Raw genomic sequence first — 144,179 nt, forward strand, 5'->3', positions numbered from 1 at the left:
AAATGCTGTGAAAAGTATCCTGGACAGAAAATTGGACACACTGTGTTTAATCCCCAACTCTTTTCTTTATCAGCTTTGTATAGTTTGACAAGTCACTTAACCTTTCCCAGCCTAGATCCCTCGTGGGAGTGGAGAGAGAAATACCTATCTCCCGGCTTATTGTAGGGATTAAATGAGTTAATATATATAAAGTACTTAGCATAGTGCTTGGCACATAGAAAGTACTCAATAAGCAGTAGCTATCTTTAGCCTCATCATTATAATTCTTATGTAAGAGGTATTGTTAGAATTAAATGAATACTGAATACAAACCACTTTTTTCTTAGATTGTAGATACTCTATACTATTGAGCACTAGACTCATATAGAATTTTACATGTCACTAGGAGGAAATGATTTCTGTAAATCATTTAGAAAAGTTTAAAGTTGATTTAAATTAGATTAATCTAAAATTCACATGGCAATATCATGCACATACTGATATAAGGATTTTTCAAAGATATTTATTTTATTTATTTGAAAGAGTTACAGAGACAGAGAGAGAAATCTTCCATCTGTTGTTTCACTCTCCAAATGGCTATAATGGCCAGGGCTGGGCCAGGCCAAAGCCAGGAGCCAGGAGTTTCTTCCAGGTCTCCCATGTGGGTATAGATGCCCAAGAACTTGGACCAGATTCTGCTGCTTTCCCAGGTGCATTAGTAGGGAGCTGGATTGAAAGTGGAGCAACTGGGACTTGAACTGGCTCCCGTATGAAAAGTTAGCATTGCAGGCAGTGGCTTTACCTGCTACATCATAACACTGCCCCCCCCCCCATTAAAATTCTTATGTACGAGGTATTATTATAATTAAATGAATACTGAAGATGAACTGCCTTCTATCTTGCATTGAAGATATTTTGTATACCATTAAGCATTATGTTCATGTTAAATTTTATCATGTCACCACGAGGGAATACTTTCTTTTATATCATGTAAAGAAATACAAATTTGATTTAATTAAATTAATTAATGATTTATTTAAAACTCACATGATGAGTTGTTACATATCATACACAAGCGGCTATATGAGACTACCACTTCTGGATAAGATGTAATAGGCAGTCCAGGGATGCCAACACTTCCAGTGCTACAACTGGAGTAGTCTGGAAAAATGGCGTATTTTAAAGGCATCAAGTGTCTGCAGAAGTAGTGAGGATTAGATGAACTAAAATTCCAGAGGGTAAACTCCTTTCCAAAGTGAGCTGACACTATTTGATATTTTGTCACGAGGTCATTTGCTGATTGAAAGGTTTGCCTAGACAGGCAGTCTCTGCTGGAGTAAAGAAAAATCGGTAATTCTTGCCCAGTTTTAAGACAGTGTGAAAAATAAGGAGAACATTCAAACCCGTGGTGGATTTTCCCCATCACACATTCGTGGAGTTTGGGTACTGCGCAGAAGGCTATGGAGCTAAGGCAAAAGCTCGTGGAGGGGGCTCTGTGCCCCTAGTTCTGCCATGCTTAGGAAGCAACCTGCGGGAGCCCTCATCTGCATGGTGAAGTAACGCAGTCTGAAGAGCTGGACTGGAACGTATGAAAGGCAATGGATTTCCTGGAACTTTCAGGGCTAAGAAGGTGAAGACTCCTAGACTCACAATCGTGAACCCAGAAGGACCATACCCTATGAACAGAGGCACATCAGAGGTAGAGCAAGTCTTAACAAACTGCAACCCAAGCCCAGCACACCTCTGTTCCTCGAAATCACCAACCAACATCCTATTTTCTCTGCCTAACAGAGGAAAGGTTGAGGCCTCTCTGGTAGCAGGTAGTGTTTGGAATCGTCATGATCTTTTTTTTTCACATCCAATGTCTTGCATACAACACAAAATTAATAGGCTTGTGACAAGGTGATACGATATGGTCAAAAATCAAGAGAAATGGTAGATACTATACACAGACACAGGGAAGATCTAGATATTAGTCAGCATCTAAGAACTTAAAGATAATTCAGGCTATCCAGTGGAAGCCAACAAAGGAACCAATAATTCTAATACAGAGCAATTACTTATGATTGAGCTATGGTTTGTATAGGAATATCCTTAATAGAGAGAAATTTCCCCCTTTTCTCTCCCCTTTCTTGGGGGTGGGGGAGCAGGTTGTTGGAAAGAGTAGGAGGAAAGTAGTCTGTGGACTATACACCAGGAACAGGGCCTTGTGGATCATAAGCGAGAGTAAATCTCCAGAATTCTGGAAAAGTGGTGGTGAGGAACATCATGTTGGCCGTCAAATCCGGAATACCGCAGGGGGCAGGCATTGAGCACAGTGGTTAAGATGCTGTGTGAGATTCCTAAATCCTGGACTGGAGTGCTTGTGTTTGAGTCCCGGCTCCATTTCCGACCCCAGCTTTCTGCTCATGAATATCCTGGGAGGCAGCCCGTGATGGCTCAAGTCCTTGGATCCCTATCACCCGTGTAGGAGAACCAGACTGAATTCTAGCTTCCTGACTCTTGCTTCACCCAGCGATTGCAGGCAATTTGGAGAGTGACTCAGTGGTGAGAAGATCTCTCTCTGTCTCTCTGTCTCTGTCTCTCTCTGTCTCTGTCTCTCTGTCTCTGACTCTCCTCTCTTTGTAATTCTGCCTTTCAAATAAAATAAATTAATTAAAGAATTTTCAACAAGTGATTTTAAAAAATATTTTACCTAGGACTTTGTTTTCTTACACAACATATTCTGACCATGATTTGACTTTTCCTGGATGACTCGCTTTGGACATCCTTCATTGTCCAAGGCTGTGAACGCCACCATGCCCCCAGGAGTGGCTGAGGTCTGCAGGGCTGTGAGCCCGATGCTAAGTGGCCCCAGAGAGCTGTGCTCTTGGAAATCTTGTGCTTTCCTGCCCTGTGATTTGTTACCATCCTGCTGTGGTCCTTGTGTCCTGACTGCCTTACGACTCACGTGTTGCCCTCACCTTGTATCAGCCTGTTGGATAAGGGCCATCCCCAAAATGTAGGCAAAGCCAGGGGGCAGGGGGGACAGTTTGCTGAGCCTCCCCAATAGTTTTTCAGAGCCATGACCCAAGGGAACTCATGCCTTCCTGCTTCCAAGTCCCTGCTGGGCCAAGGAGGAGGCTGAGGTTAGCCATAAGTCTGACTTCTTGGGAGTAGGCACACAACTGGCAAGCCCTGCCGCTGGGGCCAGCCTCTCCTGGGCCCCCAGAGTCCTTCTTACAAAGTTGTAGGGACCTCAGTCATCAGGAGGTTCCAGTTAAAAATCCTCATCTGCAGCTGGTCCTGAGCTACTGCTAGAAATGAATCTTGAATCCCAGTGATTTTGTTTTCGTTTTTCTGCCAATGGGCCAAATTATTATTATTGTTGTTGTTGTTATTGTTATTATTTAAAGATTTACCTGTTTATTTGAAAGACAAACTTACAAAGAAAAGAGATTTTCCTTCTGCTGGTTCACTTCGCAGATGGCCACAATGGCAGAGGCTGAGCCAGGCCAAAGCCAGGAGCCAGGAGCTTCATCCGGGTCTCCCACGTGGGTGCAGGGGACCAAGCACTTGGGCCATCTTTCGCTGCTTTCCCAGGCCATTATCAGGGAGCTGGATCAGAAGTAGAGTGGCTGGGACACAACCACTGCCCATGTGGAATGCCAGCGCTGCAAGTGGTGGTTTTACCAGCTGTGCCACAAGGCTGGCCCTGGGCCAAATGATTTGATCCCTGGTAAAAGTGGCTTGATTTTTACAGCTTGTTTCTCTACTCTCTAGGAAGCATGTACCCTGGACACATAGTACCCCATAGTTAGAAGCTTTGTCTACCCCCTGGAGGAACTATCACTTCGTTCCTGCCTGCGTGGCCACCTGCACATGCATTCGCACAGGTGCCCAGAGAGCAGGGGCAGGAGGCGGGGGAGGGAGGGGCTCCTGCTTTCCTTGCTGCCAGGCCCTCAGGCTGATGGCTCTGCTTACTGCTGGGGCGATTTGACTTTGCATCCTCTGGCCCCTTTCTTATTTTTGAGGTCTTGAATAGATAAGAGGGATCTGGCTCTTAGACATTCAGGATTACAAGCCTCCAAATGGATGGCTCTGCTTCTGGAAGAAGTGATCAGAATGTTCTGTCATCTTTAAAGTGCCTGGCAAAATTCCAGAGGCAGAGGGTTTTATATCTGAAACAAGATACAGATGGAATCCCAGTTTCAGAGACAGATGTGCTGGAGTCAAGAGCCTCAGTAGGAGCCTCCCTCGTGACAGTCAGCTGTCATTGCATTACCAAAGGCAAACATTGCCATACGATGATTATGTAGCAAGACCCTGCCTATGAAGGATATGATGGCTGTTAGGTCTTCAAGAATGAGGGCCTGGAGGTCGCAAAAGTCAAAATAGCCTACTCTTCCGCCCCAGAGCAATCTTCCCCCATGGGTGTTACAAAATAAGCTTTGTGGGCACAGTAAAATCCACTTTCAGGTAACATAGTGGAAAACTGAAATACAAATTACTTACATTCAGTTAAAATTGATCCTTTGTATAAACACACACATTTATACAGATGTATAGGAAACCATTTGAAAAAGGTATGTAAGACTATTAAGAATAATTTTGTATAGGTGATGACATAAGTGCATTGAAAAGTAATTAATTTAGTTATTGTTTATAGCCATTGTGTATATTCCCACTAAATGAGGGTCTTTTTGCTTTTAAACTTGCTAAACTTCTTATTCAATGAGCATTAAGCCTTTTTTACTGTAATGTAAATTTAAAATACATTATCTCAAAAACTAAAAAAAAGAAAGGGAAAAGGAAGCAGGGTGGGAGTGAAAGAGGGGGAGGGAGGGAGGGGGAGGGAAGGAAGACTGTTATGTTCTTAGAATTGTATCTACAAAATGCACGGAATCTTAAAAACTAATTAAAAATTTAAAAATTGATATCAATATTAAAAAGGTAAATGCAAAAAGAAAAGTAATTAATTGACTTTATAGAGGTATAATTCACACACAATAAAATGCACATGTTTTAAGTCAAAAGTTGAATGAATTTTGACAATGTGTACAAATATGTGGCCACCAATACAATCAAGCATTAAACATTTGTATCTCTCCAAAATTTTTTGTGCTCCTTTTAATCAATTCCATCTTCCCCAGCCCCAATCATTGCTCTTTTTTGAAGTATTTTGAATGTTCTACATTTTGCTTATCTGTGTATTATAACATTTTTCAATTACCATGTATTTCTTTTTATTTAAAAATTTGGAAGTAATTTTAAAACTTAAAAATAGGAAAGAAATGAAAATTGATAAGGCAGCATGACGTATAATAGGGCTAATTAATATATTCAATATATTTATTTCTCCTCCACTTCTATTTCCCTGCTTTCCTGCCTATTTCTGAAAGACCCAACCTCCCCCACACTCCAGTCACTGGACTGGCCCAAGGCTATCAGACTATCCCTACCTCCAAAGCCAGCCTTCCCAGCCCTTCCTGAATCAGTCACTCCCATAGATTAAAACAATCTTTTCACTGAAAATAGAAAGAAAAGTGATGGCCCTTTTTTCATAAGGTTTTAGAAATATGATATTGACATTGATTTATTATTTGGGGCAAGCAATCATTTAAATCACTCCTTTTCCTTCAATTCTGTTTTAAAGTTCTCCTGATAATTCAGTGATAACTGGATGTAGAAGAAGGTTGACTCAGTCCAAACGTATCAGAAAGATTGCCTTCTGGGGAGAGCTGTCCTGCCAAACCACTGGAAACTTCCTGATCCCACAGGAAATGAAGAAAAACTGGTGAATGACAGAGATAGGATCTTGGGATTAGATTAGGATGCTGCGGATCTCACAAGCTGGTGGCTTCCCTGCCTACAAAGGTTGTGAAGAAGATCCTGGACGAGGCACTGGGTACACAAAGTACTTCTATGAAAGCCAAAACAAACGATCAAATATTTATTGAACACCTGCCTGCCTCGTATCCAGATACAAAGTCCTCCTTTGTAGGAAACCACCAGGCATACCTCCTATGATGCAGCCTGACCAGAACACACTGGCATCTTGCTGTCCTCATCCTAACAGGGAAGGGATACCGTACAGGCAGCCTGCTTACCCTGTGTAAGAATGTGGCATATGTTACTTTTCTTACTAGTCTCCATTTTACAGATGAGAAGGTCAAGGCTTGGAAGATGTAAATCATGTGAGGTTGCCTCGCTGGAAAGGGGTGGAACTGGGAATGTTAATCTCCAAAATCCTGCTCTTCTGGCCCCCTGCTGGGGTGCAGCAGTGCCCTTTAGCCTGCATGTTCATGTAGCATCAGGAACGTCTGTCCTAAAAGGGTTCAAAAAGGGCTCTCATGGATGTTTGTAAGGCTTATTATGCTCTGGCTGCTGCTTCTCGGAGAGTATTTGTTGTGTTCATTTCCTCTTCATTTCTCCAGTGTGAGATAAAGTAAAAAAAAAAAAAAGGACTGGCTTTTGTTTGTCTGCTATGGAGAAAACCCTACTGCCATGGAAAAGGGAAAGGTTTAAAGGTTTAAATACATAGCATTTTCAGTCCCCTTTCCCCATTTACACTCAGCTGTTGGACAGGTTTCTTGGTGGAGCCGGGTGTAGTTCACACAGAATGTGTGCTTTCCCCCCACCTGGGACGAACACGATCAACTGCTTTAGTGAATATGTGTTGTTCCCATGGTTTAAAGGGAAGGGGGAGGAAGGCTTCACGTGCCAGGCACTGAGCTCTTCCAGCCCTGCACGTATTCCCACTATTAAGGTTCTTGTTTTTCAGTTTAGAAGCTGGTTTTGAGAGGTTAAACAGCGTCACACCCTGGTAATTACCACAGGTCCGCAGAGCCAGGGTTTGCACCCAGGCGGGGTGCCAGAACTGTGTCCTCAGCAGGGTGCCCTTGGCGTGGCATACTTAATAGATTCACTTGAATGTATATATCAGCTCCTCAAAGAGCGTCACAAACATTGTGAGGAAACAACAACACAACCTCAGGCAATAGGGCAGGGTTACCAGGAAGCATGGAGTGGGGTTAGGGACAGTCTGGGTCGGGTCTTGAACTCTGTTACTGCCTTGGGCATGACGCTATTGTTGATGCTTTAGAGGGAGTTACATGGCACAGGCCACGGCCTGCTGAACACTGATATTTGTATTGTTGGGCTGCTGTGTGGATTTTGAAAGCCTTTTCTAAAAAGAAGTGTCAGAAAGGGTGGAAAGAATGGGACTAGGGGATGGTCTTTTAAAAAAAGTAATTAGAAAAAGAAGCATTCTTTTGACTAATTGAGTTTTTTTTTTCCTTTTAGATAAGATTTGTTTATTTATTTGAGAGGCAGAGTTAGAGAGACAGAAAACAGAAAGGTCTTCTCTCTGCTGGTTCACTCTTCAAATGGTTAAATGGCCAGAGCTGGACCAATTTGAAGCCAGGAACCAGGAATTTCTTCCAGGTCTCCCACACGGGTGCAGGGGCCCAAGCACTTGAGTCATCTTCCACTGCTTTCCCAGGTGCATTAGCAGAGAGCTGCATGGGAAGCAGAGCAGCTGGAACTCCAACCGGAGCGTTAGGATGCCAGCATCACAGGCTGAGGCTTAACCACAGCGCCAGCCCCCGCATTCAGTTTTTAAGTGATTAATTGGAAAATGCTGGTGAGGTGGTTACAAAGTCATTTTAATCCATTTACGGTACTACCTCATACAGGCTCAATCTGGTTCCATCAGGTTACAACTGGTCTGTATGGAGCATGACTGTTCAGACCACAGGCATATAGGTCACAGAGGCTGTTTGTTTACCATGAGGACATTTTTCATCTGATTATCATCAGTCAGCTACCTGCAGGGCACTAGTGACAAAGGAATCCAAGTCAGTGAGCATGCGCAAATCCACTGCCATTCTTATACGAAGGTTTTCAGACATCTTGCCAATCAATAATATGATCTTTTTATGGTACCCAAGCAAGTATTCATTGAGCATCTATAATACGTTGGGTTCCTGTTATGGGAGTAACTATATGTAGTAGATATTATTAATTTAGGCATAAAATCCAGACAGTGTTTTATGAATGTCTCTCATAGTGACCCTTTCCTGTTTCATTAATTAACCATCTTAGGTCAAGACCTCATCATTTCACACCAGGATAATTCTAAGAGCCTCCTAAAATGGAATGGAATAGTGAAGAATGAGCTGTTTTAGAGCTGAAAGGGTATCATTTGGTTCAAGTCAATCACAGGGCTTGGAAAGACTTTACACTGTCACCTCTCGCAGTATGCATCTATGACTTTGAGACTACCCAGGGGTTGTCCACTGAGTTTAATTCATTGCCTGGCTTTAATGTCCGATCTGGCATTGGGACCCCACCCTACCTGCCCAAGTCTCATTCTTCTGTTACCAAAAGCACATCCACTCCTTCAAGCCCAGCTGCTTACAGTTGTTCCCTGCTGGTGTGGTACTCAGATCTCCTTTGAGGCTCTGCCAGTGCTGTTCTTTCCTTCAAGAGCACCTGTCCTCTGTTCCAATTAAATCCCATCTGTTCTTGAACACCTCTCAATCCTCACCTCTTCACCGGAGGTTTCTTGATTGTTCCAGTTTTCATTAATCATCCTTCTTTGAACCCATAGTACACTTGTAATGCATCCCACAATTAAGTGCTTGATTATAGATTTTCAGGACTGAGAAGGACTTCAAGATCATCTTCAGTCTATGCATGAATCCCTTCTACCACAGCGCTCCCGAAGAGCTTTTGCATTGCACCCAAACACTAGCCTAGTGAGATCTTACCATCTTTAATATTTATTCATTTATTCAGCTGATATTTGCTGAACCCCTAATGTTCCAGATGTTATACTAGGGGCTGGGAATTTACCAGTGAACAAGATACAAACATCCGTGTATCCTCATAAAATATAATATCAAATAGTGGCAAATACTGAAAGAAAATAAAAATGTTTTGTGTTAGAGAGTGACTGGAAATGCTAATTTAGATAAACAAGAAAGGTCTCATAAAAATACTTAAATTAAGGTGTTAATGACAGGAAGGGGCCAGCCATGTGCACATCTCTGAGAAATATTTTCAGACAGCAGGAAGAGCAGATGCTTGACTTTGAGGTAAGGTTGAACTTGGACTTAAGGAACAGGTAGGATGCAGTGGTTCAAGTGTAGTGAGTAGATGGGAGAGACATGGAAGATGCAGCTGCAGAGGGAGCCTGGGACAGAGACTGTAGAGTTCAGAGTCCACGGCAAGAGGTTTGGACAACCCGATTTGTGTTTAATTGCAGCTAAACCTGGTTCACTCTATTTTCCATTCCTTTACCCTTGCTCTGCTTCTAGACATCAGATATGAGAATACTTCAAAAGTTCATGGAAAAGTGAAATAAAATATGTTTTCATGGATACAAAAAATATTTGAAATCTATTAATACTTGTAGAACAAGTATAAGTCCTCTTCCACAGAGCAGTCTTTTATGTGTTTGAAGATACATACTATGTCCCTAATGAGCCTATTCAAGGATAAACACTTCCATTTCTTTATCTTATTCCTTCTACTGTTTGAGGAGCCATCACCATCCTGGCTACTTTATTCTCCCCCAACCCAATTCCATTTCATTCCTGTAATCTGCATAAAGGTGGCACCTAGACCACCGACATAGGATATAGTAGACTGAATTCATCACTATTTGTAACATATATTCTGTTCATATAACTCAAAATTGTATTTGCTTCTTTTTCCAGCCAGCCCACTGTTTAGTTATATTGAATTTTCTGCTCGAAACTCTACTGTATCATTTTGTACATTATCTGCTACTAAACTGTTTTCCCTTTAACCTTTATCTCTGTCATGATCATTGTGTTTTGTTTGTACATTATCTGCTGCTAAACTGGTTTTCCCTTTAACCTATATCTCTCAGATGATCATTGTGTTTTGTTTTGATTCAAAGGAAAAACATTGCCTTTATCCTTATTATATGCAACATTATTTGATTTAACCCATTTTGTCAGCCTTTCAAGATCCCTTGGGGTGCAAATTTCATCATCTATGGCTCTGCTGTTCCTCTTACCTACATGTCATATACAAATTTAATAAATGTATTTAGCAAATACTAACCAAGGTCATCTAAAAATGTTTTTGGAAAGAGGGCTAAGGACAGGGTCAACTGTAAGATTTGTAGGGCATAAGGGCAGAGGCTATCTGTTTTGTTGTTTGTCACTCCTTCTGGTCATTACCATGCCTGGTACAGGGTACGTTTGATAGAGTCAATTGGAAAAAGTATTTGGGCTCTTTCATGTCGTATTGAGAATTTCCTTTCAAACTGACACAAAGCCACTGTTATAATACTTTGCACGATGCCTAAATTCATTGAACTATGCTCTTTTTATCCAATGTTATCATCTTGGCCATAAAGATATCAAGAAAGGCATTTGTTTTGTTGCTGCCCGAGAATACTGTTCCTACTACTATTTCATGACCCACCAGTCCTATAAGTCTTGTCAGAAAAGAAAAATTAAGTATTTAGAGATTCCTGCTTCATAGACCACCTGCTTTGTGTGTGTACCTGTGCAGTCTAGTGATTGTTTTTCAAGCTGTTATAATCAAATTTGTTCAAAATCCACTGAAGCAGCATATTGTGCTGAGGATTGACTTTGACATCGCACTTTGATTCAGCTTTGAAAATTAAAATAGTGTTTGTTATTTCCATGTTTCCTCAAAATCATTGCTCTTGCAGTTTTCGCCATCATTTATTAGACCTGAAAACAGGATCTCATTGTAAGAAACCCTGTACTTCTTAAAATTGGTTTGTAGAAGTCTTGATTTAGCTCTCTTTACCCATTTCTTTGCCTTCTTACTTTGAATATCATTCACCTCCAACAAGAAGAAAGAAATTAGTGACTTTTTTCACAAATTACTATTAGCTCTAATATAATCCCCATCCAAATATAAGGATAAAACATTTTTTTAACAACCTTAGCATTTTGTGTGATCAATAGCATTGACGTTTTTGCCTTGATATTATTGCTACGTGTAAAGGTTGGTGTCATTATTGTGTTTTTCCTTGTTTGTTGGACTTTTTCTTCCATAACTGGTACAAACAGGTTGTACATGTTCTTGAGAAAACAGGCTGTGTAGTTACATTGCTTTCTCTAGAGCCATTATCCCAGTCTTCCACAAGGTGACATCACATAGTCAGAATTTTGTTTTCACCTTTTGAGCTGCATTCCCTTTCTGAGCCTCCTGCTACTGGGTCATATTTTGTTTTGTAGCTCAATCTCAGTCTTTTTGAAATTTGGACTATCTTGAGCTTTACTTTGTTTTTAAATTAAAATATTCTATTAACAATAATTATACTTATGTATGGGGTACAGTGTGACTTTTTTGTACTCATAAAAGTAAAATTGAATAATTTTCAACACTTTCCCATATTTGTCTCATATGGAGATATTACAAATGTACACATATATACTTTTTTCTTGAAAACAGAAATATTAATAACACATAATGTGGAATTCATGATAATGATCATAACATGAGAAAAGAAAGGTATATTGTCATGTAGATGGTGTAATTTAGTTAAGACAATACTTACAACTATCTATATTCTGGCTAATATGACATTCCCACAATTTTTATACTCTATATATTAGCTTCCTCATTTAAGGGAACACATGTGATATTTGACTTCTTGTGTCTGACTTATTTCACTTAGCATAATGATTGCCAACTCCATCCATGTTTTTCCAAATGCCAGCAGTTCATTTCTTTTATGATTGAGTAATATTCCATCATGCATATAAAACAGTTTTTGTATCTAGTCATCAGCTGAGGTACTTCTGTGTTAGTTCCGTACCCTTGCTATTGTGAGGTGGGCTGCTATAAACATGGAGGTGTAGGTTTCTCTTACATATGCTGACTTCACTTCCTTTGGATATCTAGCCAGAAGTGGGATAGCTGGGTCATATGGTAGATCCATTTTTAGTTTTTTGAGGACTCTCCAGACTGTTTTCCATAATGATTGTACCAACATCATTCCCATCAACAGTGCATTGTGCTGCCCTTTTCTCCATAACCTTGCCAGCATGTTATATTTTGATTTTTGAATAATAGCCAATTTAATTGGAGTGAGGTGACACCTTATTGTGCTTTTATTTACATTTTCCTGATGAGTAGTATCTGTCAGCCATTTGTATTTTTGCCTTTGAATGTCCTTTGCCCAATTCTTACCTGGATTGTTTATTTTGTTGTTGTTGGGTTTCTTGAACTCCTTACTTTTTAAAAAAGATTTCTTTATTTATTTAAGAGAGTTACAGACAGAGAGAAGTAGAGATGGAGAGAAAGGTCTTCCATCCACTGGTTCACTGCATAAATGGCCGCAGTGGCTGGAGCTGGGCCAATCAGAAGCCAGGAGCCAGGAGCTTCATCTAGGTCTCCCACATGGGTGCAGGGGCCCAAGCACTTGGACCATCTTCTGCTACTTCCCAGGCCGTAGCAGAGAGCTGGATCAGAAGTAAAGCAGCCAGGATTCGAACCAGTACCCATATGGGATGCTGGACCCTCCTTGATCCATTTTGAGTTGATTTTTTTTAACTTTTATTTAATGAATATACGTTTCCAAAGTACGGCTTATGGATTACAATGGCTTCCCCCCTCCCCATAACTTCCCTCCCACCCGCAACCCTCCCCTTTCCCGCTCCCTCTCCCATTCCATTCACATCAAGATTCATTTTTGATTCTCTTTATATACAGAAGATCAGTTTAGCATACATTATGTAAAGATTTCAACAGTTTGCACCCACATAGAAACACAAAGTGAAAAATACTGTTTGAGTACTAGTTATAGCATTAAATCACAATGTACAGCACATTAAGGACAGAGATCCTACATGAGGAGTAAGTGCACAGTGACTCCTGTTGTTGACTTAACAAATTGACATTCTTGTTTATGGCATCAGTAATCACCCTAGGCTCTTGTCATGAGTTGCCAAGGCTATGGAAGCCTTTTGAGTTTGCCGACTCTGATCTTATTTAGACAAGGTCACAGTCAAAGTGGAAGTTCTCTCCTCCCTTCAGAGAAAGGTACCTCCTTCTTTGATGGCCCATTCTTTCCACTGGGATCTCACTCGCAGAGATCCTTCATTTAGGTCTTGTTTTTTTTTTTTTTTTTTTTTTTTTTTTTTTTTTTTTGCCAGAGTGTCTTGGCTTTCCGTGCCTGAAATACTCTCATGGGCTTTTCAGCCAGATCCGCATGCCTTAAGGGCTGATTCTGCGGCCAGAGTGCTGTTTAGGACATCTGCCATTCTATAAGTCTGCTGTGTATCTCGCTTCCCATGTTGGATCGTTCTCTCCCTTTTTTATTCTATCAGTTAGTATTTGCAGACACTAGTCTTGTTTATGTGCTCCCTTTGGCTCTTAGTTCTATCATTATGATCAATTGTGAACAGAAATTGATCACTTGGACTAGTGAGATGGCATTGGTACATGCCACGTGGATGGGATTGAATTGGAATCCCCTGGTATCTTTCTAACTCTACCGTTTGGGGCAAGTCAGCTTGAGCATGTCCCAAATTGCACATCTCTTCCCTCTCTTATTCCCACTCTTATATTTAACAGCGATCGCTTTTCAGTTAAGTTTCAACACTAAAGAATAACCGTGTATTGATTACAGTATTCAACCAAAAGTATTAAGTAGAACAAAGAAAAAAATACTAAGAGGGATAATGTATTAAGTTGTTCATCAACAGTCAGGGCAAGGGCTGATCAAGTCACCGTTTCTCATAGTGTTCATTTCACTTTAACAGGTTTCCTTTTTGGTGCTTGGTTAGTTGTCACCAATCAGGGAGCACATATGATATTTGTCCCTTTGGGACTGGCTTATTTCACTCAGCATAATGTTTTCCAATTTTTATACAGGATGTAATATAGCCTGCTTCAGACTTAAGTGTGTGAAAATCCAATTTTCCCAGCATCATTTGTTGAAAAGACTGTCCTTTCTCCATGGAATTTTTTTTAGCATGTTTGTCAAAGATTAGTTGGTTGTAGATGTGTGAATTTATTTCTGGAGTTTTTATTCTGTCCATTGGTCTACAAGTCTATTTTTATGCCAGTGCCATGTTATTTTGGTTTGTAATATTTCTGTAATGTTCCTTAAAATCTGGTATTGTGATGCTTCCAGCTTTGTTTTTATTGTTGAAGATTGTGTTGGCTATTTGGAGTCTTCTGCATATCCATGGGAGTTTTTGAATTTTTTTTCTAGTTCTGTGAAGAATGTCCTTAGAATTTTGTTGGGTACTGCATTGAATCTATACATTTATTTGGGCTCTACAAACATTTTGACAATATTAATTCTTTCACTCTGTGAACATTGAGTAGTTTTTCATTTTTTCTGTCTTCTATTTGTTTCATTAAGGTTTTTATTTTCATTGTAGAGATTTTTCACATCCTTCGTTAAATTTATCCTAAGGAACTTAAATTATTACTTAGTCATTATGAATGGGATTGTTTTTATAAGTTCCTTCCCAGCCAGATCATTGTTGGTGTGTAAGAAAGCTATTAACTTTTTTTGTTTTGATTTTGTATCCTGCAACTTTGCTGAGTTCTCTCATCAGGTCTAATAGTCTCTTGGTGGAGTCTTTGGATTCACCTATATACAGAATCATGTCATCTGCAAACAGGGATAGTTTGACTTCCTCCTTTCCAATTTGCATACCCTTGATTTCTTTTTTTTTTTTTTTTTTTTTTGCCTGATTGCTTTAGCTAAAACTTCCAGAAAAAACAGTGAAAGTGGTGAGAGTGTCTGGCTCCAGATCTCTGTTGAAATGCTCCCAGCTTTTCCCTATTAAATATATAGTTTCCAGTCAAATGCAATCTTTTTTTTAAAGATTTATTTATTTATTTGCAAGTCAGAGTTACACAGAGAGAGGAGAGGCAGAGAGAGAGAAAGAGAGAGAGAGATATCTTCCATCCGCTGGTTCACTCCTCAACCGGCCGCAATGGCCACAGGTGAGCAGTTCCGAAGCCAGGAGCCAGAAACTTCTTCTGGGTCTCCCAAGTGGGTGCAGGGGCCCAAGGACTTGGGCCATCTTCTATTGCTTTCCCAGGTCATAGCAGAGAGCTGGTTCGGAAGAGGAGCAGCTGGGACTAGAACCAACACTCATATGGGATGCAGGCGCTTCAGGCCAGGGCTTTAACCTGCTGGGCCAGAGCGCTGGCCCCAACATTACTTATTTTTAAAACATTCTTTTGTGTTTTCTTGTTGGGTGAGTAGGATTCAAATTCAAAATCTACCAGAATTATTTTTTTTACAAAGATTTATATATGTATTTATTTGCAACACAGAACATCAGCGAAAGGGGGAGAGAGAGAGGGATGCCATCTGCTGGTTCACTCCCCAGATAGCTGCAATAGCCAGGGCTGGGCGAGGTCAAAGCTAGCAGCCAGGAACTCCATCCTGGCCTCCTACATGGGTGGCAGGGACCCAAGTATTTGGGCTAACTTCTACTGCCTTCCCAAGTTCTTGAGATGGGAATCAGAGCAGCTGCAATTTGAGCCAGTGCTCTGATACAGGGTGTAGGTGTTCCAAGTGGGTGCTTAGCCTGCTGCACTATAGCACTGACCCCCAGTGCTACCAAATTTTTTTTAAAAGATCTTATTTATTTATTTGAGAGGTAGAGCTACAGACAGAGGATGAGATACAGAAAGGTCTTCCTTCTACTGGTTCATTTCCTAAATAGCCACAATGGCCAGAGCTGAGCTGATCTGAAGCCAGGAGCCAGGAGCTTCTTTCAGGTCTCCCACGTGGGCGCAGGAGCCCAAGCACTTGGGCCATCTTCTGCTGCTTTCCCAGGTCATAAGAGAGAGAGCTGGATCAGAAGACGAGTACCTGGGACATGAACCAGTGCCTCTATAGGATGCCGGCACTGCAGGTGGAGGCTTAGCCTACTACACTAAGCACAAGCCTCAGCTTGCCTGATTTTTTCAATGTCAGTCAAGCACTTGGTCCTTCGCTGCATGCTTGAGCATACCCAAATATGAAAAAAAAAATCAGGACCTGGAGAATTTCGATGAATTGCCCAAAGTCATATAAATAGTAGGTAGCAACTACAAGGACATAAAGAAGAACATAGGAGAAATGTGACCAAATAGTATGGAAGTACAGAAGTAATGCTTTTTCTTAAAAAAAAAAAAAAAAAAAAAAAAAAGAAGTAGAGAGGGAAGTCTTTGTGAAGGGGTTGAATTTTAATCTATGAGCTGACCAGGCAAGCCACTTCCATGTACAATGGGAATTGACTAATCTAGAAAACATTTCATTCCCTCTATTCTCATCTTAGTTATTTATGAAAGTTTATAATGTGTTTATGATATGTAAATATAAAGTAGATAAATCACCACTGATTGGCAAATAAAATAGCAAACCCAATAAATGTGTTTTATCTGATGGTGGGTGGATTATTGCTTGTAGTTTATAAAGAATGGTTCTAATGGAAGAAGGCCTAATAGCAATGCTTTCAATGATAGTACTCATGTATGCATCCTTTCAACAAGTTTAATTACAGTTCTCATGATATAAAACTAATCCTTGAAATGCTTGATAAATATGCTGATTCTGGGTACAAATGAATCCTCCACTTCGGAGAGCTTGGTGTGGGCTCCGATTTAGGTCTCCAATACATGTCCAGTGATTTTTGGTGCTCTTTTGGGAAACACACCATTTGGAATGATCCTGGTAAGAACTGAAGTAAGATCTTCGAGATATCTTAATTGCTCTGATGTTGTAGACATGGTAAGGAAGGGAGCAGTTTGAAGGAAGCTCTTGCCTTTTTCGCTGCCAGGTTTCTGTTAGCAAGTGTGTCTTCAAATGTTGAGCCATCCAGGCTGCAAAAATGTCTAGGGTTTAGAAGGAGAAACACAGTGAGTATGGTATTTACACTGAGAGAAATCAGGGAATATATCCTCAGGAATATATGTGACACTTGCTATGTCACATGCACAATAATAACAGTGTAATTGATAGTTGATGGGAGACCATTTGTGCTTGCTAAATTGATATGAAAAGAACATTGTTATCATTACGATGATGACACTGGTGTCTGCAAACGTCTTCTGTTCCATATAACCAAGGGAGCAATGTGACTTTTGCCCTGAAAAGACCATTGGAAAGAGTAAGCCTGGAGAAGTAATCATGTCATTTGGGGACTCTATGCCTCTGAAACAGGGGCTAGTTCCTGGGGGGGGGGGGGTCTTAGGAAGCCATACTAAAATGGATTACATTTAGATTTTTCTAAAATAAGTGGGGGAATTTTTAAGGGTATGTTAGTAAGGAATTAACAGAAACTGATTGATGATCATAAACATTAGTTGAGAGGGAATGTGTAGTATGAATTGGGAGGGAGGAGTTACAGAGGAGAGAAGCAAAATACAATGTCACTGAGACAATAAAAACAGGAGTGGTTCATCATCATTTAAAAAATCATCTATTATTTTTCACTTTATGTTTCTGTGTGGGAGCAAACTGTTGAAATCTTTACTTAATGTATGCTAAACTGATCTTCTGTATATAAAAGAGAATCGAAAATGAATCCTCATGTGAATGGAAGGGGAGAGGGAGTGGGAAAGGGGAGGGTTGCGGGTGGGAGGGACGTTATGGGGGGGAAGCCATTGTAATCCATAAGCCGTACTTTGGAAATTTATATTCATTAAATAAAAGTTAAAAAAAAAAAACAGGAGTGGTCTTAGCTGTCGCAAAGAATCTGGTGATAAGGTAAATGTCAGAGTCATTAAAGATCTGAAGTTTACTGAAAAATAAGGGGTCTAGAATGTGTGGGCAAGTGTAGAGAGTACTAGAAAAGAAATAGAATTGTGGAGGATGGTGATGAGATGAGCTTAGCCTGCTGGCTCTGATGTGGTTGTACCACCTCTGCACAGCAGTATTCCACTTGCTGTGGAATTCATCAGTCAGTGCAGAGGTCTACAGTGGATCCAGAATCAGGGATCACCTGACACCTCATTGGAATTGGCCAGCTTGGGTATGCAGAGTGAGATCAGAAAAGATAGAGGATGATATGGCAACCCCATCACCTAAAGAGTAGTCACAAGAGGATGACCTGCAAAAGAGAATGGAAGGAGAGACGTGGCAGGGGCCGCAGGCCCAGCAGGGGCTCAGCCTGTGAGTTGTCACTGACTTACGGCTCTGTGGTTGTGAGATACTTCTCTGGCTGGATCAGCAATGCTGCTATTCAGATGGAGAAGGCAAATGTTTGAATGGATCCTTGACTGCCCTCTTCCCTTTCATTCCTATTTGCTCTTTTCTTTGCTATTGATCTTCCCCCAAACAATTAGAACATTTGCTTTAAACAATCCATAGTGAGTCCAACAGCAGGGTTATATAGCACATTGTCTGGGGATGGTCTTTCATACCGTCCAGGAAAGAATCAGACTTTGCAAAATGGAGGAAACTGTGTCCCTGGGCCGACCGCAGTGTGGCGACACGGCGGACGGGACTCTCCCGGGAGCTGGCCGTAGTGCAGAGCCGGGCCATGTGGCTGAGCTCCTGGAGAAGGGTGGCTGGGATGGAACAGCTATAGATGTTTGGATTGCACACCAGGAGCTGAGAAGCTGAATCGAGACAGATAAAGAAATTTTGAGAATTTAGACACAAATGGAAATGCCTGTTGATATTATATGTCATGTTGTGGTTTAAAAAACAAAACGAAAGAAAAAACTCAAACACATTTGAGACCGTACCCAACCCCTATAATGTAAAGGCAGGACCAAGCCTTTCATCTGTCTCCCTTAGTGCAAGGTGTCCTTGCCTGCCTTTATCAAGAGGAATTCTCTGGATTGAGAGAGTTGTACAGCTGGCCCTACAAGGTTCTAATCGCCAGACTCAAGAAACCATTTCCCTCTCCAGCAAGGCTTTGTTAGCCAGTCTTGTCCAGAGGCGTTTGTTTAGGGGAATTCCAGGTGCAGGAAGGGAAGTTCCAGGTCTGGAACCACTTATGTAACCTGCAGACCACTGAAGCCCACCTGGCCACCGTAAAATTCCCTACAGAGCACAGCATCCCTGACCAATCAAAGGAAAGTGATGAGCACCAGTGATCAACCAGGAACTTGGACATGAGCTGAACATGCTCCTCTCAGCCCCATTTACAATCTATAGGAAGCTTCACTTCTAATCCTAACCTTCCCGGGGGAGCCTGGGAATTAAGCAAAAGCTGCCCAGATCGTGTTCTGCACTTAGAAATAAACACCCACTATATGGCAATGATGTCAGTGATTGACTTAGTGCCTGTTGGGTGGGTGAACCCAGCTTTTGGGGTTCTATAGCAGTACTTCCAACTAGGTTGATTTGTTGGTTGGCAACACTGTCTTTAAAAAGGTAGCTTTTAAGTTACTTTTGGTTAAAATAACCGGCACCCAAGGAGTACCTCCTACTTTCTAGACTTTGTTCCGTGAGTTTTACTTGAATTTACTCATTTAATCTTCCTAAAACATTTGATTAGGTAAATTCTATTATCATTGTCCTTATTTTATAGATGAATTAAATGAGACTTTATGTGATAACATGCAATGTTATAAAACTTGTAACTGATGTAGTTGATAACCAAAACCAGGTAATCTGGCCTTGGAAGTCATATTTTTTTCTCCAATATTTGCATATAGAAAAGTACAACACTCCTTGTACTGATCATCTAGGATCAAGAATCATCACAGGCCGGTGCCGCGGCTCACTAGGCTAATCCTCCGCCTTGTGGCGCCGGCATACCGGGTTCTAGTCCCGGTCGGGGCGCCGGATTCTGTCCCGGTTGTCCCTCTTCCAGGCCAGCTCTCTGCTGTGTCCCAGGAATGCAGTGGAGGATGGCCCAAGTGCTTGGGCCCTGCACCCCATGGGAGACCAGAAGTACTTGGCTCCTGCCAACGGATCAGCGTGGTGCGCCGGCCACAGTGCGCCGGCCATTGGAGGGTGACCCGACGGCAAAAGGAAGACCTTTCTCTCTGTCTCTCTCTCTCACTGTCTACTCTGCCTGTCAAAAAAAAAAAAAAAAAAAAAAAAAAAAAAAAAGAAGAAGAAAGAATCATCACTATCAGCTTGTACACCTATCTACTCTATGCTGTTCTGCTCTCCAATTATTTGATGAATTCAACTGGTTAGATTAGAGCTTGACTTAGGTAAGAGGCTCAATGTCCTTCCCAAAAGGTGGAAATTTGATGAGAAACATTCTCTAAACCTCTAGACAAGTCACTCTTCAATGACTGTAGCAAATGCCTCAGTAAAAGGTGATTGACTAAACAGTGTTCCCACTTTCCCTCCTTCTCCACCATAGTTTGCTAAGTCTAAGTATTTTGGTTTTTTTCTTTTAAACTTGAAGATCATCTAACAAGAAAGTGTTATATTGCCAGTGTATACAACATGTGGTCTGCAAAATTTAAAAAATGAAAAACAAGATTGAGTGCATATTTAAAAATCTGTATTTCTCTCTTTTTTTTTCTTTCTCTCTCTCTTCCTTCCTCTCTCTCCCTCTCCCCCCTCCACTCCTTCTACTTTCTTGTGAAAAAACCAAGATTTCTAATTATTAGGCTTGTATTCCTGTAGCACCACAATACCATGAAGTGGAGGCCTTTATATAGAGCTAAGGAGGGGTCAACAGCCTAGTTTTTCACTCTTCCCCACTTTGCATGCAACATCTGTCTAGATTGCTGGCCCAGGAATACATTTGCAACTATTGCCCCTGATCCACTTCAGTGACTTCATGGGTACCCCAGGACCTGAAGCCCAATAAATGAGCCTGCCCAGTGTCTCACCATGGCAAAGCCCTTCGTAGCTATTAGAGCGTCTATGAATAGATTAACAAATGAGGGGACATCTTTGTTTTACAATTCAGAGCCCTTCTTCGAGCTTGCTTTCTCTTTTTTCACATCCCCTAGTGTTACCTATGGCTTCATACTGGCGGTGCTTGAAAGTTATGCAGATGCCGCTTTGTCCATTGCGTCTCCCTGTGGTCGGATAAGCATAGCCTTCTTCTGGAATCGGAGGAAACCGAGGAATAGAATGAATCAGCCAGAATCCCTGGGCTCCGTTCCACAGCAGTAAGCCTACCAAAGATATATTCCATGCAGACACATCAGAAAGACAACACTCCTTTTAAAACAGGGTTCAAAGCTGCAACAGGCAAGTCTGTTTATGCTTTGGGCTAATGTTTGATTAAGCTAATAATCACGAGGACCATGCTCACATTTTAAAGATTTCAAAAACAATTCAGGCACATAGCGTGTTTCTCCATTACTGATAATAAGTCACCACAAAATGGGAGCCAGGGCAGCCACCCTGTGAAGAGTTAAGAGGAATTTCATGTTGAAACTACAAGGAAAATTTGTTTTGGCAGAATGCAAATTTGCTAAATTGGAATTTGACCTTGTAAAGCTATCCAGTCACCTGGCAAGCTTCAGATAGTGTCTACTGCTAAGCAGCTAAGCCAGTTTCAAAAACTGGCTTAAAACAGAGCTAAAAAAGAAAATATGAAATGAAGAAATGTGCTTGCAGTATTTTGTTTTAAGAAACTGGTGTTCATTTATTGCCAGAAGAGTCACTCAGTTCTACAAGCCTGATAAAAGAGGCAACGAGGGGAAAAAAGGAAGCCTTGCTGAAGTTTCCTACTCAATTACGTTTTGCAAAAACCTCCAGAGCAAAACAACATGAAAGCCAGAAAGGAGAAAAATAAAAAGATTTTCATCATTTTGTGACATGGGAAAAAATGCCTGTCCAGCAGGCACCTACAACTATTTCCGTGTTTGCAGATCTCGAGGGATAGATTTGGTATGGTAACTGGACTTTCCAGTTTGCATTTAACCATGCAAATTAGTGAATGTAAGTCAACCCATTCATGTTTACCTTAACATTAGACTGGAAACCAAATGCGTACTAGCTATTTCTTTTTCAAACAGCAACTTCTCAGAGTTGCTCTTTAGGTTCAAGGCCTATGGTGAAGGGGAAAATGTTGAAAGTTGTGTTGCTTATCAGCTGGATGACCTTCAGGTGCTCTCCTCCGCTCAGCTGACAGTCACACTTTGCTGAAATCCTAACCTTCTGGATTGAATGTCGCAGCATGATCCAGCATCTGTTGGCAACAGAACCAACCTGCCCCTCTCCCTGACTTGGCATTAGGCCTCATTCTCTTTCTAGCATTTTTCCAAACCCTTGTAGCAGCTAATAAAGGGGAATAGGAGTAATGGTTGGAGGTTGCTAGACGAAAGATTGGAGAATGTGGCATGTTATCAGAATTGCTGGTTTCCACCTAAGTAGGGCCATCCAAAGTTTTAAAGGCTCATGACTTTCGACAGCCATTGCAGATCGTATTCTAAATCAGAGATTGCAAACTGGCAGCCCATGGGCCATAACCAGTACATTTTGCTAGACTTGCAGAGTGTTTTTAAACCTTTAAGCTTCTTGCCAACATGTAAAAACTGGAACAGTTTTCCATAAATACTAGTTTTTAACATTTCCTGAGAAATTGCATCCCTATAAGGCAAGTGAGAAATAACTGCCCCCTTTCAAGTGAGTGTGTATCCTGTAGTCACCTGCTACTTCCATCCACTTCACCTGCTGACATTACCGGCCTGTCCCCAAAGGCATTTGTGTTTAGGATCTTATGGGGAAAATATATTGCCACAGAAAGTTATTCATGAGTGTGAAGTTGAAAAAATGTTCAAAAATAGCCATTACACTTGTTTCATAAAATGTTTTAAGAAACATTTTTAGAAAAAGTAGAAAAGATCAAGTATAGTTATCTAATGGGTTATTAGTATTACAGATTTTTTTGTTTACTTACATTTTGGAATTTTCTCTAATGCATATATATACTGCATTATGTATAAATGCATAATGTTAAGTTAATATAATAAAAATTACTATATAATAATAATATATAACATAATCTACAATAGCAAAATTGCTATTCTATAAAACAATTTAAAAGTGCTTTTTTTAAAAAAATGTTTACATTAAGAAGTGTGACTTTTACTCAATGTGAATAGCCAATCATTCTGGGGCCGATGTTGTGGCGTAGTGGGTAAAGACGCTGCCTGCAGTGCCGGCATTCCATAGTGGTGCCAGTTAGAGTTTCAGCTGCTCCACTCCGATCCAGCTCTCTTCAAGACCTGGGAAAGCAGTGGAAGATAGCTCAAGTGTTTGGGCCCCTGCACCTGCATGGGAAACCCAAAAGAGGCTCCTGGCTCCTGGTTCCTGGCTTTGGATTGGCCCAGCTCTGGCTGTTGCGGCTGTTTGGGGAGTGAACCAAAAGATGGAGGATCTCTCTCTCTCTCTCTGCCTCTGCCTCTCTGTAAATCTGCCTTTCAAATAAATAAATAAATCTTTAAAAAATAGTAAATCAGTCTGACTACACACACTACACATATACACATACATATACATACAAATAAACTTGCAGTATGTGTATGTGTATGTATGTTTGAGTATTCTCAATAGTCAGTAATTTGATTTGTGCCCTAAAACATATACGTGTGTGTGTGTGTGTGTGTGTGTATAGAGAGAGAGAAATAAAATGGGGTTCCTGAGAAAGGGATTTCCATGTCAAACTGTATAGTTATATTCTGTGATATAGAAATCATATTTTTAAACAAAGCATTAAGAATAAAAGCTATCTTTCTGGTATGAGACTATTCAAGATGAAATGTTTAAGAAAATGTTGGTTTTCAATAGGAAAGAGAAACTAAGAGCCTCTGTCATACCTTTGGTGTGTCCGTACTTTCTGCTGTAATTCACAGATTTAGGGACTGCATCATTGTATATTAGATAGGCTGTACGGTTACTCTGCAGGAATATATTAGGGTTACAATGGCATAAGTCTTCCACTCTCAAATGCTCACAACATTTCTACCAGCTGCTCAGCTTGCAATACAGAGCTTTCATTAATACACATGAGAAGTCATCCGTTCTCCTGGTGGGCAGCTTCCCCATTGATATGAACTCTGTCCCATGCGTAACAGGAGGAAAGGAAGTCCATTCCCAACCATGCATGGCTTCAGCTCATGTGACAGGGCCCCCATGAATTGTGGATCTGTGGTGAAGGTAGTCTTCCTTTTTTTCTTGATTATTTTGGAGCCATGTTTCTGATAAAGAAGCCAGTGTATGATAAAACAGTACTGAATTATTTGTCCAGGAAACGAGGTCGAAACAATCAAGCAGGGATTACACCTGTTTTTTTCTCCATTGATATTACAGGCACAATGTAGAACTGGCTGTCAGGAGCTGATTTCCTCTGCCCACTTGGTGCTTCACTGCTTGGTCATAGCTTTGTATTTAATCAGGGTTTCTCATTAGCTGCTCCCCCTTGCCTCCGGATATTGGATAATTTTTCTGTGATCAGTTTCTCAGTGTCATTTCATTTTTCTAACTTGATATTCCTGCTTGGAAAAGGTGGTGAAATTTAACGTGTGATAGTGAATCTCCTCTGGTAAAGTAAAATACAAGTCCATTCTGCAAAGAGTTAGCCAAATCTTTGAGTCAAAATAAAGCTACTATTTTGATAGTGTCTGTTGGTCATACTTTGGAAATTTACTTACATTTGTTCTCGGTGGTTCCATTTCATTTGTGTCATGTTGCAGTGACTTTTCTTGAAGCCAGTAATGTTGATATTAAAACAAAAAAAAACTCAGTGACATAATAAAAACAGGAAAGGACAGCCCTTTCCTTAAAGAAAAAACAGCCCTTTTCTTATCTCTCAGAAAAAAACTAATAATTGAGTCATTTGCAGTCACTTCTTTGACATAATTTTAAAATGTACAATGGAGTCTGTGTAGCACTCTGGCTACCATTTAGGAAAAACTGCTTTCTCACCTTCATTTCCCTTAATTGACTATAGCTACACAATGGCATGTGTGTCATCCTTCTCTAGAGAACTCGCACAGTTATCTATGAACTACCAGAGCTGTACGTAGTAATGAGACCATTTGTGTGCCTTCAGGGTGCAATGTGGAGGGGCTCTGAGAAGATCTGGTGAGGAAGTTTATGTTTCTAATAGACAGTACTTATTATTCCAACCAGGACTATAACAGCCAACTAAAGCTGAATGTGCTGTAGGCCTGGTAGGAAGAGAGTTTATTGGTAAAGGAAAAAGATCATGCATCTTAAGAACAGGGAGTGGGGTCGGTGCTGTGGCATACCAGGTTAAGCTTCCGCCTGCACACCGACATCCCATGTGGGCGCCCGTTGGTGTCCTGGTTGCTCCTCTTCTGATCCAGCTCTCTGCCTGTGGCCTGGGAAGGCAGTGGAGGATGGCTCAAAGTGCTTGGGCCCTGTACCCACATGGAAAACCCAGAGAAGGCTGGGTGGAAGACCTTTATCTGTCTCTCCCTCTCTCTGTAGCTCTACCTCTCAAGTAAGCAAATAAAATATATTTTTTTAAAGAATAGGGAGATGCAGGTGTGTGCCTTGGACCTTGCTATTGCTTTAACACATACAGTGAGCATTGTTTTGACTGTTGGGTGTTGAACAAGAAGGGTACAGTCTGTGCCCCTCAGTCTAACGGTGACTATACTCACGTGGGTGTGGTTTATAGTACACATAGTTTGAGAATTGTTATTATGAGGGCGTATAGAAGGCTCTTATTTGCAAAGGCAAAAGAAAGGAAATAATTCCAAATGACACCAAGCTATTGAACTTGGTCACCTTGACATTTAGATTTAAAACTAGTTGGTCTGATCTTACATTCTACCCTGTTAGGTGTTTGATTGCAGGCCAGGGGATGGGGGAGTTAGGGCAGTGCTGCCATTTCTGGTGCACAGTTTAGCTTCCAAATAACTCTGTCTCACCTGGATATTGCTCACTGTTGTTGCTCGCTTCTTTGTCTCCTCCCCAGTAAGACATGGAAATAGCCCCTTTCCTGTCATTTTCTTCCCACAACCAACCAGTCAGGGCATTGTGTGTGAGTGGACTTCACTGAACGTAAGAAACATTTAATGGTTTTAGGTCACCACTATAGGGTCAGGAGAGATCCCCACTACCTGCCACCCTCCTCCCCCAACCCCCAAGCTCTAATGTAGGCTCTTTGGCTTGATTAGGAACTCAGCTAATTCAAGAGTTGATTGAGAAAAGCACATTATATTAAATTTACATATACATGGAGATCTTCCTCAAAGAGTAAAGTCTGAAGAAATAACCAAAGCCTGATGCCTTTATACTTTTTAGACAACAAGCTGTCAATTTGTGAAGGAATGACAGAAAAAAGTGGCTCTCTGGTCTGGGGCAGAACATTTTAAGGACCTTACTAAGCATATACTGGGGAGGGAGTATTGAAGATAGTGGAAGAGAAGGCTCATTGTAGGCCTGGTTACTGAGCTCTGGGGATCAAGGCTATTTTCTGGTCTTGCTATATGAAGGACATTCCTTCCCAAAGAATCTTTACAGCTTGTTGCATTTAGGAAATAATGATAGGCCAAGTGACCATTTCTGAAGTATAGTTCCTGGAAGAATTTTACTATGAAATAATCAGTATGCCAATTTGGCGTATTTTGTCATGGCGCAGCCTTAACTCCTTCACCATGATGTCCCCTTCCAATTTCCCTCTGTTTTCTTGCAGTTTTTTTTTTTTTATTCCTTCCACCTTTTTGTATTTTGCAGAGTAGTTTAATTCTTTCTCCTTCCTAGGCTCTGGAGCGGACTCAGTACCTACACAGATCATTATTGTATTCTGTCACACTAAGAACTGTCTACTCCAGCCAAGGTAAAGGGCAGAGGCTTTCCAATGTCACCATTCCTCTTCCCTTCCTCTCAGTCCCTGTGATGGAGAAGACAACAACACAGCATTTATCTTCTTATCCATGGGCTATGCTCCTGATCCCCACTGTAGCCTTAGAAGGCAGAAGAAGCTATAGGCAATTTTTTATTTTACGTACTAGTATGTTTATTTGAAACAGGGTTGCATATAGTTGAGACTAAATATTTTTTAAAGATTATTTATTTGAAACTCAGAGAAAGAGAGAGAGAGAGAGATATTCCATCTGCTGCCATTTACTCCCTAAATGGCCTCAATATGCAGGTTTGGGCCATGCCAAAGCCAGGAGCCAGGAGCTTTATCTGTGTTTCCTATGTGGGTGCAGGGGCCCAAGTACTTGGGTCATCCTCTGCTGTTTTCCTAGGTGCATTAACAGGGAGTTGGATTGAAAGTGGTGCAGCCAAGAGTCAATTGGCACCCATATGAGATGCTGGCATCGCAAGTGGAGGGTTTACCTGCTACACCACAATGGTGGACCCAAGATGAAATAATTTTTAAAAGCACCCAGAACAGTGCTTGGCACATTACATGCACTCATAAGGCTACAACCCAGTTTTAATTTTGTAGCTTGTCTCTGAAGTCTGGTCTTAATGACTGGTGAATAAAATGACTACTACTACACACAGTGACAGCTCCCTACACATTTTGCATAAATACTCAGACTCACATGTCCAGTATTGCTAGAGGCCAAAACAGTATTGTGGGCATTAAATTGCTCGACATGTGCAAAGGTCAAGCACAGAGCCCATCATATTGTAGGAATGGAATCATTTTATAGATTTGCTTCTCTGTAAGTTATTGTTAGGACATGCATACAAAAGTGTAATTGGAAGCTGGTTACTGGTTGATTTTCCTAGTCACCCTTGTTTGGAAAGCAGTATCTTGTCACTGAACAACAGATGGCTCCGGAATATTGGGAAGCTGCCAGCAGGCCTACATAACTAGCTCTCTTTGGCTGGTTAGCTCACTGCCTGATGAAGTCCAGATAGCAGGATTAATCTCCATTCAGGCAAGTTAGTTCGCGAACCCTGAAGTAGATGTCTAGTTGTCAACCTATCATTTTGAAAATAATTAATTAAAAGGAATACCTTATCCTTGTATCATCACCACTCATCAACACCGTGGCACAGACAACCCATAACTCAGGGTCTACTGGTCATAGATCTATGCTGCCTGGCAGTGGGAGAGGGCTCACCCCCAATATGACTTTTAGGTGGATAGGTTAGCAAGCACTGAGTGGATTGGCAGAAGGGTTGACAGCCAGAAGACTTGAATATACAATTAGTTCACACTTTACCTAGTGATATCACTGGATGTGATGCCAAGTGGACCAATAATTTGGCATCACTGTAGAGTATGATGACTGTTTCCCAAGCTATCAGTCAGACTGATTCAGACAGTTGTCCTAGGCTAAGTCTGAGCTGGCTTACTTCAAGTTACTGGGACTGGAAGATGTGCAGATAAAATAAGTTTCCATAGCTGTTCTGGAAGCCTTGAATTCTGTTTTAAGTATTTTATGATTCAAATGAATGATGAAGTACCCCATACCTCAGAGGCATCTGCTTCATATAGCTGCTGCAGTGTTCTTCCCAGAACACTCTTGGTGCTGTTCATTAGTTGCTTACTTCTCCTCCAGCTTCTAATGGTAGAGTCTAGGTACAGGTATTCTAACCCCGTCTCTCCATCTTCCTTGTCTTGCCTTTTAGGTAACTTATAAAAGGTAAACCTAAAAAAGAAAATGATTGTTAATCACTAACATCTGTTGACTGCTTTCCTGGTGGCTGTCATGTCAAACTCTTAAAGGCACCTCTACTTCATGTTTCACAGAAGACCTCTAAGGGAAAGGGTTTGCTCAATCTGTCTTTCTCTTTCTCCACCCTGAAGGGAAAGTATCTATACATAGACAATGGCTTTCTTTGCTGCTTCCACAGTCCAGGAGGCTGCAGTGGGGAGAGGCCATGGTCCAGCCCTGAACTAGAGAAAGTTTAGATGCTCTTTGTCTGAAAGTGCTCTTTGCAACTGGTTGGCTGAATTGGGATTTAGGTTTGGGCTTCAGAGTACATGGGCGCACCCTGAATCTTGGGCTTAAGTCATGTTCTTCAGCTCAGTTTATTAGAATGCAAAGCAGTGATGATTCAGGGCCAGGAACAGCCAACTAGGCCTTTTCTTTCCGTCACTAGTGTTTCCAGTATGTATAGCTACTTTGGACGGCACTCGGAGCACAGGCGGGTAGGCATGTATAGCACTGTCATTCTTGGATCCCATCACCCAGAGGTTCTCAGTGTGCTCTTTTCACACTTTGAGCTAGCTTGTTCTTTCTTTGTGGAAGCTGCCCTGTGCATTGTAGGACTCCTGGCCTCCACCGATTAGATGCCAGTAGTTTCCCTGAGTGTTTGATGATGAAAAATGTTCCCAGACAGTGTCAAAAGTCTTCTCAGTTAGGAACCATTGTCTTAGCCAATATTTACTAATTGCATGCTTCATCATTAACCTGGGAATGCTCAGTCAACCCCATAACATCACACATGCACTATTACCACGTAATAGATACCCCTAAGAGTGTCACACTCTCCACGAGGGTCTTCTCAGGGACACATTCCTGTTTCAGTCGACTCTCTCCTGCCCTGCTTTTCTTTCTTCTTCACAGGGCTAGGTCCTCACGTGTGGCAGGAAACATGAAATTCTCCGGGGTTAACTCGATGGCCTCCGCTGTTTAACTTTCTCAGTAACTTGTAGCAGCTGGGCCACAAGTTGCTTATATTCTCTCCTACAGATATTGCTGAGTAACATGTTTGCTGCCATGTGACAAAAATAAATTTGACATGTCTATCACAATTTGGTGGTCCAACTCTGAAGGGGCTGTTGGACTGTCAGTGTGCATTTTTAAACGTTTTCCCTGAGTGACTGCCTCCAATAATACACTGGAAATTCCTGAATCCTTTTCTAGCTCGGGCTTCTCTTAGAGGTTCAGATAAACCTAAACACAAAGGTGTCTCAGAAACCTTTAACTCCATATTTTGAAACAAATTTTATATTTTGTTCTAAATCTGCCCATCCCACGCTATTAGAGAACCTAGATTCATGCAGTCCCTCCCAGAGGCAGAAACTTAAAAGTCAGCATTCCCTTTCCCTTCCTCCCACTCTCAGCAACTCACCCATCACCAAGCCTTCTTTGTGCCCTCTCCTCTCTGTGTCCACAATCACTTCTTTCACTTTGGTTCACACCTCTCCCCACCTGCAATGCTGCAAAAGTTCCATTGGTCTCTAAGCCAGTGGGCTTCCAAAGATGCGAATCTCACCATATCATGTTCCTTCAGGAGCTCTTTCCATGTCATATCCAAACCCTGCACTTAGCACAGGAAGCCCTTCCTGACTTAGCCCTCACCAACCTCTCTGGCTTCACCCGCTGCCACTTCCCCAAGTTCTCCCAGAGCGCCAGCATTACCAAACTGCTTGCAACTCCAAACTTGCCATGTTGCTCCTGGCCTCTGTATACTTTCTCATTTCTCTTCCACTGCCTTGAGATACCCTTGGGTCTCCATTCGTTTTCTAGCTACTTCTTGACTGCTCTTAAAACATGGCTCAAAAACTATTTCCTTAGAGAAGCCTTCTGGGTTCTATACCCCTCACTACTCCCCCTCTTCCTCACCACATAACTGAGCTACTTCAGGGCAGGAACAATGTTTTATTCCCATTCATGCATTTTCGAAGCTCAGCACAGAGCCTGGCGTTAAGTTGCGAAAAGATGAAGTAAGGTTGTACAAAGCCAAATGCCAAACATAACGGCAAACCCAAACACCAAAGGCAAGAGTGAAAAATTGAGCAAAGTTTAGAAAACCCGTGACTATAATGCGACCCTGGGTTTAGAGTCTCGAATATTGCACAAGAGGCCGGTGACCTCCCACTCGCTCCAGCACCTGCCTGTGCTGCCAACCAAACCAAAGGTAATCAAACAGGGCCGCGTATGGCCACGGCTTCCTGCTCAGTCCCACAAGGAGACGTGCGTGCTCCAGTTTTAGAAAATGTCACGTGCTTTTTCTCCTTGGTGAGTCTCTGAAAGGATGTTGGCAGAGTTCTGTCAGGAAAAGCCACAGCGGAAATGAAGGGAACTGCCAACTGACAGAAGTTGGCAGCTCAGTGCCACTTCCGTAGCTACCAGCCTTGCCCTGCTCAGAGCAGTGAGTCAGGCCGGAGAGGGGCTACCCAGTTCTTTCTCGGGGGGCAAGCTCATTCATTCAGCAGCCTACCCTTGCCTGCAAAATTGGCCCATTTGCACACGAACTTCCCTTCTTTGTGAAGAGAGGAAACAGGGTGGAAATTCTCCTTAGGATTAGCGCGGTGTGCCTCGTATGTGCTGGCTTGCTGTGGGCGCGCCCAGCCCTACCTCTCCTTACCTACCAGTCCACAGCGCCACCTTCTTCATTTCTGCATGCGATGGTTGTTGCCTCCAGGAGCCCAAAGAGGCCAAGGAAGAGCAAAGCGAGGGTTGCTCTCATTGTCATTTTCTGTCACCTCTGTCCCAGGCCGCAGTAGGAAACTTTGCCCGCAGGTTGCGGACTCTGAGGGGCAAGTCTCTCAGGCCGCGCCGGCTGTGACGCTGGATGCGTGGCCTCTGGCGTTTGCTGGTCAGGCGTTTTCGGAATGGGACGAATCCCGTGTAGATGTGTGATTCTGTCACAACGTGTCAGCGTGACTCCTGATGCCTTTGTGCTGAATTGTTGACTTTTTTGCAGAGGAAACAAAAAAAAAAAGTTCCAGAAAGGAAACAAAGGGATATGGAGTTAGCTCTTTGGAGTGAATATTGTGCAGTAGGAAGTTCAGTGAGCAGAGGAGCTCCATGTAGATAAGTTGATGCTGAACTAATTATAATTCGTGGTTCTTCCCTCCTGATTGACTCTTTGTGGTTGAGCAAATGCGCGTGGTTCACACTTTAAATGGAAATGAACTTATGTCTTAGTAGTCATTAGGATCCATCACTTATAATACTCTTTATATTAAGGAAATAGTTACTAAATGGTACTTCAAAGGGCTGCTTCAAAGTTAAAGCAAAGCGAATCGCATTTTGCCAGAAATGTTTACATATCCTCCCCACCTCTCAGGGTTTAGCCACTCAGAGTGGTGCTTTCCTTAAAAGAGGGTTTAGTGTCCAGTTGGCTGCTGTACAATCAGGTCAATATATCGATCGTCCACTTTTCAGGTTAAATAAAAAGTGTTATAAAAATCCATTTTACACAAACTACTCTTTCTTATGCTTGAAGCTGAATCTGAAGTTGAAAGCCCAGGGAAATGGACCATAGGCATGGCAACTATAAAAAGGTGAGACCAATCTCTTTTTGGAAGAGGGAAGGGCAGAAAAATTTATGAAAAGAATGTTTTTAAGAAGATTTATTTATTTGAAAGTCAGAATTACATTGAGAGGGGAGAGAGAGAGAGAGAGAGAGAGAGAGATCTTCCATGCACTGGTTTACTCCCCAGGTGGCTGCCATTCTTCCAAGTCTCCCATGTGAGTGGCAGGGGCCCTAGCACTTGAACCAGTTTCTGTGCTTTCCCAGGCATATTAGCAGTGAGCTGGATTGGAAGTGGAACAGTTGGAACTTGAACCGGCGCCCATATGGGATGCCAGCATTGTAGAGGGTGCACAGTGCTGAATAGAATTTTTTAAAATGCATGATGTCTGATTAAATAATAAAAGATAAAAATATGATATAATAAATATATGATATAATAAATAAATGTTGATGGATTTTTAAAAATTTTAATTATATGTATTTATGGGGTACAGTGTGATAATTCTTTGTGTATTCAATATGTGACCAAATTGGATTAGTTAACATTTCCTTAAGTATTCTTTAAATAAATAAACTGATTATATGTTTAAATTTTTATTTATTTTATTTATTTGAAAGGGAAGGGGGATGGAGAGAGAAGGAGGAGAGAGAGAGAGAGAGATTTCCCATCTCTTGGTTTACTCCCAAAATGCCTGCCAATGGCCAGGCCCAAACTAAAGACTGGAAGCTTAGTCCAGGTCTCCTCTTGGGTGGCAGAGACCCAACAACTTGAGTCATCATCAGTTGCTCACCAGGGTGTGCGTTAAAAGGAAGCCTGAATCTGGAGCAGAGCCAGGACTTGAACCCAGGCACTCATATATGGAATGGGGGGAGTCCCAAGGCAGGTCTTAACTGCTATGTTAAATGCCTGCCCATAATTAAGTATGAAAAATAATTTATTTTCATTAAGAATGATTGTCCTGATGGCTTTTCCCTCTGATTATGGATCCTGGTTATATTCACTTCGTGGACCATTGGATATTAGATCACCTCTGTGCACAAGCTTGAAGATTCTTTAGTTCATAGTAAGAGGGAGTGGCTTGTGGTCCCATTTCTCCTAAGGCAGAGTTTTGTGAGGAGACTGGACTACCTTCTCACATTACCTGTGGTGCCTACAACAAGGGCCAAAATTCTGAGCCTCATGCAAACCTGCTGAGTCACAATCCTTCCAGTTGGACTCAGGAACCTACTTTTTTTTTTTTTTTAAGATTTATTTATTTATTTGAAAGTCAGAGTTACACAGAGAGAGGAGATGCAGAGAGAAAGAGAGAGAAATCTTCTGTTGGATGGTTCACTCCCCATATGGCCGCAATGGCCAAAGCTGTGCTGATCCGAAGCCAGGAGTCAGAAGCTTCTTTTGGGTCTCCCATGTGGGTGCATGTGGGGAGCAACTGGGAGCAACTCGGACTAGACTAAGTTACTGGAATTAAGACTTATTCTATGCATCTGCTCTCCCACAATATGGCGCTGGGAGAGGAGGAAACAGCTTCTACACAGCTGCCTCCAGTTCAACCAATAAACAGCAGGACCTGTTCCTGATTGGAGGAGAGCAGCGTACTCGGCGTGTGGGTAGCAGAGTTGGGATTGGTGGAAGAGGACTATAAAGGAGGAGAGAGACAACATGCACCAGGAACATCTATCTGAAGGAACACCTGTGCAGCCCCCGAGAGAGCCGGCCGGCGGTGTGCCGCTCCCCCGCGGAAGTGGGGAAAGTGGCAGGGGGAACCGCCCTTCCACAGAGGTGGAAGGGTCGGTAGCCAAGCCGGGAAGAACCAGCAGCAAACCCGGGGAGGGCCGAGCAGACAAAAGAACAGCGCAGGGTCCTGTGTCGTTCCTCCACGAAGAGGGGGAGCGACATAATGGTGTCGTGACTCGGATAGGAAGCCTAGGCAGGGTCTTGTGTCGTTCCTCCACGAAGAGGGGGAGCGACAGGTGCAGGGGTCCAAGGACTTGGGCCATCTTCTACTGCTTTCCCAGGCCTCAGCAGAGAGCTAGATCGGAAGAGGAGCAGCAGGGCTAGAACCGGCGCCCCTATGGGATGCCCATGCTTCAGGCCAGGGCGTTAACCCACTTGCCACAGCGCCGGCCCCAGGGGTCTACTTTTCATAGCTTATTGGAGACGCTGGTACATAGTGTATCTTGAAAGTCACTGCTCTGAGGCGAAGACTATGCTATCTCTGGTAGATCCATAGCTTTAGTCTACAAGAAGCAGAGCAAATAGGCTAAACCAAGACATATTTTTCTTATCATTCCTCCACAGATATCATTTTGTTTTATATATGTTGTTACAATGTTTAGAAAAACCGATTTCCACAACTCCAAACTTTTTGTCAATTTCAAAAAAAAAAAATGAAAAGAAAAAATTTTTATGACATGGTTTACTTTTCTATATTAGAGTAAAATAGAACTAATATTTTTATGAAAGTTTTTATTATTACAATGGTAACCACTAAAAACACCAGGTGTAGGATTCATTGATCTATTGACAATATAAGTTACTTGTTTTCAGTTGTGTAGGCTAAAGAGAGTTTGCTGAATAAGGTTTAAGATAATTCCCATTTTCCTTTCTTCAATGCATGCTTAAATTAGTGCCTGGTACTAGTAAGTGCTTCATAAATGTGAGCTAGGATCATTCTTAGGATAACCTGACCCCTTCCTGTGAGGTGGGCTGGGGAACATCTGTGTTAAGATAGTGTTTGTTAAATCCAATTTTATTTCAAAATCTGGAAAGATACTTTTAGATTGGTTTCTTTTAGACATAACTTACAATAAACTCTCTTATTGTCTGTTGTTGGCTGACCTTATCATGCTGGTTGTCAGTCAACAAGCTTTATTATACAATCATTGCTGTTGGCCACTGTTCCAGACTTTGAAGGGTCCCAGAACTCTCAACACTACTCCTAATCTTAAATTTCAGTCTGCTCCTTTTGAATTAACACAGCAAAGTTAATGTTGTGGGAAGAATCCTATGAATTCAGTGCATGAAGAAAATGCAAATTGAACAGGCTGTTTCTTTCCCCCCCCCACAAGATCAACGGTTTTGGAAGCCTAGGTAGTAGATTATGGCTCCTTCACAACTCAACTTTAAAAACAGAAGAAAATGCTCTGATTTGTAACTTGGGCAATTGACTTCTTCACTTGGTAATGCGTTTCTTATTTTATGGTTGAAAGTTTGTATTCATTTATCTAATGATTCTGGAAAATACATCTTGTTCTTTTCAAATAGTGCCTCTTCCACATTCTCTGTACCTTTCTGGCTTAGTTTATGTCTCATAGATTTTAGTTCCTTGTGTGTCTGCATTCATCTTTGACTCTTTATTTGGATCTATCTTCTAGTTCCTAAATTCCCTTTTGGCAACACCAATCTAGTACTTAGTCTGTGTCTTTCAAACAGTTTTTTTTTTTTTGACAGGCAGAGTGGACAGTGAGAGAGAGAGACAGAGAGAAAGGTCTTCCTTTGCCGTTTGTTCACCCTCCAATGGCCGCCGCGGCCGGTGTGCTGCGGCGGGCGCACTGCGCTGATCCGATGGCAGGAGCCAGGTACTTCTCCTGGTCTCCCACGGGGTGCAGGGCCCAAGTACTTGGGCCATCCTCCACTGCACTCCCTGGCCACAGCAGAGAGCTGGCCTGGAAGAGGGGCAACCGGGACAGAATCCGGCGCCCCGACTGGGACTAGAACTTGGTGTGCCGGTGCCACAAGGCGGAGGATTAGTCTAGTGAGCCGCGGCGCCGGCCTCGAACAGTTCTTTATAAAATTATTTTTCAAATTTTTGGTTTTGATTATAAATTGACAAATTAGAGTTGTATGTTTCTGAATTCCTTCCTTGGTTATGTTTAATCTGTGTCTTCATCACTTATTAATGCATTTATAGAAGCTCTATTGATTTTATTCAACAGAGAATTTAGTCTCCTGTTTTTTGATTATTTTCTCAATCTTTTATTTCTGTAAAACTTTAAAATATGTTATTTTATGCTTTTGCATTTAACTAAAATATATGAAGTACTTTGCAGGTCAAACTTTGCTTCCTGATATTTTTACAACTGTTTCCTGTGCACTTTGCTGTAGTACATACTTTTGGTTTTTAGCTGTGAATTCATGTTCCTTGAAGCTTTAACCATGAGAATTATTTGATATTGATATGAAGTTGGATTTCTCTAGACCTTGTCTGTGCTGGCTTCAGCAAAATTCAATCATCTTTGGAGGGCTCCTGGGAGAGAATCTGCTAGTTTTACTTATTTATTGTAAATAGCTTTTTGGAGTATATTTACATACTGTAAAATTTATCTAAATCCACCTTTGTTTTTTATTCAGACTTTCACAAGACTGTTGATGGACTCAGTAGAATTCAGAATGTTACAAACTAAAGGAAAAATTGATGTACTGGTGGGAGGAAAGGGGAGAAGACTTGAATTATTTTGACAAAAAGGGATGAGACACACAAATGACTCTGGTATTTCTAGAATAAAGAACTGCTCATGAGAAATGTGGTTGAAGGAAAACATAAGTATCATGAGTAGAAGAGAACTAGAATTTTTTTTTTATTTGACAGATAGAGTTAGACAGTGAAAGAGAGAGAGAGAGAAAGGTCTTCCTTCCATTGGTTCACTCTCCAAATGGCTGCTACGGCCGGCGCTGCGCTGATCTGAAGCCAGGAGCCAGGTGCTTCCTCCTGGTCTCCCATGTGGGTGCAGGGGCCCAAGCACTTGGGCCATCCTCCACTGCCTTTCCAGGCCACAATAGAGAGCTGGACTGGAAGAGGAGCAACCGGGACTAGAACTGGCGCCCATATGGGGTGCCGGCGTTGCAGGCGGAGGATTAACCAAGTGAGCCATGGTGCTGGTGAGAACTAGAAATTTGTATTTGGTTAGTTTCTACTCATCTTCCAAAATGTCTTGAGAATGCCAGTCCTTCCCAGAAGCCATCCTTGGTCTCCAGTCTGGCAGTCTGGCTCAGATACCAACGCAACACCAGAACTCATGGTGGTTTTTTTTTTTTTTTTTTTTTTTTTTTTTATCAATCAGAATGATAACCACCATGTATTACTGGTTAACTGGTTATTTTTTTGAATCTTCCTTTAGAGAGCGGGGGTCAGAAAAGTCTGAGCCAAACTGGTCCATTGCTTATTTTTGTAAAAAAAGTTTTATTGGAACACAGCCACATCCACTCTTTCATGCATTATATGCAATTGCTTTTCTGTTATAATGGCAGAGTCGAGTAGATGCAACAGAGACCCTATGGCCTGTGACACTGAAAATGTCAATGAGTTGATTATTTCCTGAGAGGGTTTGGTTCCAGTGTATAATCTGTATGGGCAGAACAGGTTCTGCCTTGTTTATGGTTGCATCTGCAGCACTTGTCACAGGGCTCATCACCTAGAAGATTCCAGATAAAGTCAGGTGAATGTATGGCTTGAATACAAAAGGTTTCAGAGACTTCTATTTTGGACTGATGTGGAATTTAAAATGAATTAAAACTATTAAGAGAAGAAACTAGAAGTAAATGTGTAGGGAGTAAAACCTCATTATAAAGAATTTCATTGCAATGGGGGCAGCTGGGTGCAGTGGGAAGACCTGAGATACTTGCTGGGCCCTGCTGCTCACTAGTCATGTGCTTCCGCCCCAACAGTCTAACCCCACTGAGCTGCAGCTTCCTTTTCTAAGCGTGGGACTCATGACTGCCACCTTCACAAAGTGTTCTCAGGGTTCAGATGATCTCAGGTGCTCTCAGAGGGTAGGAAGTACATGGAAAGTGGTTATTACAAAAAAACAATGCAGGAATCTCAAAATATTTTTGCATCAAAATAAGCTCATATTTTCATTATATTTTCTACAAACTTTTTGAAGTACCCTTGCAAGTGTACAGCCCTGGCATGTAACTCATGCAAATTAAATACTTGTTTCTTTCTTTTTACTTTTGTAATATTTTATTCCAGAATAGTTTTAAATTTTCAAACAAGGGTGAGCATTGTGGTGCAATGAGTTTAGCTGCTGCCTGCAATGCTGGCATCCCATGTGGGTGCCAGTTTGAGTCGCAGCTCCTCCACTTCTGATCCTGAACCCTTCTGATGCACCTGGAAAAGCAGTGGAGGATGTTCTAAGTCTTTGGGACCTGCCACCCACATGGGAGACCCTGATGAAGCTGCTGGCCCCTGGGTTTGGCCTGGTCCAGTGTTGCTTCTTCCATGATCTGGGGAGTGAAATAAAGGACAGAAGATCTCTCTCTCTGTATGTCTGCCTCTCTCTCTGTAATGTTGCCTTTCAAATAAACAAAAATATTTTTTTCTTAAAATTTATTAAAGATTTATTTATTTACTTGAAAGTCAGAGTTAAAGAGAGGCAGAGGCAGAGAGAGAGAGAAAGAGAGGTCATCCATCCACTAGTTCACTCTCCAAATGGTCTCAAAGGCCAGAACTGGTCCCATCCAAAGCCGGGGGCCAGGTGTGTCTTCTGGGTCTCTTACTCGGGTCCTTGGGCCATCTTGTACTGTTTTCCTGGTCCATAGCAGAGAGCTGGATCGGAAGTGGAGCAGCCAGGACTTGAACCAGTGCCCATATGGGATGCTGGCACTGCAAATGGCAGCTCTACCTGCTATGATACAGCGCCGGCCCCTAAAAAATTTACAAAGCAAAAATTATCAAGTGGTAATACAAACAATTCCCGTATAATGTTTTCCCCATTTTCCCTATTAACAGCTTATATTAGTATCTTTGGCACAATTTGTCGCTCCCCCTCTTCGTGGAGGAGCAACACTAAACCCTGCCTAGGCTTCATATCCGAGTCACGGCACCATTATGTCGCTCCCCCTCTTCGTGGAGGAGCAACACAGGACCCTGCGCTGTTCTTTTCGTCTGCTCGGCCCTCCCCGGGTTTTCTGCAGGTTCTTCCCGGGTTGGCTACTATCCCTTCCACCTCCGTGGAAGGGCAGTTCCCCCTGGCCACATTCCCCACTTCCGCAGGGGAGTGGCACACCGCCGGCCGGTTCTCTCGGGGGCTGCACGGGTTCCCTTAGATGTTCCCCATAGATGTTCCCGGTGCATGCCGTCTCTCTCCTCCTTTATAGTCCTCCTCCGCCAATCCCAACTCGGCTGCCCACACGCCGAGTACGCTGCTCTCCAATCAGGAGCAAGTCCTACAGTTTATTAGCTGAACTGGAGGCAGCTGTGCGGAAGCTGTTTACTTCTCTCCCAGCGCCATATTGTGGGAGAGCAGATGCATAGAATAAGTCTTAATTTCAGTAACTTAGTCCAGTCCGGATTGCTCCCCACACAATTAATGAATTATGCCCAGCTTCTATTTATTTATGTATTTACTTATTTATTTATTTAGTACAGCTCCTTTTACCCATCCTGGGCTCTGGGATTCAACATTCTGTGTTCAGCTTGAGTTCTTTTTTTTTAATTTAGGTCCCACATATAAGGGGGGTATCTGATATTTGTCTTTCTATGTCTGGCTTATTTCATGTAACATCATGGCCTCCAGTTTTATCCATTTTGCTGTAAATGACAGGATTTCATTCTTTCATTCTTTTTAAACAGTAGAATAGCATTCCATTGTGTATTTATACCACAATTTCTTTACCCATTCATCTGCAGATGAACGCCTGGGTTGAATCCGTATCTTGGCTATAATGAACAGAGCTGCCATAGACATGGTGGACCAGTATTTCTTTGATAAGTGAATTCACATCTTTTGGATACATACCCATTAGTGGGACTGCTGGGTCATAAGGCAGTTCTTTTTCAGGTTTTTAAGAAATTTCCATATTATTTTCCACCATAACTACACTAATTTACATTCCAACCAGTGCTGGTTCTTTCGAAATTTGGTGCCATTTCTTCCATGACAGTTATTACGTTTTCCTTGCAGGTAGACTAAAATTAGTCCTTTATAAGCTAGTTTTAAATGGCCACAAAGAAAGTCACATTTCTCATGTTTTCAATGGTCCTTATCCAGAATCCCAAATGAGTTGCCCAGCTGTTGAAGATATGAAGCCGAACTGTTGTCTGGCCCCAAAGGACAATCACTCTTTATTCTCCACCTGCTTCACAGCTTCATCATCCCCATCATAAACACAGAATCCATTTGAGCTTGGAATTCCCTCTAATTAAAAAAATGAGTGTGGTGCTGGAAGTCGGGATGGTTTGGGTAGTGCCATCATCTTTGTGTTGCTTAAGTTCTGCCTAGTGTGCTGTCTGTTCAGTCTCTGCAGGATTTCTTCTGATATCAACCAGCATATCTGTCAACTGTATGACCTGGGGTAGCTCAGTTAACACCTCTGAGCTGGTTCATTTTAAAATGGGAATTCTCTCTACAAATTCACAGGACTACAGTCAGGAATAGATAACGTAGATTCCAGTGAGTATAATGACATTTTTAAAAAAGATTTATTTTATTCATTTGAAAGAGTTACAGAGAAAGGTAGAGACACAGAGAAAGATCTATCTGCTGGTTCACTCCCCAGATGGTCGCAATGGCCAGAGCTGCACCGATCCGAAGCCAGGAGCCAAGAGCTTCTTCCAGGTCTCCTGTGTGGGTGCGGGGCCCAAGGACATGGGCCATCTTCCACTGCTATCCCAGGCTATAGCAGAGAGCTGGATTGGAAGAAAAGCAGCCGGGACTTGAACCAGTGCCCATATGGGATGCCAGCACTTCAGGCCAGGACTTTAACCCACTGTGTCACAGCGCCAGCCCCATAAATGACATATAAATGTATGTTTCTGAAAGCATGGCCAATTCCCCTCTTCTGTTGGGATCAGAGTGCTTGCTTTTTTTAAAAAAAATTATGAAAAATTTATTTGTTTATTTAAGAGAGGGAGAGAGAGCTCTCATTCACTGACTCACTCCCCAAATGCCTGGGACACCTGAGGCTGGGCCAGAACTGAATTCAGGTATCCCACATCGGTTGTAGGAACCCAGTTATTTGAGCCATTACTGCTGGTCCCAGGATTTGCCATGGCAGCAATCTGGAGTCAGGATCCTTGAGCTGGGATTCAAACCCAGATGTCTCTATTTTGGAGGTGGACATCTTAACTGCTATGTTAAATGCCTGCTCTCCAGGGTGCTTTCTTTTTATTTTTTAATGAGTGGAGGGGCCCACAATCAAAGGGGGTGTCAGAATGTGATGAGAAAAGGCATGTTATCTGGAGACATATGAATGGGCTCCCATCCTTCCTCTGTCCCCTGGTAACTATTTGACCTTGGAAGATGATCTAATCCTATTGTCTTCTTCCCTTTGCCATATTTGGATTGTAATGCCTACTTCACAGGATTCTTGTAAAGGATTAGAAAGAGCATGCAACTTTCATGACATATACCATACTCCCAATGCAAGGTTGCTGCTATTATTTTATTTTCAAGACTTATACATTAAGAAGCAGACATGTTTTGATATATACATTTCAGTAAAATTTTCTTCCAACTACATGTTTGGAGGACTCTGTCAATTCTTTTTTTTTTTTTTTAAATGGATTCAGTTATTTATTTGAAAGTCAGAGAGAGAACCTTCCATCTGCTTGTTCCTCCCCAGATGGTTGCAACAGCCAATGCTGGGCCTGGCCGAAGCCAGGAACCAGGAGCTCCTTCCAGGTTTCCCACATTGGTGGCAAAGGGGGCTAATGGCTTTTTGCAGACCATTAACAGGGAGCTAGATAAGAAGTGGAGCAGCCAGGACATGAACCAGTACACCACAATGCTGGCCTCATCTATCAATTCTTTATTGTGGATTTCTTGCTCCTCATCCTAGAAGGTCTTATGAACCTTGGTCTAGGGTCCTTGTACTAAACCGATAGCCACAGTGGAGAGACTGGCATTTGGTGATGAGTTTCTGTTTTTGGTAACTGGCAGAAGAACAAAAACAACTGAGCACCTGCAAATGGAGTCTTCATTAGGTAACCTTTCTTCCTACCATAATCATGCAGATGATTTGTACTGTTCTTGAGACATCTGTTTGACAAATCTCTTCAGAGTCACACTTTGAATGTAATGCATTTCCCCTTTGATAGCAATAAGCCATTCTACAGGTTAAAGCAACATGATATTTTTCTACTGGATATCAATATTTTACCATCTAACATTTAATAAATCCTAGGCAGCCAAAAAATATCAGTTCCCTCTAGGTTATTATTCATGTTTATTGGTATTATTAATGTGTATGGTTAAGATCCACCAAAGTGATATTAATATTGTTCATAGGAGTGCTTGCCTCCTTGTGTTAATTAAGTATTTTTCTTTGAAGTCTTTTTAAAAATTTTATCTTTTTCCTTTATTTATTTGAAAAGCAAAGAGATAGAAAAGAGAGAGACAGACAGAAGGCGAGATCTCCCATTCGTTGGTTCACTCCCCACATGCCTGCACCAGCTGGGACTTTGATATGGGATGTGGGCATCCCAAGTGGAGTCTGCACTGCTGCACCAAATGCCTGTCTCTCTCTCTCAATTCATTTGTTCACCAAGGCCCAAGGCAATAATCGGGCTAGGAGAAACCTGGTCACAGAACTAGAAGAATGTCTCCAGCACATTCCAAACAGGAGGGTGGGCTGCCTTCGTGCACAACTCTTCTTCCTGTCACGGAATGTTGCAATATTTATGCATATGGATGCGTCCTACATAGCTAGAATTTTTTTTTCTCTATTTTGGAGGGTAGAGATGATTCTTACAGAAACACTTCTAAGACTTGAGGGAAAATTCCGGTTATTTAAAACTTTAAATCTATAGAAGTTTCACCTTACTTTGTCTAGCATTTTCCAGTAGTTTCTCTCTAATTAAAATCTCTCTATATAAACACATATTTGGTGACCACACACTTATATCAAATCAATATTTCTATTTAAGTATTAGAAAAACCTAAAATTACAAGCAACAAACTTTTCCAGCACAGTAGATAAATTCAGTGGTTGTATTATAGCAAACTGAGATCAAAAACACAGGATCACAGCTAAAACAGGCCACTAGAATAAAGATTCTGTGTAAAAAAAAATAAGTGAAGGTGTGCTTGAGGTTTAAGTATTGGAAATATACCATAATTTATTTTTACTTCTGATAATATTTAATGACATAAAGGCTTGTGGGCAGTTCATGGGAATTTTTATTTTCTGAAAATAATTTTGAGCACATAAGTGACTCAAACAAATCTTATTTCTTTTCCTTATAAGGTCCTTGTAGAGAAAATATAGACTGGTATAAGTGGGGTCTTCCTTTACTCTTCCACCTCATCCATAATTTGAAAATGTGAACCTGAAGCTGGATTAATAGAGTAACATAGCTGAAGCAATGTTTTTCCTATTAAAATAGGAATGACCTACTATTTTTTTCCTGAAATAATTTGCAACATGAAGGAGCTTGTTCCTTGGACAAATAATTCATGAGAATTTAGAAAGCATTGTTAAGTGCTGTGGGAATATAAAGATTCACCTTCAAGACAGCCACACTGGGGTTATTAAGATATACACACAAATAAGGATAATAAAGGAAGACAGTGACCTACATAGCTAACGCCTATGCATTTAAGCACTTTGGATATTCAAGGGCGGGAGACTACATTTTCTCTTGAGAGCATCAGGAAAAGCTTTATAGAGGAAATCCAGTGTGGAAGGAGTCGTGGTATATGGGGAAAGGGCATTCAAGCCAGAGGGAAAGTGTATCGCTTGGTGGCTAAAGTCACAGAGAGACTTGACATCAAATCCTGGTCCTATGGCAGAAGAAATATACTGATTTCTGCAGTGGTCCTTATATGTAAGTGGGGAAATTCATTTGGTATCTGGTACATGTAAGTATGAATGTAATACAGAAATCCACTAACAACAGATGCTGGTGAGGATGTGGGGGAAAAGGGACATTAATCCACTGTTGATGGGAATGCAAACTGGTAAAGCCACTATGGAAGTCAGTTTGGAGATTTCTCAGAAACCTGAATATAACCCTACCATACAACCTAGCCATCCCACTCTTTGGAATTTACCCAAAGGAAATTAAATTGGCAAATAAAAGAGCTGTCTTCACCTTAATGTTTACTGCAGCTCAATTCACAATAGCTAAGACATGGAATCACCTAAATGCCCATCAACAAAAACTAGATAAAGAAATTATGGAATACGTACTCTATAGAATACTATACAGCAGTAAAAAACAATGAAATGCGGTCATTTGCAACAAAATGGAGGAAGCTGGAACACATCATGCTGAGTGAAATAAGCCAGTCCCAAAGGGACAAATATCATATATTCTCCCTGATTAATGACAACTGAGCACATAAAAGGAAACCTGTTGAAGTGAAATGGACACTATGAGAAGCAATGACTTGATCAGCCCTTGTCCTGACTGTCGAGGAACAACTTACTATTTTATTCCTTTTAGTGCTTTTTATCCCCTACTTAATACCATTGGTTGAACTCTTTAATTAACACACAATTATTCTTATTCATTTAAATTTAACTGAAAAGTGATCCCTGTCAAATATGAGTGGGAATAAGAGAGGGAGAAGATGTACAGTTCGGCACATACTCACTCGGACTTACCCCTAATGGTAGAGCTAGAAACGTGCCAGGGGATTCCAATTCAATCCCATCAAGGTGGCATGTACCAATGCCATCTTGTTAAAGTGATCAGTTTAAGTTCATAATTGATCAAAAAGATAAGATTAAGTGTCAAAGGGATCACATAAATAAGACCAATGTCTGCAAATAATTGATAGAATTAAAAAGGAGAGAATGATCCTACATGGGAAGCAGGATACACAGCAGACTCATAGAATGGCAAAAGCCCTAACCAGCACTCTGGCCTCAGAATCAACCCTTAAGGCATTCACATCTGGCTAAAAAGCCCATGAGAGTTTGGCATGGAAAGCCAAGACATTATGGCAAAAAAGAAAAAAAAAATGACCTAAATGAAAGATCTCTTGTGAGTGAGATCCCAGCAGAAAGAATGGGCCATCAAAGAAGGAGGTACCTTTCTCTGAAAGGAGGCGAGAACTTCCACTTTGACTATGGCCTTGTCTAAATAAGATCAGAATTGGTGAACTCAAGAGGCTTCCATAGCCTTGGCAGCTCATGACAACAGCCTCAGATGATTACTGACATCATAAAAGAGTGTCAGTTGTTAAATCAACAGCGGGAGTCACTGTGCATTTACTCCCCATGTAGGACCTCTGCCCTTAATGTGTTGTACTATGAGAATTAATGGCAAAACTACTACTCAAACAGTACTCTATACTTTGTGTGTTTTTGTGGGTGCAGTCTGTTGAAATCTTTATTTAGTATATACTAAGTTGATCTTCTGTATATAAAGATAATTGAAAATGAATCATGATGAAGAATGAGATGGGAGAGGGAGTGGGAGATGGGATGGTTGTGGGTGGGAGGGAGGTTATGGGAAGAAAAGCTGCTATAATTCAGAAGTTGTACTTTGGAAATTTATATTTATTAAATAAAAGTTGAAAAGGAAAAAAAGAAAAATTAAATAAAAAATTTAAAAATAAAAAAAGTATGAGTGTAAGTCTGTGAATGTAATTATTAAGAGGAAGCCTGGATACATGCATAGAAGCTAGAAAGTACAGCATATGGGTGAAGATATTAGCTTATATAAAGATTGCCCTCAGTGTGTATAAGCACCTAGAATTCATTTAAGTAGGTTTGGCATAGGGGTTGAGATGGATGCTGCTTGAGATGCCCTCTTCCCGTATTGGAGTATCTGGGTTTGAGCCCTGATTGTGTTCCTGACTCTAGTTTCTTGCTGATGCAAACCCTGAGGGGGTCAAATGGGTTGTGTCCCATGTGAGAGACCAGGATTAAGTTCCTGGCTGCTGTTTTCAGCCTGGCCTGTACCCAAGTGTTTCGGTCATTTGGGAAGTGGACCAGTGAATGGGGGTAATCTCTCTCTCTCACTCTTGTTCTCGCTCTTTCTTTCTGTCTTTGTGTGTATCTCTCTGCCTTTTAAATAAATCAAATAAATTTTATAAAAATTTAAAAATGTGATTAATATTGACAAGAATTTTTTTTTATCAGTAGCATATCTGCAGCACGAAGCAATGTGTATCTGTATGACATCTACAGTTTTTCTTATCAAAAAGAGAAGCACAACTCCCCACACTCAGTGATGGAATTGATATCAAAATGTTCCAACCACCACGTCTGGTCAAATTGGCAGGCCCGATAATGGCAATAGCAAACATTCACTGATACCATGTACTAGTCACTGTTCCAAGCATTTGCCTTCAACTGCATGATGACAAGAAAAAAATAGGTGTTATAATTATCCTATTTTACAGATCAGAAAGGAAAGGAGCAAAAAGATTAAGTACCTTGCATAGTGCCATGGAGCCAGCTGGGGATGGAGTCAGTTTAAACTCAGGCAGTCTGACTCCAGAGCTCATGTGCTCTTGACCTTTACAATGATGTTCCATTGCATACATGTGGCTGCACACCGACAATGGCAAAGCTGTCTCCCTCCTGCTGTCTTATGGCTATTTCTTAGACCATGGCAAAGTCAGTCTAGCCAAAGTGACCCTAACAGTTTGGCCTCCAGTTGTACAGAACAATGGTTCTTAAACTTTTATGAGTCACAAACCAACCCTTTTGGAATATAATAAAATTTGTGAGGATTCTCCCCAGAAAAATCCACCCTTTCATTCTCCCCGCAAACACAAGAGGCTCAAGTTACAACTGCCGGAAGTACACAGTCCTGCCTCCCATGTCTCTACTGGACCATCTGAGGTTTAGAGACTCCAGGTTAAGAACCTCTTAGCCCCGTAGTGACAACCTAGTCACTTTCAATATGGCCCAGAAGCAAGAGAACACTCGATATCTCATTATAGAACTGAAGATTCATGAGTCACTTCAAATCCTTGTGAGCTGTCTTCAGCATTACTTGCAGACTGGTGATGGGTGATGTTTCTCCAGCTCTTTATAGTACAAGAAACATATAGAAAAATGATTTTCTTTTTTGGATAGAGCCAAGCAAAGATTTAAAGATGGATTCCTGCAAATATTTTGCACACAGTCTTACCCCAGGAAATTGAGTTTCCTCTTGTAACTGTTTCTCAAAGGACAAGCCTGAGGAAGGTCAAATTTGTTGGCATCGGTGATCATGACTTCAATTAGGTCAGTGGACTTGGGGTAGGCAGGTGGAAACAGGCTTCGTACCAACAGTATCCCTTTGGTTTTATCACCCCAGCTCTGGAGAACACTCTGGGTGTGCATGTCTCTTGTCATGGGAAGACTCCTTAGATGGAAATTTTTTGTTTTTTTTGACAGGCAGAGTGGATAGTGAGAGAGAGAGACAGAGAGAAAGGTCTTCCTTTTGCCATTGGTTCACCCTCCAATGGCCGCCACCGCTGGTGTGTTGCGGCCGGCGCACCGCGCTGATCCGAAGGCAGGAGCCAGGTGTTTCTCCTGGTCTCCCATGCGGGTGCAGGGCCCAAGCACTTGGGCCATCCTCCACTGCCTTCCCAGGCCACAGCAGAGAGCTGGCCTGGAAGAGGGGCAACCGGGACAGAATCCAGCGCCCCGACTGGGACTAGAACCCGGTGCGCTGGCGCTGCAAGGTGGAGGATTAGCCTAGTGAGCCGCGGCACCGGCCTAGATGGAAAATTTGACGCATAATTATTTATCAGTGACATTTATCAGCTAAGATTTATTGAGAAGCTACTATCTGCCAAATGCTTTTTTTAAAAAATGTTTCTCTCATGTACTCCTCATGTCAATCCTGAGAGATGGACATTATTATTATTCCCATTTTGTAGATGGAGAAAGTTGCCTCCATTCAGCCCTAACAGGTGGAGAACTAGGATTCCATCTGGGCTGCCTGACTCTAGAGCCCAAAGCCCCTTGCCCCTCTCAGTGTGCTGTCTCTGTCCCACCTCCCTCAAGCTGAGAACAAGCTCTGTATTTTAGTGGGCAGTTGTCTTAGACAAGGATCTCTGCACTGCAGTCTGTGTTACATACAATGCTATGTTGGTTTCTCTGGATGCAGCCCTGGGGGAGGACAGCCTGGCCTCTAGTCTGGGCCAGTACTGTTGTCAGGGCCTCCTGAGAGGCATTTTTGGGTGTCCCATGTGGGACTGGTTCTATCCTGTTCCAGGCACGGATGGTGAGGTCCTTTTTGCTCTGACTCAATTCTGGCTAACCTGGATTACTCGAGCTCTGCCCAAATGCCAAGCTTTGTCCACCATAGTGGGGCTCTTGCTAAGAAGCACTGACCACCCTGGTACACATCTCGCGTGTAGCCCGGGGGCACTGTGCTGTGCTGGCGCGTGGTCTCCTTAGCAATGCAAGCACTTTCGTGCTGCACCACGGGCTGTCCACACTCAGTGCTGCTCTTCCTGGGCCCTTGTCCTCTGGCAGCTGTGCCTATGATCTCCAGGCCTAAGCTCCTTTCCCCACTCTCCTAGGAAAAGAACTTCCTGACGGGGATCTGAGCTGCAGTGGCTCTTCCTGTATTGCAGTCTTCTGTGTGTTTTCATGAACTATAGCGTGTCACCACACAGGCAGTGGAGGTGGCGGTGGCACCATCCATTCAGTCATGACACATCTATATCTATTAAGTACCTATTTATGTTCCAGGCACTGTGCTGAGTGCTGCCGTTGCCATGGTGACCAAGATAGACCCTGGTTCATAGTTTACTGTTTTTGAGTGAATCAGACACATGAACAGGTGATTGCAATACAATTTGGTGATGTTTCTGATAAGATGATAACAAGTATTTTGAGAGCAGGGGAAAGGGGAGCCGGTCTCAGACTGGAAGGCCTGAGACACATTATCTGGGGGAAGTGCTGGGTGAGTTCTGAAGGAGGGTGAGAAGTTACACTGCAAAAGAGGTTGGTGGTTGGGAAGCGAGGAGGAGAGTGCTCAGAAAGGAAGGAATAAGCAAGTCAGAGGCCTGCAGGCAGACGGAGTCTGGGCAGCCAGAATTAGCTCAGGATGGCTGAAACAAGGTCGAAAATAGGATGTGGCTAGATAAGAAGCTGGAGGGGAGAGCAGGTGGGGGATGGGAAGAGTGGCTGTTGTCCAAGCATTTTCTGCACTATGGAGGCGCCACTTGCTTTCACAGGCTGAACAGCTGCAGCCTGCATGCTGAGCGGTAGGGCCCGGGGCTGGAGAGTAACATTTATTGAGTCCGGCAGTGTGTTGGGGATCATGGGTGTGTTCAGAGTGCCTTGGTCCTCGACCCCAGGGGCCCTGACCAGCCAAATCCCTCCCTTCTTCTCTTGGTGGAATTCGTGTGCCTCAAGACCTGCTGGATTCTTCTTCCTGCCTCCGGCAGTGTTCTCCACCCTAAAACCAGGACCCATGGTTAAAGCCCTCTGCTGCCTCTGCTGCTGCCCCTTCCACAGCCAGGCTGGCCATGGCCATCATTGCTGGCATTGATCTTGCTGCTGTCTTGGCTATTTAAAGCTGAGCCAAGCCATTCATATTCAGAAGCAGGCCTACAGGGTAGAGGTATTATTGGCGTTTGTACAAATTGGGAAAGTACGGCTCGGAGGCATCAAATCACTTGTCACACACGCCATGAAGCTGTAAGTGACAGGACTGACTATGGACCTGGTCTGATTCCACAACCATACAACTGCGCCAGATTCTGTTTAGGATCCCTCGGGTCTGCTCTTCTGGTTTTCTTACATACCCTTTTCTTGAATATTCATCTAGAAGGGTGCCTCAGATGTTTAACAGGTCAGGTAGAAAAGACCTAATTCAGACACTTCGAGAAGCCAGGAAGTGTTAAAGAAGGGAAACAGACAGCCTCACCCAGCTCCATTCCCAAGTTTGTTTATTTGTTTGTTTTAGTTTTTTTATTTATTTGAAGGGCAGAGTTACAGAAGCAAATATAGATATAGATATAGATATAGATATAGATATAGATATATGAGAGAGAGAAAGAGAGAGAGAGAGTGAGTCTTCCATCCATTGGTTCACTCCTCAAATGGCTGCAATGGCAGAAGCAGGGTTAATCCAAAGCAGGAGCCAGGCGCTTCTTCCAGGTCTCCCATGCAGGTGCAGGGGCCCAAGGACTTGGGCCATCCTCCACTGCTCTCCCAGGCCACAGCAGAGAGCCGGGTCAGGATGCCCATATCCAATGCTAGCACTGCAGGTGGTGGCTTTACCTGCTGTATCACAGCACTGGCCCTAAGGTTTGAGACAGCCTCCCATCTCCCACTTTAAGATCATGGCCATAAGTTCCGATCTGGCCTGCTATTCTAAATTCCTCTCAGAGGATCTGGTGACTTTCTCTGCGCTTGGATGTTTAGGCAGCCCTAACATTTAGGTAACATCCTGAGTGCTGTTTGCAGGTGAGTTTCCTTCTTTATCCTCCTCTCCAGACCCTCCCTGTATGCTGTTTTTGGTTCACTATTATTTTTGTCACCTTCCTTCATTACCATTTTAATGTTCAATTTCCATGCTAACTAAAATAGATGCTTCTGTCCCTCTGCTCTCTCCTGCCTCTTCTCTCAAACACCAGCCAGGCCCGGGGAAAAGTCTGGTGGCTTCTACCAGAGGAGACGCGTTTGTTAGCTGAAACTCCAGTGTCAGACACGGGTACTAATGAGTCAGGCACCAGCTTTTATGCAGTGTCTCTCTGCTAACAGCACAGCTCTGCCTGCAGCCAGATGGCCCCAGCACTGTGCTTCTGAAGGTAATCTGGACTCTGTCACCAATTACTCTTCTCCTTCCCCGCAGCCAGTAGAAAAGGCAGTGTTCAAATCACAGGGCGTTTTCTCCAGAATAGCATTCCCTACCAAAAGGGCATATCATTGTTTCCAGCTAACACAGTCAAGACATTCTATAGAAGAAAAGCAGTTTATAGGGTGAGCACTCTGCAGTTTGGAGGACTCCGGGCTGAGAGCAAATCCTGGTTCAGTCCTTTACTAGCTCTGTGGACTAAGGGAAATCACATCATCTCTTTGAACCTCAGTTTCTCCCTCTGAAAAATGGGAATATTAGTCCACAGAGCTGTTACAAGGATTAGAGCAGCAAGATTTAAATAAAATAGAGGCTGGCGCTGCGGCTCAATAGGCTAATTCTCTGCCTGAGGCGCCGGCACACCCGGTTCTAGTCCCAGTCGGGGCGCTGGATTCTGTCCCGGTTGCACCTCTTCTAGGCCAGCTTTCTGCTGTGGCCTGGGAAGGCAGTGGAGGATGGCCCAAGTGCTTGGGCCCTGCACCCCATGGGAGACCAGGAGAAGCACCTGGCTCCTGCCTTCGGATCAGCGCGGTGCGCTGGCCGCAGCATGCCAGCTGCGGCGGCCATTGGAGGGTGAACCAACGGCAAAGGAAGACCTTTCTCTCTGTCTCTCTTTCTCTCACTGTCCACTCTGCCTGTCTAAATAAATAAATAAATAAATAAAATAGAGCAGCCTGGTTTTGACCCAGGAGATTTTATTATTAGTTGTAATTATTATCAAGGAAGCCACCTACATGTCTCTCTTCAGAAGGTCTGATGCATTTTCACTTCTTGGGATTCTCTGTGCCTACACAAGGCCCCCTATTTCCTCAAATGGCAACTTGCGGATGGGATCTTGCTCTCATAAATACACTGAATCTCACCTTTTGAATTACGTGATAAACAGTTGACAGCTTGCTCTCATTCAGCCACCTTCTGAAACATGATTGTGGTATCATTGCAGAATGAGGATGTGGAGTTTGTCCGAACCGGCTATGGAAAGGATATGGTAAAAGTTCTTCATATTCAACGAGATGGAAAATACCACAGCATTAAAGAAGTGGCAACTTCCGTGCAGCTCACTCTGAGTTCCAAACAAGATTACGTGTATGGAGACAATTCAGACATCATCCCTACAGACACCATCAAGAACACGGTTCACGTCTTGGCAAAGTTCAAAGGGGTAGGTGTCAGTCTTCTTGGACACCACCTGTCTTGGTGCAGAATTCACTATGCTATAGTATGGGCACGTGACTTGCTTATTTCCAGATTCTCTTACCTTTTAAGCTATTCTTACATTTAAACTATTTATAAAACTTTCTTCCTTTTTTTTTGAAAAGATCTTTATTTATTTATTTTAGAAGTAGAATTACAGACAGTGAGAGGAGACAGAGAGAAAGGTCTTCCATCTGCTGGTTCACTCCCCAAATGGCCTCAAATAGTGGGAGTTGGGCTGATCTGAAGCCAGGAGCCAGGAGCTTCTTCCAGGTCTCTTATGCAGGTACAGGGGCCCAAGTGCTTGGGGCCATCTTCTACTGCTTTCCCAGGCCATAGCAGAGAGCTGGATTAGAGGAGCAGCCGAGACTAGAACTGGTGCCCATATAGGATGATGGTGGGTTCACCCACTCTGCCACAGTGCCAGCCCCCAAATATTATTTCTAGACTAAAACCTTCAGACTTGCAGAGAAGTCTGCACCCCACTCCCATTTTTTTTTAAGCTCGACTCTTGTTTTCACTTCTTGACTTTCATCTCATTACCATCTTTTTTCTTTTTGTCTTTTTAATATTTTATTGCAGAATAGTCTTAAATTTATCAAACAAAAATTGCAAAATAGTAATAGAGTTTCCATATACCCTCACCCCACCTCTCCTATTAGTAGCATTTTATATTCGTCTATTTTGTCACAATTAATGAAACACCCCTACTTTTCAAATCCTAACTCCTTTTATCTCTCTCATCTCCCAGCCTCTAGAAATCAAGGTTCTGAGTTCAGAGCTTTTTAAAGCGACAATCTTTTAGGCAGAGAATCTCACCTGACAAGTTTACATGATATCTCTTTTTAGGCTTATAGATGACTTATGGTCCTGATTTCGGAACCTAATGCATTTTTCTCATGCATTTTGTTGAGTCCTACCATTTACTTTTCTTGTAGAATTAGGTGCATTCACGGAAGGAAGTACCATTGCTTTTCCTGTTATTACCACAGAGGAAAATCTCAATTATCAGATACATTTGAAAAATAACTATCAAAATCTATTTGTCCAAATTTTAATGTCTTCCTAACTTTCTCAACTCAGTTGCTACTTGCTTTTCCTACATGCTAATCAACTGTGCTTTTGGATGGGACTTAGATCTGGTAAAAACTTGCATTTGAGCAATTCCATGCCCAGGTAGTTTAGGTGTGAGTGAAGCTCTGCAGGGCCACCAGCAGACTTCAGGGCAATACACACACACACACACACACACACACACACACACATATATTATTTTCCAAGAAGCCTAAAAGGATAAGAAATGTACACTGGAAAGCTGCTTCTCCCTTGGTTTTACATGCATCCATAATGCATTAAATAAATGAACTAGTCAGAATATAATTTGTGTAGGGCCTATTTCTACCCTGGACCTCTCTTGCTAATCAGAATAGCCCAGCAAACATAGACAGGATGAAAGGGGAAAGAATCATTCTCTTAAAACGTTTATTTGAAAATACACCTATCTTGCGATAGAGAAGAGGGCCAGGCAGCACAGATTCTTAAATTTCTTTTTGTGTGTGACAGCTTTAAGACAAGTGATGGAATGAAACTACACGCTGAAAACAAGTTAAATTCATTCATTATAGGTAGAATGACCATGTAATTTCTTATCTGAGCCAGGACACTTTAAAGAATGAAATAGGATGCTATTAATAATTATTCTGATGGGGCTGGTATTGTGGCAGAGTGCGTAAAGTCACCACCTACAACAAGTCGGCATCCCTTATGGGCACTGGTTGAAGTCCTGGCTGCTCACTTCCAATCCAGCTCCCTGCTAATGCGCCTGGGAGAGCAGCAGAGGGTGACTCAAGTGTTTAGGCCCCTGCTACTCACATGGCAGACCCAGATGAAGCCCCTGGCTCTTCTATTAACTACACTTGGAGTACTAGTGAAAAATTTGGGTTAGGACCAGTACCTCTCTTGAGATTCTTTCCAATTCTGTGTTTCTCTCCTTCTGAAAAGCAATTGATCAGGAAAGAGAGCTCCGTAAATATTTAAAAAATAGTTTTAAATGGAGCAAGTATTTCTGGTTTCTAGCATTTTGTTTCTTTTTACAGATCAAAAGCATAGAAGTCTTTGCTATGAATATCTGTGAGCACTTCCTTTCTTCCTTTAACCACGTCGTCCGAGTTCACGTCTACGTGGAAGAAGTCCCTTGGAAGCGTTTGGAAAAGGTTATCTCACTTATTTATGTCCCAAGTTTAATGAAAGACATTGGGTTTATGGCGTATGCTGAAATTGTACTGAAAGCCAGTTTTTCCTAATTTTCAGAATGGAGTTCAGCATGTCCACGCATTTATTCATACTCCCACTGGAACACACTTCTGTGAGGTTGAACAGAGGAGGAGTGGTAAGAAAATATTTTTCATGCTTTGATTCTGCAAAAGGCACTTCAGAGTTTTTTTTTTTTTCCTTTAAACAACTTGATTTATTAACATGGAGGAAACCATAGAGATTCTTAAGGTTTTTAAATTGTAAATGGGAATGAATATTGTGACTTTGAAGTACAGTAAAGAGTTATCTACATTTTGCCTTAGTATATAAAAATGAAATAATTAATTTTGTAACAAAATTTGAGGGCTGAGAGGGACTGTTCCTTCCTATTGTCTGATTTTGAGATGAGGTAAAAAGGCTCCGGCTAACAAAACTCCAAATCTCTGAACTTTCTGACCAATACATTTTGCATCATACCATGCTATAATTTTAGTAAGCTTTATAGGAAATCTTTACTAAGTAACAATCAAGTTTCTCAACATTTTATTTGCACAATAAAATCACTGATACTATTATAATTTCTATAAAATGAATTTCATTTAAAATAGCAATGCAAAAAAGTAATTTAAAATTTTTAAAAATAAAGAAGAATAGCAATGGCAATTATGCAATCTATTTATCAGGAAGTTTCAAAATTAACTGTGGAGCATTACTGTAGGCTTTGCTACTATTGATAATTAAACTTAGCAAGTAATAAAATTCTCAAAGCTTGTATTCACTGATTTGCTGAGGTCATCAGAACAAACCTCAATAACTGGCTAAAAGTTTGGTTAGAAGATCTCCAGGACCCATAGAACCAAAGATGGTAGGAAGTCTCTATCCCAGTACAAAACAAAACTCAATAGTAATTATAAAGTGAGAGTGTGGACTGTGATCTATCTTCTTTGTCTTTTTTCCCTTCCCTCCCTTTTCCTTGTTTTGGGCCCTTGTTTTTTCTCTCTCTCTTTTTTTTTTCTTTAGCTCTCTACAGTAAGAATTTGAGGTGGTATCCAGTAAATGTGGAGAATATTCCAAGGTTCATAAAATATAAGGACCCTTTTCATGCCGAATTCTTTCTCTCTAGAAAGTTCTAGCATGATAGCTTCATTTAGCACTTTTCACCATCTGTATTGAAGTTGAGACACAGCTAGTACCTTCTTGGTGTTTGATTAACAGTTAAAATATATTGTTCTACAACAGAGAATGAATAGTTGTATTAAGCTTAAAAGCTGATTTTGTATCCCTTAAATGTGTAGCCATGTGATATCACTACCTGATGAGCTTTTTGCTAGTTAAAATGGAAATAACTTCCTTCCTCCTTCTCTTTCATGTGACTTTGGAGGAAAAAGAACAATTTTCTGATTCTTAGGTGGATGTTTTGCCACCCAAACCACACTGATTACACTCATTAAATTAGAAACCCCAAACCAGCTCTGTCCAACTAAAAGATAACACAAGCCACATTTGTAATTTAAAAAGTTTCCAGTAGTCACATTAGAAAAGCAAAAATAAGTGAGGGAAATTAAATTTGATAATATGTATCATTTAACTCACTATATCCAAATATTTCAGTATGTAATAAATATAAAAAATTATTAGTGGAATATTTTACATCTGTGTACATTTTAAATGCTGTGTGTATTTTATATTCACAACACATTTCAGGTCAGGCTTGTCATATTTTAAGTGCTGAATAGCACCAGGATGCTTGTGGCTACTATATTGATCAGCACAGCTCAACACGGACTTTCAGTGACTTTGGTAATTCTTAGCACGTTCTTCATTCTGCTTTTAGTTATGTAGGATAATAGCAAAGGCTCAAATTAGACTCCAGGAAGCAGAATTTCAAAAATGAGAGCACTTATGAAAAATGCTTATATAAGTCCTTCACATACTATTATTCAACAATTAGCTTTTGAGGACTTATTAGGCATACGAGGAGCTGTAGATAAAGAGATGAATAAGGCATTCTCTAACCCTACGGAGTTAATAGTAGATGAATAATAGGAGATAGACTTTTAAACAGGTTTATTGCACTATGAGAAGGTAAAGACCACGTGGAGGGATCGGGCATGCTATGAAACCAAGAGGAGCAGAAAATTAACTCTTCCCACAGCTTGGCAGCCAGGAGGAAATATTTCAAGGGACTTTTGAAAAATACTTCTGAACACGCTAGGCATAGAAAGGGAAAAAGAATTGTAAATAGAAGACGCAGGGTCCATAGAGGTAGGATTCACCAAGGAACATTTGCAGGGAACTGAAATAGGTTGAGCGCCTGCCTCAGGCTGAGCTCCATATGTGCAAGTGGTTCACTCAATCGTCGAGAGGACAAAGCATTTGAGAAGCAGCCACAAGTTCAGTGGGTCCAAGCCCTGGAATGTCAGAAGTGGAGATGAGGATGGAAGTGGCTGAGACTGGACACTGAAGGGCCTCCTGTGCCATGCTAGCAATTGTCCCGTCACTCACAGGTGGATTTGCACAGTGGTTCAGCCCAGAGGATTCAGAGTCAGAAGGAACTGGATTTGAGCTTGAGCTCCACTACTAAAAATTTCTGTGATTGGAAGCAAGGGACTTAGACTACTTCCATGAGTTTTCATTTGTAAATGAAATGCACCAGTTCTTCCTCTGTAGTTGTCCAGAGAAATAAAGGAGATAAATACTACAATGATTCTACTGAGACACTTAGCAGAGTACCTGGCACATAGGAAACATTCCTAAAATAACAGCTAGAATTACTGTTTGGAATGGCAATGGACAATGAGGCGAGGTCTTTAGTAATTAGGTGAGCAGTTGAGTGAGTGTGTGTGTGTGTGTGTGTGTGCGTGTGTGTGTTCATGCTTTCGCTCAGCAATCCTGACTAAGATTTGTCGAACAGTCTGGAGAAACAGGCCACGCTGAGACATTTGGAGCCTTGCTGCCCAGATGAACACGTGATGGTGTCTGGTGTAAGGTAGTGGAAGTCGAGGTGGAGAGACTGAGAGATTGGCGGGGGGCATTATGTGGGGCATTTGTGAAGTGTAACCGATCAGTCTCGGTGGTTGAGTAGGCATGGAAGGATAGAGAGCAGAAGGGGTTCCAGGTGACCCTGAAGTGGGAGAGCCTGGGAATGACTAAGGAGAATGCCCACAAGGAGGAAGTTTCCAGGGGGAAGCCAGTGAGTTTGGAATAACTGGATGGGGGTCTATTTGGAGACCATCATTAAACTGACAGTAGGTGAAGACGTACTAAGGAAGGAGATGATTCCAGAAAAACATAGACTGAGAGGAGGAAAGGTGAGAGTTCCAGGAAAAAATGCCTTAATTTCAGCTCTGGGCAGTTTAAGGAGAAAGAGACTGAAAAATGGTCAAGAGACAGAATGGTTGGGACAGTGGCATCATGGAAGCAGAATAAATATTTTTAAGGAACCAGCGATGATTATCGAGATAATAGGATGCATAACAAATAGTCCCCTGTGCAATGTCTCAGCTCAAGAAGCTGACTTTTTCATGGGAGTCTGGTCTGTGTTTGAGTGTCTAGACGTTGTGTGTGTGAGTTGAGGGGTGGAGGTGAGAATATGGCTCCTCTCCATGCAGTTATGCAGGAGCCCAAGTTGATGGCATCCTTACAGTCTTAAGCCTTTGTTTTTAGATTCACCTTGAGAGTAGCTCCTCAGATAGCCAGCACAGGAAGAAAAACTTGGAGGAACAAAAAAAGGGACAGAACCCCACAAGACTAGGTACCAGGCCTTCAAATAGCACATAGCCCTTCTATTGGCGAGAACCCAACAGCACTGCCATGGCTAAGTGCAAGGTGGGGCTGCCAAGTGTGGTCCAGCTGGGTATCCAGGAGGAAGAGGAAATTTATTTAGTCCCCCCCCCCCCGCTCCCAGAGGATTAAGAAATTTGGATTAAAAGAAGACTTGCAGAGAAACTGTGCGGTTGACAAACAGGCATCAATCGGTGACTTCCACCAGAGTGCTTTTGGCAGAGCTATGGAGGAGGAAGCAAAGTGACCAAAGACAGGGTTCTGCTGATCATGAAAAGAAAACAGGCTTCTTTTTATACCCTTGTTCTTTCCAGGAACTACTAGGGCTTGAGATCAGCCTGAATTCTAATCACCTGGCTGCTGCAGAGTGGAAAAACTAGCCACCACAATCAGGGTGAAGTGTTTTCTCTCTGCTGAAAGCTAAAAGCTTCAGGGGACTGAGATCATCATGGCAGGGTTCCCAGAAGCTCCAGCTTGACTCATCTAGAGTCCAGCCCCTCTCCAGTGTCATGCAGGGCTGGCAGGGACCAGGGTAGAGGCAGAGACATCTGTTCCCTTAAATGTGTGCAGCTATATGTGTGCATATGTATATGAGTGTGTGTATCTTCCAGGGCTATGTCTACAAAGATGTTTGTATTGTCTCTCTTTGGAGAGCTGGGACGTAGGCTCTTTTGGTAGAAAAGTTTAATTCTTAATTTTTTTATTATCCAAGAACTACGACCACAGATATTATGATGTATGTCTATGTTACAATCAGTGTCATAAGAAATGTCCTGGTGTAGTCTTAATTGAAGAAAATAAATCTCTCTCTCTCTCTCTCTCTCTCACACACACACACACACACACACACACACACACCCCAGTTCATGCAATGTGAAGGCTATTATTATAAACCCCTGAGTAGTGCCTTTGGTAAGAAGTTGTCTTACAATGATAAGACTTCTACCCCTTCAAACATGGGTCCTGGGATAGGCATTTGGCACAGTAGTTAAATGCTGTTTGGGATGCCTTCAAGTGCCTGAGTTTGAGTTCTGACTCTGCCTTCCAATCCAGTTTCCTGCTGATGCAAACCCTGGGAGGCAGCAGGTGGTGAGCCAAATACTTGGATTTTCCTAGCCGTGTGGGAGACCTGGCTTGAGTTCCTGGCTGCTGGCTTTGGCCTGGCCCATCCTGGCTGTTGCAGGCATTTGGACAGTGAATTAGTGAATGGGAGATTCATTCTCTCTCTCTCTCTCTCTCTCTCTCTCTCTTTCTCTCTCCCTTGCCTTTCAAATAAATGAATAATTAAAAAAAATAGGTATTTAATTACACAGTCAGCTGTGGAACTCCCAAAAAGGACTCTTGCCATCAGAATATGTAACTGAGTTTCTCCTCGTAGATTTAATTTATTCTCTCTTAACAACAGAGCAAATGTTTATGGAAACCCTGATGAATCTTGAGCATCATTTGAAGTCTTTGGAATTGTTCTAAAACTACCATTATGCTGTTTCTCCTAGTAGATTTATTTATTTATTTATTTATTTATTTATTTTTGACAGGCAGAGTGGGCAGTGAGAGAGAGAGACAGAAAGAAAGGTCTTCCTTTTTGCCATTGGTTCACCCTCCAATGGCCACTGCGGCCGGCGCGCTGCAGCTGGTGCACCGCACTGATCTGAAGCCAGGAGCCAGGTGCTTCTCCGGGTCTCCCATGGGGTGCAGGGCCCAAGCACTTGGGCCATCCTCCACTGCACTCCTGGGCCACAGCAGAGAGCTGGCCTGGAAGGGGGGCAACCGGGACAGAATTCGGTGCCCCGACTGGGACTAGAACCCGCCGCAGGCGGAGGATTAGCCTAGTGAGCCGTGGCGACGGCCCCTAGTAGATCTTTTAAAGCTACATTGTTGAGCTGTACCTTTAGCTGTTTCAAAATCTACTGGTTCCGTGGAGGAATCTGGAAGACAGAAAGAAACTTGTTCACTCAAAGGGATGAGGGCTGGTGTTGTGCTTGTGACTTCCCAAGCCCCAAGATGAGAATTAGTCTGTGCATGTGTGAGGCAAGCTGTTGGCATAGATGTCATATAGTAACTGGATCTTCTGAACTCTTTCTCTGTTGAACTGCATGCTTAGCTGAACCTTGATGTTATGGAGGTGGCTGCTACTAATTTGAACTAAATTGGTCCTAAACCTCTGTACTATTTGAATTACAGTGCACAGTTCTTTAAGCACCAAATTTCTCCTGTGCTGACATTCATTACAACAATTCAGCTAAGCCTGGGTAAAATAGAGGAATGGGCCTTGGAGATGAGACCTCAAGTATGAAACACTATCTTGTGGTGGCCAAAGAGAAAGTCCCCCACATCCACTGATGGGAGGGCAGGTTGGATAGGAAGATGGTTTTAAGGAAGGGAGCTGTTGAAATCAGAGTCCCTGGAGGAGAACACATTTAGGAGGTGACGAGGTGAGCAAATGGAAGAGGTGAGACAGGGGAAGTGTAAGACCAAGGACAGAGATGGCCACAGCCAAGAAGGCTGTTGATGTCCTTTAGATGTCAAGGTGTACTTCGGTTCCTTTATAAGAGAAGTTCTTGGTGGACACCAGGTCCTTTACAGTCCCTGTGATCATCACAAACGCCAGTTCACTTCCTTCCCTGTGTGTGATGTCATCTCCCCACACCCAGAATTGCATGGAGGGAGGGAGCTTTTGCATCCCTTGCATGAGTTACACTGACTCTCAAGGGTAAACGATATTTAATCGATCTTCATTTTTTCTAGCACTGTACAAGCTTGAGATTTTCCACTAGAATGATTTCATATAGTTTTAAAATATCCTCCTTTTAGCTATTTGTGTCCTTTTTGGAGGTGTTAAATGTGGAAGCAATTATCCTCTTCATGACAAGATTTTTTTTTTTCTCTTGGCTCTGTAAAGCTTTGTGCTTTGTGACACCTGATGCGTAGGTAAGAAATTGGGCTTATTTTCTATTAATTCACTGTGAGTTTTTCACTTGGAGAGCTAAAGGGTAGGATGTATGCTTCTCCGAGAGATAAACCACAATCTGTTAAGTGTGTGGGAGGACACTAAAAGCTAGAAAAGATTATATTCTAGCACAGTAAAGTATGAAAAACCTTCCTTTTGCATTATACCATAACCGTGGCAGAAAACTCAGAGGAGGGAGGATGCTGATTAAGTGGTTTCAAGGGAAGTAACCTGGAAAAGGACAGTCTTTTTGGTTGAATTACTTCTTGTTAGTCTAAATTGGAATCTTTGTTGTTGGGTGTGAGGTTTTGTATTTTTAGTTGATGGGCCCATGAATTTGAAAGCTTCAGATTCTTACAAGTGTTCAGAGAGCTGGGATGCCGCCAACAGAGAAGACAAAATAAGCTCTCTGATTTCATCCAGCGTGTCTAACGCGTGCCAAGGAAAAATTTTTTTTTAGCATTCAAAGAGAATAGTTTGTATTGTTGTTGATAAAATGAGGGCACCAGAGTAGATGGTTTGCTTTCTGCCCAAACTGTGCAACAGTTAATTGTGTTTATGAACGTGAGACATTTTATTCTGTGTGAAACTGATGCCAGAACAAATTTTCTTTTCTTTTTAAAGATTTATTTATCTACTTGGAAAAAAAAGATAGAGATAGAGATAGAGAGAGAGAGAGAGAGAGAGAGAGAGAGAATATCTTGATCTTCCATCCGCTGGTTCAATTTCCAAATGGCCACAACAGCCAAAGCTGGGCAGATCCAGAGCCAGGAACCAGGAGCCAGGAGCCAGGAGCTTCTTCCATGTGGGTGCAGGGGCCCAAGCACTTGGGCCACCTTCCATTACTTTTCAAGGCACATTCGCAGGGAGCTGGATTGGAAGAGAAGCAACAGGGACTCGAACTGGTACTCATGTGGGAAGCTGGCACTGCAGACAGCAGCTGTGTCATAACATCGGCCCCATGCCAGAACAAATTATATAAATGCAACCACTTTCTCCTTTTTCAGATTTGCATTTCTTTTTCAGCCAATCTAGATGTTTTTAAAGTGACCTAGCAGGACTGACACGATCCTCAGGTCAATAAATCTCCCAGGGACAGAAGTGGAGAGGGAAACTTGTCACAACCCAAAGAACTTTTGTAAACCTTGGAAAATATTTCCAGGTGACTGAAGTGGATAAGGAAAGGTTAATTCTGCTAAAACCATACTAACTTTCATGGAGCATTTCCTCAAAGGCACCCATTCTCCCAAGTCCTTTATGTGCATTGTTTTAGACCTGTATCCACTCTAGTAAATAGGTGTGATGACCATCTCTACTCCACAAATGAGAAAGTTAAGATAGTGAGAGGTGAAGTAATTTCTCCAGGGACATAGTGCTCTTAAACGGCGGTGGGGGAAGCAGGGAAAACACTAGGGTTTGAAATAAAGCATCTGAGTCCTAAAGTTGTGGATTCAACCCCCATGCAACGCTGCATCCAGGAATCCTTTTAAGATTCAGTCTCTTGGAAGAGCCGAAGTTCGAACTGCTCACATGGATGCTGATGATCAAAGCCAGTTACATAAGAGTTGAAGTTTGCCTTACTTCTCTTCCACCTTAATTTTAGTACCATTCCAAAGTTTCTGCTAGTCATGTAAGTGTCACTCCTGATTACAAACTCATGTTTCATTTCTATCGGATTCTGTTTTCTGGAAGGAATTACTATTGGAAGTGGATTCTGATATTAACTCGAAAAGACTTAAGGAGTCAGTCCATTGAGGGATCTCTGCATTTCAACAGGAAATTTTTATGGAATAAAAAGTTTTCAAGATACTCAAAAGCCATTTCTTTTTTTAAAAAAAATTTATTTATTTATTTGAAAGTCAGAGTTACACAGAGAGAGAAGGTGAGGCAGAGAGAGAGAGAGAGAGAGAGAGGTCTTCTATCCGCTGGTTCACTCCCTAATTGGCCACAATGGCTGGAGCTGCTCCGAAGCCAGGAGATAGGAGCTTCGTCCGGGTCTCCCACGCAGGTGCAGGGGCCCAAGGACTTGGGCCATCTTCTACTGCTTTCCCAGGCCATAGCAGAGATCTGGATCAGAAGTAAAGCAGTCGGGACTTGAACCGGTGCCCATATGGGATGCCAGCACTGCAAGCGGCAGCTTTACCCACTACACCATAGTACCTGCCCCGAAAGCCATTTCTAAAAGTGATGTATCAATCTCCATTTCAGACCAATGGGGACTGTACTCTCCAGGCTGGGGCCGCTGGTTGAGCCCCTCAAGTCACACTAAGGAGTGGAGGTAGCAGCCTTCTTGTCTCCTGGAAAGATCTCTCATAGCACAGAAATGGGGAAACAGTTAAAGGAAGGAAGAAATACTGCATAGATGGAGAATGATAGAAAACGGGGTAACAAAAGCATGGACTCTCGATGTGGTGCTGAATTTGAACTTCATGTCTGCTAGTTTCTAGCCATCTGATTATAGGTAAATGCTTAAAAGTCAGTTGCATAGAAAGCTTTGATGATTAAGTAAGACAGAGACTGAAAAGGCAGCAACCAAAGGCATGTCTCCAGACAGGAGGGTCTCAGCCAGCGTCAACACCATTGTCCTCTCTTCCACCACACTGTGAGTGAGAGCTGGGATCAGGAGGGGAAATGGGAAGGACTGATGGAGATGAACTGTTTGGAAGAGAAAGGTAGGAAATATGACATACTTATTCCTTGATGTGAATCACCCTTGTTACACTCATTCATTCATTCATTCATTCAACAAATACTGACTGCTTCTTGGATTTGAGACTAGACTCACTGCATTTAGAAATTCTAATTTTGAGGCACTAAATCCTTATGCATTTAGAATCTGATAAACCCAGCCAACTGGAGGCATTAAGGCACTGCTGATATTTTTCTCATGATCCTCCTTCAGATATAGTTTCCAATGAGAACTTCAGAAAATTAAGCAGTTATCATTTTCTGTTTAATCACATTGTCCTGCAACACTCTGCGCAAAACTCCTTATTTAATCAGAACATATTTAATCAGGAGATCTGCCACTAACCACTGGTGATTGCTCTTTCTGATATGTTCACACAGGCAACATAGAAAAATACCAAAATACAGTCATTATTTATGTTCTGAAACTCCCCGCCTCTTGAGTTAAGCAGACCATTTGAAACCACATGTGTTGTAAACCATTGACTTTTCAGAGCTTTCCTGCATTTCAGTTGAGAATCATGAGTCACATTCTTATTCTCCAATGAAGACCACAGATACGGTGATCCCTGCCACCTCTACCCCTTGAGTTTTAGACTAAACAGGTCAAAAGGGACAGCTACTAGACAGAGCTGACTTAGAGACTAAAAAGAGGCAATAATTCTGTCCTCACACTTAGCTTTGTGGGTTTGCCAAGTGCTCGCTGCAAGTCCCCTGATGGTACCAGCCTGCAACACACAAATAAGGACATGGTAATGTTAATTCCTGAATTTTCTTGGTCTTGTAGCTTTCTCACTACAAAGCGTCTAGACTTTTCCAACAAACATGCCCACCTCCTGACAACCTCAAAGGGCTGTTTCGCACATGCTCAGGAAGAAGTTTGCACCCACTGGGTATATCTGCTGCCCATTGTCTCTGTCCGGCATTTGCCATGTCCGTTGTTTTCCACAGAGCATCACTCTGTGGGCCCTCCCTGTGTGTCATTGGGTACCATGTTCTCTTCTGGCTTCATTCAGCTAATGTAGTTACAGAGTGTTCATACAGAGAGAATCTTGGCCCTTCCTAAGACTGTGCCCCACCTATCACCTGAGTCTTGAGCTGTAAGTGCTGGGCATGCAAGTAAACAGCTTCTTCAGATTAGGCCTGGCACCCTCCCCTGCCCTGTTAGCTCATGAGGATCAGCAGAGATAGAAAAGGACCTGGGTCATCCCCTCCACTGTTTCCAACTCCTCCTCCTCTCTGAAAATTACCCATGACCCAACTGCAATCCTTCTCCTTCGGTCAATAACCCCAAGCCTTCATGCATCAACTGAGGCAGACTTGTGAGCCATGTGCCTCGTCCTCCCAGTCTTTCTTTAGGTACAGGGAGGTCCATGCTATTATCAGTCCATGACATTGTCTAGTTCCATTGCCTTCCTAACCACAAAAGAATAGAGATGCCATCAGGGTCTGGTGTCGATTGGAGTTGTCAGCCCCTTGGCTCAGACCTCAGAAGACACAGGGAGACAGAAAATATGAGCAGGAAAATGGTTCTTTGTATATGCACACTGTGCCATGTTTCTGTGACTACACTCCTCAGGGCAGGTGTCAGTAGGAGGCACTTTTGTCTACGACTTCATCCTCTCCTACCTTTCTGCTTTAAACAGGACTTCCAGTCATTCATTCTGGAATCAAAGACCTCAAGGTCTTGAAAACGACTCAGTCTGGGTTTGAAGGATTCATTAAGGACCAGTTCACCACCCTCCCAGAGGTGAAGGACCGGTGCTTTGCCACCCAAGTGTACTGCAAGTGGCGCTACCAGCACAACCAAGACGTGGACTTTGAGGCCACCTGGTATGAATGTGTGTAGGACCTGGTGCTGGGGCAGGTGGTATCTTCCCTCTTCCCTGTGGCCAGAGTTCATGGAGTCCTAGATCTGAAAGGGAGACAGAGCTATTTCCTGCTATCCAGAAATCCTTTCTGTTTTTTGACTTATTAAATCAGAGGTTCTCAGATTTCATGTGCATCCAAATCACCAGAAGATTGTTCAAATGAAGGCCCTGTGGTTCAGGCCCAGAGGCTTCTATACAGTAGATCTTGGGGGGGGGGGCTGAGAATTTGCATTTGTTACAATTTCTCAGCTGATGCTAAGGCTGCTGGACCAGACTTTGAGGCTCACAGCATCAAGTGAAGAGAATATCTGGCTTTGTGGTGATGCAGAGTTAACCTAGGGGGACCAGTCTGCCCCAGTTTGCAAGTTTTCCTGGTTTGAACACCAAAAGTCTCATGTCATTGTAGATGCCATGGTCCCAGGAAAATTGACACTATTGGTCGGTCACTCTAGGCTAAACTCAGAATGATATGATTTTCATAGATGTGCTTTGTAAATGACAAATGCTTTAAAAATGTCAAGGTATTATTACTATTATTATATCTTTGACAAGGGATAATTAGGCCTCTGAACTCCCAGAGTTTGCCTTTTGACTGGCAATCTCATTCCTTTGCTGAAGTCTAATTGTTAGGAATTTTCACCCAATGATGAGCTGCAATCTGCCCTCCCTCTCGGGAGCTCCCTCCCACTGGCACAGTTCTTCTCTGCTCCCTCTATTATGTGATAGGTTTTAAAATGCTTCTGGAATCTCACCTCATTCCTCTTTTTTCCTTTTATATTTCATATGTGCCCCATGGGAGCCTGCCATATTTATGGTGAGAAGAGTACAACATTGCACATGCCAACATCAGGGTCATAGGCTGGGGCTCCCACTAAAGAGAGGCACTTGGAGTGGGTCACTTAACTTTTATTTATTTATTTTTAATTAATTAATTTAAAAATTTTCAGCTTGTTTGACAGGCAGAGAGACAGAGAGACAGATAGATCTTTCATCTACTGATGCACTCCTTAAATAGCTGCAAGGCCGCAGCTGGGCCAGACCAAAGCCAAAAGTCTGGAACTAAATCTGGTCTCACATGTGTATGTCAGGGACCCAGTTGTTTGAGCCATCCTCTGCTGCCTCCCAGGATCCCATTGCTGGAAGCTGGATTGGAGGCAGAGTAGCTAGGACTTGAGAAACAGGCACTTTGATATGAGATGCAGTTGTCCCGGGTGTCATTGCTGCACCAAACACCCATTCCTGATTTAAATGTTACGCTCAGTTTCCTCATCTCTAAACTGGGGAAACTGATAGGACCTACTTTATCTCTATCAAGAATTCAGTGACAATCACAAACTGCCTAGCCCAGATTAGGCACAAAGTAAAACCCCTAATGTCACAATTCAAGTAACCAGTCGCACAGCTCAGTAAGATGCATTCAGTACTTGGGAGGCTTCTTCATCATGGCTTCCTCAAACATGGTGGGAGATGAAATACCCATTTGGTCCTGGTGCCAAAAGACAGCCCAGTGATACCCAATATGAAATGGTGTGTGTGTAAGGGAATGGCAAATGAGGGTGTGTGTGTGTGTGTGTGTGTGTGTTGACATTACAAAGTATTATTGTCTTTTAAAACCACCAATGAAATTGTTTTCTGGGGGGAGAAAAGTGCTGTACTTCTTTGCTCTATAAAGCGTTCCTAAAATACCATCCCATGAGAGTCCTCACTTCTCCTCTCTCTGTGTTTCAGGGACATTGTCCGGGACACTGTCCTAGAGAAATTTGCTGGGCCCTATGACAAAGGCGAGTACTCGCCCTCTGTCCAGAAGACCCTCTATGACATCCAGGTGCTCACCCTGAGCCGTGTGCCCCAGGTAGGTTGTGTCAGTTGCCATGATGAGGATTTAGAACCCTTGCTGTGTCTCCTGTCAGCTCTGAGATAGAGTTGTGAGTTAAAATAAGAAAGTGGGAGACACATGAAACATGACATCTGTTGTTGTTCAAAAGCTTGTTATAGCAAGTGAGAAGAGAGCAAAAAATGGAAAAATCTGTCCAACCCGAAAATGCAGGCCACTGCTGTAGTTCTTTAGTTTTGTTGAAAATTCTTCAAGTCTCTTCAGCCTGTCACTGATGTAAGCCTCGTGTTCAGGGTACTTGAATGCTTGGAGGGAAAGGTAATGAGATGGAGGGTCTGTGTTTCAGGGGGAGCCAGACAAAGAAGGAAGGATTGTAGATGTAGGCGAATTCATGCACCCATTCACCCATCCATTCATTCAATTGTGGAATCATTGTTATGTCTCTGGTGGTACCCCAAGGATCCAAGGATCCAAAGATCAACTAGACATGCCCCTACCCTCCAAGAGCTCCCGACTCAGTGCTCAACAACAACAGCAGCAACAATTAAGTAAAATAACAACACAATAAAGAATAATTGTCATGGGATACTCATTCCGGCCAGCCAGATTTTCTGGAGGGAGATGTGTTTGAGTTGATCCTTTAGGGACAATGGGAGTCATGAGTCTGCTCTTAAGGATGCAGGGCAGGGTAAGAACAAGTATGGAGACAGGAGGAGAATGATGGGCTCACTACCTTTTAAGGATCTCCTACATAGGATGCTCTAGGAGTGAGAATCTCTGTGTGTGCCTAGCAATGAGGCAGACACCAGTCAGGAGGGCTTTTGTGGTCTTATTTATAGAGCCTGTGCTCTAAACTGAAAGTTCTTAGGGAACCACTGAGGGGTTAGGCAGAGTGTGGCGTGACCAGATTTGTGCTCGAAAAGTAGAATGGATTAAAAGGCAAGGACACCTGTTAGGGTGGTATTGCAGAAATGTGGCAAGGGAGCGTGGGCAAGTCTGGTGAGAATGAAGGGTGGAGCACCTCCCTTAGGCCTGGGCAAGGGGGAGTCCCACGATGGCACAGCACTGTCAAAGCTCCCCTTTCAGGCCTTCTTCTGCTTGGGCCCCCTCCATGGGTAGGACCAAGGCAACAAACCCTTTAGGAGCCATAGTTCTCAGAACTTCCTGCCCAAGAGCCCTGAGAATACTTGCAGAACACGGGCTAAGCTCTTCCCGAGATCCATTCTGTGAAGGGCAGGGCATGTTCTTGATGTGCACAACTGAGGACTGAGAGCTGGCAAAGGGTGGATGCTTGCAGAAGATATGGAAGGACTGACTTGCAAGCCAGAGTGCCTGCCCACATGAACCCGAGAGAGAGAGAGAGAGAGAGAGAGAGGGAGAGAGAGAGAGAGCATGGGCCAGGTGCTGGGGATTGACTCTTCCCGTGTTGTCATGTCCTGGCATGGGACTCCAAAGAGTAACAGAATTTTAAATTAAAACCTGGATTTCCAGGTTGCTATAAAGGTATATTTTTGTCAAGTTAGAAGAAAGAACATATTTCACTTAAAAGTTTTTTAGCTTAATTTATAACTTCAAAGTCTTTACAAATCTGGCACATGGCTCTCCAATTATAGTTTTACTCCAGGGCTTGTCGATGTTAAGGACATACTGGGAGAGGAGGGAATAGAAGGAAGAGGAATTCAGGATGATGATCGACCGATACCTGCCAGCCAGTTGGATGCTGAAGAGGTCCCAGGTTTCTGACCCAAAGAACTCTTGTTTTCCCGAGAAGCACTGAGATGAGAAGAGAGAGCCTAACACCTGATAATAGGACTAGCAGGAGAGAACAGAGGAACACCAGAGGGTGTTTCAAACACAGAGCTGGGACCTGAGTGTCGGGGCAGTGGATAAGTGGGATGAGGGTGGGCAGAGTGACAAAGTGACAGATTTAGAGTTGCCCAATGTGATGCATACTGTTGTGGATTCCAGATAGAAGATATGGAAATCAGCCTGCCAAACATTCACTACTTTAACATAGACATGTCCAAAATGGGACTGATCAACAAGGAAGAGGTAAGAGAACTTAAAAATATTTAAAGCACATCTCGATCCCATCCCCTTTGTGCCTCTTTATAAACTGGGGTTGATAACATCACAGTTAACAGCTATTGCTTTGGAGGAATATTTATTTGTTTTATGCATACATATATCTAGGTATTTATTTAACATTTTATTTTAGAATAGTTTTAAATTTATAAAACAAAAATTGTGGGGTAGTAATATACACAGTTCCTGTATACACTTCAGCCCATTTCCCATGTTAGCATCTCATATTAGTATCGTTGTCACAATTAACTTAATTCATTTATATTTATTTGAAAGAATGAGTAATAGAGACAGAAAGACATGTCTCCTACCTGCTAGTTCAGTTCCTAAGTGCCTGCAACAGCCAGGTTGGGCCAGGTTGAAGCCAGGAGTCAGGAAGTGAATCTAGGTTTCCTTTGTGGGTGGCAGAGCCATTACCTGCTGCCTGGCCTATGCATTAGCAGAAACCTGGAATTGAGAGCAGAGCCAAGACTCAAACTCAGGAACTCCAATATGGGGTATGAGCACCCCAAGTGGCATCTGAACCTCTATGCCAAATGCCTGCCCCCGCTTTTGGGGATATTTGTAGTTGCCATTGATTAGAAGCCTCTTAGACTCTGGGCCTTTCAAATGCCTGAGGCTGGAGTATCCTAGAAGTGGATGGATTTTTATAGAGGAGGGTTGGGAGTAACAGAGAGGAAAAGGCAAGGAAAGAAGAGAGTGTGCCTAACGAACTGCTCCGAGAGCGACTTCTCTGAAAAGCGCCAGCGAGGCTGCAGCTTCGTTACTCTTCCACGACGAGGCAATGAAGAGGAAAAAAGGGATTCTCTTCGCATTTTTTCCCTCTTCTCATTTTTTCCCTCTTCTCAACCATTTGATTAAGTGGTCAGTTTAGTAGCTCCCAACACACTCTGAGTAGATGAAAGGGTATTTGTGGTTTTTTTTTTTCTTTCTGTGTTTGTGTTTCTAATTGCAATTATAGAAGGCAAGATGAGGAAATTGAGTTTTTGAAAGGAAACCTTTATTTTGGAAAAAGTGCTTTACTCTGAGTTGTTTGTAGCCACAGCAGAAGGTTAAACCACTCAATGTGTCTGACTTGGCAGCCCGGAGCCCTGATCCCTTGCCTGTTGTGGTCAGTTCCCAGGAACAAGCACAGTCTTTGCCCCTTGGACTTTCAACACGATAGTAGTCCTCCACTGGATCCATCCTTCCACCGCTTTCTTGGATTGGCAGCACATGTTCTGGGTGACTTCTCTGGTATAGGAGGGAGTGAGTAGAGAAGGAGCCACCTACGAGCATGGCTCTCCTGCTGCACAGTCACATCCACTGGGGGAAAAGGGCTAGGGCTGGAGTCGCCAGAAGGTCTCCCGTTCTGGACCAGCTGCTCCAGGGGCATTGTGACTGTCCTGCAAATAATGCTGATAGACACCACTGAGATTTGCACCACTGTTGGTTGCAGGTGGAGCTTGGGGGTGGTGTTGGGAAACACAGGTCAAGCCCAGGTGCCTGACAGAAGTGATCTAGAGCCCTGAGTTGCAGAGACGAGCAACCTCAGGCCCATAAACCATTCATTCTCGGAAAGGATGGAAACACTACTGTCTTCTCCAGGGTAGAAAAGGGTAGTGACCACCACAAGGCCACTGACCAGAGTGCAAGGCCTTTTAGAAATGATTGGCTTCCAAAGGATGGGAGACGACCTGAAAGTGATCCTGGCCATATCCACCTGAAGCAAAATAAAAGAGCATGGAACAGAAAAAAGGTCAGCTACCATGACCAGCGTGGTGCTCAGCTCAAGGACCCCAGGCAGAGGGAGGAGGGGGCTTGTCACTGACCCCCCACACCTGCAGGGGTCCCTCCTGGAGGGCTTGCTGATCTGCCCCTCTAAGAGGTCAGACTTGCAGCTCCTACTGGGATCTGCCAGAGGCCTCCAGGCAGGAAGACCCCGAGTTTCTTTAGGTCAGGGCTCCACATAAAGGCATCTGAGGGACTGAACAAGCTCTCCCTGTGTCTATATCTGTGTCTGTGTCTGTGTCTGCGCTTTGGGGATGGCTGGAGCCAGTCTGGGGCCCTCACCCAGCAGGTGTGTATGAGGTAAAGGCAGCACACGAGAGGTATGAAGTTGGATGCTATGACAACAGTAGAGAAGCAACAAATGACAAGGCAGAAAGACAGAGCCCCAGAGTGCAGCTGTCCGGGGCCATTTAGCGCTGAGCTAACAGCCCAGCAGTCCTCAGCTGATCCTGAGGGCATGGTGGCATTATAGCTTTGGACAGTGATGGATGGCCGAAGTGAATCATCAAGGAAAGGTCAAACTGTGTTCCAGCACTCTAGTTAAAAAGCAGGGGTATGTAATGCATTTTAGAAGCATTTGTATCCTAATGGTCAAAATTTTTCAAAAACACTTTGCTTTTCTGGAAAAGCAAGTCATCTATCAAACTATCACTGCAGAAATAAGCCATTCTCATGTTTGAAATGACTTTACTCTGGGGTACACACATTTTCCTGGTTGATAAGTTGTTGTTTGCATTGTTGTCTTAGTACTGACTCATTTATAGGAGAGGGCTGTTTTAATGTGTCTGAAGTTACCAAGTGCTTTTTCTGCAGGTCTTGCTGCCATTAGACAATCCATATGGCAAAATTACTGGTACTGTCAAGAGGAAGCTGTCTTCAAGGCTGTGACATTGTGGCCACTGGCAGGAATCTACTCTCGGCTGAGGAGTTCCTTTATTCTGTTTTTGATACTGGAGATTATAGCCATGCACATTTTCAACCTGGAATATTGACTTACAGTGTTCACTTTCCTCTCATAGGAAATAATTTATTTTGTGCACATCTTGCTCAGCAAAGATTTTGTGGATTACCTTATTGGTAATAATAATGTGCATCATAGATACAGTTTGCTTGAAAAACTGAGCAGAATTAGAACAGTCATAAATCAATATTTCTTTTTAGTTGTCTTGTGCCTTTCTACCTTAGAGAAGCTTTAAAGTTAATTCATTAAGAAAATCCTCATGAATTAATGGGGATGTCATCATCAATTAATTTGTGTGCAAGTTAAAGCAGCAAGTATTATTTTCATCCTACTGATGCTTCTGAGTAATGCAGAAAAGGAAATAAAAATCATATTGAAAAATGTCACAGTTGTGACTTCAATTGATTGAATATTTGAAATCCTTTTTTTAATTTTTTTAAACTTTTATTTAGTAAATGTAATTTTCCAAAGTACAGTTTATGGATTACAATGGCCTTTCCCCCCTATAACTTCCCTCCCATCTGCACCCCTCCCATCTCCTGCTCCCTCTCCCATTCCATTTGCATCAAGATTCATTTTCAATTCTCTTTTATACAGAAGATTGATTTAGTATATATTAAGTAAAAATTCATCAGTTTGCACCCACACAGAACATAAAGTGTAAAATACTGTTTGAGTACTAGTTATAGCATTAATTCACATTGGACAACACATTAAGGACAGAGATCCCACATGAGGAGTAAGTACACAGTGACTCCTGTTGTTGACTTAACAATTTGACACTCTTGTTTATGGCATCAGAAATCTCCCTAGGCTCTTGTCATGAGTTGCCAAGGCTATGGAAGCCTCTTGAGTTCTCTGACTTCGATCTTATTTAGACAAGGTCATAGTCAAAGTGGAAGTTCTCTCCTCCCTTCAGAGAAAGGTACCTCCTCCTTTGATGGCCCATTCTTTCTACTGGGATCTCACTTGCAGAGATCTTTCATTTAGGTTTTTTTTTTTTTCTAGAGTGTCTTGGCTTTCCATGCCTAAAATACTCTCATGGGCTCTTCAGCCATATCCAAATGCCTTCAGGGCTGATTCTGAGGCCAGAGTGCTGTTTAGGACATCTGCCATTCTATGAGTCTGCTGTATATCCCACTTTCCATGTTGGATCATTCTCTCCCTTTTTTATTCTATCAGTTAGTATTCGCAGACATTAATCTTGTTTGTGTGATCCCTTTGACTCTTAGACCTGTCAGTGTGATCAATTGTAAACTGAAATTGATCACTTGGACTAGTGAGATGGCATTGGTACATGCAATCTTGATGGGATTGTATTGGAATATTTGAAATCCTAAAAATGCTTTAGCATGTATATATCATTATTGTATTTTTACTCTAATTGTACTTTGTGATCTTTTTTAAGGTGAGTTTTTTCTCTTTTAAAACTTTTAATTCCAGAATAGTTTTAAATTCACAAAACAAAACCTGTAGAAATGGAAGAATTTTTACATACTCCTTCTGTTGTATCAATTTTGCAATTTTACAACACTTGGAGGATATTTAGTACACATTGGGGCACAAAAAAGAAGTTAAAATTGCTTTTCTTTGAATAAGGAGCATTTTGGCACAAAGAGTCATATTTTATAAATATTGTTAGTATACAGATGTAAAAACATCATAAAGAAAGAAGATTAGAGAGGAGATACTTGTGAAAATATCAGCAATGATGTTTTCTGGATGATAAGGCTGGGTTTAAATTTTTTACCACATGCTTCTTGAATCTTACAAATATGAGCATTTATTGCTTTTATAATCAGAGAAATATTTTTAAAATGATTTAAAGGTAAACACAGGTTTGAGGGGTAGATGACCTTTCTGTCAACTGATGAACATTACCTGACAGACACCACACACCTTCATCGTTTACATATTAGAAGCTCACCAGGAAAATCTATCCCTGTGAATGTTCTAGATAACCTTTCTTGCTTTTAAAATTTCCACATTTTTAAAGAAATGAAGCCTCCATTTTTAAGCAATGTGTCCATAGCCTTTGCTATTATTTGATATTTCTGCTTTGCTCACAGGACCACTGACAATAACGTGGAGCAGGAATGCAAATGGTTTGTGAGGTCAGCCACAAACCCATTTACTTCCCAGCTCCACGTGATTATTAGATCTGTGACAAGTTTCCTCATCCATAAGATAATCTGATACTGGAAGTCATAGCAATGGGAATGTTTATAAAGTGTTCTTGCAGTATTTGTGCCTGACACATAGACATTTTCAGTATAAAATATTCTTAGGTTGTACTTCACATCCTGACTTTTTCACCTTTATTATTAGACCCAAGTAGAAGCCCTCACTGGCTCTGTGGGTCAAGGGAGAGTTGGAGGAATGAGAGCAACAAACCCTACGAGACGCTGGAGGCCGTTGCCACCTCGTGCCTTCTTGGGAAGGCCCAGGGTAAGAAAGGTGAAATAACTTCCTAGGGAAAATTTTCTGCTAGTTTGAATATTCCTGCTACAAAATGTACTTCTACATCACATAACATCCATGACCTAGTGGCTTGTACATTTTACTTATCTGCTAATAATGGCTGATTCTGTTCCAATTGGAATGTAGCCTGACTTTGCTAAAAATACAATCATACACACACACACACACACACACACACAGAGAGAGAAACACATGCCTTTCTTACTTGCTGTTCTCTTGCTGGTTTTAGAAACACTATATATATATATATTTTTCTTCAGAGAAGAAGCCTGTGTTAGAGCAGAATCCTTAGACACCATGTTCCAATTTGCACATCTATGCGTTTGCATCTCCTGGACTCAGCATACCTCCTGTAATGCGTTGGAGACGCGTGATTGGATGCTATATCCCAGGTGTATGCCAGCAAAGGCTGTGTGCAGTCTGTGGAACTGCCAAGGAGCAGGTTCCTGTTTTGTGCAGGATGATTTCTGTGGTTAGAAGTGTAAAATAAATGCTGAAAACCAGCTTTGGGTTTCACCTGCTCCTTTCAGCTCTGGCAGAGGGGCAGGCAGAGCTGAACCGTAAACACCTGTGAGATAGTTTGTAGCAAAACATGGTATAATTTTGCTAAGGAAGGCTCCAGGGATTCTGTTCCAGCTTTCTGGGAAGCAGAGCTGCTCTCCCAACACTCTCTCTTCTCCTTACCCCAAGCCCCTTCTGAAGAACATCCATGGAGGAAAACTGCAGGCGACTCCAGGCCCAGGTACTGCTGGGAAGCAGTTTGCAGGGGGTAGATGGAGCAGGCTGTGGTTTTGGCAGCCAGGGTTCTGGCTAACTGTGCTGTAGTCTCTGGATTTCATCTTGTAACTTTTTGTAGTGTCAGATTCAGAAAATATATCCTTTCCTTTTCCTTTAGAGAGTCAGCTTAAGTTTGCACTAGTCCTTATTTTTCAAAGCTGTTTTTCTTGCCTACTGTAATAATATTTTTTAAAAAGATTTACGTATTTATTTGAGAGGCAGAGTTACAGACAGGGAGAGGGAGAGAGAGAGAGAGAAAAGCTTCCATCCTCTGGTTCACTCCCCAAATGGCCACAACAGCCAGAGCTGGGCCTATCTGGGGCCAGGAGCCGGGAGCTTCTTTTGAGTCTCCCACGCAGGTGCAGGGCCCCAAGCATGTGGGCCATCTTCTGCTGCTTTCCCATGCCATAGCAGAGAGCTGGATCAGAAGAGAAGCAACTGGGACTTGAACCAGTGCCCATACAGGCGGAGGCTTAACCTATTATGCCATAGCACTGGCCCCAGTAGCGATTGTTTTTGAGACAGCATTTTACTTATTATTGATGCAGAATCCCCACCACCCTCCCCTTTTTCAATAACCCACGGCTTTTGACCACAGAAATTCGTGGAAAAAAAAAAACTTTCTCCTGACCTCTGTTGACAACACTTCCTTTCCTTCAAGGCCTGGAGCTGTGTGGAGTTTGTCCTTTGTGGTAGCCTTTGCAAAACCTTTGTCCTGTCTTCCTCCTTACCAGCCCTGAGGAGTGAACCAAAACCCGTTTCCAAAGATGTAGGTTTCAAACCTCCTAGGAGGGTGTGTTGGGTTCTTCCTGTTTCTAAATATTTCAAACTTCATCTCTTTGTGTTTTGGGGGATCTTTGTTCTCATTTCTCTTAGAGCCCAGCAGCTTCTTGCTCTTCCAGTTCCCAAACTCCCTCTCAGAAATCTTGTGTGTGTGTGTGAGAGAGAGAGAGAGAGACAGAGACAGAGAGACAGAGATCTTCCATCTTCTAGTTCACTCGCTAAGTGGCTGTAACAGCCATGACTGAGCCAGGCCAAAGTCAGGAGCCAGGAGCTTGTTTCTGGTCTCCCACACAGGTGCAGGGGCCCAAACACTTGGGCCATCTTCCACTGCTTTCCCAGATGCATTAGCAGGGAGCTGGATTGAAAGTGGAGCAGCCAGGACTCGAATGCCCATGTGGGATGTCGGTGCTGCAGGTGGTGGCTTTACCCACCACATCACAATGCTGGTCCCTCAGAAATTCTTAAAGTCTCTTCAAGCCTACTGTGGCCCTGCTCAGAATATGTCGGCTGAGGGGCTCCTCCCAGCAAAGAAGCTCCTTCACGTCTTGCAGGTGCCTCAACCGCTCCTCAGGAATGAGTCACATCTTACTCTTCAGGGACTTCAACAGAAAGTCCTATGAGGAGCACATTGAACCAAATTCCAAGAAAGGTGTACACTCATCTTTACATGTGAAAAGAAGTAAGTATGTTTAGAGAAAAAAGGAGCCAGTTACACTAGTTTCCTGAGGCTTTTGGGAGTGGGTGGGTATTCCCTCCTGTTTTGGAAACCAGGGTCATGCTCCCTCCCAGTGCTCTAGGGGAGATTCTGTTCTTGTATTTTGCAGCTTCTCACGCCTTCAGGGTTCTGTGACTCCTGGCTGTGTCATTCAACCTCTGCCTCACGGTCACATCACCTCCTCCTCTTCTGTCAGCCTTCCCCTGCGTGGCTCTGATAATGATGCTGATCATTGGATCTGGGGCTCACCTGGACAGCCCAGGGTAATCTCCTTAACTCAAAACCTGTAACTTAACTGTGCAAAGCCTCCCCCCCACCCCATAAGTTCACATTTGCAGATTCTGGGCATTAGGTGGTAGACTGTTTTGGGGACCACCACTCAGCCCACTGTACCAAGTAAGGAAACAGTGCCCAGATCTTTAGCTACACGCAGGTCACTCTTCCCTTCTGATCTGGGGAATGGTTACATGGGCTTTGGATCTAGACGGTGCTGTTTCAGAGTGGGCTCCACCGCTGTCTAGCTGTGTGACCTTGACTGAGCAAGTCATACTCTCTAAGCTTCTGTTCTCTCACTCATGAAACAGGGCACAGGGAGCAGAGGATTAACTGAAATCATGTATGGCTTAGACTGCTTTGGGTCACAAATGACTGAATGTCTATGAGTGTCTTAAGCGGAAAATACTCTTAAAGTTTAGTGGCAGGACTCTCCCAGGTTTGGTGTGACGATTCAGTAAAGGCAGGATTCTGACCCATTCCATCCTTCGCTCCTCTGCTGCCCTTGGTGTACAGTAACGTCCCCACTGTGGTCACAAAATGAGAGATAGAACTCTTGTTAAAGATACTGGGGTCTCCTCTGGGACCAAAAAGCATTCATTCCCAGTGATGCCAGAGTGTTGGCCACTGGAGGCTAACAGCTAAGTCTCCATGCAGGGATTGTCCTTGGTTGAGGAAGCTATCTGTCCCAAGTTTACAGCTACTCCCTGGGAACAGCTCACATCTGATGTCTCAGAGATGTGAGAGATACAAAGTCCTCACTCCTTTGCCTCGATTGCATGGCCACTCCAGCTGCAGGGCTCCCCACTGGCTGAGGTCTTCCATCACAACTGTCCAATTTCTCCCCACCCCCCCCGCCTCCCCCACAGGCATTGTTTCTGAGAGGGCTTCCCAAGGAAACTCCTGCATGAAAATCTCATGGTCTCACTATATTTTTCTCTTATCTGTGAGACCAGGAGTGTTTCTATGATGGAGATTCTAAAATGACACTTTGGAGCTGGGTCACCTGCTTGCTAGCTGTTGAGGAGCCCCTGGAATGTTGTAGTCATGCAGTTGTTACTGCTTTTCCCAGAGGTGGATGGGATGGGATGGGATGGGATACTGGAAGAAAGGCATACACAAGCAGGAGCAATATCTCAGACTTCTGAGAGGTTTCAAAGAAACAGTTATTAAAAGGACCATGGATGTTGGATTGGTATTGCTGGGAACCATCAATAATGTAAGAAGGAAATGAACAGCTAAGGATAATAATCAATATAAGGTAAAACATGAAACTCAGAGGGCTAGCCTGGCAGCATACAAAGAGATTATACAACCAAGCGACATAAAAAGCTTAGAATTGAGCCTAAGGCTTAATTACAAGAGTAGCAGAGCTCCAAGGGAAATTGAATTCTCAACTCTGACAGGTCTGTCACACCAAGATCAGGCTCCTGATTGATGCACTTGAAATTGTGAGTCCTCAGCTTTGCCTGAATTCTCTGGGCATGCAGAACTGGCCTCTTTCTCCATGTTAAAAGCTAGCACTGTTCTTGAAGATGATGCAGACACTTCTACCTACAAAGACACACAAGGCTCCTGGGATCTATCCTCCTGGCCACCAGACCTACAAACAGGGTAATGTCACATCATTAATAAACCAGAGACATGTTAGGTGTGCTAAGGGAAAAGGGACAACAGGCCAGAGTGGCAAAGGCCCAGACAATATGTACAGTAACTGGAAGATTTTATGTGGATGCTACTGAAAACCCATCAAATTTTCAAATCAAGAATGAGAGGGGCTGGTGTCATGGCACAGCAGGTTAAAGCCCTGGCCTGCAGTGCCTGCAACCCATATGGGTGTCAATTTGAGCCTCAGCTGCTGATTTTGGGAGAATCACTCCCTTACTTGTGACAAGGAAGGCTTCCAGCTTTGTGTGGGGCCCAGAGCAGTAGAAAGGTCTGAAGCAGGTCCAGACTGGTTACAAACATTCTTTCTGCATAGGCTGTAGGTGAACTCTATGCTGCTCGAAGTGACTCAGATGGGTAAAACTCTGAGGCTTAGGGCAAGACGCAATTGGAAAACTACAACATGGACTACAAGTGCTCCGGGGCAAGGCCATGTTATCTACTGCAGATAATTAGTCATCAGTTGAAAAACAGGTCCTGGTGTATGACTGAGTCTCAGGAGACGAACATCTGTCCGTTGGGCATCTGTGGAATTTATGGCAGAAGTGGCTCATCATACGCCTGGTTCTCATCATAACCTGGCTAGCAGTGGTGTCTTGGAAGATGGAAACAAGGGATCTTAGATCAGGCCCAGGCAGGCATGGAGGGCACAGGAAAGTACATGAGCAGAAGGCCAAATCCCTATGTTACTCCCCACTGTTTCTCCAGCATTTTTCCTGCTTAGGATTGAAGAAAAAAAGTGGGTCTTAGTGTAGTTGTTAAGGGAAATTCTCCCAATGAGTATAGTGTTAGGAAATACACTGAAGTCATCTACTTGTGTGTGATGTGTCCCTAGCTAACAATCACACAAACTCATGGGCAGTGGCAAATGACTTGGTTGGTCAGGCACCTGGAAAGAGGAAGTTTAAGAGATTGGGCAGAAGAAAGAGGCTTGTGAACAGACCCATTGGCATGGATATAAATGAAATGGAAGATCATTGTTTTGCATATTACTGTCTACAAAAGGGCATCAACCATGCAAGAAGCAAGAAATAATCAAGCAGACAGAATGTCCTGGCCAGTTGATGTCAGTTAGCCTCTGTTATCAGCAATCCCAGTGCTGGCACAATGAACTCAGAGTAGTCATTGTGGCAAGAGTTCAAACCATACAAAGGCCCCAAAGCATGGGATCCAGGTCGCCATTACTGACAATGGCTGCTAACAACCTTCCAGCAATAGAAATCAGCCTGGAGTGAGTTCTTGCTATGGTACCAGTCTTTGAGTAGACTACCCAGCAAGTTGAATACATCATTCAGAAAGGGGCAGAGTTTCATCTGGACTAGAATGGGACAGCTATTCGGGGAATGGGTTTGCCTTTCCTGGCCATAGGGACTCAGCAGGCACCATCATCCAAAGGCCTCCAGAATTCCATTTAATTTTACTCTGACCCACTTTGAAGAACTGTGACAATCTGTAAGTGACCCTAGGCTACACAATCCTATCACCCACTTACACCATCCCAGAGTTGTCGGCCTGAAAAGATGGGCTGTTCCCTTAGAGGCACAACTGAAGAGTCAGCTTGGAGCTGATACACCGTGAGGATGGGGTACATAGCATGCAGTGTATTCCCTAAACCCTGACTCCTGTACGGTGCTATGTCCCATCAAGGTGCGGCCATAGGAGTGGCTTGCCATCCATTCCATACTTATCATCATTACTAGGGCCGCATTTGGGAAATGTGTGTTTCCCCATCCCTTCAACTCTAGGTTCTGATTATGTAGAAGTTCTATTCCTAGGGAAACATCCACCAGGGGACACAGTGAGAGTGATTTAAACTTAAAGCAATAGGGTTACACAGTCATCAAACGACGTTTCTCAAGAAAAACAGCTGTTCGTAGTCCACTATAGAGAAAACCAAAATCAGGTCAAAATATTAGAACATTTGTTAAGAAGAAACGACACTGTAGAATGTGACAATGCTGTTGAGTTTTAACTGAATGGCATAGGGGAGCAGTGTCATGTAAGTCAGATCACTGTGGTCTTAGAAAATCATAGGAATTCCACGCTGAGATTAACTTCTAGTTGGGCTTCTTTTACAGGGGTGGCCACTGAAGCAAGAGAGGCTAAGAGACTTCTTTAAGGTCTCTGAGTCAGAAGTGGATTTCAGATCAGAACTCAGGTCTTCTGATTTCTGCTCCAGTATTTCTTTCCTCTTCCACTGTGTATTCATAACCCCAAAGTTTTCCTTTCTCACTGTGTACAGATTCAGCCAATGTTAACTTACTCCTCATTCTGCACACATTCCATATGGAAGGCTGATGAACAACCTACAGAAATGCTGGTGGCTGGGAGAGGTCATCTTTTTCTTTTTTTTTTTTTAAGATTTATTTATTTGTTTGAAAGTCAGAGCTATAGAGAGCCAGAGGCAGAGAGAGAGAGAGAGAGAGAGAGAGAGAGAGAGAGAGAGTCTGGTCTTCCATCTGCAGCTTCAGTCCCCAAATGGCCACAATGGCCAGAGCTGGGCTGATCCGAGGCTAGGAACCAGGAGCTTCTTCTGGGTCTCCCATGTGGGTGCAGGGGCCCAAAGACTTGGGCCATCTTCTACTGTTTTCCCAGGCCATAGCGGAGAGCTGGATTGTAAGTTGAGTAGCTGGGACTCCAACTGGTGTCCATATGGGATGCCGGCATTGCAGGTGGTGGCTAGGCCACAGTGCCAGCCCTGCAAGAGGTCATCTTAGCATTTAAGGTTCATTATAGGCGGCTGGCACCGCGGCTCACTAGGCTAATCCTCTGCCTTGCGGTGACGGCACACTGGGTTCTAGTCCCAGTTGGGGCGCCGGATTCTGTCCCGGTTGCCTCTCTTCCAGGCCAGCTCTCTGCTGTGGCCCGGGAGTGCAGTGGAGGATGGCCCAAGTCCCTGGGCCCTGCACCCCATGAGAGACTAGGATAAGTACCTGGCTCTTGCCATCGGATCAGCGCGGTGCGCCGGCCGCAGCGCGCCGGCCGCGGCGGCCATTGGAGGGTGAACCAACGGCAAAAAGGAAGACCTTTCTCTCTGTCTCTCTCTCTCACTGTCCACTCTGTCAAAAAAATTAAAAAAAAAAAAAGATTCATTATAGGCATATGCCCAGATAGACAATTAAGCAGACTGGTGTCAACATACTTGGCTCAAATTAAGGAATGCAGCTCTACTCCAATTTGTAACATTTTATTTCAAAACATGTTTTGCTGTTTGTGATTGACCCTCACACACCTTCATTACAATCACAAAGGTAGCATGGGTCTTCCTTTCATTGCTCTTAAAACCATTTTGAATGCCGCTGAATGCTCATTTTAGATTGGGAATAGGATAGACTTAGAACTCACCACTGCTTCCAACTTACTTCTATACATATTTGGAGACCAAAACCAATTTATACCCATTTTGCCCAGCACATTTCCCTTAAGTCAGCATAACAATTTTTTAAGACAGTTAAATAACTCCATTTGCTTTTTGTATTGGACTTGGTTTGGGTCCATATGAACTTAGGAAGGTGCAGCACTTAGAACTACCCAATCTCCAAAGAACTAAGGAATTAATTCTATTTTTTTTTGTACTATTAGAATGCATCAAATAAATAGTATTTGGGTTTGGCATACATTTGTTAATTTTGACTGTACTTCACTTGAACAGGGTGAGGTCATAGTAATAAAACCATATTTTTAATGTAATACCAAGGACTGTATAATGTACTCTCATTCAACTTCCTATCAACCTTATGAGAGTGGTACTGTGGAGGGATTGCCAGCTCCTCCACAGCATTAATCCTCCCATCCTTATTTAATTGGACACTTGGCTGCCTAAAACAGTTCCCAACCTCCCTATTGCCAAATAACCAAGGTTTTGTTAAAAGGATGTCAGCGGGAGTGCTGTATGCAGTTTCTTATATTAGATTTAATTTCTTCTTCTTCTTGGCTGGAGTGCAGCTGTGATAACTGAATCCCACGCAGCCATCTTGGGCCACATAGGAAGCTATGTGTTGAGGATGACGGTGCAAAATGCAAAGAGAAAACTGGGACCCAACTATTATGGAGCAGGCATACCTACTCTGAACTGCTCACCTTCAAACCTCATGTATTCACATACAATAGAAAAATCCCATCTTGTTTAACTTACTGTTACTTGGGGTTTCAACTGAAATTAATCCTAAATGATACTCATGAACTACACTGTCCTAATTTAGATGTACTTTAAATAGAAAATCATTGAATTCTAAAGGCAAATCAAATTCAATTGTAAAATCTCTAATAATTCTTATATTTATCATTCATTAAAATGATAATATTTTGGATATACTGGCTTAAAAATCATAGTATTTGTTTCTCCTGGTCCTCTTTATTTTTTGAGTGTGACTATTAAGAACTTCTAAATGACATATGTGGGGGCCGGTGCTGTGGCTCACTTGGTTAATCCCCCGCCTGTGGCGCTGGCAACCCATAAGGGCGCTGGGTTCTAGTCCCAGTTGCTCCTCTTCCAGGCCAGCTCTCTGCTGTGGCCTGGGAAGTCAGTGGAGGATGGCCCAGGTGCTTGGGCCCCTGCACCCGCATGGGAGACCAGGAGGAAGCACCTGGCTCCTGGCTTCGGATCGGTGCAGCGCCGGCTGCAGCGGCCATTTGGGGGGTGAACCAACAGAAGGAAGACCTGTCTCTCTCTGTCTATACCTACCTGTCAAATAAAAAAAATGACACATGTGGCTCTCCGTGTGTCTCTACTGGACAGTGCTGAGGTAGCTCTGCTCTGCTCTCTTGTATTTATGCACTGAGAAGACAGGAAGTCCCTGAGGCTGACGTGCAGCTTCCCCAAGTTCCCATGGCAAGTACATGGCAGGGCTGGATTCAAGCTCAGGTCTAACTGCAGCAACCCCAGTAATGTCACCCACTGCATGCAGTGTATCTTACCTGGCGTCACGGGCTCAGCTATGCAGAAGACAGTACTGTGCCAAATACTGATTCTGGAGGCAGGAAGTGCTGGCAATTTGAAGAGTTTCACTGATTTCTCCTCAAAAGATGCTTATAATCTGATGAGTCCTATAGTATTATTTTCCAATTGCGTATTTCCCAGCACGAAAAGCTAAATGTCATCTATTTTAAAAAGGATATGGGCCGGTGCCACGGCTCACTAGGCTAATCCTCTGTCAGCGGCACCAGCACACCGGGTTCTAGTCCCGGTCTGGGCGCCAGATTCTGTCCTGGTTGCTCCTCTTCCAGGCCTCTGCTGTGGCCCGGGAAGGTAGTGGAGGATGGCCCAAGTGCTTGGGCCCTGCACTCCATGGGAGACCAGAAGAAGCACCTGGTTCCTGGCTTCGGATCAGTGCAGCACGCCAGCCGTAGCAGCCATTTGGGGGGTGAACCAACGGAAGGAAGACCTTTCTCTCTGTCTCTGTCACTGTCTAACTCTGCCTGTCAAAAAAATAAATAAATAAAAAGGATATGAAACAATTTACTGAATGACTCCATTGTCTTTAATTCCAACGGAAGACATTTAATTTGGGATACTTTGCCCATTGATACACCCCACAGATGGCAAAAGTGGGGGCTCTGGGGGAAAAACTTGCCTTGGTTACTTTTCCTGGCTTTTCTGGAATCTCGAGGCCTTTAACTCCACCACCAAAAGATGCCCCATGAGTGACGCCCTGTGTTTCTTTATCTGCCTGCCTGGGCCGTGGCTTCCTCCACAGGCGACAAGGCCATTCCATGTAGCTCACACCTTCCCCGCGGACCATTCCCCCACTCTCCTGTGGTAAATGTGGTAGGCTGGTCCATGGACTTGTTCTGTGGAGATGGCCCCAGCACCCCCACTTTTCCTGGATTTTCTGAAAGACCACAGGGGACAGGACAGCCGGACCTAACTGAGACAAAGAGACATCTTGACTCCCAGTTTCGTTCTTTGGCCTCAGTGCTAGGCTAGACACACTCTTTCCCACCTCCAAGTAATTTCAGGACTTAAGAGTGCCACAGTCACTGAACGAACTTGGATCTGACTGTGTTCATCTCCTTCTGTCTATATACTTTGGCCAGAAATGGTACCCAGACTACTTAATTGCCTCTGGAGCTACAGCATGAAACTAACGAGCTGTTCATTAATGCCCCCGTTGTGCGCTCTCTCCTTCCTGGGGCTTCTGTTCCTGGTTTAGAAGCAGAATTAACAAGTTTTCTCCTAAGAGGCATATCTGTCCTGCAGCAGTCAGCTCTTTGAACGTTTAACTTCATCTTCCAAATCATTACAGAAAACACTCAATGGCTCTGGGCCCAGACCTGACCCCTGCAGATCCCATTTGCAGGACCGTCAAAGGCAGATGAATCACCACCACTAAGTACTTTTTGTATTTGGCTTCCAAATAGGGGAGTGGTTGGGCAACTGTGGGTCATTAGACTTTTGCAAATTAAATTCCCCCAAAGATATATTTCACTAATACAATTGAAGGACAGTGTGTTCCTGACAGCATACGCTAATCCCAGAGGGACAGAAACCTATATATTCACGTAGCATATTTGTTGAGGACACCAATAGACTGCCCCCGATTGGCTTCTTTTTCTGCCTATTTATCATCATGTCCACTAAGAATTAAAAACACTTCAAACTGCTGTGCACTCCAATGCAATGTGCCATCTCATTTTCTTTTCAACTAAATCTCCTTGCTATCTCCATATCTCCATTTCCTGAATTAACTTACTCTAAGGAGGCTGTGGGTTTTTTTTCTTTCTTTTTTTTTTTTTTTTTCTTCTCTAGCTCAGGGGTGGTGTAGGAGTGTCTAAAAGTTAAAATGCCTTCAGGGTCCAGACAGTTAATGTGAAAGTGTGAAGTTGGCTGGTTGTGACAGGTAATGGAAGAGACTGTAGCAAATTGGAGATTTTGGTCTTACTTTAGAAGGGTGTAAATGTAATTTTAAACACACATGCAGATTGCATTGGCCAAACGAAAACACCTTGGTTTAGGTTCACTGGAGAGTGGCCAGTTTGTGCCTTAGCCTTTACATCAATTCATTCCATCTCATTTGTCAGGTTTGAATGTGGGGGTGACCAGCATTGCTGGAGTGCAGTCATTGCCTTCAGTCCTTGTGATGCTGAAGTCCTCTCTGTCTGTGTGATTGAGAGTGATCAAATTCAGCATTAATCAGTTCTCACATGAACCTTTGATATAAAATAGACTGGCATCAGGGCGAGTCCATTCCCTCTCCTGTTCCTGAAGTGCTTTCCCTCACAGCCTGTGTATTTGCTACTAGTCGCAGATTCAGTTCACATTAATAAAAATCCAGTGTGATCTGAAAAGGAATCCAGGTCTCTGGTGTTTACAGCTGTCTGGAGACAAAGGCTGCTTACCTGCTGAATTTCAAGTACTCCCAGCCTCTCTCTCTGGCTATTTTGATCACACTTGCTCCCCCTCACCTCCACGGAGGAGGGACGCAAGCACCTTCAATCACTGCCAAAGGGCTCAGGCCTCTTGCGTGTCATAGGCCTTTGCACTGGGTGTAAGGAAGCAGACAACTTTAATTCACTAATTTTGCCTGAAGGCTGCCATCAGAAGCTGAGGAACGATTTTATAGTGTTCTGCTTGCTCTGTAATTATTTGTCTTCGTATCCTCCTGACAAACATTTATAGCAAAGTCCAGGTCTGATGTTGATGAATCCAAGTTCAAAACTGGAAAAAATACAGAGGAAGACATTTTCAATCTCATTTGCATTGAGTTTTTAGTGATCAGCTGGCAGTGACAACAGTGTTCCTCAATATCTTCCCCCTTTTATCTGTATATGACGGGACTTCTGAATTTCAGATTGGTCGTGGTCTCCAAAAAAGAGAAATATTCCAAGCTTCTCTTGCAGCTTATGTATGGCAATGTGACAGAATTCTAGTCAGCAGGGTGTAGGTGTGTCTACAAGTAAATGAGAGGAAATAATTATATACAGTTTCTTAGGAGTGTCATTTTAGGAAAAAGGTCCGGCCCTCTCTGCTTTTCTCCTCCCTGATGGTTAGACTCCAGGTAGTGATGCTGAGAGCTTAAGTAGATATTCTGAGCTGTAAAATATTTGATTCTAGAAATGGATGTTATGATGTACAACAAATGTATGAGGGGGCAAAGAGACAGGAGGAGTCTGTGTCCTTAACGTGGTGGAGGGCCATATCAACCTTGCTCCACTATCTGGAGGCATCAATCTTGTTTACATTACCTGGGGTTGGGGGTGGGGGGATTAGTTTGTATCACTCACAGCCAAACCTATCCCAAACCAATCTGGAGGCTACCAGCTAGATGCACAGAAACAGGGCTTTGACCCTTATGCTGAGACCCCCCCCCCCCCCCCCACCGCTTCTGCTATCCTTTTGAGGTAGAAGGGGATCAAACATCACCACTATTTTACTGTGGGAAGTTTCTTCAGAAATTAAAAAAAAAAATTGAGAGGCAGAAAGAAAAAGAGAGAGAGTGCCCATCCTCTGGTTCACTCCCCAAATGCTTGCAACGGCTGGGGGGCCAAAGCTAGAAACCAGGAACTCAGTCCAGTTCCCCCATGTGGACGGCAGGACTCAATGACTTGAGCCATCAACTGCAGCACCCACGGCTCTGCAGTAGCAGGAAGCTGGAGCCAGGAATCAAAGCCAGGTACTCTGATATGGGACATGGGGGTCCCAACACTCTCTCAACGGCTGGGCCAAATGACTGCCCTCAGAAAGGTTTGAATCAACTTCTTCATTCCACCCTCCTTCATACCGTATCGATGCCTCAACACCTTTCTTTTCCACTCAGGTCTCCAGCAGCTGCAGCTCTCATCTTTTGTCTCTGTCACTTTGCCTTTTATTCATTTTACGCTTGTTTGCCTTAAACTCTGGGAACATGGGGATAGCAATTGCCCCCTTTGTAACTACCTTTCCCACTTAACAGTAAAAAACAGCTTTACTAAAGTTTTAGACCCTCTGTAAATTCTACAGTTGGATTAATTTAGAATGCATTTTTTGAACTTCACTCCCAATACCAATTCCCATATATTTTTTCAATTTCATCCTCAGATTTTTCTAATATTTAGAGAAATTATCTCCACATAGGAATAAATTATGGTACTGTAAAATAAACACTGTTGAGGTGGGTGCTCAGCAGAGTGGTTAAGTTGTTGCTTGGGATGCTTGGTTACTCCACTTCTGATCCAGCTTCCAGCTACTGTGCATTCTAGGAGGCAGAGAACAATGGCTCGAATGCTTGGGTCTCTGACACTCATGTGAGACCCAAATGGAGTTCCAGGCTCCTGGCTTTGGCCTGGCCTACCCCTGGTTGTGTGCGTACATGGTGGGGGTGAACCAGTGGACAGAAGATCTTACTGTCTCTGTCTCTCTGATTTTCAAATAAAGTGAAAATACATAAAATATAAGAGAAGGACTCTTGACAAGGAGCAAGAAGGAAGAAAGCGCATCAAATCTTTGCAAAGTTTCATGTGGTATTAAAAGTCTTCTTCTAGAAAGAAGATCCAAACCTTTAGCAGATGTAAACCTAAATCAAGACTCCCACTGACCTGCATCAAATCAAAAATCTTTGGCTAACATTGGTTGCTAGATTGGGGTTAAGAGGAAGACTGATGATTCAGTTTATAAAGAACATAAATCCATTGTATAGAGCTATGTAACTTTTTTATTTATTTGACAGATAGAGTTAGACAGTGAGAGAGACAGAGAGAAAGGTCTTCCTTCCATTGGTTCACCCCCGAAATGGCCACTACAGCTGGAGCTTCACCAATCCAAAGCCAGGAGCCAGGTGCTTCTTCCTGGTCTCCCATGCGGTTGCAGGCACCCAAGCACTTGGGCCATCCTCCACTGCCTTCCTGGGCCACAGCAGAGAGTTGGACTGGAAGAGGAGCAACTGGGACTAGAACCTGGTGTCCATATGTGATGCTGGCGCCACAGGCGGAGGATTAACCAAGTGAGCCATGGCGCCAGCCCCGCTATGTAACTTCTGTATCTAAAGTTTTTTTTTTTTTTTTTTTTTTTTTTTTGACAGAGTGGACAGTGAGAGAGAGAGACAGAGAGAAAGGTCTTCCTTTTGCCGTTGGTTTACCCTCCAATGGCCGCCGTGGCTGGTGCGCTGCGGCCGGTGCACTGCGCTGATCCGATGGCAGACTTTTAAGGCTGAATTTTCTCCCTGTGGTTTTAAGAAGGCTCTAATCCTCCATCTAAATCAAAGATGCAACCAACTGAAAGGCTCAAGGATACAGGGAGGATAAACTGAAGCAATGCTTTATTGCAACCACAAAGCACCAACTCAACAAGGCATTGATACACAGAGATCGAACAAATGTCTCTTTGAACAGAGATGTAGCAAGCCCACTTTTTCAAGTTATTAAAAACAAGTACTCAAACCAGGAATCAAACAAAGCATAGAACAATTTAAAAATTACATCATCAAAGGAATATATATATAAAAATATTCTGTACTAGTAACAAGGCTTTTGAACTATAACTCTTGGCAAATTTCTTCAGAAACAAATTATAAATACAAACCATAAAGTAAAAAAAAAAATGCTTTCTTCAGAAACAAAGAACTACGTTAAACAAATCTAAGCAGAAAATACCATTACCCCCTATGAAAGCTAGCTAAATATGGATGGATATCCCCAGGACACAAGAGTTTCTCTTTTCAGAGCTACAGTTCTGCTCCTGAAGGGGTCATGATGCACGTTCGTTTCAAACATTGCAGCATATCCCAGTGAAACCTTAATAAGGTCAAGTGGAGGACCCTCTCTAAAAAAGGGTGTCGGCAATGCCATCCGAGTAGCACAAGCTCTAAGGAGCAGAATTCAAGGGGGACAGTAATCCCTGTCTCTTTCTCCCCCTCCCCATGTTTCTTGTTTTTAACTCTTCCTAAGTCGAACTAAAAGATACTTGTTTCATTTGATTTTTTAACAGGATTTTTTTGGAGAAGAACTCTGAAGAAATGAAGAAAATCCTTATGGTTTCAAACCCTTTGTGGGGAGGGGTATCTTATCATGTCAAAGATTATTCTATTTGATAAATTCCACAAGGAAAACTATCCTGGGAACATCTTGCCCTTGCTCCTCCTGGCTGAATTCGAGTCAGCCGATGGATTGCCTAGTCTATCCAATAGGATAACATGTCATTTGGTTGAAATTCTTTACATATACACATGTATGCATTGTGTTTACAAAGTTTCATCACATGAAACTAAATTATGTCATTATGTATTTTTTGAGGTCTGAGACCCCAATTTACTGTACTATGAAGAGCTGTTCTTTAAATGCTTCGTCTGCAGAGGTTTTACATGATACTCATAGATTTTCAGAGCAGGTCCCAGTTTTAGCTGAAGTCCTGTCAACACATCATTCCTTGTCATCAGTAGCAGGGATTTTCCATCAATTTCCTAGAATGGAAACAGAGGGTAAAGCCAACACATTAAATCCAACAACTCAAGGATAATGAAGAGAAAAGGAAGTTAGAAGGCAGAAGTCATGCCAATTGTCTGCAAGCTAAAAACATTACTTCTTTAGTAGTGCCAACATGGGGAAAAATGCAATCTCCTATTTTTATCTCCCATCTTTTACTTGTGTTTTGGGATTAAACACAATCCAGAACTGATCTTGTTTATAAGATCACAGGTTAATACAGTCTCATGGAAAGGTTACAACATGTACCCCTAAGGATCAAAGATGTTTTCTACGTTAAAAAATATTAAAGTACAGAATTTTCTGGGTACTTAATTTCTAAAATAAAGATAAATTAGGATAGGGAGCGATTATCATTTTTATTTTATAGGCAAACTAAGGATCAAATGAGAAGTTAATCTACTTAAGGTTGAGAAATTTCAAAGGGTAACATAGGGTTTAAATCTCTCATCTGCTTGCAGCCAAAGATAATGTTCTTTTTATTAATCCCCTTTTGCTTCCCTTGACAGTGAGAATTGCGTATATGTTGTCTAGATGGTCCAATGAGGACTAGAACCTTAGGCCTCCTGGAATCTTATTATTTGTAGCAATGGATATGAGATAAATGACATACTCTCTTCAAAGGAAAACCTTTCAAAAGAAAATCATCCTGCCTCAACCCAAAAGTCAACCCCTCCATCCTGGGGGCGCCTGTCGCATTCCTCTCCACGGGTCCTCGAGATTGAAATAAGGTAGCAAGGGCAAGGGCTCTGCCAGCCACAAATCCCACCCCATTCTGCTAAGAGTCCATTCCCCACACCCTCCAAGGTACACAATTATTTCTGCTTCACTCCAAGTATTTTGGAGACTACAAGGCTTTGGGGTGAAATAAAAATGGGCTTTCTCACAAAAGATGTGAGGACCCCAAATATTTAAGGTAGTTTGAAACTTCTAGAAGCACCGAGAAGCAGCAAATGCCACCTTATTTTTACTGTTGGTTATTGTGGGGTTGATGTCTCTTAAGACTCTGGGTCCTTCTTTAAAGATGTGGGTTCAAGACATGAACCAACTGTGAAATATCACTGAATTTTTTTTTACTCCCATGCTCTGTACTTCCCTCCCCAACTGACCGACAGACAAGGAGACACAACACACCACTGCGACTACTGGAACTGTGACCCCTCCTACATCATCCAGAGACCTTTCTCCAAACTCGCATGCACCTGGCCAGGCTGTGAAGAAAAGGTGCTTTGAATGCCTCAGCATGTGGGTGAAGAAGCTAGGGGCTAGGGGTTACGGAAACACCCACTTTGTGACCTGTGCCAAGTCCCTTCCTCCTGGGTCTCCTTGCTTGGTAATGTGAGGATGCAGGGTTTCTGACAGGATGCTGTACAAAACTGCTCTTGCAAATGCCCCCTGAGCTAGGAGTCATCATTATTTCCACCATTCTCAACAGCACTGTGGTCCTCATTTCACTTGTCAACCACTTAACAGGGATGAGAGCAGAGCAAGAAATTGCTTCCAAGGAGTCTACACTGGTTTTTTTGTGTTTTGGAAATCTTTTGTCAACTGCTAGAAGCCAGAATGACTCATGTTAATTTGTGAGAGACAATATTCAACACTACAGCATATAAAAGAGCCATTTTTTGAGAGGATAAGAGTAGCAAATTATTTAAGGACTCAGGAACTGACTCACTAATTCCTTTTTTCCTCCTATTTTGGTGACAAGTAATCCAAAAGATTGATCCTCAGTGACACCTGCAAGTCTGGGAGTTGGCAGAGGGACTTTTGGGCCCTGGACACTGCCAGCAGTGGTGCTGAAGCCGCTGTGAGGTCACCATACCTGAGCTACAGATGACTTCAAAGCTCAGGCTCCATCCTGCGCTTCGAATACAGACCGGGCCACTTTACTGCATGGCCAAGCCCTCCCCACTTTGCTGTTCTCTGCACACACTTTACCCTCTACCTATTTTAAACAGGCATCAGGAAGAGCTGACAATGCTTTGGTTTGATACAAGAAAACTTCCTATAATAAGTGAATTCTTGAAAACAAAACCAGAAAATCTTCATTGGCAAAACGTTCTTTTACAACTCAGCATTTCCATCAAAATCTAAGCATGTCTGAAAAATGGTGAGGTTTTGATCTTAAGACAAAATGGAAAATCATGTTTCATGCTTCAATTTGATTTTCCCTTTGTTCAGTAGACACAGAACAGTCTACCTCAGACCAGGGTTGGTAAATGAAGTTTCCATCTGGAAATCCTCATTTTAAAAAACGTCAAAGCAGACACAGTTAATTCACACATATGACAACTTTCTTCTTGACCACCACTATGGCAGTAGCTTACAATAATGAGTAGAACACAGCATACCAAAGTGAGAGCTGCCAGGCAAACTGCAGTCTGCACGTGTCTCCACAGCTTGGCATGTGGCTCTGTGGAAGGCACTGAACTCCTGAGAGCCTCAGTTTCTTCACTGGTAAAATGGAAACAAATCCCTTCTGCACTCGGTGGGGAGGGGTTTGGCATTGGGTGCAGTGAGTTAAGCACCTGCACCCCATATCGGAGTCCTGACTATGCTTTTGATCCAACTTTCTGCTAAGGTGCCTGGGAGGCAGCAGATGATGGCTCAAGTGCTTGGGTCCCTACTACCCACATGAGAGGAGAATCCTGGCTCCTGGGTTCATCCTGGTCCAGCTTCAGCTATTGCAACCCCTTGGGGAGTAAACCAGTAGATGGAAAATGTCTTCTAGTCTATTTCTCTATCTGCCTTTCATTTATACATAGGTATATATAAATATATTATATCAAATATATAAATATATATTATAAAATATATTTTTATAAATATATACCTTATATATTTATAAATAAACATATGTACTTTTTATAAAATATGGATAAATATATACATATATATATTTCTTAAAAAGGAAATGATTGATAGAAAATACTTAGCACAGTACCTGTCATCCTGACATGTAGTGGGAAGTCATAGGTTTTGAAAGAAATGGGGTCTGTTCTGATTCCAAACCCACCTTCTGCTTCCTTTCTATAAGAGGAATGCCAGAGGGATACAGGCATATTTCTTAAAGTTCAGAAAAAATTTTCTCAGACGAAAATTTCAGATACCACATAAAATGATTTTTCTTACAAAAATCTCACAGAGGAAAGTTTCTTAAGAAAGCTAATAATTTGCTATATACATTCCATAAAATGTTGTGATGCACACGATATCTATGCTTTGCCAATCAGCAAGGTGTACTACAATGAGCTTGGGCCTGAAAACTGGAAGACATAGGTTGCAACACTGGAAGGCACACGTTCCAACAAAGTCTCCTTCAGTAATTTTCCACAAGAAAAACTCCTCCAGAGTCCAGTCTTTTTATTAACATAAAGCAAGGGGTTGGAGCGAGACCAGCAAAGCAAACTAAACAAGTAAGAAGACTTCACATATACATCATGATTAAAGCTAAACAAAAGGATAATTCACATCTTGGGATCTCTGTTAATGGATAATCACTTGTTAGCTTCAGTGGAAACTTTACAGTGACTCTATGTTTGGATAAAAGTTGCTATTGGACAATAAAAGTCAAAATGTTTGCATACTTAATGTGGTTCAGCAAGTACTCATGCCGTGCAGTGAGGGTTAGAGGTGATAGGGTTAAGCTCCCAATGAGGGGAAGACTCTAGATATAAAAATAAATGAGGAAGATCTTTAGTTGTAACAGCTCAGTAGACAAGCACGTGCTTTGGAACAGGACACTATTTCACTGCTTATTAGGTGGGCTCTGGGGCACATGACTTAATCTCCATAAGCCTCATTTCCTTATCTAGATGATGAGGGAAGAGTAGTTTTCAGTTCACTGCTGAAAGGACTTTTGAGATAACACATATGAAGCAGAATTTCTGACATCCACTGCACTCAAAAACTGTTAAAACAGTATATATAAAAAAATCTCAACCCACTTATTTTTCACTCTCTCTGCTAGCATTAATCTACATCTAGGCACTCTTCAGATTGAATCTGACTATGCAAAGATCAATGGGAAATTCCTGGGAAGAAAGGTGATGTGGGAAGCAAAGAAGCAAAGAGATTAGGGAGAGAAAAAGAATAGCCACTGATGGCGACTCAAGACAGGACAGGGACAAGGCTGAAGAGAAGTCAGTGGGATCTGTGATGCGGGGCCCTGCGACTGGCTCAGAAGACCACGCAGGTGTGGTAGAGGGGAAAGACAGGTCTATCTAGAATCAGAAGTCTCTGATTCGAAGGCCAAGCCTGCTGCTCACTTGTTTCTTATGCCCACCCCTGGCCCATTACTCTCCTCCTCTGAGAAACAAGAGCTTTGGACTGGGCTGACCTCCATCCACTCCAGTTGCACACACTCTGATTCCAATTCTGTCTTGGATAAGTATCCAGACAAACCAGCCTCATGTGAAAGTCACCCTGTTACAGAACATAGCAACAGTTTCTTACCAACGGGATGGATGAATGGGATGAAATTCTCGTTCTCGCTCCACTTCAGTCATCCCCCTCACATTTTTCAGCACTCTCTTTGTAACAACTCTTTCACCGTTCACTATCTGGCTGCAAGTGGTGACCAGTCTGAAGTTTCCCATTCCGATGCTTACAAAGGGTACAAATAGCTCAGAGGTAGGGAGACTTGATCTGGGGGCCAGGGATACAAAAGTGGAGAATCCTGTGTCCAGTATGGGGGTCACATCAAAGATGGTGTAGTGGAATCTCCCAGGCCTACTCGCATGGCCAGTGGGAAGACTATGTCCTGGGAGGAGGTTCTCATCCTCAACAACATTCTGAAAGACACGGTGTGGCCTCTCAAAGCACAGGTCTTCTTCCAAATGGCTTCTGTCTCTGCCATCTCCTCTATATACCCTCTTGGTGTGGTTCCCTCTGGACATGTCATAGCTGTTGCGCTTCCTGGCATCAGACAAGACCTCATAGGCCTCTGCTATTTGTTTGAATTTCTTCTCGGCTGCCTCCTTGTTCTCTGGGTTCTTGTCTGGATGTACCTGTAGAGCCAATTGGTGATAAGCCTTCTTGATATCGGAGGTGGAAGCATTCTGAGGTACCCCTAGTACTTTGTAGTAGTTCACCATGTTTCTTCAAACAGCCTTCTCCCACCAAGATACAGTTTATTTCCTTAAGAATTTCCATATAACGTTGGGAAGGAAGCTGCAGAGCTATTCAAGTTCACAGGCAGATCGTTTGAATCTTATCACATGGTTCTTAAGATGCTGTCTCTTCTGGGGGAGAAATTCCTCTTTGGTGTAGAGCTCATTCCATGTGCCCCAGCCCCACTCCTTGCTGTAGGCAGCTCATTGTGATTGGAGCGATTATGAGGTCAATATTCTCAGCCAATGACTCTCAGCTGATGCTGCTCTGCTCTCCTCCAATTGGTGGGAAATTTGGGGTAAATAATACACATATTGGGAGGGCTCCATCTTATCTAAAAATTAATACTGAGCACTTTTTTAACAGAGGAAAACTATAATGTAGCTTCAAAGTGTTATTGGAAAATGGAATTAAAAGTATGAGTTTACTTTGGTACAGTTTTTCCATAATATGCAAAAATGCTTATTATGAAAAAACATGCAGATTTTTAAAAATGCTTGCACCAAAGTAAACATCTTTAATTCAATTTATCCATCAGCTTTTAGAAATTTTTTTAAAGCTTTATTTATTTATTTGAAAGTCAGAGTTACATAGAGAAGGAAAGGCAGAGAGAGAGAGAGAGAGAGAGAGAGAGAGAGAGAGGGAGGTCTTCCATCCACTGGTTCACTCCCCAATTGGCCACAATGGCTGGAGCTGCAAAGATTTGAAGCCAGGAGCCAGGTGCCTCCTCCAAGCCTCCCATGTGGGTGCAGGGTCCCAAGGACTTGGGCCATCTTGTACTGCTTTCCCAGGCCGTAGCAGAGAGCTAGATTGGAAGTGGAGCAGCTAGGACTTGAACTGGCATCCATATGGGATGCTGGCACTGCAGGCGGCGGTTTTATCCACTATGCCACAGCGCTGGCCCCAGAAATATTTATATTTATATTCATTCTGTTTGAAAGAAAGAGGGAGAGAGATTAATCTTCCATCTACCAGTTCATTCCCCAAGTGACTGCAGCAGCTGGGACTGGGCCAGGCTGAAGCTGGGAACTTGAAACTCAATCTGGGTCTCCTGCTTTGGTGGCAGGGGCCCAGGTACTTCTAATATCACCTGTTGCCTCCCAGGGATGCATCAGCAGGAAGCTGGAATAGGAAGCTGAGCCAAGACTTGAACTAGGCACTCCAAATGTGCAATAGAGGTGTCCCAAGTGGTTGGCCCTTCACGAACTTTTTGAAGTGTTAATGTATTTGTTTGACTTGTATTTTTTTTTTTTAACCTCATTTATTAAAGTAAGTCACAAGTCAAATGGGACTTGCACTTAAATTGGGCCGAAAAGCCATTTTGGCTTACGGAGAGGGCTAATGCTTTCAGTGGCATCACGAGCAACTCTGCTGTTGGGTATTTGTGCTGGCACAAGGTGAATGGCAAAGGGGCTGTACTCCAAAAAAAGATCTTGTACTCATTTCTGATGAAGGAAACAGAATGAAGCTCATTTCAGCAAATGAGGAAACTAGGTCACACAGACCAGACAAACTTAAAAAGGATAGACTTAGGGAGTATAATTAGAATTGATAATGTCCTATGTATTGCCACATAAGTCTTCTTCAGGTGATCTTTTAATGTCAGCTCTGTTTTTTTAGCCAAATATTAAAAATTAAAAAATTTTAAAAAATTTTTGAGATAACATTTAAAAATTTATATTATAGTTGAAAACTTAATGTGCCATTAAATCAAGAGTTCAACAAATAAAAAGACCACAGTTCAGTAGAAATATAGGCAAGTATTATAAACAATAATCCAATGACAAGATGTCAATTTTACTTACACACAGTAAATTTTAAAATAATCACAGATCATTGAAACTATTGTAATATATCATTCTTAACAATTTGACAAAGATACAAAACAAAGATTGACAAAAGTTTGCAGCAAAACTGAAATGAGCATTTTTTATTTCATTTTTTTTTTAAATTTAGGATTCTATATATGAGAGAGTATGAGGTATTTGTTTTTCTGTGTCTGACTTATTTCACTCAACATGATGTAATGTCAGTCCTTTTAAAATTTATCTCTGGACTTAAGAACTGAACTAAGTAGCAGCATCCAAACAGTAAAGGCTTTAAAAACATGCTTTCAGCCTCAGTTTAGCCAGAGCTGCTAAACACACAACTTCACACATCACAGACTTCCCTATAACTTGGTATGCTGACCAGTGACGTGCGAAGGGATGATGCAAACCTCTTTCAGGCCTGGGCCATAAAACCACCTATTTGGGCTCCTCCTTGCCTTTTTCCTTACACCAGCTAGGTGTCAATGTCCAGATGCTCTTAGACTCTGCCAATTGAAGACGACAGAGCCTCCAGCAGCCAGTGTCACATTTCCACATTCCTGGGATATTTCTGTGATCAAGAAATAAACTTCCACTATAATCAAGCCATTATATTCTACTTCTGACATCAGTTAGCCTACTATAATACACCAACTGTATCTGCAACATCACCTTCTGTTTTAGAACCTTCTCCTTACCTGTCATCAACCAGTGGAATCCTACCTCTGCATCACTCAAAGTCCAGTATTCTGTTCTATTTACCATTTCTCACTCCCACTAAACTCACTTTTTTATTTCAATTCTACTTTCTCCAAGGTTATGAGTCCCTTCTTTCAGACTCAAGTTTTATATCAGTCTGAACCATGGAGTTATTTTTACTAGGCCTCTAAAATAGCCCTTTTAAGCAATGAGCTTTCCACTGTGCCCATCCCACAAACATCCTATCCAGGAGGGGTGACAATAGCTTAACATCAATGTCCAGATGGTCCAGCAATTCATCTTCTCTAACTCCTGTAGCTGGAAAAACAATCATGAAACCATGAAGATGAAACACTGATATTTGCAGTGGACCAATCTAGGCTCGGTCAGTAGGATGTTTCAATAGCTCTTTGATTTACCTTTGGTCATCTTCCTCTACTATTTCCCTTGGTAGCCATTCTGAACCTTCACTGCTCTAGGTCTTTACTAAATTTCTATCCAGCCCTGTCCATTCCAAGCAGAGGCGCTCACCTCCTATTTAGCAAAGGAAATTTCCCTAGTGTCCCTGAGGACACAGTGTTAGGTTTTGCCAGAGAAACAAAACCAATAGGATATTAGTTAGATAACATGGAACTGCAGGCTGGGAAACCAGGAATGGGATAAGAACTGATGCCTATATGGGATACTGACATTGTAGGCTGGCTATACCTACATGCCACAAGGACAAGCCCATCTATATTCTTTTAATTTTTTTTTTTAATTTAAGGCATACAAATTTCATGTATTTCATATATACAAATTTAGGAACATAGTGATACTTTCCACCCTAACGTCCCTCATGCCCACTCTTCCATACTTCTTCCTCCTCCCTGTCCTATTCCCATACTTTTTACAAAGATCTATTTTCAGTTTACTTTTTTTTTAATTTAATTTTTTTTGACAGGCAGAGTGGACAGTGAGAGAGAGACAGAGAGAAAGGTCTTCCTTTGCCGTTGGTTCACCCTCCAATGGCCACAGCAGCCGGCGCACTGCGGTCGGCGCACCGCGCTGATCCGATGGCAGGAGCCAGGTACTTAACCTGGTCTCCCATGGGGTGCAGGGCCCAGGGACTTGGGCCATCCTCCACTGCACTCCTTGGCCACAGCAGAGAGCTGGCCTGGAAAAGGGGCAACCGGGACAGAATCCGGCACCCCGACCGGGACTAGAACCCGGTGTGCCGGTGCCACAAGGTGGAGGATTAGCCTAGTGAGCCGTGGCGCCGGCCTCAGTTTACTTTTTATTCATTAGATTAACCCTATACTAAGTAAAAAGTTCAACAAATAGTATGAAGAAAAAATCACTGTTCCTCAACATTACAGACAAGTGTTTTAAACAATCATTCACTCCAAAGATCACTCTTATATATTACACTTTAGGTACACTATTAGTTACCACAAATCAGGGAAAACATATGATATTTGTCTTTTTGGGACTGGCTTATTTCACTAAGTATAATGGTTTCCAGTTGCATGCATTTTGTTGCACAAGACAGGATTTCAATTTTTTTTTCTTTATCCAGTAATCAGTTGATAGATATCAGGGCTGATTCTATATCTTCTTAGCTATTGTGAAATTGAGCTGCAATGAACATGGGAGTACAGATAAATCTTTGATATGATTTCATTTTGTTTCAGTAAATTCCCAAGGCTAGGATTCCTGGGTTATATGGTAAATCTATTTTAGTTTTCTGAGGTATCTCCATACTGTCTACCACAATGGCTGTACCAGTTTACATTCCCAGCAACAGTGAATTAGGGTACCATTTCCCCCACATCCTCATTAGCATTTGTTGTTTGTTGATTTATGTATGAGAGTTATTTTGACTAGGGTGAGGTGAAATCTCATTGTGGTTTTGATTTACATTTCTCTGATGGCTAGTGATCTTGAGCATTTTTTCATGTGTTTGTTGGCTGTCTGAATTTCTTCTCTTGAAAAATGCCTGTTCAAGTCCTTTGTCCATTTCTTAACTGGATTGTTTTTGTTGTTGTTGAGTTTCTTTAGCTTTTTATAGATTCTGGATATTAATCCTTTATCAGTTTCATAGTTTGCAAATATTTCCCCCCCTTTTTTTTACTTGTCTCTTCACTTTCCTGGTGTTTCTTTTGTAGGGCAGAAGCTTCTCAGCTTGATATAATCCCATTTGTCAACTTTGGCTTTGATTGCCTTGCTTCTGGGGTCTTTTCCAAGGTGTCTTTGCATATGCCAACGTCTTGTGGAGTTTCCTGAATGTTCTCCTCTAGTAATTTGATGGTGTCAGGTCATAATATTCAGTAACTTGATCAATTTTGAGTGGATTTTTGTATTTGGTAAGGATCTTATTTCATACTTCTGCATGTGGAGATCCAATTTTCCCAGCACCATTTGTTGAAGAGATTATCTTTGCTCCAGGGATTGATTTTAGCTTCTTTTTCAAATATTAGTTGGTTGTAGATATGTGGATTGATTGAATTTCTGTTTTGTTCCATTGGTCTACACATCTATTTTTGTGCCAGTGCCAGGCTATTTTGATTATAACTGCCCTGTAGTATGTCTTGAAATCTGGTATTGTGATGCCTCCAGGTTTGTTTTTATTGTATAAGATTGCTTTATCTATTTGGGGTCTCTTGTGTTTTCATATTAATTTTAACATCATTTTTTCTAGATCTGAGAAGAATGTCATTAGTATTTTGATTGGGATCACATTGAATCTGTAAATGTCTTTTGGTGGCTTGACATTTTGATTCTTCCAATCCATGAGCATGGAATATCTTTCCATTTTTTTATCTTTTTCTGTTTCCTTATTAAATATTTTGCAATTTTTATTATGGAGATCTTTGACACCCGTGGTTAAATTTATTCCAAGATATTTCATTTTTTCAGTTGCTACTGTGAATGGGATTGATCTTAGAAGTTCTTTCTCAGCCATGGCATTGTCTGTGTATACAAAAAAAGCTATTGATTTTTATGTGTTAATTTTATATTCTGACATTTTAACCAAATTCTTTTATGAGTTCCAATAGTCTCTTAGTGGAGTGTTTTGGTTCCCCTATGTATATAATTCATGTCATCTGCAAATAGGGATGCTTTGACTTCCTCCTTTCCAATCTGTATCCCTTTGATTTCTTTTTCTTGCCTAATGGCTCTGGCTAAGATTTCTAGGACTATATTGGATAGCAATGGTGAAGAATGGGCACTCATGTCTGGTTCTGGGTCTTTGTGGGAATTCTTCCAATTTTTCCATATTCAGTAAGATGCTGGCTGTGAGTTTTGACATAAATTGCCTTGATTGTGTTGAGGAATGTTCCTTCTATACCCAATTTGCTTAAGGTTTTCATAATGAAAGGATGTTGTATTTTATCAAGTGCTTTCTCTGCATTTATTGAGATATAGTTTTTGTTCTTCAGTTTGTTAATGGGCTGTATCACATTTATTGATTTGTGTAAACTGAATTATCCCTGCATATCAGGGATAAATTCACCTTGGTCAGCATGAATGATCTTTCTGATGTGTGATGCTGGCTTCATAGAGTTTGGGAGGATCCTCTCCTTTTCAATTATTTTGAATAGCTTGAGAAGAAATAGAATTAACTGTTCTTTAATAGTCTGTTAGAATTCAGCAGTGAAGTCATCCAATCCTGGGTTTTTCTTTGTTGGGAGGGTCTTTATTACTGATTCTATACCATCTTGGTTATTGGTCTATTTAGGTTTTCTGTGTCTTCATGACTCAATTTTGGTGGATTGTATGTGTCCAAGAATCTATACATTTATGCTAGATTTTCCAATTTATAGGCATATAGCTCTTTGTAGTAATTCTTGTTAATTAATTTTATTTCTGTGGTATACGTTGTTAATTTCTTTTTTCATCTCTGATTTTATTGAGTATTGAACCTCTTTTTTTTTGGTTATTTGGACCAATGGTATGTCAATTTTTTTTTTATCAAAAAACTAGCTCTTGATTTCACTAATCTTTTATACTTTTTTGTTTCAATTTTGTTTATTTCTTCTCTAATTTTAATTATTTCTTTCCTTCCTACTAACTTTGGGTTTGGTTTATTGTTGTTTTTCTAGGTCCTTGAGATGCATTGATAGCTCACTTATTTGGTGCATTTCCAATTTATGTAGGCACCAACTGCTATATGCCTCCCTCTTTACACTGCTTTTGCTGTATCCTGTAAATTTTGGTATATTGTATTATCACCTTCATTTGTCTCCAGAAATTTTTTTGATTTCTCTTTTCTTTTATGACCCACTGTTCATTCAGGAGCATGTTGCTAAGTCTCCATGTGTTTGCATATGTTCTAGAAATTGTTGAGTTGTTAATTTCCAGTTTCATTCCATTGTGGTCAGAAAACATGCATGGTATGATTTTTGAATTTGCTGATACTTGTCTTATGGCCCAACATATGGTAATCCTAGAGAAAATTCCATGCACTGATGAAAAGAATGTGTATTATGCAACTGTGGGATGAAAATTTTTTTTAAAGATTTTATTTATCTATTTGAGAAGTAGAGTTACAGACAGTGAGCGGGAGAGACAGAAAGGTCTTCCTTCCATTGGTTCACTCCCCAAATGGCTGAAATTGCCAGAGCTGCACTGATCCAAAGCCAGGAGCCAGGTGCTTCTTCCCAGCATGGGTGCAGGGGTCCAAGCACTTGGGCCATCCTTTGCTGCTTTCCCAGACCACTGCAGAAAGCTGGATTGGAAGAGGAGCAGCTAGGACTAGAACCGGCGCCCATATGGGATGCGGGTGCCATAGGCGGAAGATTAACCTACTGCGCCACGGCACCAGCCCCAGGATGACAGGTTTTGTAGATATCAGTTCTGTTTGGTCTATAGTGTTGATTAGTTCTGTTATTCTTTTGTTGATTTTCTGTCTAGTTGATCTGTCCATTGATGAAAGTAGGGTGTTGAAGTCCACCATTACTGCTATATTGGAGTCTATGTATCCCTTTAGATTAACATCTCTTTTAAGTACCCAGGTGCTCTGTATTTGGATGTGTATGCATTTATTACAGTCACATCTTCCTGTTGAATTGATGCCTTAATCATCACATACTGCCCTTCTTCATCTGATTTCACAGTTTTTTTGTTTAAGTCTATTTTGTCTGATATCAGGATGGCAACACCTGCTTGTTTCTGTGTTCTGTTAACATGGAGTATCTTTTTCCATGCTTTTACTTTCACTCTGAATGTATCTTTGTTGGTGAGGTATGTTTCTTGTAGGTAGCAAATAGATGGGTCTTGGGCCGGTGCCACGGCTCACTAGGCTAATCCTCCGCCTAGCGGCGCCGGCACACCGGGTTCTAGTCCCGGTCGGGGTGCCGGATTCTGTCCCGGTTGCCCCTCTTCCAGGCCAGCCCTCTGCTGTGGCCAAGGAGTGCAGTGGAGGATGGCCCAAGTGTTTGGGCCCTGCACCCCATGGGAGACCAGGAAAAGCACCTGGCTCCTGGCTCCTGCCATTGGATCAGCGCGGTGCGCCGGCCGCGGCAGCCATTGGAGGGTGAACCAACGGCAAAGGAAGACCTTTCTCTCTGTCTCTCTCTCTCACTGTCCACTCTGCCTGTCAAAAAAAAAAAAAAAAAAAAAAAAAAAAAAAAAAAAAAAAAAAGATGGGTCTTGTTTTTTAATCAATTCAGCCAGTCTGAACTGGAGAGTTTAGACGATTTACACTCAAGGTTTCAACTGATAAGTAATGACTTGGCCCTGCCATTTTTCCAGAAATATTTCTATTGTTTGAATTTCCTTTGTACTTTTACTGGAGACTTTCTGCCTCTGCATTCTTTCATAATGATGATTATCTTTTTATGTTGCTGTATGTAGCACACCCTTTAGCATCTTTTGTAAGGCTGGACAAGTGGTGACAAATTCTTTCAATTTCTGTGTGTTCAGGAAGTTCTTTATTTGAACTTTATTCATAAATGAGAGCTTTGCAGGGTACAATATTCTGTGTTGACTGTTTTTTCTCTTAATACTTGAACTATTTTTCCATTCTCTCCTAGCTTACTGGGTTTCTGATGAGAAATTATCTGTGAGTGTAATTGGAAACCCTCAGAAAGTAATCTGGTGTTTCTCTCATGCACATTTTAGAATTTTGTTTTATGCTTTATTGTGGAAAGTTTGACTACAAGGTGTTGTGGTGCAGATCTATTCTGGTCATGTTTATTGGATCTATGTGCTTCCTGTACTTGTATGTCCCTTTCTTTTTACAAATTGGTGAAATTTTCAGTATTTAGTTCACTAAATAGACCTTTTAGTCCATTCTCTATTTTTGTATGTTGGGTTGTTTAACAGTATCCCATAAATCTCCAAAACTGTTTTTAATTTTTATAATTCTCCTTTTTTTTTTCTGGTCTGACTGAAAAATTTCCAAAGATTTGCCTTCCAGCTCAGATATTCTTTCTTCTGCCTTAGCAAGTCTGTTGTTAAGGATTTCCACCATATTTTTTAATTTGACATATTGAATTCTTCTAATATTTCATTTCAATTTCTCTTCAAAATCTCAATTTCATGGGAGAATTTTTCATCCACATCATGCATGGATTTCTTTAACTCATGAATTTGCTTCTCATTGCTTCCAAATAATACTATGGTTAATCTTCTGAATTATCTTTCAGGCATTTCATCAATCTCTCTGTCTTCACATTCTAATAATGAAGTGTTGTTGTGTTCCTTTGTGAGGGGAGTCATGTTGTCGTTTTTATTTTTTGAATTTCTGCTTTTATTTTTGGCATTTGGAAATCCTTGTTGGTTTTCTCCTCTGACTTCTTTCATCTTTGAACTATGCTTCTTTGGCTTAGTGGAGTGTCTATTCTTTCACTGAATTCCCAGAGGCATGTGCTTGGTGTGGCCATGGAGCTCTGGTCAGTGCTCCAGGGTGGGGCAAGTGTCCAGGGTGGCATCCCAATTGTGCATGGTAGATCTCCTCTTGTTAGCAGGAAGGAAGGTATGACCAACCTCTGTTGGTGTAATCACACCCTCATCTCCTCTCTTCCAAGGTGACCAGTGCCTAGGTGTTAGCCCGCAGTGGGTACAATACTGATCCATAATGCCCCATGAACCACACTAAGGCTCTGTGCAGTTCCAACTCCAGGCAATCAGGGAGCTCTGTGTGTATAGTACCACACATAGTAACTGCACAGAGACCCAGCTATACTCTACACCCTCTCATGCAGTCACAGAGCTCCCACAGTCTCAGCACACAAGGCTCCCACACTGAACAGGGTGCAGTGGATCTGCTCCATCCCGTTAGACTGTCCTGTCTATATAGAGACAGGGATGTTCCCAGAGCCAGCTGCCTGTGTGTGCTCCACCTAGACAGTTTGCGTTCCAGAGCCTGTAATGAGTTGAGAGGCTCAGAGCTCCTCACATGGGTGCCTGGCTCCTGTTAATCCTCCCAGCCAGACTTAAAGTCAGTGGGGAACACATATTTTTTCATCTGGTAAAGTCCCTGGGTTCCACATGTGCATAAGAGCCTCTGACTGCAACCCGTACTCATTTTACAATGGTGCCTTCTCCCCACCACTTGCCAGGTGTGTAGAAAAGCCTCTACAGCCATTACTGATGTCAGAATTGCTCCTTTTCCCTGCCAGTTGCTGGGTGCACACACTGGAGCTATTGTTGCTGCTACTGCTGTCAAGATGGTATCTTGTCCCTGCCAGTTACTGGGCATGTGCACAAGAGCAGCTACAGCTGTTACTTATATCTAAAATAGCATCTGCCTCCTCTCAGCCAGTTGCCCAGTACCATTGTGGAGGGGATGGGGAGAGAGAAACATGCCCCCTTTTCCACTGGATTAGCAGGTACCCTGTCCCCCTGGCAGACTGCCAGGCTCTCCCTCTGGCCATACCACCAGTGGAATGGGCTGCTGCATTCTAATCTCATCTCTCTCCAAAGCTGGCACTTCATCTGGCTCTTGGCTGCTGGAACTGTGTGTTGGGTCTGTGCTCATTGCTGCATGTCCGCACTTTCCACACTGATCCACAGCATCCCTCTTCCTCTTATAGAATTTCCACTGCAGTTTTCTCTCCAACTCTCTCTTGAGAATGTACTTTCTGCACTTTTTTTAAAAACTGTTTTCCCTTAGCCTAAAGCAGTACACCTTTTCCCTATTCTGCTATCTTGGAATCTCTACTCTTTTGATCTCATTCCTCTCCCTAGTCTTAGGGAATTTGCTTCATTTTACTATCTCTGATTTCCAGCAATTTAAACTTTAGCTCTTTTGGCAGCCACTTTCCTCCGTGTAAATAAGTTTGGATGTCTCCTCTCTTAGAAAGGAGCCCTCTGGGCTGGCTTGGTGGTGCAACAGGTTAAGCCAAATCTGAGATACTGCATCCCATATGGGTACCAGTTTGAGTTCCAGCTACTCTCATTTCCGATCCAGCTCCCTGCTAACTGCTTAGAAAAAGCAGTGGGAGACTGGCTCAAGTCCTTGGGCTCCTGTATCCATGTGGGAGATCCAGACAATATCCCTGACTCCTGGTTTTGGCCTGCCCCACCCTGGCCATCATGGTCATTTGGGGGAATGAACCAGTGGACAGAAGACTGATCTCTCTCTCTCTCCTTCTCTGTGTAACTCTGACTTTAAAATACATAAACAAATCTTTTAAAAAAAGTTCCCTCAAATTTACCTGACCCTCTAGCTACTGCCTCCATATGCCACAGTGGAGTCCTCAACTTGGAGGAAAAGGTGCTCCATGTTCCTTACCTCCAACTCCATTGAAATTCTATTGGCAAACTTCACAGTGCCCCTAAGACCCCATTTATCTTTTGAACTATTTGATTTTGTTGATTATTTCATTTTTCTTCACACTATCCCTGTAACTGTTTTCTAAAAAACCTCTCATTACTTGTTCTCTTCCCCCACTTCCTGAGTGTTCTTTCTCATCTACTTTTGCGGGGGGCCTTTCCTCTCCTAGCAGCCAAAACCTTGGTCCTCAGCCTTTCCCTCCTCCCTTTGTAAACACCTCTGTTTCTCATCTTCTCCTATGACTGATAAACTCTCACATCTCCTTTTCTAGGCCTCACTCTTCCCTCAGCTGTCTGCTAGGTAGCTTCACTTAAGAAGTCCTATACGCCCTCAAATCTAATGTGCCACAAACTATGCTGCTCTACATTCCTTTTAAAACTTACCTTCCATAGTTGATGGTGCCATTTTGCAATCGCCCAATCTGGCAGTCATCACGCCTCCTCCCTCTCTACCTGTGAGCACTGCATTCATTCCTGCAGTTATGGCAGAGAATAAGACTAGACAATGCTTCACTGTCTACTGGCAATGATTGTCTAAATTCATTTTACCTTCTTTCCCAGGCTTCTAATCTACCGCTTCTTTCCTATATCCAAGGGACTATGACAGCAGCTTTCCTGCCTTTCGTCTCCATGCCACTCTGTATAATGCTGCTGGACTGAACTTTCAAAACCACAAATGTCACGACATGCCCCCTTTAGTATTCTTCAGAGGTCTCTCCTCTGCCAGGCAAACCAATCTCTGTTGTTTGGACCCTTGTTTACCTTTCAGCCTTATTATCCCTTGGGATTCCCTGCTCCATCCATCCTTTTCCGCATTACATGGTGTTCTTAACATAAACTGTGTTGTTTCACATCACCAGCTCTTTGTGTGTGGTGTCCCACTCTGCCCAGAATCCTCAGTGCTTTCCTCAGATAGTTCTCATATTTGTAACAGTTTTAGATGATTTTATGAAAGTAAAATAATGCTCATAATAACAAATGTTATTTTACTTTAATAGCTAATGTCTATTTTAATGGATGTTAGAAAAAGCTGTAACAACTGTGAAAACCACTGCAGAAGTAAAAAAGCCACAGAAGCACTGCACACCTGGCTGACTTATAATGTCTTCTATCTATTCTAATTTCAAGTGAACGATTAAAACAATCATTTGAGTACTTTATTTTATACAAAGCTGCTCTATTTCAATAAAAATTTCAGATTCTTATCAGTTTGCTTTCAATTCTCCTAGCCACATTCTTGTTAACATTATGTGTTTGCTCATTTTAACTTTTTAAAAATTTTATGGGCTAAAAGGACATATCTGCAAAGTCTGAGATGCCATTTCCCTGTTCATTTAGCTATAAAATATTTTAAGCATTTCAGTAGCCTTCAATTGTTAAGAAATATCAGGTGTCAAAGCAACTTGAATATTTTGGTGCTTAGTGTTATTAAATGCTAGTAAAGTAATGAAAGTTATTTCCAATTTGTGGGATTTTAATTAGTTTAATCCAGAGCTGAGTTTACCACAAAGTTAATGAAGCTTAGGTATTTTTTTTCCCAATGGGGGCTCTCAGAATTATATAAACTTGAGATACCTCACCCCTCCCCCAATCATGGATTTGTTTCTGGTCTAATTAGAAGTATCCATTCAGAACCACTACACTGGAATTTAGTGACTTAGGAACCATGCTCAGGGATGCTCTAATTGCCTCCCACTTTACCACTGCATACCGAGGTAGTTAGTTTTATTTGGCAATTTGCAGCATTAAGAAACTGGATTTATCTTTACTAATTCAGTGACTTTAGAAACTTATCAAAAGTTGGCAATAAGCCAACTGAAAAGAAACACTAATTTTTATGTTTCACATAAATGACTTAAACAATCAGTCAGGCATTTCAAAGTAAAATATGTTCTTACTCATGTGACTTAGGGAAGGTAAGAGACAATAGAGTAAATTAATTTGCCATCTTGAAATGTATGTTGTCATGATACACTGAGGGAAAAAATGATGTCAGAAATACATGTATTGTTCTAGAAATACGACCACTGAGGTCAGTCACTCGTAAGTTTGAGAAATTTGAACATTATGAGCTATATGACATTGATTGAATGGCAGCTACCTTCCATCTTCTTCATATATATTCTGAGTATGTGAGTCAGATAAAGTCATAGAAATGAAGTGGCGGCACAGCAACAGGAAAGCTGTCTGTGTCTTGCAGTTACCATTCAGTGTGAGTGGTGAAGTTACTGTGCTCCATTGCTAGAATTCTGTAACACCTCAACAGACGTGGCTTTACCAAGAGAAAGCTGCTCCCTTAGCCTTCAGTGTTAGACAAAGTAAACCTTACACTAAATGTTCTCTGTGAGGAAGGTGGGGATACTTTGGAATGAGGTTAGTCAAAATGGTTTCCCTTAAAAACCAAAGCTCTTGGAGAGTAGAATTCCTGACATTGGAGTACCTTTGATTTTTGACAATCAGGCAATCCCTGTTCCTGGGCGAGTGCCATTTTTTAAAATCATCTATTCACGAATGGCTTTTGTGCTCTATGCTATGCCCTGAAAGCATTATTTATGAGGGCCAGCCCCAAGATTACACTTTTTTGAGAAGGAGTGTGAGCAATATTTTGTTTGTTTAAGTCAACACTCAATTTATGGAAGTCAGAGTTCTTGAAAGGCAAACTCTCCATGGTCATCCAGTGACCACGAGTCAAATAGGACAAAATAACCCGGGAGTCCTGACTCCACCCATGCCCTTCACTGCAGCCTGAAAGCTCTGCCCGCAACAAGACGCCTGGGGAAAATGCAATCATACATTGGTGTTCATGGCAGAGAGAGATGGGGCTGATGGGGCTGTAATCACTGCCTTCTCTGGGAAGGGCCCCGCTGCCTCCTGCTGCTATGGCCAGTGAGCCCTTTGAGGCAGCACATTAATCCAGAAGGCTGGACTTCCTACAGTGAACAGCTGCGGCCCTGAGGACACAAACCACATTCCAACCCCGGGGAAGCAACACTCCTGGTCACCAAGGGGGCTGGCTGGAACGGTAATGCAGCCTGACACACACTACAGACACTGGGATGCACAGTGACTCGGGTCTTTTCTGATGCTAGTTCTTTTAACTTGTAGTTGTAGCTCACAGGGAAGGCTCAAAAGAAGCTTTCTAGTAACTTGATGGAGATAACTGTACTAGAGGGAACTTAATTGAGGTAACTGTCATGTGGCAACAATATGTCTGCACAGGGAAAAGGGGATAGGCAAAGTTCAGCTGGCTGCTTAAGCCAGCTGTAGAGGAATCACAGGAATGTGGGGCATCATTCGCACCATCCAGACAAACCTCACTCAATGGTCTGAGCCATACCCAAGGGAATAAGGTGCTAGAAAGTTGAATCTCAGTCTGGTTGCATGGATTGTACTGTGAGACCTTACCATGGAGACACACTCTCCTGAAAGCCCTTCTAGTGGTAGACCTATGTGTGGCATCTGTCAGCATCTTAGTTCAGGCAGCTGTAACAAGACACTACAAGCTGGGTGGAATAAATGACAGAAATTTATTTCTCACAGTTGTGAAGGCTTGAAGTTCATGATCAGGATGCCAGCATGGTCAGCCTCTTTGTGCATCTCTCTTCCTGGTTTGCACATCACTGTCTTTTTGTTGTATCCTCACATGGCAGAGAAAAGCAATCTGTCTGGAGTCTCTTCATCTTCTTAGAAAGGTATAACCCCATTGTGGGGGATCCATCTTCATGACTTCATATAAATCTAATCACCTCCCAAAAGGCCCCACCCCTCAATACCATCACATTGGGGTAAGCCTTTTAAAATAAAATTTGAGGGGAACACAGCATTCAGTCCACAACTATCATCCATGAAACAATAAACTCCTATGTCACTGGTAATTGTGCTCCTCTCTGTACTTTTCTCTTTTAGAGGTGATTTAGGGGATGCTCTCCATTCCTGGCCTGCTTCCATCAATTGGCAGAGCAGAGCTATCCTGAAGGAGATTTATGAATGTGGCCATTCTTATTGTTTCTCAGCTGCTGTGACCTAGAGGATGGGTGATAAGCAGTCTGGAGGTGACCAGCATTCTTCCCATCAGTATGCATCTGGTTAAACACCAACTACTTGAGGTTCATTACCAGGAAGATCCTGGTAGTATGACGTTGGTGGCTGCTGAGCATGATACTGGAAGATGAAGGTTAACACAGCACAGAACATGAACCCTCAGTGCTCTGAAAATCACAGGAACTACTCACCTTACCAGCCTGGGCTTGGCCAGTGACTCCCTCCTCACCCTCTACTTCCTTTTATGGAAAGGGTGAAAAAGAAGAGAATTGTTTTTCAGAGCATGAAAAATATCTGGATCACTTCTAGAGAATACTTCAGGAAACTCTTCCTGTAACCCAATCAATCTTCCATGAGAATTAAAGAATTTGAGTTTCTGGGCCATGCTCGTAAGACTTCAATCTTCTGGGGGATTCATTTCTCAGGCTCCTGAGTTGGCCCACCCAACACAGTAGAAAGATGATGCTCATTTCCCTACTGAAGGATTTCTCCATGAATCCTCTCTTTTGCTGCTACCAGAATGAGGTCAGAGTTGGTCAGTATCAATTCTGAGGTCCTACCCTGAATCAGGAGGGCCGAGAGAGCACCCCACACCCCAACTTCCATCAGGATGTTGGCTTCAGAGGTGTCTTGGCAAAGGCTGAGAGAGAGAGGTTTTGGGGCAGCTGGGAATCTGGCCAGGAGACCTTTTAGCTAAATCATTTTTTTGTTGTTGTTAACCTTTTTACAGTATTATTTAAATTTAATTTTAGAAGGGAGTACTCAACTGCAGTGACACAAATGGACTGTGTATCATTAAAAACCAAACTAAAATACTTTCCAGCTAACCAGCTGCCTTCTAATTTCCAACCTGAGCTGTTATTTTGCATCATAATTTTATTATAAAATTTTCACACATAAAGAAATGTTGTCAGAGTTTTATAGTGAACACCTGTATTCCTACCATCCATATTCTACACTTAATATTTTCTGTACTTACTTTCTGTACTTACTTGATCACATGTCTGTCCATCTAGGGATCCCTAGATGTCTACCTATAATTCCTGGTACATTTTAAAATAGCAGTGTACTTCCCTCCTAAATACTGCAGTTTGCATACTATCATTTAATACTTTTCATATATATTTTAGGGACAACTTATAGGCCACATAATTCAAAAATCTGAATTATTTACATATGTCTGTGTATATGCAGTGACCAATGCATATAAGCTGTAACTCACATCCTTGTCAAGCTACAGCTGGTACCCCTACCTAGAAGCTTCCTCATATCCTTCCCAGTCATTCTCTGCCCTTTCCCATCCAGAGGCAGCCACTGTTCTGAATTTTGTCTATCACTGATTTGTTTCCCTCTTCTGAAAATTTACCATAATGGAACCATTCAGTATGAATTCTGTTCTGTAAGGCCTCTCCCACTCAGTCTTATGTTTTTGAGACTTTTTCATAGTTGTATCAGTTGTTTATATATTTTTTAAATTTTTGTTATTGGGTAATATGCCATTGTTTGAATATACCAGTTTTTACATTCATTTTTCTATTCATGTATACTTACACTTCTAATTTTTGACTATTATTAAAAAGCTACTAAGAATAATTCTGTATAAATCTTTACAGACATATGTTTTCATTTCCCTTAGGCAAACACCCAGGAGTAAAATTGTTGGATCATGGGGTAGCTGTATGAGTGTTTATTTTACACTTCTACCAACAATGAAGGAGAGTTCCGGTTGCTACACATCTTCATGAACATTTGGCATTATCAGTCTTTCTAATTTTAGTTCTTCAGGTGGGTGTAAGTAATTTAACATTCTATTTTGGAAGATTTTCCACACTAGCAAAGAATACATATGTATAAGGATCAAGTTGGAAGGAAATATTGGTGGAGAGGAATCTACAGATTGGTGTATGTGGTATTAGAAATGTTCATGTTATCCAAATTTAGGATATACAAATAGCTTGAGAGAATAAGCAAGGGCTTAAAGGAGGGATGTACAACATGCAGCTAGATTCATTTTCAGTTTATGACTCCTTCAGATATATCATAACATTAGAAAAGCAAATTTAATGCTTGGAAAACTGCAGCCTTGATTGTGTTTTGCTACAAAGCTAATATGGGGTGGACTACACATTCCCCCAGTATGCCTTATCATCATCAAAGCCCCTTGAGGATCAACCTTACACAGCAGGTCTAGCCCACAAAATGGAGCCATGAATCACCCAAAGTCAGAGGACCCTGCTCCTTTCTCCCTCTTCCAATACCAACTTTGGACCTGAGGGAAAGGAATTAACAGTCTTTGAACATCAACACTATGCCAGGGCCTTTCCTTGGTGTTTTGTACATACTGTCCTTTAATCCTCACCATAACGTCCCTATAAAGTTAAGCATTGCCAGCCTCACCTTACGGGTGTGAAAGCAAGACTCAGAGGGGTATAGTAACTTGGGTGAGGTCACATAGAGATAGAAAAACCAGAATTTGATGCTAAATCTTGTGCTTATTGCACTTCACCACCAACACCTAGACAGCAAACTCAAATTTATGGATTCAGCAGGTGCCAAGGACAGCAGCAGCAGGTATGGCATGTCTCCCAGTCAAAGCTGACCCTTCCTTTTCTTCCCTGTTTCCTGCTTTCTGGTATACCTGCTTAAAGATAGGGCTGATGATCTATACCCTGAGCACGATCAGTCATTCAGAAGACATTGATGTTAATGAGCTTTTGCCCTCCTCTCAGCAGCTCCACTGTGCCTCAGGACTGGCGCTTCTCTCTTGCAGGAAGGAATCATTAGACTGTCTCCTTCCCCACTCAGTTTTTTAGTGGCTGATCCCTCACTGCTCTTTGGTCCTCCTCCTCACTGCTTTCTCCCACTGTGGACAAGGGAGGGGACTGTGTTCACAACATATCTCCAGACTGAGTTACCTGTTCCTGGAAAACATTAGCTTGCTCCTCAAATCCTGCTGTCCGGAAATAATTGACGACATCCATCACAGCCCAGTCTGCAGGATCAGGTGGTCTTCCATTTTCCACAGAACTGCAAAACACGAATCCAGACAGTCATTCTGCGGTACATGCATAGGATGTGTCCAGAATAACTGCTTGACCTCCCAGCTCACAGGCCTTCTTCCCTCGGAGGCCCAGAGCTCAGTCTACCTCTTGCAGGATCAGAATCACTCTTAGGTTTCTTGTGTCCAGAAGGCGATTACTCTTACTGGTTTAGTTACTGCTTTCCTAATGACTATGTAATCTCTAATATAATTTCCCACACTTTCTTTTCTAATTGTGATATTCAGAGTGGCCCAGTCATACACTTCAGTTAAGAACACCAGGTACTTTACAAGGGGACCAAGTTTATCTCTCTCTTCCCATCTCCTACAACCTTCTTCATTCCCATCCCTAAATATCCAGGGATAAAGCCATTCTCTGACAGGTCACACCCTTTCATGGATCCAGGCCTTGCACACTCTATCCCAGCCACTTACAATGCCCCCTTCAACTGCCTCTACTCCATAAAACCCCACCATTCCAAGCAGTTCAAAGGCTACCTAGCATTTCCCAGCTCGGACAGCTTTTTATCATAAGCTCCTTTCAGTTCTAGAGTTCCACTCAAAGTTCCCTTGTAGCCTCCTGTGCACTGGATTTTACCAGTTATTGGACAGCTCCTCCCATTGAAGTGTAAAATGTGGGCTAGGGGTACACATGTGAGCCAAGAACATTTCTCATTTTATTGTTCCTGGTGTGAAGCATATTCTTAGGAACTCAATCAATACTGTCCAAATGAATACACAGGTGACAACTGAGCATCAAAGGCAGCCCTCCCCACTAGATTCACAGAGGAGCGTGAGAGGAGCAGAACAGAGAGTGCTAACGATTGGCAGTTCCTGTGACTTTGCCTCATTTCCACAGTTCAGGAGTATTTTCCTTTCCACCTCATCCAGGGTGAGTCTCCTGCTCTGAGTGTACATCTGATCACACTATTCCTCTGCTTAAAATCTCTCAAAAGCTTTCTGCTGTCCTTATGATAAACTATAAATAGCTTAAATTGACTTAGGAGGTCCTTTGGAACAAAACCCCCAACCTCTTCAGCTAGGAACAGCTTAAGGAGTGAAACGACTCAGCTCTTATCCTTATGAGTCTTACAGTCCTGGGGGAGGACACTGATAAAGAATTATACAAATAAACACATTGCTGCAGGTCATGTTAAACACTAGCAAGGACAGGTGCAATGTATCATGACAGTTTTAGGGGCAAGGGAAGCTTTCCTATGTAAGTTTCTTTTGAGGTACAGCCTAAATAGCAGTCAAAAGTTATCCATGAGGTCAGGTGAAGATTATTCCAGGCTGTGGAAAGTCTCCTACACCACACTCAGGATTTTGTATTTTTGCTAAGAGCAATACAAAGTTGTTAAATGGGCTTCTGTAAAGAGGATGATCAGATCAGGTTCACGTTTTAAAAAGGAGAGTATTAGGGAGGAGCAGAGGGAAAGAAGAGGTACCAATGAGAAGCTACTGCAATCATCTATGCAGGAGATCATGGTAATTTGGACCACAGTAGTGCTATGGAAAAGGAGAGAAGTGTGTGGATTTAAAAGGAGTTTAACGGGGCTGGCGCTGTGGTGTAGTGGGTTAAGCTGCTGCCTGCAGTGCTGGCATCCCATATAGGCTGCAACCCTGCCTTTAAAAAAATAAATAAATCTTAAAAAATAAAAGAAGTTTAACAAATAAATTAGTATGACTTACAGGTGCTAGATACAGAGGAAACAGAAGTGTTATAGGGGAACTGAGTGGGTGGTGGTAACATCACAGAGATGGCACCCCCAGGTTTAGTTAGACATGTTGAATTAGAGGCACCATTCATGTCTAAGTGGAGACTTAGTGTGGGATTTGAGTCTGAAACTCAATGTGGAGGAGTGGGCTACAGACACACATTTCAGAGACAGAGGCATCTGGATGGTAACTGAAACCTTGAGAGGATGACAAGAAAACTAGGCCTAGAACTAAGCTTGCAGAGATTGAACACTTAGAAAAGTTGAAAAGATTGAAGTTACTTTTAGTGGAAATAAAGTATTTCCTGAAGGTTTTCAAACATCTAAAAATCAATAGACTAGCTGCCTCACCCTTAGCATAGTGTTTTGCTCAAAGCAGAAACTTGAGGTATTTGAGTAAACAAACTAACAAAGAACCCCAAAAACCAACTTCTGTTCTAGTTAAAGAAAAGGCAGTCACTAATAAATGGCCCATGTGATCACCAATTTCTCAACAGTACTTTACCTAAAAAACATTTAGGACTAGTGCTTATTAATGAGAAGTGTTTTTCCTTTTGGGCTTAGACTGTCAATCTATAAGCACTGCATGACCATATTCAAATGCAGCCATGCATATGCACGACATGCACGCACACCCGCCCTTCCTATCATGTAACAGGCCATATACATCGGAGGAACAAACATTTTTCACCTTAGCATTGTCAAATATTAACCATGTATTTCAAATTTAAAATTCATTTGAGAAGTAGGCAAAGAAAGAGAGAGAGAGGGAGAGAGAGAAGCAGACACACAGAAAGAGTTCCCATCCCCTGGTTCATTCCTGAAACATCCACAATGGCATGGACTAGAGCCAAGAATGCAATCTAGGTCTCATTCATGGGTAGCAGGAACCTAATTACAAAGCCAGCATCACTGCTTCCCAGGGTCTGCATTAGCAGGACACGAGAGTTTACAGCCAGAGCCAGAGCCAGGTATCAAAATCAGGTACTCCAATATGGTGTGTGGACATCTTAACTGGTGTCTTAACTGACAGGCCAAATACCTGCCCCTATGTATTTTTAAATCACTGCTAACAGTTATAAAAATTATCCCATGTGCTGAAATTTTCCATTTACACATGCAATCATGAGGTGACATTTGGGACCCTCTTCAAGGTACCATTTTCTTTCCCTCTCTTGCTGAAGGTGGCCTTGAAGAATGTTTGAAAAGGAGTTCGTTGTTCTAACAGATCTTTTGAGTTTTCTAATCAGCTCACTTGTAGCACTGAGCAGTCCCACTGGACAGACTTAAGGAGTCCCAGAAAACATCTAATTTTACTCTCTATGTGGCTGACTTCAATTAGTTGCCTTCCTTCATAAAAAAGTTTTTCAATTTAATAATGAAGTTTGTTATGTTGTGGTTTTAGGACAGGAGGCTTTTCTGATGTTAATTCTGTTGGGATAGAACATCATCACTTCCAGAAATCTTCAATATTACTTTAAAAGATGTATTTGTTTGTTTTTGCTTGTTTGAAAGGCAGACTAAAGGGGAAAGAGGAGTTCAGATAAAGGGAGACGGAGAGACATCATGCATCCACTGGTTTACTCCCCTAAAGGCCACAAACAGCAGGGACAAGGCCAGGCTGAAACCAGGAGCCTGAAACAGCGCCCAGGTCTCCCAAGTGAGTAGGAGAGGACTTGGGCCATCATCCGGCACTTTCCCAGATGCATTAGCAGACAGCTGGATCGGAAGCAGAGCAGCCCAGACCTGAACTGAACATCCCAACATGGGATACGGGAGTTGAAAGCAGCAGCTTAACCTGCTGACACAATGCTAGCCTCATTTCTGCAACATTCTGGGGTACTAGCAAAGATTTTGTAGAATTGCTGGCAGGACACCATGGTGAACTGGAGTAATGCATAACTAGCATCCTCTCATATGCAGGATGAGGAAATCCACCTAGAGGAAACAAGAGGTTGGAAACTAATCAATATATTTAGTGACTGATCTGTTTAAGGGTAACTTTACTAGCCTGCTCCCTTCTCTGCCTAGGAAGCTCTAAATAATTTAGGAAAAGTCACATTAGACTACTCAATTTTTTTTTTTAAATTTGAAAGTTTTATTTAAATGTTATACATCATTATTTTGAAAATTCTTAGCAGACAACACATGCTTTCAATCTAGATAATAAAGTCATTTATAAATATCCTGAATATTTTGAAACTTTTGTAGACTATGCCCTTTGAATTGCATTTAAATATTTCTAACTATTTTTTTGTTTGTTTGTTTGTTTTTAACTTTTATTTAATGAATATAAATTTCCAAAGTACAGCTTATGGATTACAATGGCTTCCCCCCATAACGTCCCTCCCACCCACAACCCTCCCCTCTCCCACTCCCTCTCCCCTTCCATTCACATCAAGATTCATTTTCGATTCTCTTTATATACAGAAGATCAGCTTAGTATACATTAAGTAAAGATTTCAACAGTTTGCTCCCACACAGAAACATAAAGTGAAAAATAATAGATGATTTTTTAAATGATGATGAAATCAGATCAGACCTATTGTCATGTTTAATCCCAGGGAGAGTCAAGTTGGGAGTTGATAATTTCTTACTCAAATTTTGAGAAACAAAAACTGCCTGTCTTCATCTGTGCAGCTCACTGGCAGCTACTACAGCCCTGCCTGGTACATAGCCCACACACGGTAAAGACCTGTTATGTTCAGTGGACTGACAACCAGTCTACAATAAGCATTTCACCCAGCTCCTTAGCAACTGGTTACTGTGGGCTGCTTTTGGGCTTGGAAAGGTTGAGAAACTCATTGAAAATTATATAGGAGGTAAAACAAGAATTGGATTCCCAAATTACTTGACTCCAAATCTATGCTTTTCTAACTATACTTATTGACTGATTCAACGACTATTTACTGCAAGCCTACGGCGGTCTTCTCACTATTATGCTACATGTAGGGTTACAGAGACAGAGAATGTAAGTCTCGGCCCTCAGGGAACTGGCAATCTGGGGAGGGAAAGCAGAACAGCCAGTGCTAAATGCTAGAACCAAGGCGTGAACACAGTGCCACCGAGAGTGCATGCAGTCAAGTGCCTGACTAGTTCTGCCTGACTTGAACACATGAAGATTTTCAACAAGTTTAAAAGGCCTTTGACTCTAAACTAGGCCCTGATGGGGAGATGGCTTGCAGAGACACACGTACTCAGGCACACATCATCACTCCTAGATTGCTGATGTTAATACATGATGGGTGACTGCATTGGGTCCTTCCAATAGTTTCAGCAACACTTTTAAGGAGGAAGCTGAAAATGATCCAAAACAACATGAAGAACAAGGGCGAGTTGGGTGGGTTGGGGAGCTTGGGGAAGAAGCCAAGGCCAAATAGTATCTGACAATGGGACATTTTAGAGGAAGGAATTAAGGGGCATCTTTCCCTGCTGGGAAATGATATGTCTCCTCAAGGACTGAGATACTTGTGGCCAAATAGACACTTAACCTTATTCCTTTATAAACTGAACAATTTTCTCCACATCTTTTCTTATAGTGTATACATATCAAATCCAGGAGAAATTTAAGTGACAATTTGAAATCTCTCTCAAATGTTGGTTCCCCTGCAGCTGCTAATTTTCAACTGATGAAATGAGATGGCAGATATAAAAGTGCCATTGTCATTTAATATTTATTATTCACTATCATCCTAGCAAAATGTTTCTTAGAACATATATTAAGATATATTAGTATTTTTCTAAGCACAAACTCTCATATGTACATGTATTACCAAAAATTAGAAAGAAATGGAAGACAGAAACTGTTCCTTTTCAGTCTCTTCATGTAATAAAATCAATGTTCCCAATTAACCCAGTTTACCTTGTAGCCCTTGTGCAAATGGTTAGATATATAATGTATTGATAAAAATCAAATCATGTACTGATAATTCACACTAGGAAATGATTATCTCTTCATTAAATAATCACTTCCATTTTAAATAAAGCTAGAGATAAAATCATGAAGACAGAAATTAAATAAATGTGTCACAGATAGGCAGATTAATTGAGGCCTTATTATGAACTTTTCCATGTTGGCACATCATAATTTTAAATGCTGGTACCAAAAGTCTATATTTTCCTTCATAGTATATAAAATCAGGTGGAAAATAGTTGACTTTCTTTATCTAAGTCTAGCACATGGACATTTTTGTAGTTCTGAAGGATCTTACAGATTCTAAAGGCTGATCAGGTCAAAAGGGTAGTCTGGACAAATACAATCTACACGTGACTCCACAACTTCATTGTATTCATTGATTACATTTCTACTTCAAAGTTTGGCATAAAAGTTTCTTTGAATGCTGGTTAACATCTTATGATGATATATTTGCCATATCGCTCCTTTTTTTAAAAAAAGTTTTATTTTATGTATTTGAAAGTCAGAGTTACACAGAGAGAGAGGAGAGGCAGAGAGAGAGAGAGGTCTTCCAACTGCTGGTTCACTCCCCAGTTGGCCGCAATGGCCAGAGCTGCGCAGATCTGAAGCAAGGAGCCAGGAGCTTCTTTCAGGTCTCTCATGTGGGTGCAGGAGCCCAAAGATTTGGGCCACCTCCTATTGATTTCCCAGGCCATAGCAGAGATCTGGATCAGAAGTGGAGCAGCCAGGACTTGAACTGGCGGCTTTACCTGCTATGCCACAGTGCCAGCCCCCATATCACTCCTTTTATAAAGTTAATATTCTGAATGTCAAATTATTTTTATGCAGGAAAATGTACTTTTTTTTAACTGCCTTGATCTCTATAACTTATTTTCAAAATTAGATTAACCTACTCTTTGCCCATGTCTTAAAACAGGCTTTGGCTAACAGCAATTTAACTCTGATATTAATAAATTAATAATGATCTTTTTGCCTATGACATATCTAAGAATAAAGACATTAAAGAGAAACCATTCCTTTCTCTCTCTCCCTTCATACTAACAAGTAGTATCTGGCTAAAAGGCAGGCCTAAAAATAGAAGGGAAGATTCAAAGGTTTTTGACAAGACATTTTTCATTTTTTAATGTTTGTACAAATAAGAGTTGACTGCATTTAGCTGCTGCATATCCAAGCTAAACTGCTTAAAAAGCAAATAATTCAGCTGGCGTTGCAGCTCACTAGGCTAATCCTCCACCTTGCGGCGCCGGCACACCGGGTTCTAGTCCCAGTCAGGGCACCGGATTCTGTCCTGGTTGCCCCTCTTCCAGGCCAGCTCTCTGCTGTGGCCAGGGAGTACAGTGGAGGATGGCCCAAGTGCTTGGGCCCTGCACCCCATGGGAGACCAGGAGAAGTACCTGGCTCCTGCCATCAGATCAGCGCGGTGTACCGGCCGCAGCGCGCCGGCCGTGGCGGCCATTGGAGGGTGAACCAACGGCAAAGGAAGACCTTTCTCTCTGTCTCTCTCTCTCACTGTCCACTCTGCCTGTAAAAAAAAAAAAAAAAAAAAAAAAAAAAAGGCAAATAATTCATCAAGGCTTCTGTGTATTCCAAACTCTTTATCCTAGTATTCCAAGACTTGATTCACACATAGCTGTCTAGTTTATATGGAAACCCAATTGGGCAACATCTTAAACATTACAGTTCCCATGACTTTGCCTATGTCAGTCACCTCTGTTCAACATCCAGGGATTAGAAGTCCTACTTGATTCTTATCAGTTAAATGTCCCCATCCAAACACCTTTAATCAATGTTTTAATCCAGTCACTAATTAATTAATTTTAACCTGCTTACTGTGAACCAGGAATGTGACAAGCTTTGGAAACTCATTGCCTAATGGGATGGACAATCTCAAGTCAGCTGAAGGATGAAGAGCCATGTTGTTACCTGCCTTATTCCGAAAAGTGGTTCAGGAATAGGACAAATGGATAGATGGAGGACGAATGCAAAGTCTGCTTGGCTGTGTGAGTCAGGCTGGGCCAGGTGTGTGAGTTAGAAACTTTGGAGTCCTGAGTCAGCAGCCGTCCCAGAAGCAAGTGCCTGTAACAACTTTGTCACCTTTGGGCATCATTTCTCACCTCTGTAATAGGTCTCTTCTCTCAGGCTGCTTGCTCTCCTCTGAAATCACACAGTAACTCATCCATGCCATATCTCTACCTGGGCATCTTCCTAACACCTCGCCCCATCTTTCTGAAAACAAATAATCCCACACAAACAGCTACTTTTCTTGTTGGTACATAACTTACAGAATAAATCAAAAACTGTGAACTAAAGAAGGTCATTCTTTTCAAAATGTCTCAATGAATTTGTTTTTTATTTGTTACTAGATACACTTGAACATTTCAAATCCTAATCACTAATAGTAAAGACAACAGCCCAGAGGCAGCTGGAAGAACCTTTTCTCCCTGCTCTGTCACAGCACAGCAGTCACTATTCTAAAGGAGTAGCGTGCGGCTTTATTACTTCAACAAATTTGGCTTTCCTTCCTTCTAAGGGATCTAAGAAACAAGATGGACACTATATAGAAAACAGTAACCTTTCAAGGCTGCTAATCCATCCAATACATAATGAATGTCTGTAAAGCTGCTGGCCTTAACTTGAACTGCTGTTGTTTTCACACTTAAAATAGGATATCTAACTATGGATAGATTTATCCACTTTATTCTTCTGAAGTATACACTTACATTTAAGAAAGTTATTTACAATACAAAAAATAGTACAAATCAAAACAGTAAATAGACTCAACTCTTAATTCACATTATCATTCAACTGAAGGGACTATTTCTCATAAGAACATATAAAGGAAAAAAGACAGCTGTAAAATGTGAATTTAGGTTCTCTAAGAAAAATTAAACTGTACCAGTTACAAGTATGCTAACTAACTCTCACTATTTCTATATTCTAGAAACCACTCAGCAAAAAACAGTGGATCTGAGCATTGTAGGTATTTATAGGACACCTATACGATCTAACAGACATACACAGAACATTCAAACCAACAACACTGAGTATTCATTGTTCTCAATCAGACATAGAACGTTATCCATGATAGATTACATTAGGTAACAAAACAATACACAGCAAAATTAAGAAGATCAAAATCATACCAAGCAGTTTTTTTCAATCACAACAGAATGAAATTAGGAATAATAGTGGCAAAAAAAAAAAAAGAAAATTTACAAACGTGGAACTTAAACAACAAACTTTTGAATAATCAATGGATCAAAGAAGAAATAAACATGGAAATTAGATAATATCTTCAGACATGAAAATGAAAACAAGACATACTAAAACTTACGGGATGTAGCAAAAAGCAATACTAACAGAGAAATTTACAAACACTTATGCTAAAAAAAAAGAAAATTTTCAAATAAACCTAACTTTACACACATGGAACTGGAAAAATAGCACACTAACTGAAAGTCAGGAGAATGAAGACAAAATAAAAATAAGAGAAGAAATAAATACAATAGAGAATGGAAAAACAGTAGGAAAAAATGAACAAAGTTTTTTTTAAAGATTTATTTATTTATTTGAAAATCAGAATTACAGAGAAGAGGGAGAGAGAGAGACAGAAAGATCCTCCATCTACTGGTTCCCTCCCCAAATGGCCACAATGGCTGGGGCTGGGCCAGGCCAAAGCCAGGAGCCAGGAGCTTCTTCTGGGTCTCCCACTTGGGTGCAGGGGCCCAAGCACTTGGGCCATCTTCTGCTGCTTTTCTCAAGCCATTAGCAGGGAGTTGGATTGGAAGTGGACAGCTGGGACATGAACTGGTGCCCATATGGGATGTTGGCACCGCAGCCAGTGGTTTTACCCACTATGTCATAATGCTGGCCCCAAGAGCTTGTTTTATGAAAAGTTGAAAAAAAAGTGATAGACTTTTAGCTCAAAAGGAAAAAAAAAAAAGCAAAAACCCAAAACCAGAAATAATGAAGAAAATTAGAGTGGATGCTATAGAAATAAAGAGGACCATTACAGACTACTATAAACAGCAAACTGTATAACCTAGAAAAACGGGTGAATTCCTAAAAACATGCAACCTACCAAGACTGAATCATGAAAATAAAGAGCCTAAACAGATGTATAACTAGTAAGGAGACTGAATAAGAAATGAAAAACTTCCCAGTACACAGCAAACATTTGGCCTAGAGTTTAAGATGTCAGAATGCCCACGTCCCACATTTGAGTACTTGGGTTCGATCCCTAGCTCTGGATCCTGATTCTAGCTTCCTGTTAATTGTAGAGCCTGGAAGGCAGTAGTGATAACTCAAGTAATTGGGTTCCTGCTACCCTCATCGAAGACCTGGATTGACTACTGAGCTCCCAGCTTCAGCCTGACCCACTCCTGCCATTGTGGGCATTTGTGGAATGAACCAGTGGATGAGAGCACACACGTTCCCTCTCTCCCCTACCCCTCTACCTCTTAAACAAAACAAAACAAAAACACAACACTTTCTAACAAAGGAAAGCCTAGGACAAGATAGCTCCATTGGAAAATCTTATTATACATTTAAGAAAGAATTAACAGCAATCCTTCTCAAACTCTTACCAAAAACTGAACAGAAGGGAACACTTCTGAACTCATTTTCTAAGGCCAGCATTATCCTAATACCAAACCCAGAAAAAGATGCCACAAGAAGACTACATGCCAATATCCCTGATGGACATAGCCACAAAAATCCTCAACAAAAACCTATCAAATAAAATTTAACATTAAAAGTATCATATGCCAAGACCAAACAGTAGTTATTCTTGGAATACAAGAATAGTTCAACATACAAAAATCAATTCATGTGGTATAGCACATTAACAAAATGAAGGATAAAAATCACATGGTCATCTTAAGAGACATAGAAAAGTATTTGACAAAATTCAACACTTTTCATGACAAAAACTCAGATCAAACTAGGAACAGAAAAAAATAACCTCAATATGATAAAGGCCATATATGAAAAGGCTACAGAGTTAACATCATACCCCATGGTGAAAAACCAAAAACTTTTCCATTAAGATCAGAAATAAGGCAAGAATGTCTACTCTTGCTACTTCTGTTCAATACAGTGCTATAAGTTCTAGACAGAGCAAGAAAAAAGAAATAAAGGGCATTCAAATTAGAAAGGAGTGATGTGATTTTATTTATACAGAAAACACTAAAGATGCCAGCAAAAAGTTGTTAGAACTAATAAATTCAATTAAATTGCAGGATACAAATTAATATACAAAACCAGCTTTAGTTCTACATACTGATAATGAACTATCTGCAAAGAAATTAGGAAAAAACTCATTTATAATAGCATCAATAAAAGTAAAATAATTAGGAATAACTTTAAACAAGAACATTGAAAAATCACAAAACACCAGTGAAAGAAATTGAAGAAGACACAAACAAATGAAAAGACACCTCACTATATTTGGATTGGAAGATTTAAACAAATATTGTTAAAATGTCCATATGACCTAAAACAATCCACACATTCAATGCAATCTCTATCAAAATTCCAAAGTTTTTTTTTAATAGAAACAGAGAAAATTTCTAATACAGAACTAGAAAAGAACTCAAATAGCCCAGACAGTATTGAAAATGAATAAAGCCACAGCATCACATTTTCTGGTTTAAAAATATATTATACAGCTATGGTAACTTAAACAGTATGGTACTGGGATAAAGACAGACATATAGAACATTGGAAAAGAACAGAAAACCTGCAAATAAATCATATAAAATCATTTATGGTCTAATGATCTTTGACAGGGTGTCAAGAATACACAATGGGGAATAGTTAGTTTCTTTGACAAATGGTGCTAGGAAAACCTGATATCCACACAGAAAAGAATTACATTGGACCTCTATCTTATATTATATACAACACAAAATGGATTAAAGATTTAAATATTAGACATAAAGCAATAAAATTCCTAGAAGAAAATATAGAGGAAAAATTTCAAGACAGTGATTTCATGGATATGACACCAAACACACTAGCCAAAAAACAAACAAAAAAGACAAATACAGACAAGTAGGACTATATAAAATGAAACAGCTTCTGCACAGCAAAGGAAATAATCAATAGAATGAAAAGACAAACTACAGAATGGGAGAAAAGTTTCAAACCTTGTATTTTATAAGTGGCTAAGTTGCGAAATACAAAATGAACCCTTATAACTCAACAGCAAAAAAACTAATAACCTGGCCGGCGCCATGGCTCACTAGGCTAATCCTCCACCTGCGGCACCAGCACCCGGGTTCTAGTTCTGGTCGGGGCACAGGATTCTGTCCTGGTTGCTCCTCTTCCTGTCCAGCTCTCTGCTGAGGCCCGGGAGTGCAGTGGAGGATGGCCCAAGTGCTTGGGCCCTGCACCCCATGGGAGACCAGGAGAAGCACCTGGCTCCTGCCTTCGGATCAGCACGGGGCGCTGGCTGCAGTGCGCCGGCCACAGTGGCCATTGGGGGGTGAACCAATGGAAAAAGGAAGACCTTTCTCTCTCTCACTGTCCACTCTGCCTGTCAAAAAAAACAAAAAACAAAAACTAATAACCTAACAAAAACTGGCCTAAAGGCTTGAATAGATTTTCTTCCTTAGAAGACACACAAATGACCAATAGGTACATGAAGAAAGGCTCAGGCTCAATGTCAGGATTTACCAGGGAAATGCAAATTGAAACCACAATAAGATATCAACACCCGTCAGGATGCTATAATCAAAACAACATGACAAATGTTAGCAACAATGTAAGTAAATTGGAATCTTTGTATACTGCTGGTGGAAATGCAAAAATGGTATAGCCATTATGGAAAACAGTATGTAGCTCTGTACAAATATTAAAAATAGAAAGACTATATGATACCAGCCTTACTTCAGGGTATTCATCCGAAAGAACTGAAATCAGAATCTCAAAGATATCTTAGCACTCCCATTTTGTGACTGTACTAGTCACAACAGCCAAGATGTGGAAACAACTGAAATATCTATCAATTGATAAGTGGATTGTTAAAAAAAAATGCGGTCTACATACACAATGGAATATGACTCAACCTTAAAAATGGAGATTCTTTTATAGGCGACAACATGGATGAATCCTTGAGGACATTATGCTAAGTGAAATAGGCCTGTCACAGAAGACAAATCTGAGAGGTATCCAAAATAATCAAACTCATTGAAGCCACAGTGGTTGGCAGTCGGGAGAAGAGGAAGAGGTGCTGTTGCTAATCAAGTGGTATACAATTTCACTGACATAGATTACTAAATTCTGGAGATCATGCTTATAGATAGTGACACTGTATTCGTATACTTAAAATTTTTTAAAGATGTCAATTTCGTATTAAGTGTTCTTATATTGAAAAAAAAAAAAGAAACCACTTGGCACTAATTTATCCCATTATACATTATCCACAGAGGGTTACAAAATCATATCTTTATTACAAAGGTCATTTTTCAGGTTTTAATTATTAGCTCAGTTTTCTTCTTTCTTTCCATTTTCTTCTCCTGTCAAGAGGCATTTAATATTTAATCATTTAAAGTGTCTCTGAATTCTTATTTGAGTTCCCTTTATTTATTATTTTTTTTGACAGGCAGAGTGGACAGTGAGAGAGAGAGACAGAGAGAAAGGTCTTCCTTTTGCCGTTGGTTCACCCCCCAATGGCCGCTGCGGCCAGCACACGGCACTGATCCGAGGCCAGGATCCAGGTGCTTCTCCTGGTCTCCCATGCAGGTGCAGGGCCCAAGTACTTGGGCCATCCTCCACTGCACTCCTGGGCCACAGCAGAGAGCTGGCCTGGAAGAGGGGCAACCGGGACAGAATCCGGCGCCCCGACCGGGACTAGAACCCGGTGTGCTGGCGCCGCAGGCAGAGGATTAGCCTAGTGAGCCGCGGCACCAGCAGTTCCCCTTATTTTTAATACACAACCTTGACCATTGTGATCACCTTCCACTTCAGATTGCTGTTCCCTACAAAGAAGCGCATCCCAAGAACTATCTCATTACTGGATTCAGACTGAGTCATGGCATGACGATTGTAGGCACTGATAAAGGTGGATGGAACAGACTATGGAAAACAGTATGGAGATACCTCAAAAATCTGAATATAGACCTATCATATGACCCAGCCATCCCAAACTGGGAATTTACCCAAGGGAAATTAAATCAGTATGCAAAAGACCTATCTGCACCTCTATGTTTATTGCAGCTCAATTTACAATAAGCTAAGACATGGAATCAACCTAAATGTTCATCAACCAAAGACTGGATAAAGAAATTGTGGGATATGTATACTATGGAATACTACACAGCAGTAAAAAATGATGAAATCCGGTCATTTGCAACAACATGAAGCAAGCTGGAAAACTTCATACTTAGTGAAATAACGCAATCCCAAGGAGACAAATACCATACTTTCTCCCTATTTTGGGAGAATTAATAGCGCTTCTAAAATGAAAGCTATAGAAGTGAAATTGACACTTTTAGAATCAATGACTTGAATAGTCCTTGACCTGACTGTTGAGGGACAGTTTATTATTGTTACTTTTTATTTTGTATTTCCTTTTTTGTTTTCTTTTTCTTTTCTCTCTTCATACTATATGTTGAACTCTTTATGTAACATAGAGTTAATCATATGTATATTAAGTCAACTGGAAAAAGATCCCAGTAAAAAATAAGAGGGAGAAGGTAGTCTATAACTGTGAAGCAGTATAGCTCTGCCTACAGTCCTAAAGACTGACTTCTAATGGTGAAGCCTAAAAACTTGTCATGGGACTCCAGACCCATTAAAATCGGTGGTATAAATGCCATCTTAACTGTTAAAATGATCATATTAAATGTTAAAGTCAACATATAGATAGGTTTAAGTGTAAAAGTGATCATATAAATAACATCAAGTGCATGGTAATAATAATAGACAGAATTAAAAAGGAAGAAAAGTCCAATATGGGAAGCAGTCCACACAGCAGACTCCTAGAATGACATTCGCTGTAAATAACACTATGACCTCAGAATCAACGCTTAAGGCTTCTTGGTCTGGAAGAAAGGCCTATGAGAGTATTTCAGGCATGGAAAACCAAGACTCTGTGGCTAAAAAATATCCTACACGAAGGATCTCTGTGAGACCTCAGGGGAAAGAAAGGGTCATCAAAGAAGGATGTACTTTTCTCTGAATGGAGGAGAGAACATCCACTTTGCTTATGGCCATGTCCAAATACTGATGGAATCTATGGTCACAAAAAGCCTCCATAGCCTTGGCATCCCATGGCAAGAGACTTGGGTGATCAGTGACATCATAAATAAGAGTGTTAATTGTTAAAGGAACAACAGAAGTCATTGTGCACTTACTCCCCATGTATGACCTCTGTCCTTAATGAGTTGTACTATCAGAATCGACTGCAAATCTTGTTCTCAAACTGTACTCTATATGATGTGTGTGGGGAGGGTGCAAACTGTTGAAATCTGTGCTTAATATGGAGTTGGTCCTTTAAACTAAAAATGAACCATAATTAAGGAGATGGGAGAGGGAAAGGGAGGTGAGATGGGAGTCAGGGTGGGAGGGTGCGTGGGTGGGTATGGAATAAAGAACCTCTATATTCCTAAAGTTTTATCTATGAAAAAATACACTCATTAAATAAAAACTTTTAAAAAACAACAACAACAACAACAAAAGTGAATGGAAGAGACAGGAGTGGGACGATGGAGAGAGAGGACTCAGGAACTACTGAGGGAGCTAGAGAAATTCCCCCCTTGCTTTCAAAGAATACACAACCAAGAATTACTAGTTATTTATATGATGCCACAAGAAGACAGGCTTAGGAGTAAGTGAACAAAAGCTGGAACCATTAATCAGAGCACAATTAGTTCTGTCAGTTTTCCAGTCCTCCTTCCCTAGCCAGTCAAGCCAGGTTTCCAGGTAAACAATCAAATACCTTGTGAGGTTATTCATTGAATTCCAGATGTGACTGGTTCCCTTATAGATGGAGATGTGACTGATATGGATTGCAGTATCTGTAAGTATGGTTGAGCTTCTGAAAGGAAGTAGTAGTAACCATTGTTTTATTATTATTACATTAAAAATTATCTGATAATTCTTCAATGATATCAGAATTTTGAAATTCTAAAAGTACTAATACTTTATTAGTAATAACTTCTAACTCTACCCTAACATTTTACTTCTACCATCTACTTCTTCTCTAATTTACACAGGCAAAAATGATAATTTCTTTAACTTAATGTTTAGTTTAATTAGGTATACAGCCAGCTTTGTGTGTGCATGTGCATGTGCATGTGCGTGTGTGTGTGTGAGAGAGAGAGAGAGAGAGAGAGAGAGAGGTATTTTAAAAGCTAGCATTATTTTAAAGTTAGTTTAAAACATTACAACATTAATTACCAAGACAAAAAGTATGAGACAAATGAGAGGAATTAGCTCCCAAATTAAAAAAAAGTCTTTGTTTCATAATAAAACAACACACTGAACAAAAAGGCAGAATGTGTTGAGATAAATACGTTCAAAAAGACATGGCATTACTAAGAAATAGCTTGCTCTCAAAGACCTTGCTAAATTTTGTTACTGAGAACTTTCTATTGCAGCAGTTCCTGTGCTGAGGAGGGTCACACCGGGGGTGGGTGGGTAGATAAACTGCTTCCTGTTGAAAAGCTGCTGACTTATTGTAAGCATCTGTCACATGGGAATATCAGCTCCTCTTCCCATCTTAAGATGAAAGGGAAGGGAGTGGGGAGAAAGACTAGCTGATGAGAAAAAAGGTGTAAGACCAAGTGAATGACAAAAATAGTGCTTTTGAATACTTGAGATTTGGACAGATAGGCATACAATATAAAATAGTTAAGACTTTTTTTTAGAATTTACTAGAAACTCTAACATAAATCAATGATAATAGTGTGTGATGTTCCACTGATAAGAGTATGTCATGGTTTAGATTAGAATTCATCTAAAATCTACACATCTGAAAACCATAAAGAGAATACTAAGACTCATTTGTTCAATACAAGGTTATTTATATGTGTGCTTTATATGTATATGTATGTTTATATATGCATCCACACAGGCATATGTTGGGCATTGGCTAAAATCTCCATTACAATATGGCGCCTGGCGGATGTTCGAGAGGTGTGTCTGCGGCTGCCACAGTTAAGCTACCTAAGATCAGACCACCGGCAGGGATAGGTCCGCTTTAGTTCCGGACATGTGGACAGTGCGTGATCCCTGTACTTTGCTTAAGATGCCTCCGTGCATGGTCCACCTGTGCCTGCGTGACCCTTTCGCTGATTGGCTCCCCTACTGCGCATGTCCTTCATAAGCTTTAGAAGCCTGTACACTTCCTCAATAAAGCGGTTCCTGCTTCGACAGAACTCACAGGTGCTTGTGGTGTGTTCATTACCCGTGGACCTTACCTATCCCGTTCGTCTTGTTGGGGAGTGCCTGTACTGCCCCTGCTGGTCAGGGGCTAGCATCGGGCATATATTTGTACATTATTGTGTGACTATGCCATGCCTATGTATGGATACAAAGAATATATGATATATTTTGAAACTGTGTAGGGCATACATTCTAATTTTTTTTTTTTTTTTTTTTTTTTTTTTTAGAGAGAGACAGAGAGAAAGGTCTTCCTTCTGTTGGTTCACCCCTCAAATGGCTGCTACGCCGGCGCACTGCACCGATCCGAAACCAGGAGCCAGGTGCTTCCTCCTGGTCTCCCATGCAGATGCAGGGCCCAAGCACTTGGGCCATCCTCCACTGCCTTCCTGGGCCACAGCAGAGAGCTGGACTGGAAGAAGAGCAACCGGGACAGAATCCAGCACCCCGACCGGGACTAGAACCCGGGGTGCCGGCACCGCAGGGAGAGGATTAGCCTAGTAAGCCGTGGCGCCAGCCACATTCTAAATTATTAAGATGGCCTCCTATTATTTATTCTACTAGCTATTTTACTAGCTATTTTGAACCCGCCAGGCAAACTAAAAGCTATAATCTTGACAATAACTACATCTATCTATATGGCTCAGGTGTTCAGCCCTGCCCTTCCCATCTGGGGTAATAATCCTCATCCTCAATCGCATGTCCATTTAACCTTTCTCCTGGTGTACATGTACAAGAGTTTCTCTTGAGTATGTTCCTGTTATCAACATAGTAGCCACTGGTAACATGTGGCTATTGAGTGTTTAAAATTTGAATGAGAAGCTGAATTTTTAATTTTATTTAGTACAAATAAAAACTTTAACTTGAAACAGTATAAAATATCTTTTTTTAACACAAATTCATTATTTCATTACACTGTATATCACTTTAGTTGTTCCATCCCATAGGATACTAATATTGAACTGAATTTTTCATATCAGGTTTATGTGTCCTCCCCAGTATTTTACATCATCTAGTTGGTATCAATAGATTGATTCAGTTCAAGCAACTTCTCCCTGTTCATTCAGGTAACACTGTAAAGTGTTTTCTCAATATTTTCAGGTCCTTTTGTAATTGTCAATTAATGTAACTGGTAATTAAATTGAAATTATTGACATTCCAATTTTCACATACTTAAATGTTTTAGTCAAACATAAGTATAAAAAAATTTTAAAATTTAAAAAGGAGGCAGAATTGAGAAGAGACACAGAAACTACTTCCAGAATAGAAAGGAAAAAGGGGGATAGGAAGAAGATATGTTGGAAATTTCAAGATGAGTAGCAACTGCAATCTGTTGGAGCAAAGGAAAAAATGCTATAAAAACGTGTAAACATGGTAAAGATCACAAAATGGGTATTTTAAGCAAATAAATAGATAGCAAATTTGTTAAGTTCCTTCTCAAAAGGCAAAAAGAACTGATGAAATTAGTTACCTGAAATCAAAATTAAATGTCCAACAAAACATTTTAAAGTGATTTAAGACATGAATCTGAGCTTATAATTTTGTCTAGTTATACAGTTTAGAATCTTGTAGATGAAAGAAAACAATTTTCCAATGCACATATAGTTATTTCAGTTACCTAAGTTTTGTTTGAATATTATGAGAAAAGATTAAAAAGGCACTTCAGAAGAAGTGATAGATTTTTCCAATCAAGATACCAAAGAATCACCTGAAGAATAAAACAGACCTAAGACCAACTGATTGAAAATCTGAAAAACCACAAGTATTTTTTAGTTTTAGATGAAAGTGTAACATAAAAGACATTGCCCAATTAACACTTGAGGTATGCTTTATCTTGAAAAACTTCCAAATTTGAAGAAATGTCAATTTACAGCCTGAGAGACTGAACTCATGGTTTAGATATTTTTAAATCTTTTACATTTGTCAAAGATGAATTTCAGCTAGATTTTAAAAAAGATCAAATTCTAGCCTGATGGACAGTTTTCAGCCATGTTTAGGTTTTAAAAAACGTGGGTTTATTGTAATTTCAAGACCAAAGAACAATGTTTCTCCTATTATTTCATGCTACTGTTTGATATCTAGGTTCAGTTTCCTGAAGATTCTTGAAAAGTATTATAAATACCACTGTTAAATTGTTCGTTACATATTTACAAATGCAATAGATTAATGCCAGTTAATGGAATTGTTAGGTGAAATATAAGACTCTGGATGTAATGATCTATTTCTGACCAATTTAATGATCAATTTGCTAAACATATTGGGCAAGTCATGGGAAAGTTTTATTGTACTATTATGGCAAGTTGAAGATTTTATTGATACAAGAATGCTTGCCAAATATTTAAGAATTAAGACAAAAATTGCAGAGTAATTTATATTTTCTCACTGATTCCACATTGCATATGAATGAACTAAATTTGAAGTTCCAATGAAAGTTAAAGCTGCTTTGTAACCTAATCAGATAGAAAACTTATGTTGAAATTGTAGCTCTTATGAATACAATAATTGTAGACATTTTTCTAAAAACAAACTCCAAGAAAATCTGAATAATGATTTATTGACACTGATATACTAACAGTGGCTCATCAGTTTACACATTAGTACTTTGAATTCAATTTTAACAACACTGCATTGATATGAGCATTAGTAAGTTTACCTAACTTGGACAGATGTAGTTTTGAAGTCAATAAGCTTTTGTTTACAAATCAGATTGAGATAAACCAGTTGTGTCAATGTGGACACAAATATTACAAGAAAATTTTTTTGAGTTCTTGATCCGGTTAATAGAAAATTTTAAATATGTTTGGAATTATTTGGGTATCTCTTTCTACTTTTTCAACTTTTATTTTTATGGACTCTAACTGAAGATCAAGTATTCCCAAATGAAGATATACAGTAAGTGTAAAATACACAACAGATTTAGAAAACCTAGTATCAAAAAATGTAAAATATTTCATTAAAGTCTAACACTGGGGCTGACAGTGTAGCATAGTCAGTAAAACCATCACCTCCAGAACCAGCATTCCATACGGGCACTGGTTCAAGTTCCAGCTGCTCCATTTCTGATCCAGCATCCTGCTGATGTGCCTGGGAAAGCAATGGAAGATAGCCCAAATTCTTGGGCCTTTGCACCCACATGGGAGACTCGCAAGAAGATCCTGGCTCCTGGCCATTTGGGGAGTGAAGCAGTGGATGAAAGATGTCTCTGTCCATCTCTCCTCTCTTTCTCTAATTCTGCCTTTCAAATAAATAAATAAATCTTTTTCTTAAAAAAAAGTCTTATATTGATTATATGTTAAACTAACATTTTTGACAATATGCAGTTAAATAAAATATATTATTAAAATTTATGTCACTTGCTTAAATATAACTACTAGGAAAATCAGAAGTTACATGTATGACTCAGGTTTTATTTTTATTGGGCAGAACTAAATACTTATATATCCAGAAATGGGATTGCTGAGTTATATTTGACACTAGAAAAAATATTTTCCAAAGTTGCTGTAGCAATTTATACTCCCACCAGAACTATATCCTATAAATCCATATCTCCTGTAATAGTTGGTTCATATTTTTAGAATGTTGCCTAGTGCATGGATATGTAACTGTGATCTGATTTGAATTTTCTTGGTCACTAATGATACTGAAAATGTGTTCAATTATTAATTAGCCATATATATTTCCTCTTCTATGGAATGTTTGCTCATGCTATGACCATTTAAAAAAAGATTGATTTATTTATTTTGAAAGAGAGAGAGAGATCTTCCATCTGTTGGTTCACTCACTAGATGGCTACAACAGCCAGTACTAGGCTAGGCCAAAGTCAGGAGTTAGGAGCTTCATCTGGGTCTCCCACATGGGTGGCAGGGGTCCATGCACTTGGGCCATCTTCCACTGTTTTTTCCAGGGCATTAGCAGGGAGCTGGATTGGAAGTGGAGTCACAAAGCAGCACCCATATGGGGTGCCAGTGTCACGGCAGCAGCATTACCCTCTATTGCCCCTGTGACTACTTTTAATGGTATTTTCTGTTTGTGCTTTTATTATTGCTCTGTTGATGATTACTGTTAAAGACCCTGAACATAAAATATAAAATCCAATTATTTTTTCCTTTCTGAATGAGTTCAAGTAGAATCTAAGCCTTGGTGATGGTCATACCAAAATCAGAGTGACTCATAAGATGCAGAATGAGAGAGATCTGGACAAACATCTACTTTAGACACCTCAGTGGAATGCATGAATGAAATAAGATGTTTGTTTAAAACTGTCAAGCTTATTAGCTCTTCACAGTTACTTAGGTCCACAAGTCTGACGAATCACAAGGCCTGAAAAGTTTCAATCATCTGCTCCTTGTCTTACAGAAACAACGTAAGAATACACAATGCAGCCCTGGAAAAAGCCTGCCCCCCAAGTGCCTACAACCAGATCTATTTCAGTTTATAGAACGGGGTGAGGATAGTTATAGAAATTGTAGGAGAAAACGAAAGAGTTACTTTTTGGAGTCAGAAGAGCTGGGTTCAGACCTGAGGTTTGCCACTTTATCATATAATTTTCAGTTATATTTCTATGCTCCCATTTACTTACTTGCAATATATTTACCGTATCACATGTAGCAGTGATTAAATAAGATAATATTTGCAAGGACTGTTAACACAAGGCATGGCTCATAGCAGGCACTCTGATGCTTTCTGTATTGGAAAATAAAGAATACCACTGCTATATCACTCGAATACATTCAAGTGCTTTCTTTTGATCCTCACAAATAAGATGAGAAACATTAAGTTATTTATTACACGTTCTCCTGCTAATTAAGAAACAAAAGCAAGGTGAAATCTAACCTCTGAGCCTAAGTCTTATTTAAAAGTCAAAAGATCTTACCTTTGCAAGGCCAAGATTAATTCCACCCCTGTTCCCAAGTCTAGGCAGGAATATTCCTTCTTTCCTAGGCAAGAATAATTTTCTCTCCCCACTAATAAAGTGGCTTTAATTTTTAAAAGTCCCAGACTCATAGAAAAGTTGCAAGAATAGTACAAAACTCCCATGTAAACGTCACTCAAATTCCCCCAAATATTAATATCTTATCACATTTGCTTCATTCTTCCCCTCTTTCCCTTTCTCTTCTATGATCTATAAGAGGCAAAAGATAGAAGACAGAGGAAACTCTCAACTGAAATATCTACAACTTCATTGCCTTTCAGGAGCCTTTTGCAGAAGTGACCACTACAAATTAAAGGCCAATCTGTTGTTACACTTTCCTTAGGTGGAGATTAGTTTATAGCAGTGGTTCTCAGCTGGGAATGGTTTTGTTCCTTAGGGAACATTCAGCAATGTCTGGAGATGTTTCTGATTGTCTTAACAGGAGAGGAGTACCATTGAATCTGGTTGGAAAAGGCCAAGGACACCGCTAAACACCCTACAAAGCTGACAGCCCCTCCACAAAACAGCCTTCAGACCTTGCAGTTTAGGCTTTTGGGGATTCTGCATTAAAATTTATCTCTGCCCTGTTCAATGTATGCCTCCTGTGGGCACGCAAATTAACTGGAACTTCTATTTACAATAAAGATGGAGTAAAAGTTATCCTTCTGCTTAAAAACACTGGAAAAAAAAAAAAACAGACAAAACATAGGAAAATAGTGTCACTCAAAATGTTGGTCACAGGCATTAAAGGATGGTGATTACTGAGAGACAGAAAACTAGAAAGGCAAAGCCTTTGCATTCACTGCCTGGAGGTTTTTAGGCTGTGTACAGGGCAATTCTACAGAGGAAAGAGCTGCACAGTGGAAGAACTCTGGGTGTCTGCAGAGGGTTCCCTCCGGTGCTCAGCATGGTCTTCATTAGCACTGGCATGCAAGGAAACCACTTGAGTCTGGGGAAGAATGACCCAAACAGATTAGTGGGAACAATCTTTGAAGATCATGTAGGGGTAGATAAAGTGCTTTTCTCCACCTGCAGAGAGGAAAATCTCATAACTGAGGAGCACTGGTTACAGTACAAAGAAGGATCTTACCTCAGTAAAAGAGGAAAAATCAATACCTTAGACTAAATGCAGCTCTGGTCCTGCCTAACCAAACTTAAAAAGCAAAACTTAAAAGGAACAAACTTTCCAAGTAACTTAAGGCCCTTCTAGGATAAAGATTGAGCATATTTATGAGACTACAAAAATATCCAGCATTCAACAAGGTAAAAAATCACAATGTCTGGTATTCAATAAAAAATTAGCAAGCATGCAAAAAGGCAGGAAAATATAATACATAATGAAAAAAAAATCAGTCAATGGAAATTAAGAAATGATATGAAAGATAGCATTAGTAGATAAGGACATTGAAATAACAGTTATTATGGCTATATTTTTTAATGACTGTGTCAATAAAATTTTATTTACAAAAATAGGCAGTGGACCAGATTTGACTTGTGGGATATAGTTTGCTGATCCATGTGCTAACAATGGCTATATTTTAAGCTAGATGCACTGTGGCACAGTGGGTTAAGTTGTCGTCTAGGATACCAGCCTCCCATATTGAAGTGCTAACTGAATTCCAGGCTGTCCCACTTCCAATCCAACTCCCAGCTAATGTGCCTGGGAAGGCACGGGAAGACAGCTTAAGTCCTTGGACCCCTGCCACCAATGTGGGAGACTTGAGTAGAGTTCCAGGCTCCTGGCTTCAGCATGGCCCAGCCTCAGCCTTTGCAGCCACTTGGGGAGTAAACCCAAATGGAAGATGGAAGATCTCTCTTTCTCTCTATTTCTCCCCGCCTCTCTCTCTCTCTCTCTCTCTTTTTTTTTTAAGATTTATTTTATTTATTTAAAAGACAGAGTTAGCGAGGACTTCCATCTGCTGGTTCACTCCTCAGATGGCCGCAAGGGCCGGAGCTGTGCTGATCCGAAGCCAGGAGCCAGGAGCCAGGAGCCAGGAGCCAGGAGCCAGGAGCCAGGAGCTTCTTCCAGGTCTCTCACGTGGGTACAGGGGCCCAAGGACTTGGGCCATCTTCCACTGCTATCTCGGGCCACAGCAGAGAGCTGGATCGGAAGAGGAACAACCAGGACTAGAACCGGTGCCCATATGGGACGCCAGCGCTTCAGGCCAGGGCCTTAACCCGCTGCACCACAGCACTGGCCCCTCTCTCTTTCAAATAAATAATTCTTTAAAAAAATAAGCTAGAGGAAATATTGAATATTTAAATAGTAACATTGAAGACATATATTTAAAACACTCAAGCTGAAGTTCTAGAGATGAAAACTACAATTCTCTGAAATGAAAAATACAGATTTTGGCTGGCGCCGTGGCTCACTAGGCTAATCCTCCGCCTGCGGTGCTGGCACACCGGGTTCTAGTCCTGGTTGGGGTGCCGGATTCTGTCCCGGTTGCCCCTCTTCCAGGCCAGCTCTCTGCTGTGGCCAGGGAGTGCAGTGGAGGATGGGCCCTGCACCCCATGGGAGACCAGGAGAAGCACCTGGCTCCTGCCTTCGGATCAGCGCGGTGCGCCGGCTGCGGCGGCCATTGGAGGGTGAACCAACGGCAAAGGAAGACCTTTCTCTCTGTCTCTCTCTCTCACTGTCCACTCTGCCTGTCAAAAAAAACAAAAAAAACAAAAAAAACAAAAAAAAAAAACAAACAAAAAAAACAAACAGATTTAATGAAAACTAGGCCCACACACAGATCTCAGAAACAAAACACAAATACTCATCACAGGAAACAAAGAAAATCACACACTAAGTCTCATAATCAAATTGCTTCAAACACCAATCATAAAGAAAACATTTTAAGGTGACAGAAAAAAAAGCCCACATATATACCAAAGAACAAGGATAAGAAGATGAAGATGAGGCACAAATCAAGGATGTCTGTTTTCATCACTGTTGTCAGCTTTTTACTGGAGAATCGACTTAGTGCAATAAGGAAAGAAAAAGAAATAAAATGCATTCAGATAGGGAAAATAGAGGTAAGACTGCCTTTATTCACAAGACATAACTGTCCATATTTATAAAATATCTACAAAATGTCACAAGTTTAGCAAGACTGTAAGCTACAGATCTACAGACAAAATTCAACTGCATTTCTATACATTAGCAATGAACAATTAGAAATTCAAATTTAAAAAGAAGCGCTACCTCTAATAGCATCACAAACATGATATCTGTCTAGGAATACATCTGACAAAAACATGCAAGACTTGAACACTGAAAGCTATACAAAAATCACTGAGTGAAATTAAAGATTTAACTAAATGGAGAAATATACTGTGTTAATTTGTTGGAAGACAAATGTAGTGTAGAGGGTAAAGCTGCCACCTGAAATGCTGGCATTCCATATGGACACTGGTTCGAGTCCCAGCTGCTCCACTTCCCATCCAGCTCTTTGCCTTGCCTTGGGAAAGCCCAAATGGCCCAAGTCCTTGGGCCCCTGTACCCGCATGTGAGACCCAGAAGAGGTTCCAGGCTCCTGGCTCCTGGCTTCGGATTGGTGCAGCTTCCGCCATTGTGGCCAACTGGGGAGGGAACCAGCAGATGGAAGACCTTTCTCTCTCTCTCTGCCTCTCCTTCTCTCTGTGTGTAACTCTTTCAAATAAATAAATCTTTAAAAAAAAGATTTAAAGTCTTTCCAAATTGAACTATGTCAATGCCAACTGAAATGCCATCATGTTTTTAATTTTTGGTGGAAACTGATGACTGATGAGCTGATTCTAGAATCCATATGGAAAGCAAAGAGCCAAAAATAACCTTAAAAAGAAAATGTTAGATGGCAAACAGTTCCTGGTTTTAGGCTACAGTTTTCAAAGCCACAGTTATCAAAACAGTGTTGTGTTGGCATAAGTGTATGCAAAAACATCAATGGACCATAATAAAGTCTAAAAATAAATTCATACATATATGACTGATTATTTTCAACAAAGTTGTAACATGTTTGATCCAATGGTGCTGGAAAAATTGAATATCCATAGGCAAAAAACAAACAAAACAAACACCATTATCACCACACCAAAAAAAAAACAAAAACCAAAACAAAAAAACAACCACTTCAACCCTTACCTAACAAAAATTAACTGAAAATTCATAGTGCTAATTCCTAAAATTACAAAACTTTAGAAGAAAACCATTGTGACCTTGGGCTAGGCAAAATTTTCTTAGATATGACACCAAAAGCATTAACCATAAAAGAAAAAGTTGTTAAGTGGGACTTCATCAAAATTTAAAAACTTCTACACTTTGAAGAACACTACAGAGAGAATGAAAAGATAAGCCACATGCAGAGGAATATATTCTCAACTCATCTATATGATAAAAGACTTGTATTCACAATATATTAAAAAAAAGCTCTACATGACAAACATGGAAAAAACTAACCCAACAAAACTGAGAACAAAAGAGTTGAACAAGACTTTGGCTAAGAAGATGCAGGGATGATAAATAAGCATACAAAAAGATGTTCAATACTGCTAGTACAAAGAAAATGAAAATTAAAACCACATGCAATATAATGTCTAATATGAAAAAGATTGCTTGCACCAAATATGTGAGGACATGTAACGACTACAGCACTGGAACACCGATGTAGAGAATGGAAATGGGACAACTAGTTTGAAAAATGGCTTGGCAGTTTCTTAAAAAGTAAGCATGCACCTACCATTCAGCCCCACCTTTCCATCCCTCAGTATTTATGGGGAAAAAATAAAAGTATATGTCTGCACAGAGACTTGTACATGACTATCACAGCAGCTTTAGTTGTAATGGCTAAAAAATGGAGACAATCCAAATGACTATCATCCTGCGGATGGATAAACAGTAAACAAATCGTGGTATATTCCTTCCTACAATGGAAAGTCACTCAGTAATAAAAAGTTATGAACTAAGTAATAACATAGGTAAATCTCAAATTAATTTTGTTAAGTGAAGGACACCAGACCACATATACATACACACGAGGGGCTTCAAAAAGTCACAAAATGCATAATAGCTTTTAATTTTATTTTCCATGATGTTTCTGAAGCTCTGTTTGTTTATGTGTATAATACATACATAAGCATATACATATATAATTATGTGTCCGCTTATATAAAAATCTAGAAAAAGCAGGCTACAGTGACAGCACATCAATGGATGCTTAGGGATGTGCAGGCAGGAAAGGAGATGGAGAGATTACAAGCAGCTATAAGCAAACTTGGGGGTGATGGATATGTTCACTATCTTAATTGTGGCCACAATTACACAGGTATACACAAATATGTGAATTACCAAATTTTATACTCTAAACACATGCAATTTATTATATGGCCATTATACTACAATAAAGCTGTTCATTTTAAAATGGATTAAAGTAAAATTGGGGGCTGGCGCTTGTGGCACAGTGGGTTAAGCTGCCACCTACAAGTTCCAGCATCCCATATGGGTGCTGGTTCAAGTTCCGGCTGCTCCACTTCCAATCAGCTACTGCTAATGCATCTGGGAAAGCAGCAGAGGATGACCCAAGTCCTTGGCCCCTGCAGCCACATGGGAGTCCCAGATTAAGTTCCTGGCTCCTGGTTTCATCCTGGCCCAGCCCCAGCTGTAGTAGCCATTTGGGGAGTAAATCAGAGGATGGGAGATCTCTCTCTCTCTCTCTCTCTCTCTCTCTCTCTCTCTCTCTTTCTGCTTCTGCCTCTCCTTCTCTGACTTTGAAATACAAAATAAACAAATGAATGAATAAATAGATAGATCTTAAAAACATTTAAGCAAAATTAACAGTTCAGTTTTTCAGTTACACTAGACACATTTCAAGTCCTTAATAGCTCACAGGCCTGTGGCTACCATTTTGGAAAATGCCAAGTACAGAACATTTCTATCATCGCAGAAAGTACTGTCACACGGCACCGATGTAGCTCACATATAACCATCCATTTCTTCCATTCCTCTTACAACCACCTATACCAAACTGCAAGAATGTGAGAAGGGCAGCATCCTAAACCCTGCACCAAAGAACAAATGAAACTTCCAAATGTGAAACCCTTTGAGAAAAAAAAAAAATTGCACTGACATATAAATCACCCAAGAATTTTTAAAACTTGATTTTATTAAGTCAATTTTAATGTAACTTTGCTGTGAAGCAAACTATACCTTCTATTCATGAACATATAGCACATTGTCTCATTTAAATATCACAGCTTCTACGGATTACATTTAATTAGTTTCTTCCAAAGCCCAAGTTTACAGCAAGTTTAAACTAAATGACACAGAAAAAAATGAAACAGATAACACTCTCTTGGTACTTACTTTCTCCTTGTAATCACAGTGATTATAGCTTAGCGATAACTTCTAAATGAGAATACACATTTCTTTAATATACTCACAGACTTCTTGGAAGTTGGCTTTTTGCTCTGTTTCAGAGTACTATGCTACGTAATGCAATAAAATTTTCTATTTAAAAGAACCAAGCATATAACTCTTATACAACAAATACGAATATTATCAGAGGTTTCAAATGTGGTAACACGTTAAAATGGAACATCATGAAATGTTTCACATTCAACAAACAGCTCATAACATCACAATAGGGAAGTTGTTAAACTTAGTATTCCTACTGAAGCTTTTCCATTCCTTTACTATAGCTCTCAGTTTTGATAGTGAGAAGTGATTTTATTTTAAAAAAACTCAAACTCCATTTTCTGTCCCCACCCTAGCAGCCTAAGGACTTGGAAGGCACAGGCTAGGTTGCTCTGAGTTTTTGTTTCAATAAACAGAATGCAGGGCTGAAATCTTCAGCCACCCTTGCTCCAAAGCCTGATAACGCTCACCTTTCAGGCACATTCTGATGTCTGAGTCATCGAAGTCTTGGAAATGGAAGACAGAAAAAGGCAACTGGGTGGGGTTGGGGGGAGAAGTGAGGCTGGTGGCGAATGTAGACAAACCAAGACAACCCCCAAACTGTATTTTAGTAGCTAAACAAAAAGTACTAAAATAGAAACCAAGTCCCTCTGTGGTCTGCAGAGGCAGAACTCAGAAGCCAGCTTCACTTACTTTTTCACACCGACAGAGCCATTTTCCTTGTTTTCCATGTCAACAGATAGCATGGGAAGGCTGCAGGGTTCCTTTACTTCAGCAACTAATCAATAAGGGAGAAAAGCTTGTGTTTAATTCTTAGAAAGTGACAGAAGAATAGAAATTCTGAATCGGAAACATAATGGTCCCTTTTACAGCTTCACACCAGTTCACGTCTGTTTGTTTAAACCTCCAGTTCCCTCAGCGATTGGAGAGATGTGATTAAACCTAAAGGACTGGAGGAGACGGATTGGGGTGCTTTCATCTGTACTGGCACTGCCTGCCCTGACAATAAGCATTTGCAAATGAAACTGAGTCCTCCTTCAAAACAAGTGCTGTGTGAACTGGCACAGCTTCCACCGGGTGCCAAGCCTGCACTTAAGACATTGCAACTCAGAATCGAGTCAAAGTAGAGAAAAACAATCCCAGCTCTCCTCCCCCTCCCACCACGGGCTGTGATTTTTTTTTCTTATTGTATTTTTTTCCCCTACTTCTCCGGCTCCTACATTTTTTTCATTGCAGTGCAGAAGGGCACTTAAAGCTTTTGTCAGCAAGTATTCCCCTACCTCACATATTCACAAGCAAAGACTCGAAAACCCCATCTGTGAGATGGCCATGCTGTGTTAATGCAGGAAGGTCACAAACACGCCAGCTAGCCCTAGTACGGAAAGGTGGTGCTGTGTGTGTGTGTGTGTGTGTGTGTAAGTGAGCCTAGGCAGCTCACTAGATTTATGTAAAATCATCAAAATATTTAAGGAGATATAGTAGCATCCATCACCGTTTTTGTTTAGTAGGATGAGGAAAAAAATTTAAAATCCTATGATAAAATAAAAGCCCTCTACAATCAATATGCAATTAGCAAGATGAAAACATTATGAAAAAACTGCTTTAAGAAAAACAAACAAAACAAACAAAAACTAGTCCTGAAACGTGTTTGCTGTTATTCAGCTGAAGCCATAAATTAAAGACATTTTCTCTCAAATCACTTTATACTTCGGCACTCCTTCTCTAGGGATTACTCCGAAACGGCAAGTGCATCATTTAGTATATTCACAAGATTTTATCACTGTTAGAGAAGTAGATGATTAGCAAATAACACTGTTAAGTGTGGGCTAATCTTTACTCCTGAAACACACACACACACACACACACAAACTTCCAGTTGCTAAGCCACTTAAATCATTGCTAGAGAAAGCCAACATTTAATACACATATAGATATTAGCATCCGTTCACACTCCGTTAGAGTAGACAGGAACAGAGTGCTGCTGCTCCACGCTACCGGAATGATTTCACATCAGTTGGAAACTGTTACACATTCACCATTTTCTAAGCATCTCAGAAAACAAAACAAAACAAAACAAAACACTCACATTGATACTCTGCAACATCACACTACGTTGCCTTATTATTATTACTATTCTTTCCCTTTTTTGTGGAAGAGTAAAAAGAAAACCTACCTATAAGCAACTAAAACATATCATTTTTT

The 144,179-nt window shown here is 41.6% G+C and overlaps 3 protein-coding genes across 21 annotated transcripts in view; 1 reads left to right on the forward strand and 2 right to left on the reverse strand.

Annotated features, from left to right (window-relative positions):
* Positions 1-16,158: 16,158 nt before the first annotated feature.
* On the reverse strand, positions 16,159-31,623 carry DNASE2B (deoxyribonuclease 2 beta). Of its 9 annotated transcripts, XM_070078154.1 has the most exons (7): positions 31,124-31,559; positions 29,885-29,972; positions 28,278-28,455; positions 23,686-23,767; positions 20,872-21,033; positions 18,358-18,555; positions 16,467-16,827 (listed from the first exon to the last, which is right to left on the reverse strand). In XM_070078154.1, exons 3-7 carry the CDS (start codon positions 28,341-28,343, stop codon positions 16,487-16,489), a joined length of 849 nt encoding a protein of 282 aa, XP_069934255.1. In that variant the 5' UTR covers positions 28,344-28,455; positions 29,885-29,972; positions 31,124-31,559; the 3' UTR covers positions 16,467-16,486. The 9 variants fall into 9 exon arrangements, with proteins under 9 accessions (XP_069934254.1, XP_069934255.1, XP_069934252.1 ...); XM_070078151.1 differs by lacking the exon at positions 29,885-29,972 and having other exon boundaries at positions 31,128-31,594; XM_070078152.1 differs by lacking the exon at positions 29,885-29,972.
* A 401-nt stretch (positions 31,624-32,024) lies between these two features.
* On the forward strand, positions 32,025-72,423 carry LOC100009266 (uricase; the record flags this gene model as incomplete). Its single annotated transcript, NM_001128073.1, is given in 8 exon segments — positions 32,025-32,044; positions 51,666-51,886; positions 54,015-54,131; positions 54,229-54,307; positions 65,239-65,425; positions 67,192-67,315; positions 69,266-69,349; positions 71,966-72,423. Coding segments are annotated over 8 exon segments (903 nt in total). The 3' UTR covers positions 72,041-72,423.
* A 16,599-nt stretch (positions 72,424-89,022) lies between these two features.
* Positions 89,023-144,179, reverse strand: part of SAMD13 (sterile alpha motif domain containing 13) — a 75,250-nt gene continuing 20,093 nt past the window's right edge. For 4 of the 11 annotated variants that reach the window (XM_017345578.3, XM_070078162.1, XM_070078164.1 and 1 more), the window contains exons 2-4: positions 142,671-142,755; positions 113,540-113,651; positions 89,023-90,179 (exon numbers count right to left, since the gene is read on the reverse strand). In XM_017345578.3, the coding sequence (XP_017201067.2) occupies positions 90,036-90,179; positions 113,540-113,651; positions 142,671-142,723 (309 nt within the window). In that variant the 5' untranslated portion in view covers positions 142,724-142,755 and the 3' untranslated portion in view covers positions 89,023-90,035. Of the gene's footprint in view, positions 90,180-94,656; positions 103,435-113,539; positions 113,652-142,670; positions 142,756-143,257; positions 143,989-144,063 lie in introns of those variants that run through there. The other 7 variants (XM_070078161.1, XM_070078160.1, XM_051857554.2 and 4 more) reach the window with 5 other exon arrangements.

The sequence above is a fragment of the Oryctolagus cuniculus genome, chromosome 7 (genome assembly GCF_964237555.1).
Source record: "Oryctolagus cuniculus chromosome 7, mOryCun1.1, whole genome shotgun sequence".
Classification (NCBI taxonomy): Eukaryota; Metazoa; Chordata; class Mammalia; order Lagomorpha; family Leporidae; genus Oryctolagus; species Oryctolagus cuniculus.

What these genes read in the sequence shown, in the direction of transcription:
- DNASE2B (XM_070078151.1), bottom strand. Translation starts at nt 31,231, where the DNA reads ATGACAATGAGAGCAACCCTCGCTTTGCTCTTCCTTGGCCTCTTTGGG. An exon ending in GAAGGTGGCGCTGTGGACTG is followed by an intron (nt 28,456 to 31,127) that starts GTAGGTAAGGAG and finishes TTTCTTTTTTAG; the next exon opens with GTTTACCTTTTATAAGTTAC. An exon ending in CCGCCAGTATGAAGCCATAG is followed by an intron (nt 18,556 to 20,871) that starts GTAACACTAGGG and finishes GTCTCGATTCAG; the next exon opens with CTTCTCAGCTCCTGGTGTGC.